Below are 123,512 nucleotides of genomic sequence, written 5' to 3'. Positions count from 1 at the left end.
AAAGAATCCAGTGAAGCATTTCCCAAACTCCAGAATTAGAGCATCCTCTAGTTTACTGTAAGAGCCAAAGTAAAACCATCATTTTGCATTAGTTTCTCTCAGTGTTTCTGTGTACATTTTGGTGGGTTGGGAATTAGAATTAGGAGAACGATGCTTCCAGAATAGTTGTACTGTATTGAAGTTTTCAAATCAAACTTTTCTACCAGAGATTATATGAACACATCCATGCCATTTTCTTGACAACAGTATGCAAGAGGTTTGCCATTGTCTACTGGGGTGTTTTTGATTTCTCACTCCTATAGCCCTGATATAGCAATAGCACTTAGACTTATATACCACTTTACAGTGCTTTATAGCACTCTCTAGCAGTTTACAGAGTCAGCATTTTGCCCCCAACTATCTGGGTCCTCATTTTATCGATCTAGGAAGGATGGAAGGCTGAGTCAATTTTGAGCCAGTGAGAATTGAACTGCTGAACTGCTGGCAATCAGCAGAAGTAGCCTGCATTACTGCATTCTAACCATACAACCACAGTGTTGTATGTTATGATTCTTGATGAATATATTTTATTTTTTCTTTATGTACACTGAGAGCATATGCACCAAAGACAAATTCCTTTCATTTACTTTTATTTTCTGTTCCTTAACAATTAACTATTCATAAGGTAAATTTTCCTCGTGCCCAGGGACTGTTCTGTTTGTTCAGGCATCTTTGAAGATGGACCTTATCAAAAAGTAAATAATCTCTTTTGGATTTCCCTGTAACTGTGTTACTAAGGTGTATGTGTTACTAATAGGTGTAACATGCTATTTTGGACACATTATGCAAAGCTCTCTGGAGAAGGCTCTAATGCTGGGAAATGTGGAAGGAAAGAGAAAAAGAGGTCAACTGGTAGCAAAGTGGATAGACTCAGTTACAGAAACAATTGGTACGGTTTAGGAAGAGCTGAAAGACCAAGTTAGGAACAGATTATTATGAATCTCTCTGGTTTCTAAGAGTCAGCAATGACTGGATGCACATAATTAGTTATAACATTTAAGGCATGGTTGTCCAAACTTCTGGCTTGCCTGGGTCACATGAATGAGAAGAATTACTTTGGGCCATATATAAAAACATAAAATAATTAATGTATATAACTCACAACTTTATTATTTATCTATTTATTATTTTGTGGGCCGCATTACTGTCTATTGAGGGCTGCCTGTAGGCCATGGGTCAGACACACCTGTTCTAAGCAAATATTTTCTACCCATATACTCTTAATACTGTTCTGGAATTGAACTTTGTTCCTTTTAAAAAATTGCCATCACACAATACATTGGTATAGTACAGAAGCTAATATTTAGATTATGCTATTTAGAAAAGTCTAGAAACCCTTGATGGACTTTTTTTTGCTGAAAATAGATAAAAATGAACTGATAATCTCTGGATTTACTGAGTAAAAATAATTTTAAATGGGGAGAAGGGAACTTACATTATGTAATTTTGAAGGTGGGAAATAGTATCAAGTATTTTTATAACTGCTGTAAACAAGAGCAGAAGTTCCTTCATTAAAGGTTTTTCCTTCATTGTTTTCAACTTTTTTCTTTATCTTTTTTTTTCTACTTCTATATTTTTCCATATTTATTTATCTTTTTAAAAAAAATAATCCTTAATAAATACAGATATAATTACCTAGTTCCAATTTTTGCTAAGCGGCACATTTCCATGTAAACGAACATTGGATTTGGGTTTAAAGAATCAATTTCCTTGAAAGCTGCAGTGTGTGTGCTTTTCTGCCTGTTCTCATAGCAGGAATCAGGATTAATTTATACTTATTTTTATTTTGTGGAGCTCCATGTCACAGACTTTCTGAATGTCATCTTTGAAGCTCTGACCGTCAGGGCTTCAAAGGTGATATTCATAATTTCTGTGACATGGAGCTCCACAAAATAAACAGTAAGAAAAACACAGCACAAAATATTTGATGTAAAAAAACATACTCTTGAAACACTTGTTAGTATCTGTGCTTTGTAAAATATTCCATGCTTTACAATTGTTCAGTGGCTGAAACATTCTTAACACAGAATATAGATTAACTGGTTTCTTACAGGACAGATGGATGATTTAGAAAACAAACCACTTTTAACTGCATTAGCCCTTTACATTAGCCCTTTCTAAAGGCTGCATTGTACTTCATTATCTGTCACATAAACCATGTTGGTAGGTTGTTGTTGTTTTTTTAATTTGTCTCACACATTTATTCTTGGCTAAAGTTGGAACACTGTTAAGTATATGCATCATAAGTGCTACAAATTCTCAATAGAATTAAAGCCCACTGATTTCATTGAAACCCTCTTGTAGATAAATGGCTACAGCAGTAGTCCATGAGTTATCGGTAGATCCTGCCTGCAGGTTGGATGTTATTATTGGGGAGAATTGAAACTCAAAACCTCATTGTTCCCTTGGATACAAGAAGGAAAGAAATCAAAGCATTTTGAATAGACTTGAAGACTATTCTATTCGTTCTCTCTATTGAACACTCTCAAGAAGGAAGTCTATTTGTGCCAGTATTTTGAACTGTTTGCTTGCAGAGCACTTTTGAAATTAGACCGAGGGTTGAATGAACTTCTTGGATGATGGATTTTCACCCCTAACTCTAATTATTCTGAATTTGTAGTGCCAAAGCTCTGGAAGACATATTTGCTTTTGTGCTATATTTCTTTCAACTTAATAACCATTGTGGAAACTACCTATTAGTTGGGAGAGAAAAGAGATACCAGTATTTTTCCCCCAATTGGGTACATTTTTAAACTGAAGAGGAATCATTATGGCATGTGAAATGTCAACAATAGAACTCCACTTAATATTTGGACTGTCACATTACAAATCAGGAAATCCTTTTACACAGCTTTTAGTATAAATCATTCGGCTTAGCATTAAAAGTATAGTCCCATCAGCTAGATCAATAGCAATAGCACTTAGACTTGTATACCGCTTCACAGTGCTTTACAGCCCTCTATAAGTGGTTTACAGAGTCACCCTGTTGCCCCCAACAATCTCGGTCCTCATTTTACCAACCTCGGAAGGATGGAAAGCTGAGCATAGTACATATACTGTATGAAAGACTCTGAAACTAGTTGAAATGCACATACATACAAATGCTAACATACATTTCCCATGTTTAAATGAGCAGCAGTAAAATTTGTGAATAAATATTATAGAGCAACCTTGTCCAGTCTGGTGACCTTAATACATGGGTACCTGAAAGGGATAGAAGGAAGGGAAAATGACGTGTACGATGACTATATCATGATGATACATAATCTGTGTCATTTGTACAATGCCATTGCATAATAATTTAGTATCATTGCAATTGTTCTTTCAAAGGTGACAAGAAGGTCTGAAACCACTAATTAATACACCCATATGCTGCAAGACCATGAGATGATATGACCTATATCAGAGGTGTCAAACTCAAGGCAGGTGCTTAGATCTGGCCTGCAGGGCCACCTTGGAAACAGCAAAAGACCGGCCCACAGTGCCTCTGCCAGCAAAAACGGAGCTGGCAGAGGGTTGCAGGAAGCTGTTGCAGCCGAAAACAAAGCTCCATTTCTGCTGGCAGAGGGTTGCAGGAGGCCATTGCAGCTGAAAATGGAGCTCGCGAGGACCACAGGCAGCACTCCTGAGCTCTGTTTTTGCTGGCAAAGTGGTCAGGCCACCACAGGCGCCCCCGACACGAGTGACATCGAGTTGGCCACGCTCCCCCTGCCCCAAGATCAAACACAACCCTGATGCGGCCCTCAATGAAATCGAGTTTGTTTTATCAAAATTATTTCATTTTCCCCCTTTTAATTGTTAGAATGACACTGCAAGTTGTGAGAGCTCTGACTTTATTTATAAAGATCAGGGTTCAGAGAAGAAAACTAGGTGAGATGCTCCATGGAAGATAAAGGGGAGACCACAACTTCAAAGCAGTTGTATAAGACAAGAGGTGTGAACAAGGCTTGTAGGTCTTGTGGATTTCCGGAGAAGAAAGTTTGAAACTCAAGCATTTCATTCTATGGGTTCTTATCACTTTGTAAGATTTCCTTCGAAGATATAAATTATTATTATGAGAAGATACATTGTGGTTCACCATTAGTCTCTACAATACAACCAGCATGTACTTAACAGTACTCACCAAATCTAATCTTCCTCATTGAAACTGATTGGAGTTACAGTAAATGCATGACTGCTCTCCTCTAAATCTTTCCACCAAATCATTATTTACTTGCTTAGGATTAGAGGAAAAATATTTATAAGATTTGACTGAGCACAGTGGTTGACCATCAACTGACTCTTGGATGCTTATAGAGGAACTATGGGGCAACCATGGTTGGTGAACACAAAAACCTTGGTCCACATGTTGCACAAAGCAATAGTTTTGTTTATAATTTGTGGATTATTCAGAAAACTGTGGTTGAGTTCACCAACTGCATAAACTCTGATATGCAAACCACAATGCCTAGGTTTGGGTAATATACTAAGTCAAAATAAAGTCAGCTACATTATGTTTGTTAGCACAACATAACAGTGGTTAATTAAACCATTATTTTCAACACCCTGTTTTCTCAGTTTCCCTGGCTATTGGTCATGCTGGTTGATGATAGTAGTATGCAACTCATCTGGAGGATATTAGTTTGTGGAAAACTATGAAAACAAGACACTTTCTTTTATTTCTACCTCTGCAGCATTATATTAGTTTTCCTTGAGCTGAGGAATTTGCAATTCCCAGTATTGCCAACCAGCACAGCCAAAGGCTATTCTGATGGAAAGCTATTACCCCAATATATCTGAAAGTGAAGCCACTGGGAAACATTGTACTATAGTAAATTATTTTATTCAATCTATAGTACCTTGGCTTTCTTTATTTTCGTTGCATTTTAGCAAATTGTCTACAGCTGCATTACAAACAAGGATTTTATCCCTTTGCAATTGCTGAAATAAAATTAAATAAATTTTTACACGATATTTTCCCTTAAATTGCCAATTTGCCTTTTGAATTTACTATGACTCATCTTTGATCTGAAGGTAAACTCCCTTATGGGCATCAGCTTGCCAGTTTGGTTTGTGATCTAGATTGGCCAATAGACCAATGAAACTGAGGGAGGAGTTGTGACATCAGGTATTTGATGGCCCATTGACTCAACAGTTACTGCACTTATCATTTTTCCAGTCACCAAAGCAATACTTAAGATCTGTAGGGGGCATTTCCACAAATGTTATTATTAGGAATAAGAACAGAAGAAAATAATCTGATTGGCAAAAGAGCTTCTCTGCGTTTCGTCTATCTCAGTAGCTGTGATGTCCAGAAGAAAGATTCACAAAGATGATCTACTTGACCAACCAGATGGAGTCTTCTTTAAAAGATCCTTGCAACTGTTTCAGCAATTGGTTGACAAAACAGTGGCTCGGAAAAGGGCGGAAAGATTAGGTCTGCTTGTAAAGGATTCTGGTAAGGAAGTACTTCATTTGATATACTGTTCTCTGATTTACGTATCTACTTTTTTATTAGCTCTTTTTTGGATGGCTGAAGAAGGCAAAATACAATTACAGACAGGTGGATGGTGGCAAATAAAATATAACTATGCAGCATTGTACTCAAGTTGTTAAGTCCAGAGCCCCATGAATAGAACATTAATAGGACAGCAGTATGACTAATAAAGTACTGTATAGTATGGCACTTGACATGGATATGTATGCAAACCCTTATAAAATAAGAGAATTGAACAGAGGGTCATAAATCCTTGGGAATAGGAAATTCCATCAGGATGGATTGCTACAGAATTACCTGAGGTTTAATGCTGATCTTAAAGCATAGCAAATTCATTGGGGGTGACAACAAAAACCTTTCAGCAGTGTTGAATGGAATTTTTACAATTTCCCTCTTTTTCTGTGACATATATGGGGACCCTAAACACTTCTTAAAGAGACTAGTATATAATTTTTAATTATACACTCCAAAGGCAAAGGTTTCTTACTATACATTTTCAGAATTTTCAAGATTTTTAATAGCAGCGTATGTTGATAAGATTTTGGGGTTAAAATGAAAATAAAAGATTAATAGTGGATTTCTACACAAGATAGGATAGGATAGGATAGGATAGGATAGGATAGGATAGAATAGAATAGAATAGAATAGAATAGAATAGAATAGAATAGAATAGAATAGAATAGAATAGAATTTTATTGGCCAAGTGTGATGGACACACAAGAAATTTGTCTTGGTGCATATGCTCTTAGTGTACATAAAAGAAAAGATACGTTCATCAAGAATCATAAGGTACAACACTTAACGATAGTCATAGGGTACAAATAAGCAATCAGGAAACAATATCAATATAAATCGTAAGAATACAAGCAACAAAGTTACAGTCATACAGTCATAAGTGGAAGGAGGTGGGAACGATGAAAAGATTAATAGTAGTGCAGACTTAGTAAATAGTTTGACTGTGTTGAGGGAATTATTTGTTTAGCAGAGTGATGGTGATGATAAAAGAAATTTTAAAAATGATATGCTAGCCTCTGTGGTTATATTCTGTAAGTGCCTTATTTTGTTTTCATTGCAGAAGAAATGGATTATGACAAATTCTTTGATGCAGTAAAGAGTCTTTTTGGCCCAGATGTGAAAGCCCAAGATGTTAAAACTTTCTATAGGAAGATTAGCAACAACCCAGATGGGCGGACAGAATGGTGTGAAGTAAGAGTTAATTTTCTTTTGATAAATCATCTTTTTCTGACAATCAATGTCATACCTGACCGATCAGCAAAAATATAGAAAGCCAGAAAGAACAGGGAACAAGGTAGAGAGAGGCATGGGTAGCATAGTAAAGGTTAGAAGTTTCACTTTAAAAAAGGAGAAGGTGGAAGGATAAAGCCACAATGGCCTGGAAAGGCTTTTCTAAGTGAGAGGAAAAGAAAGAAAGAGAAACTCAAACTGGAGGAGTCTGCCCTAGTAAAAGAAACAGGAAATGTTTATTCTAAATGTTTTGATTAGCGATATGCTAAAGTTTTGAATTCAGGCTCTCAAATTGGAAACATCCTGTTTCAAATGCAAAACAGCTTTTCACACCAAGACTGTCCTGTTTCATACTTTGAAATCTGAGTGATTTAGATTTGCTTCATTTTACAGTAAATGTGGAACAGCTTTTAGGCTGCTTCACATTAAAAAAAGAAAACCCTAATCCTCAATACTATAGTTTGATAGTCTGTCCATCTAGATTACCCTATAGCTAAAATTCACTGCTCCCAAGGTGAAAAATGATGCCTTTTGCAAATTTAATGTACATCTTCAGCAAAGAGATAGTCATTCCTTTGATCATTGCATGGAAATGAACTCCAAATTGTTCTAGTCAGCTTCTGCCAAGGAAACAAGCAAAACATCTGAAATCAATTATCAAGGGAGTTTTACTTTAAAGACTCCTAAATCAACTCATCTGGAACTAATCCTGTTTATATCCTCTTTTGCTTATTTTCCTTTTATTTCAGCAGCAAAACAAATACACAGAGACTCAGGCCACTTCCTATACTATCCAACAATGCTGAAGTCATCTAAATAATGTAATGATGTCAGAATAAGCCCAACTGCATTGCTTCAGTAGGATATGTACTGCATCTTATTCAATGAATCCATAGATCAGCAATATTTATACAGTACTATAAGAATCTTCTGCTAGTAAAAGTTTTCTTCTACTTTCTTATGGATTATGTTTTTTAGGCCCACATCTGTGGTACCCAACTAATGTTACTGTTACTGGTTTATCAAACCTGCAGATGTTGATCCCAATCAAATCTTGATTCATTGATAAAGCTTGTTCCATAGAATTATTATTTTTGGTTACACTGTCATCTTTTGAGAAGGTCTTATGCCTTCAACTGTCTGATGAGTGGACTATGATATGGTAGAGCAGGCAGTGATTTGAGCTGATAGCAGAAAATTGAAGCACTTACAGTTTTGCTAACAGTACAATTTAGGCCATTTCTTGCAGGGTGGTTGAAGTAACTGCTATTGAAACATCAGCTGAAAATATTTGCACTGGTGAGGCTATTCATTTTTAACTGTTGGTTTTAATAAATAAACAAAATGGATGTAGCTTTTTGATCAAGTATTTTTTCTCAAAGTAAATCTGAAGTGAATTTTACACAAAAATAGGCGGTACAATAAATACACTATAAAAAAAAGAGTTCAGCATAATTTAAAATAAGACCTAACACTTATGAAAAGAAATTTCACCCCAGACATAGTATAGGTAGTCCTCGAGTTAGAACAGTTCATTTAATGACCATTCAAAGTTACAATAGCATTGAAAAAAGTGACTTATGACCATTTTTCATAGTTACAACATTTGTAGCAGCCCGATGATCATGTGATCAAAATTCAGATGCTTGGCAACTGGTTCATATACTTATGACCTTTGCTGTGTCCCAAAGTCATGTGATCATCTTTGGCAACCTTTTGATAACCAAAGTCAATGGGGAAGCCAAATTTACTTAACAACCGGGTTACTAACATCAATTGCAGTGATTCACTTAACAACTGTGGCAAGAAAGATCGTAAAATGGGGCAAAACTCACTTAAAAAATGTTTCACTTAATAACAACATAAATTTTGGGCTCAATTGTGGTTGTAAGTCGAGGACTACCTGTATTCATGACATTCTGTAGTGTTCTTTTGAGGTTCTGTATTGGCCAGTTCACTTCTTTCAGTCAGTTCTCTTTACTCTTATAGTCTGAGATCTTCAAATATGGTTAGAGATTGAAGCTGCTATTTCTGGTTTAGAAAACCATTTAGACAATCATGGGTGTTCTCTACGACCAAGATTTGGAAAAAAAACTAAGTGTGCATTCCAGTGGTGGGTTTTAAACTTTTTTACTACCAGTTATGTGGGTGTGGCTTGGTGGGCGTGGCTTGGCTTGGTAGGCATGGCAGGGGAAAGATACTGCAAAATCCCCATTTCCTCCCAATCAGTTGGGACTTGGGAGGCAGAAAATAGATGGGGGCGGGGCCAGTCAGAATTTTTACTACCGGTACTCTGAACTACTCAAAATTTCTGCTCCCGGTTCTCCAGAACTGGTCAGAAGCTGCTGAAACCCACCACTGGTGCATTCTGACATCACAGCATTCCTCCAACCTTTCATATTTGCAATCCAAATTCAAGTCATGGAATTTGTATCGTGGCATTACAATATATTTTCCTCTACTGACATAAGGCTGCATAAGAATGAAAGTCATTTTGGATTGGTAGAATACAAATATTAAAGAAATGCTGTTGGCTTTTATATTTGGCTTTGATATAAGACATTGAAGCATTCTCAAATGCCTGGCAAAATTGCTGGATGGGGTTAAGAACATACTTTTTGTGATTATTTTGTTGCCATGGAAGTCAAGGGTACAAGAATAAGATGGTACTAAAAATAAAAACAGTCTGGCATTTCCACTGTTCTGTCTTGCATTAGTAACATTTATTAGTGCATTAATAATATTTAGATGTGATACGTATAAAATGTGTTATAATAGCTATTAAGTGAAAGCTCTGGTGTTTTTATTTTTCACTTTTCTATGTACTGCAGCATGTTGATATATTTATAATTGTTTATAAAACTGTACAATGAAAATATTTTACTTTTTAGAATGAATTGTGCTGTTAATAGAATTTTGGAATCTTTCTATGAATTTTGCCATTCCTTTAATATAAGAGCACAATTCTTCATATAATACCAGGATTAGCATAATTCTGGTCTGATTATCTATCTATCTATCTATCTATCTATCTATCTATCTATCTATCTATCATCTATCATCTATCTATCATCTTTAGGATTGTTAATGTATTGATTGAAAGCAATGAGACTGCATAATAGATTTGCTATTGAATGCTAATCTTCCACAAACATTAGCTTTCAAGCAAAATTGTTTCTTGGTTTAATTCAAATGTCATTTTAACCCATACATGGGAACAAGATGCATACTATAATAAAGATAAAGCACACAACACTTTGTACAAATGCGATGTGCTTTATTCATAAGTCAAGACAGTGTTTATGATTTTTCCCTTCCCAGGTTTTATTTAACACCAGATAACTTGTGAGCCACTGGGTTATTGTTTCAGAGATATATCCTTACCTAAACAGAGAAACAGAATGTCCACAGCCAGGCAAAAAATGCAGCTGGAGTGGGAGTGACTTCCGATTTCTTACCAGCTTCCCCGGTAGTAAAAATGCTTTAAAAAAAGTAAAAAAAAAAAGGCTCTGACAATCACAGCTGTGGTGCACGATCATCAGAGCCTTTTTTTTTTTTTACTTTTAAAAGCATTTTTTTTACAACCTGTTCGCTTTTAAAAGTAAAAAAAAGGCTCTGAAGATCATGCACCTCAGCTGATCTACTTACCCCATGCCAGTGGTGAATTGCTCCCGGTTCGCACCAGTTTGCAAGAACCGGTAGTAAAAATTTGTAGTCGTTCCGAGAACCGGTAATAACATTGGCTGGCCATGCCCCCAAACTGGTCCCGACCCAGTTGCCGCTCACTTACCCTGCCCACCTCATCAGAGGCTTTTTTTTTTTTTTACTTTTAAAAGCATTTTTTCTACAACCTCTTTGGCCGAAAAAATGCTTTTAAAGTAAAAAAAAAAAGCCTCTGATGATCCTGCAGCTCAGCCGGGAACGTCAGAGGCTTTTCAAAGCATTTTTTCTACAACCTCTTCAGCCGAAGAGGTGGTTAAAAAATGTTTTGAAAAGCCTCTGACGATCCCAGCTGAGTTGCCTGATCGTCAGAGGCTTTTCAAAGCATTGTTTTCTGCAACCTCTTAAGGTTGTAGAAAAAAATGCTTTTAAAAGATTAAAAAAAAAAGTTGGCCATGCCCACCCAGTCACATTACCCCCCACCAAGCCATGCCCACAAAATAAGCCACACCCACAGAACCGGTAGTAAAAAAATTTAGAACCCACCCCTGCCCCATGCCTCCTTTTGGCGTGCACTGCACACGCATGCACCTCGCATTTGGTGCGTGGTGGGTATTGTGCATGCGTGCGCACAGCGCTCATTTGACGCACAATGCACATGCGCAGCCAGGAACCGGTAATAAACCGGTTTAGATTTCACCATTGTATACAATTTATAATACCCACATGCAAATATTTATTTTTTCATGACTATTTAAATTTTCATATCATACATTTTTGGGTTTCATTTAGATCTTTGGATACTACATAGTGGAAGGTGATATTCTTGCTGCCCAGCTTGATGAAGAAAATATGGTTTTCCTGGTATCCAAAAAGCAACGGATTGCAAAAGCAGGTTTGGTTTTCAATGTTCCATCCCCAAATAAAAGTTCAGCCTCATTTATTAATATAAGCAAAACAATGTATGCATGGTTTAGTTACATTGGTTAAACATATTTTCCACATTATTATATGTTGTGTAATATATATTTTCTTTAATCACATTTTCTCATTGCTGTCTTATTTGTCATAGATACATGTGAACTGATTTATGCTTAACAGACATTTTTCTAAGAAGGTACCCACTAAGTAATCACAGTTCTTGTTCATTCTTGGTATCCCATATAGCTCAATCCAGTGGTGGGTTCTACTTACGTTTGCTACCGGTTCGCAACGGGATCGCGCGCGCTGGCTTCGCTCGCGCATGCGCCTTGCTTCTGCACATGTGCAGAAACTTCTCCGCATGCACAGATCACTGATGATGACATCCGTGGCGGTGGACGGGGCCTCCCGCCGGTTTTACTACCAGTTCTTGCAAACTGGTCCGAACCAGGGGCAACCCACCACCGGCTCAATCTCTTTTTCAGTCCATTCCCATCCATTCATGTCACCTAACAACATCACATTCATTCATGCTACGTCTTGCAGCAATCATCATCCTACGAATTTCTACTTTCTCTATGTTGTTGTTGTTCAGTCGCTGAGTCATATCTAACTATTTGTGATCCCATGGACCATAGCATGCCAAGCCCCCTGTCCTCCATTGTCTCCTGGAGTTTGCCCAAATTCATGTTCATTGTGTCAATGAACATCTCATCCTCTGCTGTCCCGTTCTTCTTTTGTCTTTCCCAACATAAAGGTCTTTTCCAGTGAATCCTGTCTTCTCATTAGGTGGCCAAAGTATTTGAGCTCCAGCTTCAGTATCTGTCTTTCCAAAGAGCAGTCAGGTTGATTTCCTTTAGGATTGATTTGATCTTGCAGTGTAAGAGGCTCTAAAGAGTCTTCTACTACAATTTGAAAATATCAGTTCTTCGGCGCTCAGCCTTCCTTATAGTCCAACTCTCGCAGTAATACATTACTACTGAGAAAACCATTGTTTTGACTATACAGACCTTTGTCAACAAACTGATGTCTCTGTGGGTTCTAGTCTAGGTTTACCATTGCTTTCCTCCCAAATAGCAAGCATCTTTTAATTTTATGGCTGCAATAACCATCTGCAGTTACCATGGATCCCAAAAAAAATAAAATCTGTCACTGCTTCCATTTCTTCCCCTTCTATTTACCAGGAAGTGATGGGACCAGATGCCAAGAACTTAATTTTTTTTTTAATGTTAAGTTTCAAGCCAATTTTTGCACTCTCCTCTTTAGTTCCTCTTCACTTTCTGCCATTAGGGTTGTATTGTCTGCATATCTGAGGTTGTTGATATTTCTCTTGTCAATTTTAATTCCAACTTCTGATTCATCCCGTCCAGCATTTTGCATCCTATATTCTGCATATAGGTTAAATAAACAGGGAAACAATATACAGCCTATTTTGAACCAGTCAGTTGTTCCATGTCCAGCAATGTTTCTTTGTTTCTTGACCCACATATAGGTTTCTTAAGAGACAGGTAAGGTGTTCCTGTACTCCCATCTCTTAAAGAACTTTCCAGTTTCTTGTGATCCATGCAATCAAGGAAAACCCTTGGTTCATATTTGCATCAGCGTAAATTAGGGATCAGCAAGCTCTTTCTGAAAAAAGCCAGTTTCTACCCCTCTTTTACCTGTACAGTGTGTCTGGCAAATCTGCAAGCCAAGGACCATGGCTATCATTGGATGGTGCCAGCAAGGAGGTTGATGATAGGCTGTGTCGCCCAGGGCGCCTCTTATTCAGGGAGTTTGGCAGAGGCATGGACCTGGTGAACTGTGGCTTGCCTGTTCGTTTTAGCTCACAGGCTATGTTTGACACCAGTTCATGCTTTCTCACATACAGTAGTTACAACTTTATTGATGCTTCTTACAATTGATTCCTCTCCTATTCCAAGTTTCAGTTTCTATATGACATGGTCAACACCTGATAGACCCACAGCCAGACATCATGGTTTAGGCAGTGAACTTTTTAATCTCATGCTTTTTAATAATATAAAATGTAGATTAGGTTGACTATGTAAACATGTCTGGATGGTGTGCAGCATCCTCTGTAATAGTAAGGGTGCCATATTGATAATTTTGGGAACATTTTTGGTAGTATGGCACATGTGCAACGAAGTCAGTTGTATCTCAAGCAGGATGATGTTATCCTATACATGTTAGGATCTCCTCTCTAGATATTACTTTTCTAAGGGAATATATTTTTACTATATTCATTAGCTAGGCAGCACATACAGATGCATGTTTCCTTCCTTCCTTCCTTCCTTCCTTCCTTCCTTCATTCATTCATTCATTCATTCATTCATATAGAGCTGCGGTGGTGCAGTGGTTAGAATGCAGTACTGCAGGCTACTTCTACTGACTGCCAGCTGACTGCAATTTGGCAGTTCGAATTTCACCAGGCTCAATATTGACTCAGCCTTCTATCCTTCCGAGGTCGGTAAAATGAGGACCCAGATTGTTGGGGGCAATATGCTGACTTTGTAAACCAATTAGAGAGGGCCGTAAAGCACTATGAAGAGGTATATAAGTCTAAGTGCTATTGCTATTGCTATGTACTGATATGTTTATGATACCAATAGTACAATATGATATGAATACATAGATTCCCAAGCAGTGATTTTCAAAACGTTTTGGCAACATTTTAGTATTTTTACCTGAATGTCATCAAAATATGTGTCATTGTTCCTAGATCAGTTAACTAAATAATTAATTAATTAACAGGTTAATTAACTCCCTGCCTTCATATGTATTGAGTAATTACTAGTTTAAATTATCTTTTGTTTATCTTTCTTGTAGGAGTCAAGAGAAGTGATGTAATTCGATGCATGGTAAAGATACCTCAACTTGATTTTTTGCTAACAGCATCTCAGAAAGGAATGTTGTCTATTTTTTCTGGCCAGGTGATTTTGAAATATTTATTTTCTTTATTGAATTAAAATCCTGTCTAATGTGGACAGACGCTTAAAGAATTGTGAAGGGCATTGTCCTGTCCTTATATTTGAATCAGATTGAACTTCATACGAAAGAAATGTCATTTCAAATTTTCAGAATCTGAAAATTATTTGCTTTGATATATTATTCTGGCACAAATTTATAGAAGCGATATTTATAAAAAATAAAAAACCAGGCATGAGTATAAACGTTTCACAATCATAGTACTAATAAAAGTTCTTAAACTTTGAAAATGTCAGCTACGCTAGAAATTAATAGTAAGTGTTCAAAACATTAGTAAAATTATAGAGTATGTCCCCCCAAAAAAACCCAAAACAAAACTTCAGTACTATCTGTAAAATTCCTCTGTGAAGACATTCTGAAACTGGGATTCCATTGCTAAAATGATCCTCTTCCTGAATATTGTTCATCTTTTGATGATATTTTGCAACAGAGAAAAGTTTGTTAATTCATTGTTACATACTCCTGTTTGCAACATGAAGGTTGGTGCCAACATGTTGGTAAGTTAAAAATATTCATTTGAATATATATTAATTAACACAGACAGACAAAAAACTAAGGGTTTGTCAATCACTTCTCCACTTTATGTCATCTGCTTTTTCCTCTTCCCCTTGCCAACCTAGCAGTTCGAAAGTATGTAAAAATGCAAGTAGAAAAATAGGGACCACCTTGGTGGGAAGGTAACAGCGCTCCGTGTGCCTTCAGCGTTTAATCATGTCGCCCACATGATCATGGAATTGTCATCAGACACCGCTGGCTCTTCGGCTTAGAAACAGAAATGAGCACTGCCCCCTAGAGTCGGGAACAACTAGCACATATGTGCGAGGGGAACCTTTTTTTTTACAGTTTCATTATCTCTTTGCCTCCTATACTTTAAATATGTGCATAGGGGTAAGTGAATACTATGCAATTTATGCATCCTTACAGCAAAACAGGTTGATTAAATACAAAAGGGATCAAGATTTCTACACATCAATATTTATGCAGAAGAAGGGATTTTTGGAAGCATCATTTACATGGAAGATCAGTAAAACCCCTTTCTAACACGAAGGGTACAGGACCTATAATCCTTCATTCTAGCCATATTATCGGAGAGTAAAATCCTTTGCATATTATTTTGTTGTAACTAGAGTTAGCTGAACAAACCATAATGGCCTGATTCCCCTATGTGTGGTATGAATCATGGTCAACAAATCCAAACAGGTAAATCCAATCATCTCCCTAAGCCAAAAAAAAGGGCACTGTTGCTTCATGTGAGAATTTTTTTAAAAAAATTTGATTTATATGCCACCCTTCTCCGAAGACTCAGAGCGGCTTACAATGCGTTAAGCAATAGCCTTCATACTTTTTGTATATTTATACAAAGTCAGCTTATTGCCCCCACAATCTGGGTCCTCATTTTACCTACCTCAGAAAGGATGGAAGGCTGAGTTAACCTTGAGCCTGGTGAGATTTGAACTTGCAATAATTGCAGGCAGCTGATGTTAATAACAGTGCTTTAGTCTGCTGCGCTACCAGAGCTCTTGTGAGAATTGTGAAAATGAATGAGAATTTCTGCCATATTTTACTTGAGTGGATACTGTTCCCTTTCTACTTTTTTCTGACTGTGTCTTATTCTTGGTTTTCCAGATGCGGATACTAGCAAGCACCAGCATCCCAGTAAGTTTGCATTTCTCTAACATTTGGTTCAGCTAATGAAGCCATTTAATTCATTAAAATGTATGAGGGTAATAATACTTTATTTCTCAGTTTCCTGTATAAATTTACATTTCCAGACAAATTATGTCCTTTTCATATAAGATACGGCATATAATATCTTTAAATTATTCATTCTAAAACCCAGTTAGCTTCCAGAAAAAATGATGGAAGTCATGCAAATCAAACTCAGAGAAGTTCCTGAACTTATCTCACTTTTCTGATCTGTGACTATTTGTGATAATTGATATCACTTCCAAACTTGTCCAATTTAGAATATGCCCAAAGACTTGATCCCAACCTCGCCCTCAAGGATAACAGCACCCTATCAATACATAATTTGGTGCCCACCAGATTGCCAGGTTGATCTTGTTTTATTACATTATTTTAACTTTCAAAAATATGGTGAGCAAGCATGTTCAAATCAAAGTTTTTATCTGAAACACAATAACTTAAGGTATACTGAGGAAAAACATACAACAAGTCCTTTGTTTGCCATTGAGTATAAGGCTATTTTGGGTAACACTTTTCTTGGCAGCCATTTTATGAGAGTTCCCATAACAAGTTCTAAAGATGCAAAGTGTATTCACTGATTTAAAAAGATTGGAGATGTATGGACAAAACAACTTACCTGATGAAAGCCGATTTAGAATTTTAACAAAATAAGATGGGGTTTGGAAACAAAATGGGATAACATGTTCCTACAATAGAAAGCTTTGGTTCACATCTGGTTCCCATATTCCTATCTTATATTGAAGTTTCCAAATAAACATTTTAAATGGTTCTATAAATAATATACAATAGTCAATAGGGGGTTATTTATTTATTTTACCACATTTCCAGGTCTGCTTGACATCAGAATGGACAATTTGCTGTAGGCAGTTCTTTCTTCTTATATATAAATTAATTTTATAATATTCTTTAGTTCTTTGAACATCAGTTATAATTAAGGCTGTTGCCTGGGAAGGTCAGTAATCGGAGAGGTTAATTTTGCCAATATTTCTTTTTCATCAGGACAGTTCCTGGATCACTGGATGTGACTACCTTGGTCAACTGAAACGTGCTGTTGGTGTGACAGAAAGAACTATCATCATATGGGATTATAAAACACAAGGGAGTGCCCTGGTATGACACTTAGGGATGGGTATGTAGCAGGGGTGAAATGCTACCAGTTTGGACCGGTTCGGGTGAACTGGTAGCAGATATTGGAGCTGGTTCACCGAACCGGTAGCAATCACTGGCTGGCCATACCCCTGAACTGGTCCGCAGCCCACAGCCTGCCATGCTTGCCTGCCTTCCACGTGGCCTTCCCAGCATTCCGGTGGCCCGCTTGTGAAGGCAGGCAAGTGGAAAGCTACGTGGAAGGCAGGCAGGCATGGCAGGGTTGCGAGGAAGGGAGTAGGCTGCTAGCTCCCTTCCCCGCAGCCCTGCCATGCTTGCCTGCCTTCCACACTGCCTTCCTGGCATCCTTGTGACCAGCTTGTGAAGGCAGGAAAGCGGAAGGCCATGTGGAAGGCAGGCAAGCATGGCAGGGCTGCGGGGAAGGGAGCTAGCAGCCTACTCACTTCCCCGCAGCCCTGCCATGCTTGCCTGCCTTCCATGCTGCCTTCCCGGCAGTCCCCCATGCCTGCTTGCCTTCTTGAGGTCGGCATCCAGCTTGACCCGGCCAGTGGGTTGGTGGGCGGACAGCAAGAACCGGTAGTAAAACTGGCAGAAGAATCCACCCACTGACCCAGACTGACCCAGACATCATCATAGGTGATCTGCGCATGCGCAGAAGAGCACGCGCGGGGGCACGATTCGAACTGGTAGTAAAGGTAAGTAGAACCCACCCCTGGATACAATATCTACTGCTCACCAAGTCCCGTTATTGATCTATAGAGTATATCAGAGTAGTCTTAATATACAGGGTACATTTTACTACTATGGATTTAAAATTATTTTATTAAAAAAATTACCTAGCAGCAGATTGGAGCATTCTATTTCCATTAGCAGCAAGACAAACATTACTATCACATACTGTAGCATTCACTAGTATTTATCTTTTCCTTATAAAAGTCTGCAAAAACAATTTCTAAAAAAAATAAACTACTGAAAGTTGCACACAAATAGCAGTAAAGTTATATAGTTTGAATAAAATATTTTTAAAGGCAAAAACGCAAATTGCTGTGTTTTTTTTAAAAAAAACAAAACCTCAATTTTTAATCCATAGGGGAAAAAGCCAGAAGAAGATATTGTCCAGCTATTACAGGCAGGATTTTTTTTTTATTTCTGTTAAATGTGTAGCTTTATTCCAAGTGTATTTTTAAAACTTATATCATTCTATATTAAGCATTCTTTCTCCCCGAAGTTGTACTTTATAAGAACTCCCTTTAGAGAATTACACAATGTTCACTGTTCACAGAAAAAATAATGAACATGGATGAAGATATCATTATGGAACAAAGTAAAATATAATTTAAGGATTGAAACTGAGTCAAACGAATTGTGTGAAATTTCTTCTAAAGAAATTTAAGAGCCGAGATGGCGCAGTGGTTAGAGTGCACTACTGCAGCTACTTCAGCTTATTTCAGCAGATCAGCGGATCAAATCTCACCAGCTCAAGGTTGACTCAGCCTTCCATCCTTCCAAGGTTGGTAAAATGAGGATCCAGGTTGTTAGGGGGCAATATGCTATTTAGTATACTGTCTTTGGTGTAAGCCGCCAGAGTCCTTGGAGAGTGGGGGGCATAGAAATATGAAAAATAAATAAATAAATAAATAAATAAATAAATAAATAAATAAATAAAGTCTTTAAGCAAAGTTCTGAAACCAATTACTGTTTCCAGTCAACTAATAAGATAAATGCTTAAGCATATAATGAACAATTGCTTGTTTTTGTAGGATAACTGCTGTATAATCAAACCCATGGAACATTGCCTCCTCTCTGTTTCTGCCATTCCTCGCCCATCAGAACTTCTAGTGAAGGATGACATCTTGCTGGGTGATGATGGTGGATTTGTCACTTTGTTTACACTTACCAGTGACGACTTTGGTCTAAAACAAACTAAATCTAAAAAGAAGCTGCACATGTTGATAGTAGATTCTAAGAAATTCAAAAGGTGAGTTCATAGCCTCTGAAAATTCTTATTTTTGAAATTTTTCATTTCAAAATTATAATTTTTAAAATGAGGTTGTGAAAGCCTAATGCATACTGCATAGAACAAATAAGTTGGAATTTTCAGGATAAATTTTCTACTTCAAATATTTAATTTTAAAGTGCTTATAGTGAGGGTTTCAACTAGTCAGCATTGCTATTTCTAAGAATATTCTATTCTTCTTCCTTGTGATTTTCAGTTTTCTTACTTTTTCTTGTAAGGATTCAATTCCATAACCTAAGTTCAATATTATTGTATATGACCTTCAGCCATCACAGCTAAGTATTCCAATTCTTGTAATCAATATGAGGATTTTTTCCCCCTGAAATAAATAAAATGTAGAATATAAGAGTCATTCTAGATCTGACTAAATGTTCAATACCTGGGAAGTTCCTGTCCTAATGTTTCTTCTATTTGTATCTATTTTATGTATCCAATCCATGCTTATACTTATTACCAAATATGTTCTTGACAAATAAATTAAAATTAAAATAAAAAAAAAAAGTTCAGAAGACAAACATGACTCTTTTTTATTATTTCTTTCAAGCAACTGGAAATTAAGGACGTTGCTTTTATGACATTGAGGCAATGTAAACCATCAGGATAGCCCTATTCCCCAAATATTTGCCCAGTTCCCATTTAAATTCCCTAAATTGACAGGGAATCTCAACTTCAGTGGCAATAAATTCCATAGTTTAAATCCTGCATTATTAGAAGAACAATTAAATAATACAAACTGCAGCTACAACAGACAAGCTTTTTCCATTTAAAAAGAGGGGAACAAGAAAACATATACTCATGAAGATGTTATAAAGAGTATCTAGCTAATACTGCCATCAGTGAGTTGTGGGAACACATCTATAAATATGGCATAGCACGTTTAATAGAAGTGTAATTTAAAATGGCCATTAAAGAAGAAAAATGATGCTATATACATAGCATCACCATTTCCATTGTCTAACATCTCAAATGCAATTTAAAAGAATAATAGGCTTCACTGAAATTTGGCGAGATGATACAATTAGCTCATAACTATAGAAGGAGAAAAGTTCATTCAAAAGAAACAGTTCCAAAGTAACTGTTGTAAAAAGGTTGGGGTGTTGCATGTAAAGAAAAAAAAAGATATACATGCAGAAAAATTTAGGAACTGAAACATAGAAATCTTGTGTTTGGGTATGAATAAAGGAGAGAAAGAATTTTGAGAGGAGAAGGAGGACCTGGGAACACCACCCTGTTTGCTTGATTTCTACAGTGGGTGAGGTCTTCTAAACAGATGATCAAGTAGCATGTTTTTGAGCATTTCCTAAAATTAACAGAAGCCAGCACAGGTTTGTTGCCAATCAATCATGTTAAACTAACTTTGTCTTCTTTTTTGGTAGAGTTACTAGCTTAATAAATCAGAGAATATGATTTAGATATGGTATTCTTAGATATGGTATTTTTGGATCTCAGCAGAGTCTTCAGTGGAACATGTTGATTCTTAATTGTCCTCTAGAGGAAGACCTTATACCCGTTTCTGAGTTCCATTGTACCTCCTGATACTCTTGCTGTTTGGATCAGAGTCTTCCATGTGTCTACCTTTGCTAAATGTTTTTTCCCCACTTCTCTATCCCTTCTGAATAATTTCAGGTGTCTTATCTAACAGCCTCTTCTCTTCTCTGAGAGTTCCTTTGCTTTCTCCTCCAAAAATAGAAATAAGTTTGCACTTTTAGCAAATGTACCTGGCTGGGTCCTCTTCAGGCAGGAAGACAATTTTGCTTCTCTTGCTGTCCATATTGCTTTCTTATTCATTTCCCCTAGAACACTTACACATAAATCCTCCCTACTTTCCTGTTAGGGTTCCGACGGATGCCCTAATTAAATCATGAGTCTCGAGCCAAGCTTCAAAAGAGATCCAGTTATTCATTAGGAACTTCATGTTGCCACGTTCCCAAGTGAAGCCAGCTCTGGCTCTACATAATTTACGCTTCAGTTATGACCCTGTTTTCCCCCTCCCCCCAGGGTGTGTCATCAATCACATTCACCAATGGAGAAATTTCATGGTTTGTAGAGGTCACTTCCCTCCGGCTGCTACAGGTAACCCTGGGATACAGTCTTGCGAGAGATAAGCGTGGAATGTGCATCTGTCTTTGGCTACTGTGCAGTTTCGCCGATTTCCCATCCCCACTGGCCTATGGCAACTCAAGAGCAGGCCAGGGATGCTTTGCGAGTTGACATTTGCACTTTTAGCAAATGTACCTGGCTGGGTCCTCTTCAGGCAGGAAGACAATTTTGCTTTTCTTGCTGTCCATATTTCTTTCTTATTCATTTCCCCTAGAACATTTACACATAAATCCTCCCTACTTTCCTGTTATAGACACAAGCTCCCAGAAGTTCTCTTTTCCCCCTGGGTTGAAGCTACCTGAACTGAAATAAGAAAAGAAAGAAAAGAAGACAGAGCAATATATCTATATATTGATATCAATATATATCTTTTTCCCTTGAGCTCTACTACCAAAGTCATGTTTTCTGTTTGTTCACACAGCAATAGATTCACAGTTGACTGATCTAAATAATGTTAATGGCTCCACTTTAGTTTGGACGGAAAAATGAATTTAGAATTCATTGAGAATTTTTTCTCAATGACTGGGATGAGAGAAGTTGAAGAGACATTCTAACGTTTGGCATAGTACATATAAAAAGATCTTGATGACTTTGTTGACCATCACAGCAGTGTGATGCAGTTGCAAAAAAGCAAATGCTAGGTCCAAGTCAAATACTGGGTCCAGTAAGTAAATGTTCCATTCTACTCTGCCCTGGTCAAACCACACTTGGAATATTGTGTCAGTCTTGGACATCACATTTCAAAAAGCACAATGACAAATTGGAGTTCAGAGGAGGATTACTAAGGTGGTTGAGTCTTAAAACTAAGCCCCTTGAGGACCAGTGCAGCAACATTAAAACTCATTTTCAGATATATATATAACCAGATGTGTCTTTTAAATTAATGTTTCATTTTATCACCTCTAGCATAAAACGTAAACTGCATGATGACTGGGTTATAAAAGTAAAATACATTCAAGCTTTGAATTGTTTTGGATCCTGTTCATTGGATAGCATTCATTCGTTGGTTTTGGATGACCTGAAAAGACTTGAAGACAATTTGTAAGTTTGTTTGTTTGTGTTTTTATAAGGCACCCAACTCAAACAGTGTGACTGCTGAAAATATGAATTTTTATTATCCAAAACCCAACAAAGAGATTGTTCATATAATAATCTCTTTACCAAGTAGTGTTTACAATTGGTTCTGATTTGATTTAAAAAATACAAACATCCATAGATTACTTCCTTTCTGCTCACTATAATTTTGCTTGTGTTGAAAACTGCTACCTTCAGTGACTTCTTGTTTGAAATATCATACAAGTGATGTTGTTGGTTGCATCTCTGATAGAAATTTGAGTCCTAGCATAAAGTCTTCTATAGACTTAGATTCTGAAATCAGCTTCCCAGGACTACAATCATATAACTATGGATTTGGCAAGAATCACTGATACTTAAGTGTTTGCATGATCAAATGTCTTGTTACAATTACAGACCTGTCAGGGAATTTTCAGTACCGAGGGGTGTTAACACTTTCACGTATTGTGTAAAAGCCAATATCGTTGTTACAGGAGGTAAGTAAACTGCATTCATCTCAAAGTCTTTGTAATTATCTTGAATGCATCTTGCTTCTGCAAAATATTCATTTAGTACAGGTAAGTCTTCCTATTTGTAAGAGAATCAAAATCAGTACAGGGCTCCAAAAGCACTCTGTCCTAAGACCTGGGAGAAGAGCTAAAGATTTAAAGATTTCTAGAACATCACCAAGGTGGGAGTTCCACAGATATCTGGGGCAGTATCAATCCAGCATTGTAATGCAGAACCAAACTAGGTATTAGGTAGGAACTCTAGAATCACTTTTTTCACTTAACAGATGTAACTCAACTTGAGGTTTTGACCAGTGGAGTAAATAACACTTCGGCTCCTGGGGAGGGGTTTTTTTTGAGACATTCTTAGAAACTCTGAAGAAAAGTAAGGTTAAGCTCAGACTTTAACAGAATAACAGAATTGGAAGGGACCTTGTAGGTCTGAATAAATGTGTGCTAGCCTCTTAGCCTTTTGATTACAATCAAGTATTGAATAAATATATTTATTGGGGCTAGGGGAAGAGAAAAAAGCCAGGAGGCAAGTGTGGTTCGATGTGAGCAATTACCACACCTTAGAAAGTCTCCAAGTCTCTGTATTTTAATTAAGCCATTAGTTTAATAGTTAACTGACACATTTAAAATACACAGTCACTCTTCCTTAGGGATATATATCTATTTGTTACAGATATATCACCCCATTCTACAGGCAGAAGATGTTCCCTCTTTGCGCTGTTGTGGCGCAGTGGTTAGAATATAGTATGGCAGCCTATTTCTGCTGACTGCCAGCTGCCAGCAGTTTGACAGTTCATGTCTTACCAGGTCGAAGTTGACTCAGCCTTCCATCCTTCCGAGATCAATAAAATGAGGACCCAGATTGTTGGGAAAAATATGCTGATTCTGTAAACTGTTTAGAGAAGGCTGTAAAGCACTGTGAAGTGGTATATAAGTCTAAGTGTTATTGCTATTACTTTGCAACAAGTCACTTTTCACATAACTACAATTTTTCTTAAAATCGTTAATTCTGTTCCCCCAACTTGGCCTCTGTCTTTGCAAGATATTAAAACAAGCAAAAATAGCTTCAAAGGATTACAAAATTAGTTCTGCATAGGACAATTGATGGCATATTAAATCATTGGAATGGATTTGGAGGAAAGGCGTGTCAGAAAAAATATTTTAAAGATTTTATGGGGATGATTGTACTAGTTCAAAGAGTAGAATTGAAAGAAATTCTGTAAATGTTAGCATCTGAAAAAAAGTAAGGAAAAAGGAGTTAATTCTGTCAAAATGTTGAAAAATGGTCAGGCTACAGGTAGAGATGGGGGAGAAATGTTAAAATTTGGGTTCGGTTTGTTATTATTAGTTATTGGTGACTGTCTATGTATATGTGCCTTTTGATTGGAAAAATGTTATTTTCCTATATAAAGGGAAAGATAGAAAGAGTGAATACAAAGAGTACAGGCAAATTAATTTCTTAACTGTACCAGGAATGAGTTTGGCTGAATTTTGACTGTAAGGGTGTAAGGAATGACAGTGAGCAGAATTTGTAAGTAAATTACAACTTTAGGCTGGGCTAGATTCCACAACCCCCAGGCCGCAGGCCACTATCAGGCCGTGGCCTGTTTGGAACTGGGCCATGCAAGCAGTAGGCGAGCACGCACATGCACACAGCTCCACTTACGCCAGCAGTGGGCATGCGTGCCTGCCGCGAGCACAGAACCATGCTTCCCCCTGCTGGTCTGTCAAGCCGGAAATGTTGGGGACTGCTGATATAAACCATATTTTTTGCCCTTCCGCAAGTCCCTGAGAAATGAATGGATGTGAGGAAAATGAGACATTTGTTGATTAATAGAAAATGCATGATAAAGTAAATAAATTTTAACTATGAAATAATTTGCATGAAGTTTGGTTTCGGAAAGCTATAAGAGACGTATATGATGCACAAAGCAAGTGAGATTTGCTGGAATGTTTAGTAAAAATTGTTCCAAAATGTATTCTGTGGCAGTTTTGCAGCTCTGAGAAATTGTTGTCCTATCCAAGGTTTTTTTTTTTGAAAACAACTTTCTAAAAATGAGTGCCTTTGTAACTTAATGGGTTTTTTTTCAGTTGAAAACTTGAAGTGTCTTCTAATCTAGTCATCATGCCCAGAAGAATTATGAGGTGTGGCAAGGGATAGACAAATAGTGCATTTGTTCTCGTTCATGTTAACAAATTCTTAAAGTGATTAATATAATTAATATTTAGGAAGTTTGATGGCCTTCAAAGCTATTATGTAGTCTTCTGTGTCACATCAAGCCCCCATTCAGAGTAACATTGATTTCTCTAAGACAATTCTATGAATTCTTGAAAAATGCAAGGGATTGTGCAGTTGCTTCTTATTTTTTTCCATATTAAAACTATGTCCCCAATCTAGATGCTCTCCAGAAATAATACAAAGATAATATGGCCAATGGATATGCTATTAGGGAAGAAGACAACATTAAACATATTAAACATTCCTTCCAACCAGTGGTGGGTTCCTCCCGGTTCGGCCCGGTTCAGCCAAACCGGTATCGGTGACGATATGATGTCACCGAACCGGTTCTCTTTGTTGGGGGGATGGGCCCTCCTACCCGCCCCCATGTTATTCTTACCTTTTATTTCTTCTTTTTTAGCCCAGCTGATAGGTGCGGCAGAGTGGATTGCCGCACCTCAGCTGGGCAGATTCCTAACGCACTTGCGCAGAGCGGCGATCGCGCACGAAGCAGTTGCACAAAGAGAACCGGTAGTAAAGCCGGTTGGAACCCACCACTGCTTCCAACTCTGTTATTCTCTTCTATTCTATATGCATTAAATGTATGAATCAGATGGGTATCCATTTAGTGACTGGGGCCATATTTAATATGTTTTGGGTCTTAGGGTATCAGTGGCTAGATAGTGATGCATGCCAGATGTTTATGCTTTCTCCCCTAGGTTTTGGAGAGGGATGGGAATCCCATTTTTTTTAAATGGAATTCAGTAATGAACTTCATACAGTCTTTCTATTGAAACTCAAGTAAACAATTCAAGTGCTTGGTTAGCCACTCTCCCTCCTTCCTAGGGAGGGACTGGGCCTATAATGAACAGTAGGATAATAAGTTCCTTTAAAGCAATACAAGGCTACTTCAGCCTTGCTGCCAAAGCTGCTAACTTAAATGGACCACAGCCAGCTAGTCCTAACAAATGAACTGGGTATGGGTATGGCAATCTTCCTGATCAATACACTGCATAACACATAGAACCTTATGAGATACTATGGTGGTTTCTGGTGACCTGATGAGCATCCCATTCTCCCGATGATCAAGCTTCTATTTGAAATTGGAGAGTAATAGACCAATGGTATCATCTGCCCTATGTAGGCTACTTTCTGCTGTGTAATGGGGCCGGGCTGTTAGGGAGCTGGGTATATTACTATTTGCAGCTACAATACAGCTATAATCCTGTGCCACTGTGTGTGGATTGTCAAAGAATATGATTGAAGGACTGATCCAATCAGTCCAGAAACTTTTTATTGTCTGGAGTGGAATAAGAAATGATGCCTCCTCTCTTCTTTCAGGAAAAGAAAGAATCTATGAAAAGAAAAACTCACCTCCAAAACCCCTTTAAAATATATTAAATTGTTTGGTGGACTGACAACAAGATTATGGTTGCTGACAGGAATTAGCACATTTCAAATGTTAATTGAACTAATCTTAATGATACTTTCATTTTCCCTCTGTTTTTAATTTTGTTGTTTTAAATTTTGTTTTTTATCATTTGTATTTTTGGTTGTTAGCCACCTTGACCAGACAAGATAAGAATATGGGCTTTAAATTACAAAATAAGAAAATAATGGTGATGCAGTAGTTAGAATGCAGTACTGTGGGCTACTCCTGTTGACTGCCAGCTGCCAGCAGTTCAGCAGTTCAAGTCTCACTGGCTCAATATTGACTCAGCCTTCCATCCTTTCGAAGTTGGTAAAATGAGGATCCAGATATGTAAACCGCTTAGAGAGGGCTGTAAAGCACTATGAAGCAGTATAAAAGTCTAAGTACTATTGCTATTTAGTCATAGTTTGCTTTTTCACCGAATGCTGAACAAGCCACATTACAAAAACCCTGAAATGATGGGTTGCAAACCACTATGATAGATTAAAAATATTGTTCTAGAGCTTGAGAGGCAAAACAAAAACAAAAATCCACCAACACCCAACATTTCACATTTGAGGAACAGAAAGGCAAAACAATTTATTTTTGCTAAAGTGTATAGGGTAAAACAACTCACCAGAGTGTCCTTATTTTTGAATGTTCTGCTATGGCAGTTGTATACTGCATATCACACACAGATGGGTAACTCAAACTGATCATAGCAAACCTTTTCTAATTTTCTAATTAGATCTGAAAATAGTTACATATTGTTCAATACAATATTTCATTGTTGGCTTCGTCAGTCTTATGAACCAGTCAATATATATATACTAGTCATGAATTACTAAAACATTGTATTTTCTTCCTGGCTGGTCTAGTTCTACTTCTAGGTCTTTCTGGCTGGTCTAGTCTGATGTTTTCCAGATTTATTGATCTTCAGACATGTTGACTGGGAACTTGGGAGTGAAGCCTTCCACATCTGGAGGACAGCAAGCTGGGAGATACTGCTTTCTATAAATAAAATAATAAAATAAATGATCCATTTAATTCCAGGAGAAGATAAAATTCTTCGTTTATGGCATCCAAACATCAACACCAAACCAGTGGGGAAATTGATGGGACATTTATTTAGTATCACAGAGATTGTCACCAATGAAAAGGACCAACACATTATCAGTCTTTCTACTGCAAAGGTATGGAATTACCTTTGACTTAGTGTAAACCATATGCTCTGTCAAAAGTGATCTTTTTAATATTATGAATTATAAAATACTCATTTTTCCTTACAGGCTCCAGATCTGAAATAGATGCAGTATAATTCCACTTTCCTCTTCTTTGAAGTACATATTATGCATTTGTTTGTACAGCATCATTTAATTCTATCGGTCATGATTTTAAACTAAAAGACAAGACAAGATGCTGACAATATTAAGAGGATGCTACAAATGTCTCATATCTAAGAAAATCTAAGAACAATTCCTCTTATCATTCATCAAAATGATTAACAAAGTTTTCTAAGATATCTGAAACATGGTTTTATATTTTTTTTAATCCAATCTTTATTATTTTTAGAAATAACTCAAGATCGTGAACAAATTTTATAATCCTTCCTCCAATAAAGGAGAATGTTTGTAGCTCAGGGTTAAAATGAGGAGTCCTTGCTTTTATTAACTGATTGCATTTGGCAAGGGGAAGTCCTGAATATTTGGTTACAAGGCTGAGCAAATATACAAACTATGAAAATTATTATTAAAATATGCATAAGGTTAAAGATTCTATTTCTATTTTAATTAAATAGTTGCTGTCCTAAGTTGTTTTCATTTCAGTGTTCTTTTGGGGGGAAAATACATTTGCTATACTTGTTTTACACTCCATATCCATGCTTATAAGATGTCAACGGTTGTCAATTTATGTATGTTTAGCTTCAACCTCTTCATTTTTACCACAGGCGTTCTACGTATTTTTGGGCAGCAATTCCCAGCATCAAGTCAGAATAACCAATTGTCAAGGCCGCTTGGAGTTGTAATTAAGCTATATCTGCAGGGTCCTACATTGCCTCTTCATGCTTTAGTGGCAATTTGGACTGTATTTTGTTGAGAACATTTGGTATAATGGTCTCAGAAATTATTGGAGCGAATAATGAAGGTTTTCTGCCCTTAGCAAAACTACATAGTTGTAGGATTTAAATAATAATGTGATTTTCTTTTCCCACATCTCACTGGTTCCCCTGAGCCAAGATCTCATGCTTTGTTCTGAATACCTACGCTGCCTAAGAAGAATCTTATAGACGTTGACACTTATGTCTAAGTTAGTATGCAAAGGAATTGCTATGTCAAAAGACTTAAAATGATTCAGCTACAAATCTAGATAATTTGAAAGAAATAAGCAGTACCTTTTCTTCCGTTCAATCATGCCCAATTCTCAAAGACTGCCTGGATAAGTCCCTGCTGTATTCTTGGCAAGGCTTTTTTCAGAAGTGGTTTACCATTGCCTGCTTCGTAGGGCTGAAAGGAAATGACTGGCCCAAGATCATCCAGCTGGCTTTGTATCTAAAGCAGGACTAGAATTTATGGTGTTCTGGTTTCTAGCCTGGTGCCTTAACCACTGCACCAAACTGGCTCTCACTCATTGTTTATAACCTCACATTAAAAATGATGATGACTTAGCTATATACTAATGTACTTTATCATACTTATTTGAGTGTGCCTTTTAAAACTAAAAAGCTCTTCCTTGCCTTATATCCCATGCACTCAGCTAGTATGTATAGTAGATTCTCTTTGCAGATTCTAGGAGGGCTCCGGGGCAAATTCTGCTTTTTTTTCCAGAACCGAAAGAGTGAGTACTGTTGCTGTGAATACTGCGGAAGTTCCCAAGGGCAGTTTATCATAGTCGCCTCCAAATGTTCCATTCAAATCTACTGGAACCTTCAACTATCCTTGTATCTGAATTCATGCAATCATACATAGCAGGGGTGGGTTCTACTTACCTTTACTACTGGTTCACAATGGGATTGTGTGCGCCTTGCTTCTGCACATGCACAGATCGCCAATGACGACATCCAGGGCGGTGGGTGGGGCCTCCTCCCCTGGTTTTACTACCGGTTCTTGTGAACCGGTCCGAACCGGGGGCAACCCACCATTGATGCATAGGTGCAATGAGATAGAGAGTCTGGCACTGAGCATCTGGCAATGTGCATTTCCCAGCAGTGCTCACAGCAACCTTGGTTAAAACTGTCCATATTTGAAAAAGTTGCTGGCAACCTATATCCCAAAGTGAGGACAGAAAGCCAAGTAGAAGGTAGGAAAAAATTGCCTTTGTGGAATGTTTTTCTAGGTAAATTTCCTGTAACATGCTGCAGAACAAAATGCTACTTTATGGAATAGCAAGGCCTTTGGAATTGGTCTGTGATTCAATAATAAAAAAATAAAGACAAAGTCTGTAAATCAGGCTATGCATAACTTTTCCAAGATAAACCAAGATTGGCTAGATGCTATTCCTGCTATTATAATAGTGTGCCAAATGCTGCCCCAAAGCTCCCTCTCCTTAATTTCAAAAGAACTGAGTCAACATTTTGACCTGATAATACTATGTTCAATATACTTCAGAGTGAATTTCACTGAAGGCTAATGTAGACCCTACTGTTCATTCACTAATCATAGTTTGTATTCTACAGGTGATGTTGAATGCTGGGCTTTCAGGTCTTAATGGTAGCTTTCCATTTAGAAAAAAGAAGAATATTATAATCTTGTTTTGTTTTGTTTCAATTTACAGAAATATAGCTAAAAGTGATTTTAAAAGCAATAAATTACTAACTTTGATTTAATATTGATTAAATTGATTTAAATTGCTTAATCTGTTTCATGCCAAATTACAGGAAATTCTCATTCTGGGTATAAAATGTAATGCATAAAAGAAAGTTTTAAGTCACGTGTACTGTAAAACAAGCTTCAAGTTGTTTTTTTCCAAATGTTCTATTGTGTTTTATTCCATGAGATAAAGTTAAATTACTGTATATTTCTATATACCAATAGGAAAACAGACATCTTTTTTCTTATCTTAACTGATAGGAAGTTATTGAGATGTTCAGAAAATAATTCATCTCCTAATTTATAGGCTGTTCAATCCCAGGAGGTTCTACCCTGCCTCCTTGTAATCCCACTGTCAGTTACAGCATCCTCTCCTCCTAAACCAGGTGGAATAAGTGGGTCAAAGGCTTTCCTAAAGCCCAAGAGCACATAATTAACTGAATCCTTGTGGAACGAGAGTGTGTTCAACTCCTTCCAAGGGCCTGTCAGATGGCAGACATGAAAGGACAGGACCTGGAAGGAGTTGACCTTGTTCAGACATGGTTTGATGTTCAGAATTCCCTCACAGCTTTGTAGGGCTTTAAAGATGACAATCAGGAAGGTGAATTGTATTTGGAAGGTGACTAGTCTAAAATTAACGGTATGCAAAATGTTTTCCATATTAGATTCTGATATGAATTTCATTATCTGCTTTCTGGATCTGGGAAAAAAGTGCCATAAACAGGTAGGTTGTGGCAGATGTGCTAATACTAAGCTACACCAGTAATAGGTAGCCATCTGGCTACCAGAATAAACTCAGCATCTACACAGATTAACTCTTTATCAAAGAGCCCCCAGAACATTAGCAATTTAATAAATTGCATATGATCTTCAGACAGCCTTTTCAAATAAAAGTGCTTTTAAGCCAGACATTTCACAAGGATATAAATATAGCATAGTTGTATTTATCATTAAATATTTTAAGAACTACAGTCCTATCAAAATATAATCACAGTTGCTCAGGGTACGGGAATGTATTTATGTCTTCTATTATCTATTAATTTGCTTCTGGCTTAAACAGTGCCCTATGAGAAGTGTTAATTATACCTCGTGAATACAGCAATCAGCATGGTTTTTACAACATGAAGACCATGTATGGCTATTTAGCAAGTTCATTAATGATACACTAACTTCTTACCACAATTAGTCAACATTATGAAACTTTGTTTTGTCTGCTGTACTGTCTTATTGTCAAATTGTGCCAAAATTCAAGTATAATGAGATATTAGACTTCTAAGGCAGTTATGGCTTCTGAATAAAAAGAATTCATATTCTTAAGAACCCAATCTGATTAAACCCAGGTAGTCTTTTTCTGATTTATATTTTCACATATACTGTATGGAAAAAAGGTGCAAAATAACAATGGTTTTTGTTCAGCCCAAGGTACCATTAAATCAGAAAGGCATTATTTATATCCTTAGGAAGCTTCAGCAATTGCAGCCCCATCTGGAAAAAGGAGAACTGCCTTTTGCTATATACAGGCTGGATACTTTCAGGCTGGAAAGTATGTCTTATTGTAATGTTATCTACCTGGGTGTGGATCACCACCTTTCTGCTATCAAAAGAAAACTAGCAATCTGAATTTTAGTTGTGCAAAAATAGTAATCTGCACTGGGTTGCTAGGAAGAAGGAGGAGGAAGTAAAACTTGTTGCTTTCACCTTTTTTTGAATATCCCTTCTCAATGTTATTGAGTTCACATAGCTGTTATCCAATAAGAAAATAAAAATGTTGAGCAGGATTCTTTCTCTCTCCCAGGGACTCAGTTTACGATGGTTGGAAGCAGGATTTTTCCATTCCTCTCAGTGACCTTGTTAATTAGTTGTTAATAATTAGCTTCTCACAACATTTTAATTCTCTATTTTTCCTGATGCACCACCTGAGATGGCTGACTCCTGCCTGATGAGGCTAGCTCTGGTCTCTTCCATAGAAGTGGAGAATGGTGATCCTGATCAGTCAGTCAATCTTTATTGTAGTCTCAGATCAGTAGGAAAAAAATCCTGGTCCATGTGTGTTGTCAAGTTGTGTCTGATGCTATTCTGTCTGCAGTGTGTTAATGGCAGGGGGCTTGGATTCTTCTCTAACACAAAAGAAATCAATGTACCTATGGTTAATGCTCATCTGACACTCTAGACATCTAGTTTGGGGATGATATTGATTGAATTTGGGCTATTCATTTTCACAGCATCGTGAGAATACAATAGGGTATGTTCTAATGTGTGTAACAGAATAGCAGAATACACTGTACATATAATAAATATGCTATGGTGGGACAAGCAAACAATAGGAAGAACACTAGTATGCATATCTCATTCTTTCATTTTGTTTTGTATATTGAATATTGAGGCATTATACAGGGAAGTACAAGGAACTACAACATATTTTGATCATTTTGTTATGGCAATTAATTACCACACATCTTATTTCTTATCATTTCTTCAGATTTTCAGAGTGTGGGATATCCAGACGCTTTCATTGATGCAAGTGTTCCATGACTCTCAAGGGGCACTCAGAGAGTCACAGATTTTTGCTATGGTATTTGATAATATTCATGGAACACTTATTGCAGGTGGGTATGAGAAAAATATATGGCTATTGATTATAAATAGGCATGCTTATATGCTAGATTAGAACCAACAGTATTTTTCTGATAATAGAAGATAATATTTTAACCTAATGATCAGTTTCTCTGACTGCTCTGAAGTATGGAGAACTTAACTTCTCCAAATATTCTTCAAAACATTTCTAAGCCCTTCAAAGCAGTTTGCAGGCATATGAACAATTGTTCAAGGAAATAATGGTAGAAAAACTAATTTGCATGATGGAAGTCTATTCATTTAACAGCGGATTTTGCCTAAAATTGTAGAAGATAACAAATATGTATGAAAAGTGATGCCCCCATAAATTTTTTATTTTAAATAGGAATATTTTATGATACAGGAAAATAATCCTTGAAATGAACTCTCTTGCTACCTGAATTTTCCACTTTATTTGCTACAGTTTTCTTCCAACAATGGACAAGTTTCTTAAAGCCATCACAAAACAATTGTATATCTTTTTCTTCAGTGAGATCCTGGCAGTGTTTTTCACCTCTTCACTTGAGTCAAACAGAGGCTCCACAAATGCATTGTTTCAATTTTGGAAAAAGGTGAACTTCATATGGTGCCAGATTTGGACTGTATGGTGAATAGAGTATAACAGAGAGAGTGGCTTGTGAGGTACGAGGCCTGGTGCTGTCATGTTGCAGCAAAAATGTCATTCGGCACTTTCAAACTTTTTATTATTGTTTCGAATTTTTGAGGTTTACAATGTACTGCTCTGAGTTGACAGTTGGGCTCAGGTGAAAGAAACCACTTGATAACATCTCAGTCTCAAAAAACTGCCATTTTCTTCCTCCTAATCCTCCTCCTCCTCCATGTGAAGCTTTGTGATTATATTTTATGAATTGACATTTCATTTCTGGGTCATAGGCTTCCATAGGAAGCCAAAAGTCCAGGCTCCCAGTTCATAAACAGTAGCAAAATAATCCATTCTTACAGCAAGACTCTGCTAACTGAAGTGAAGAACAGATGATAAATGATGCAGAGTTTAGAATGCCAGTGCTTGGATTTGTTGGTAACGTGTAACATTGAAGGCATTATTTTCATTCAATTGTTTTTGTGTCTGTCTGATCTTGCCAGTGCAGTTAATTGTTTAGACAGCGGATACTTGTGTAATGTTCAGAGAAATTGTCTGAAAGTATTAAAATAATACTTTTTAGAAATCTATTGTATAAATAAGGATGGGCTTTTGCACACAGTTTGAATCATCACGCTTCAATTGTATTATTGGACATGAGGCATCAAAGAGTTATCAAGGTATTTAATAGAAGCTTAGGTGACTTTGCTATGAAGAAAGCAACATATTAGAATTTGAAATTAGAAAAAGACATGTCAAGGGACATTGAATGTATAAATATACCTACACTGGCTAGAAAGACAAAAAATATATTTTAAAAGACGAATAAAACATTTAAAACAGATAAAAGATAATATTACCGAGGGTGTTGCTTTCATGCCACGGAATATAGCTGCAGATTCAGATGCTTACTACTAATGCATCTATGGCAGAGCAGGAAATTCATCAGAGGTATTTAGTCTGTCCCCAAAACATTGAAGTATACATGCTGTAGACCAGGGGTGTCAAACTCAAGGCCCGCGGGTCAGATCTGGCCTGCAGGGCCTCTCTGGAAATAGCAAAGGCCTGGCCCGCAGTGGCCTCTGCCAGTGAAAATGGAGCTCAGGAGGGCCACTGGCAGAGCGCTCAGGCCATCATAGGTGCCCCCGACACAAGTGAAGTCTAGCTGCCCATGCCCACCCAGCCCCTGAGGTCAAACACAACCCTGATGCAGCCCTCAATGAAATCAAGTTTGACACTCCTGCTGTAGACATTCCTGTGGACATCTAGTACATAAACAAGCAAGGCAACATGAAGATCATTCTGCTTTTACTTTGCAGATGTGATACTGGTATATCCTACATTCTCTCTTTATCTGGCAGTCCACATAACAGAAAAACATCATTTCCTGGATGACCAGCTCAGCTATATTTGGTCAATGATTCATGAATGTAGTCAACATAGCTTGCATCCCATTTTCTATGCCTAAACTTGCGTGCAGAGACAGAATTTCCACTTTTTGTATCCTGAAATATCTGCATGCAAGGCTGAACTCTGCAGAGATTTATTGCCCAATCTGGTGTGAAATCTGACAATGCCATCTTGTTCTCATAAAAAGATTTCTCCTACACTATTTTCCTTCCTGCTGATCTGAGACCTTTCAGAAATCCACTGGGATTCAGCTACGGTATCATTGTCACATTCTATTGCATTAGCCAAACATGAGATATTTCCCCTGCAGTTTGCATGCCACAAGTTTTCCCTTTTTAGCACTAAGGATGTTTGTATTATGATTTGTAAAATAGGAAAAAAAGGAAGTAGAACTGTGGCCTCCAGCCTGTCAAATATCCCGTCCTTGCTATAGACAAATAAAAAAAAAATCATCTCTAATTTTCTCTTGCATAAGTTTTAAGAGTTTTGATTTTTGAATATGTGCATGAAACAAGTTTTTGGAAGAGTAAATGCAACATTGTAGTGCCCAAAAGCCTAGTAATAATTTAATTTGATCGGACATATAATACCTTCAAGCTATATGCAGTAGCAAGAACATGCAATGTGCTTTTCCTTGAGGCCAGTCTGGCATCAAAAATTTGAAATGAAAACGTAAGTATTTTCTAGATTTCATGCAATTCTGTAATACCCAGGATCGGCAGTCATCGATATTTATCCTCTCACTCGGATGATACAAGACACTAAACAAGTCCCCCAGACCCATGAAAGGAGTATCAACGTGCTGGTTTACAATAAAGTTTTTCACCAAGTTCTAAGTATCTGTTCTGAGTCTATTGTAAAGGTGAGTATAAGCCTTATGAGCCTTACGGTCAGTGGTGGGATTCAAAAAATTTTACTACCAGTGATGATAGCAATGTGTTGTGCAGCCCTCAAACCCATCTCAGTTTTAAAACTATTAAAGTATTCTACATAAATGATGGGTGGGGGGATTCAAAATGTTCTACTACTGGTTCTGTGGGTGTGGCTTGGTGGGCGTGGCATGGCTTGGTGGGCGTGGCAGGGTAAGGATACTGCAAAGTCCCCATTTCCTCCCGATCAGCTGGGACTAGGGAGGCAGAGTATAGATGGGGGTGGGGTCAGTCAGAGGTAGTATTTTACTGGTTCTCCAAACTACTACTGCTACCGGTTCTTCAGAACTGGTCAGAACCTGCTGAAACCCACCTTTGCTTATGGTTATAAAACAAAAGAATTCCCCCCCCCAAGTTTGGACAAATACATTAACTAGGGTATTCTTATCACGCTTACATGCAATTTTAAAAGCTATTTTGGAACTTGTCTTTCCCAGAGATGGGTGAGGCGGGATGAATAAGTTATTTCATTTCTTTCATTTGGGGAAAACAGTTAACTGGAAGCCCAAAAGAATTACTGATTTTTTCTATTAAACCAAGGAGAAATTGAAATACTTATTTTCAGTATTCCTTTCTCAAACTCAATCAGTTCTTCTCATTCTTCTATTTTAAGACTTAATACATACTTTAAAAAAAAAGTAATACCTGTTTGGGTTATTTTTGGAATCCCTGGTAGTTAGTCTGCTGAATTGCGTACAATCTGTTTTAATTTTAGGTCTGGGAATTGGAAACAGGACAGCTAATATACCAGATTGAAGATGCTCATGGGCCAGGAGTTGAGTTGACATGTGCAGCAGTTGATAAAAATGGATTTCATCTTGCTACTGGAGCATGTGATGGTAATGAAATAATTAGTCCCTAAAATAACCCTTTTAAGATAATTTGCTGTATTTTTCAAGGAGCCATTAAGTTAGTTCAATAAATCATGCTTTCTGTGCTCCATAGTTTCATAATAAAGATCAGTTGAGAATTCTTTTGGTCTTATAACATTGTCTGTGCACCATGTACAGTAGTGGCAAATATCCCTTAGTAAAGCATTGGAGAATAGACTTTTCACACAATTGGTATTGTTCCACATGTATTTCATATAGGTAAGGGCAAACTTTGCAGTCAGTAGCACGCAGCTATTAGTTATTTCTATGAAGACTGATATTCCTTCTGTTTTATTACACATTTAGGGACTGTGAAACTATGGGATTTTGGAAGTGGGCAGATACTTAAAGTTTTGCCCTTAGGCAAGGAAATCACGGTCAATGAACATTGGCTGATGCAGATGGTCTACCTGAAAGCCAGTGAGAGTAAGCATGTGATCCTGGTCTTGGAGTACAGTGGGATGATCAAAATTGTTCAGGTTTGAGCTTTGATTGTTACATCTTCCATTTCATTTGCTTCATTTGTTCTCAATTTCAAAAGTCAAGGAACCCAGTCTCTCTTAACTATGGCTTTCCACATTTGTTAGGACTTCAACACCCTACAACCATGTTTGCTATTATGTTAGCTGTAATCCCAACATAGCAAGAAAGTCCCAAATTAGAGAATCGTTGTAGAGCTCAGTTATCAGCACTGTGAAATACTTCCTCTCAAGTATTTACATCCTGATATTCCAAATATATCTGTATAGAATTAGAGCTTTAATATATCAAAGATTAAGTCCCCTTTCAAGCAATTAGAGTATAATTAAATTTCCACAAATCTAAGTGGTTTACATATTTATTCTATTTATCTTTATTGATTATATCCTGTTTATGACTTCTGGTTCTAATCCTCTTAATCCCATCAAGACTTTTTTCATCTCTTTTACAGGTAGTCCTTGGTTAATGACCATTCATTCAGCGACTGGTAGCACTGAACAAGAAGTTAGACCCGCAGCAAAGGGTCTGCTGGCTGCCAGAAAAAGGAAAAAAAAAAGCCCAGAAACTAGTGAATTGTGATTTCACTGAACTAGGGCTGCATAATATCTTGGTTTACGTAGGTAGAACCTGGCTAAAGAGACATACATATACATATACATATACATATACATATACATATACATATACATATACATATACATATACATATACATATATATATATATATATATATATATATATATATATATATATATGACTTTGGTTATTCGGGTAACCAGCATGACCACGGACCAGAAGCCAGACCACAGCTGCATCATTAGCCACTTTAAACCCCTCCAATCCATACATGAAGCAGACTGACACCCACCATGAAGATGTGGCACGACCACGAATGCAAAGCCAAACAACAGCAATGCAGCTCACCAGCTCAAATCCCCCTACAACTCAGACTAACCCGAGCACAACCAAGCCCCCTCAAAAAAGAACACACCCCCATCCAATCAGAGCACAGCCAACCCCCCATCCAATCAGAGCACAGCCAAGCCCCCAACCAATCAGAACACACCTCCACCCAATCAGAACACAGCCAAGCTCCCACCCAATCAGTTCACACCCCCACTAGCAGTTAAAAGGAAGAAACAGCTGCGATCACACATTGCTCCTAGAAGCACGAAGCCGAAAACACCAGCCTGAAGATGACGAATGAGACTTCATCGAAACGTCACCAAGACACTTCCAATTTTATGTGGGAGAAAATCAAAGACCTATATACAAACACCCGCGAAAACCTCAGAAAACAAATACATACATACATACATACATACATACATACATACATACATACAAACATACATACATATGTAGGTCTTTGGTTATTCGGGTTTTCTCCCACGTAAAACTGGAAGTACCTTGGCAACGTTTTGACGAAGTCTCATTCGTCACCTTCAGGATGGTGTCTTCGGCCTTGTGCACCCTGCTGCTTAGTTTCCCAAGTCTGGCTGCCTGAAAAAAACCTAGAAACTAGTGGATTGCTAAAACATGGTTTCAAGGTCAAACATCAGAGAACAGAATACAGCAGCACATCAACTCACATTTGAAGCAACCCTTCTGAAAACATCTTTGAATTTGATTGGGCATTGGGGAGGTCAGCATGGGGAGGTACCTAAGGGAAGGGAAGTTAGACTCAAGGATTTTGGCATGTGAATTTCAGTTCTGGTTTTGCACTACTGTATTTCACTTGACCTCTAGGAAACTATACCTTTCTCAACAAATGGAATTAAGCATCATTCTTTCTTAGAGGTTCAAGCTGAGGCAGGTCTGACAGCTCTCTTTTAAACTAAAACAATTTGATCTTAACTTGCTGAAATCTCAGGAGAAGATGAACCTTATATGTTCTTAGTGCAGATATACACCATGTTGGAGCCTCTGAAATAATGTATCAAGAAGATGCACAACTATTTTCAGTCCCTAATCATTTATTTAATAAGGGCATGCTAAATGTATTTAATCCCCATGTGGCTACCTATTAAATGAGAACGCAAAATGTTTCCTAAATATTAGGACCGGTATTTTTATTGGGAATAATCTTTTTAATAATCTAATTTAGGCTTTTTAGAACAGACTCTAGAAACATGTTTTTCACCAGATGTTTACTTCAGTCATTTGTCCTGAAGACATTATGTTAGAGTTGATTTAATTAATTAAGCCTCAAAAGCTTGTTGAGCTCAGAACTGCCTCTTGGATTGCATCCCCTTACATTTCTAACCAATGCTGCATTCAGTTTCTGACATACTGCTGGTTGATCATGACTATTTGTGCTGATCAGAAACTTAAAGACTTTGATAATGATAGCAATGTGTTGTGCAGCCCTCAAACTCATCTCAGTTTTAAAACTATCAAAGTATTCTACATAAATGATTGATTTGAAGTGAGTCCATCTCCCCAACGGTAACTCTGCGTGAAATGTCCAGATGTATAACTGTTCATAGCATTTACTGCTAATCTTGGGACAAATGCTCTAACATAAATATGTATATAATATGCAAAGTAACTTACAAAGCTAGAAATTTTAACAGATTGATTGTCAATTAATCTTCAATTCCTTGTTCAACTAGGCTAATCAAGGTGAAGTTTACATGTCCATAACTTGGGAACTTCCTGAAGCTGTGTCATTTGCTTTACAAGGCTATCCACTCATCTCCCTAAAACTGTCTCCCAATGTCAAAAAAAATAATGGTTTTTTCCCAGATGTTCAACTACTGCTTGATACAGATCTCACAAACACAAATGCAGAGGTGAGGAACTATTGTATTTCTAGATATGTTCTACAAAACATGAAAAAAGAAAAAATAATTCTAAGAAAGTAATTTGTGTCTGAGGTCCACAGCAAAAGTAAACAGTAAAAAAACGAATTTTTGCTTTCTATAAGTTCATCTGGATATCAACAAAGATTGTTGGAAAGAATTGTGAAGCTCTTGGTTGCCTTTCTCTGTGTTGTTTGTCTTTGATTGTCCATCTGTTCTGGTCAGCTATTCTTTTCCAATCAATGTCCTTCAGATCCTTTGCTTTGTGTATTTTTCAGCTACCTCCTAGGATTGAAGTGAAGTGCTTTGATTTGTTAAAAGTAGAAGGTTACAGTTTGTTAGCTACTGCAAGTGCAAATGGTTCTATCATCATGTGGGATTTTGAAACTGCCACAGCCAGACACATGTAAGTAAAACACTTTATCATATAATAGATGTGGAGAGGCAGTGCTAATGTCCAGTCATCCAAGATAAATGCTGTTTTAGTGTTCAGTCTCAAAACAATTCCCAATGTGAGAAAAGGGGAAATAGAAGTATTAAACTAGGAATAAGCTACAGGAACACAGAGACAAACTTGTTGATTGATTATTGGTAAATCCCCCAAAATGCTGTTCATAATGATATGCTTACTTGAGTCATGGATGAAGCTATGGTATCATCTGGTCAATATAAACTAATCAATTTGGTCTTAGACAAAACGGCCCAAGGTTGACTTGGGTTAAGTTCTCTTTACCAAATCAACCATATTTTGAAAAGAGAAGAAGAAGATTTACAGATTTTTTTTTCATTCTACCTCTGGCTTGGAAACAAACTAGACAAAGGAGGACTGATCTAGGAACTCCCTCTCACTTATTAATGTACTTTTAATACTAGTCCCATATGAGCATATGGGGCGGGAGTGAAAAAGAAGCAGAAAAAGTATATATATATATATATATATATATATATATATATATATATATATATGTATGTATGTATGTATGTATGTATGTATGTATGTATGTATGTATATGTATATGTATATATATGTATATATATATATATATATATATGGATGTGTGTATATATATATATATTCTACAATCAAAAAGTGGCAGGAAGCTATAGCTTCCCAAAGGACTTTCAAACATGGCTTTTTTCTCTTTGACTGAGGCAACCCTGGAAGCATCCAGGGCTGAGTCATTTCCCTGAGATAATCGGCCATTTTGTGTCAACACAGCCTCACCATACATGACCTGTATTTCAAGACTAAAGCCAGGAGATGTTCTTCAGCTGTCTCTCCCCAGTGGGGAGAGTGGTAAAAAAATGCATTGTCAGAAGGAGGATCTCAATTATTGTCTCCTGTGCATAACCTGGGTCACAGACAAATGGCACTGAATGGGTGAGATGCATAGAGGAGGGAATTTTGACTCAGTAAAGGGCAGTGTGGTTCAGCAATGTATTTGCCTCCATTCAGGCTTAGTTCACTTGGGCAGAGCCACTATGCCAATTATCCTGTTCTTGCTTGTTCAGAAGGGTGAAAAAAATTCCAGGCTGTTGGTTAGTTTTGCTGCAGTATAACAAATAGCTGTGTTTTCCATCTCCAAGAGTTTCAGTGGAATTGTTCCCTTGAGCATATTTTAAAATTCTGCACTAAAGGCAGAAGAAATAACTTTGGCTTTCTGTACCCTATTTAGCTGAACTTCAAAACCATTTCTCCTGGAACTACGGTACCTGTATATAATTTATTTGCAGCTTCATTCTTCTCTGCTTCAAACAATATTTATACAAAGAATGGATTCCAGACAGTACCATGCCCTTATTTCTTCACCAGTTTTGCTTTTAATCTTCTTCATGTTGAAAGTCTCTTGGAAATGCTAATTGAGTTTGCTTCCCTCCTACTAAAGTGAATGAATAATTCTTATCCCCTGGCTAAGAAAGCAAAGCTTCGAAAGAGAGATAAATTGATAGCCCCCAAAGCAAATGTCTTCTTTTGAAAACCAGTCCCAAAACACAGTTGAGTGCGTGGGTGGGTGGGTGTTTTTAAGTCAGAAGAGCTCGTTCTTAGAATTATGGGATTTTAAGCAGCATAAAAATGTTATCCCAAGCACAAGCAAAATTTTTGCAGAAGTAGGTATTTGTAGTTTAGGCAGATTTTATTGAGTTCACTGAAGGTCTGTGTATTATTGAAATGCTAAATTTGGAGATTTAGTAGCATAAAGCATTAATTCACTTAGTTTTAATTGGAGATTTTCACTTTAGGGCAGTAATGGCTAACCTTTTTGCCATCGCGTGCCAGGAAGGGAGGCGGGAGGGTTGCACACGTGCGTGCCCACACCCATAATTCCATGCTGAACTCACATGGCCACTGATATGGCTACGCGTGCCACATGTGGCACACATGCCATAGGTTCGCCATCATGGCTCTAGGGGAATTCTACAATGGCAGTCTATGAATTTCTGAGATGAGACAATTATTTGCACTATCATTTTGAAACTGTAATTGCATGAATTTGAAAATATGAAACCAACTTACAAAGTCTTTAAAATGTATAATTATTCTGGCCATACTTTGAGGGAGGAAAGATAATACTATTTAACAATATATCAAATAAATGTGGTGTCAGGGTGTAAAGTATTAATAGCTGTAAGCTGATGGGAAGCTGTAAGCGGAGGCAGCCGGAAGCTGATGCAATGTAATGAGGCAGCAGAGTTACTGCCACTTTTAGAAGCTGGGTTAGAACCTGCCTATATAAGGGAAGGCATTAAAGGGTGTTTCTCCTCATGCATTATACTCATATTCTCTCGTCGTGTATCTCAATTGCTCTCCGTGTATCAGTAGCTGTATGATAAAGATATTTAACCACGTATAAGTCTGTAAATATTTAGCTGTAGATAAAACCACTGTTATTTATATAAAAGACTTTGCGTGCTGTGTGCTGTGTTTTGCTCCTGGGTTTATCTCATAATACTAGTTACGCTGCCTAAACTCTGACATGTGGAAAAAACTACAGGCAAAGTATCTTCATTTTCAGGTTCAAAGTTCGGCTCGCTATTCACTCAGGTAGATCTGAATTACTTAAAATCAATGGGTTACTATTCCTGTATCGAGGTATTATCTCTGAGAGGTAAGTCAGTTCTTTATGGAACATGTATACATTATGTTAGCTGGGCTAAGAAGCTGTACTACTTTTCCTTTCAATAAAGTGGGGAGGGGGGGAAACTATATTTGAATCATCAGATTCTGTTAAATTCCTAGTTATCTGAAGTTGTTTAGTAGTCCTAAGAGAGTGTAGACATCTCTACATTCCTTTGTTACTTGAGCATTGCTTCTTGTAGGCAGAATATGATATTGGATAGCCAAATTTGATCCCCATCAGTCAGTTCAGATTTTCACTATTAATGGCCACTGCTTGCTAAGGGAAAAAGTTACTCTGCATGTTCTTACATGGAATAGGACAACTTGCAACAGCCAACTCGATATGGGACAACTTGCCACAGAACAATTCAACAAATATAGAAGTTAAATTAATTTCAATGGAACTGTGGCCAATAATAATAAAAGAAAGAAAATCAATCCGGAAATACAAGTTACAAAAATTTCGATGAAAATATGGTCACCAATAATAAAAGTAACTAAATGAAATGATTAATAAAACATTTAGTTGCCCCATGGCAACTTGGCTATGGTGAGTTGTCCTAGACCCGTTCTTATATGCATACATATGGACCTCTCATACTATTTCTTAGTTAACAGTGTTAATTCAGAGTGCAAAAAAAGGATTAAAAACAGTACGCCAGAAAATTTAAAATTATTAGGTTAAAAAAAGACAAAACTAGCCCAAACCAGTTTCCATGGATACAAATCACTGAACTTCTCCATATTTTCTATCCTTGCAAACCATCCTTGGTTCCACCATGTCATACTTCCATTCATACATTGTCTTCTCATGGCTTTGTCTTTCAGAATCTCATGAACTTTATCCAGACAACTTTCACAGTCTCCCTCTTGATCAGTTAACTCATTCACTCTTCCTATCTAGATTTGTTTTTCAATTTAATTCTTAATTCTCACTACATGATCAAATCACTCCAACAAATTTCTTACATACTTGTCAGTTATTCTTGTGTTCCATTCAGATTCATTCAGCACCCATTCATTCTTACTTTATCAGCCACAATCTTTGACTGCATTTCAATTTAACTTTTGTTTCTTCTAACATACCAAATTTTCCATTCCATGTTACAAAGTGGCAGACGTATATTCTTATAAACAGCTATTTTTGCTTTTTTAAAGACATCCAGTTTGTTAAAAACAGACACATATTCCCTATTACTTTTCTACCAGCATTCCCATATCTTAGAATTCATCCATTTTCCTATTTTTAGGAAACACTATTAAGTTCACAAACTCATCTATTAACTCCATTTTTTCAGATTTATACTTTGCAAGTAACTCATTCCATTTTCTCCCTCAAACAAAAGTACCTTGGTCTTTGATTCATTAATTTTCAGATGTATGTCCCTTTGGTATCGTATAATCTGCCTAACATTCATTGCAAACAACATGATATCATATGTATATAAAAACAATGAGTGTTCTGAAGTGCAATAAGCATTCTTTATACAGCTATAAATCTCTTAAACAGTGAAAAGGACAACACATCTCTATCTTATTCCCCATTCAGTATTGAACCATTCTCTAAGTATACAGTAAATCGCAATATACAATCAATATCTTCACTCCTTCATCAATTATTAGCTAAAGAACTGCACATCATATGACAGACATGAACCTGCACCACAAATCTCAGTGTTTGTTCACTTTTTGCCTCATTTCTGTCTACCATCAAACTCCTTTGCTCTTTAATTTACAGCCCAGATATATGCATCTGAGGCTGTCACTGATATTACTCAAATTCTGAATGATTAAAATAGTGACTTCAATTCCTCTTTCACTCCAAATATTTGCTATTTATACTTATTTTTAAAAAAAAAAAACTTTTAGAAACCTATCATTCTGACTTTAGAACGAGCCTTTGTGGTAAGTTTACTGGGGGGAAAGCAAAAAACAAACAACCAAACCAAAGTAGGCTTTATTGTTGTTGTTAGTTGCAAAGTCGTGTCTGACCCATTGCAACCCCAAGGACAACTTTCCTCCAGGCCTTCCTGTCCTCTACCATCCCCGGAGACCATTTAAGCTCACGTCAACTGATTCAGTGACTCCATCCAGCCACCTCGTTCTCTGTCATCCCCTTCTTCTTTTGCCCTCAATTGTTCCCAGCGTTAGGCTCTTCTCCAGTGAGTCCTTCCTTCTCATTAGGTGGCCAAAGTATTTGAGTTTCATCTTCAGGACTGGCCTTTTAAAGAGCAGTCAGGGTTGATCTCCTCCAGGACTGACCGGTTTGATCGCCTTGCAGTCCAAGGGATTCACAGGAATCTACTCCAGCACCATAGTTCAAAGGCCTCAATTCTTTGGCACTCAGCCTTCCTTATGGTCCAACTTTCACAGTCATACATTTCAACTGGGAAAACCATAGCCTTGACTATACGCACTTTTGTTGGCAGGGTGATGTCTCTGCTTTTTAGTATGCTGTCTAACTTTGCCATAGCTTTCCTCCCCAGGAGCAAAAATATTCTCAGTATTTTCAGACACTGAGCCTTTTGGATTTTATTTTCCATGCAGGCAAATAAGTGAATGTTCCTCCTACTCAGAAGCACAGGGTGAGGATATTCCTACACAGGAAGCAGAAGAGAACGTTTCAATGTTAAAGCTGGTATGTTCCTTTTTGGAAGGGAGAATGGTAAAAAATAATTGTTGAAGATGTTATTTTTTTGGAAGGAGGGGCATAATTTGTTAAAAAAGCTGGTCCACAAGTAAAAACTATGGTCACAAATTCAAAAAGTGATTGCAAGCCATTCTTATAGCATAATTAGGTATTAAAGTAGCCAAATCATAATAAATTAGTATCCTTCATGAGCCATGATTCATGGTTTGTAAATCATACTTTAGAGTTATATATAATATAAGCTTTGTTTGTTTGTTCCACAAATCATGGTTAAAATAATCCATAGTTTAGTATATGTCCATGGTGGCAAACCTATGGCACATGTGCCACAGGTGGCATGCAGCTCCCTCTCTGTGGGCACGTGAACCATTGCCCCAGTTCGGCTCTGCTGTGCATGCGCGCCTCCTGCTGGCCAGCTGGTCGTCGGGTCTCTGCCGAGCATGTGCGGGGGATGGTGGGCATGCACAGGGACATGTGCACATTTGCGGGGGCAGGGCACATGTGGGGCGCACATGCATGCATGGGGAGTAGGGCATGTGCGGGGGCCCACGCATGCATATGGCAGCGGGGGGCATGCGGGGGGCACACGCACATGCATGGGAGGGCAGGGCACATGCAGGGGGTGCACACGCATGCACGGGGGTGAGGCATGTGCAGGGGACCACACATACATGTATGGGGTGGGGTGTGTATGGGGGGCGTGCGCCCATGCATGGGGGGCATGCGCGGGCCCATGCATGCATTGCATTTTGGGGGTTCAGGCACGCGCGCACACTTTGGGCACTCGGTCCTGAAAAGGTTAGCCATCACTGGAATATGTGATTTACCACAAATGACTAAATCCACACAAATGATGATTAATTTTAACCATGGTATAGAGAAGCAGTGTAATTTCAAGGCATGGTTTCTTTCCGTAAGAGTCTGAAGACTTGCACCAGGCTTGAAGACTCCATGGGGGAATACCAAACTGGAGGTGGCTATTAGACTAATAGCAGACCCCCATCTTCCCCCCTGGGCTTCCTACTCCTTTCCTGCCCATCTTTTAATTCATATTGCTGTACAGATATTCCTCAATTTATGATGACAATTGAGCCCAAAATTTATGTTGCTAAGTGAGAAATTTTGTAAGTGAGTTTTGCCCCGTTTTATGACTTTTCTTGCCACATCTGTTAAGTGAATCACCACAGTTATTTATTATTTATTTATTTTGTCGCATTTCTATGCCGCCCCACTCCCAAGGGACTCTGGGCGGCTTACAACAGAGAATAAAACAATGCAACAATATCCCATACAAAAGTTAAAAGAAGACATTAAAACATTAAAACATTAAAACGTTAAAACACATACACTCCAATTTGTGGCCGGGTCTCACAAGATCACTATAACGAGATCAACGGCCCCAGGCCTGCCGGATGAGCCAGGTCTTCACAGCTTTTCGGAAGGCCAATAGGGTGGAAGCAGTCCAGACTTCAGGAGGTAATTGGTTCCAGAGAGCTGGGGCAGCCACAGAGAAGACCCTCCCCCGTGGGCCCGCCAGCCGACATTGTTTAGCTGATGGGACCCGGAGGAGACCGACTCTGTGGGATCTTACCGGTCGCTGGGAGCTATGTGGTAGAAGGCAGTCTCGAACATAGCCTGGCCCTGAGCCATGCATGTAGGGCTTTAAAGGTAATAACCAACATCTTGAATTGCGCCCGGAGACTGATAGGGAGCCAGTGCAGCTCGTGGAGAATTGGTGTGATGTGGGTGTATCTAGGTGCACCCACTATAACTCGCGTGTGTTACTAATATAGTTCTTATATTAGTAACATGGTTATTGACTGAATCTGATTTCCCCATTAACTTCGCTTCTCAGAAGGTCGCAAAAGGGGATCATATGATCCTGGGTCACTGCAACACTCATAAATGTGAGTCAGTCGTCAAGCATCCAAATGTAAATCACGTGACTGTGGCAATGCTGTAATGGTCATAAGTGTGAAAAATGGTGATAAGTCACTTTATTCAGTGCCATTGTAACTTTAAATGATTACTAAGTCAACTGTTGTAAGTCAAGGACTCCCTGTATTTTCATTATTTTTTTAATTGTTTCATTGTTCCTATTCTTATTATTTTTACATTTGTTTATAATTTTACATTCTACTGTTGTAAGCTGCCCAGAATGCCCCCCCACAGCAAGATGGGCAGCAAATAAATTTAATAAATAAATATGAAAAGGAAGGAAGGAAGGAAGGAAGGAAGGAAGGAAGGAAGGAAGGAAGGAAGGAAGGAAGGAAGGAAGGAAGGAAAGAAAGAAAGAAAGAAAGAAAGAAAGAAAGAAAGAAAGAAAGAAAGAAAGAAAGAAAGAAAGAAAGAAAGAAAGAAAGAAAGAAAGAGTTTCTGATTCAGGTTTCCATCTGCCTGTGTCTCAAAATTTCAGCAAAACTGCAGACTATCAGCCACCTTAAACCACTATTCTGAGATTGCACTTAACAAGAAGTCACTGTTAGCTGAAAATAGAAGCAAAAGTATGCCAGAAGACAAGGAGAGTGCATGCTGTCCTCAGGCAGAGTGTGACTAAATATAGATTTTTATGGCTTTAAGATTGAGCCAGCTCTTTTGTCTTTATTTCATTTACTGTTAATCATGATGAAGGTTCAAAGCATACCAAAAATCTTCTGCACTTGTCTGTGATATTTGGATTGATCTTAATAAAATAATAAAGTAATAAATTATTGGTGATGCACATGGGCATACTGATCCATGCTGGATGTTTGAGAAAGTCAAATACCAAAAATAAATGACTACGTGCTTCATTGATTATACAAAGGCCTTCAATTGTAGCAACCATGTCAGGTTCTAGAATATACTTAGAACAAATGACAATTGCAGAACAGCTTATTATTCTCATAAGAAGCTTATATGCAGGTCAGGGAGCCAGTCTGGATAAAATATGGCTTCAGGTTGGCAAAAGACAGGGGTGAAATCCAGCAGGTTCTGACAGGTTCTGGAGAACTGGTAGCAGAAATTTTGAGCAGTTCGGAGAACCAGTAGCGGAAATTTTGAGTAGTTCAGAGAACCAGCAAATACCACCTCTGGCTGGCCCCAGAGTGGGGTGGGAATGAAGATTTTGCAATATCCTTCCCCTGCCACGCCCAAGCCATGTCCACCAAGCCACACCATGCCCGCCAAGCCACGCCCACAAACTGATAGTAAAAAATTTTGGATTTCACCACTGGCAAAAGAGTGCAACAAAGCTATATTTTCACCTTACTTACTCAACCTATATGATATATATATATATCAAAAGAAGCCGGATTGGAAAAAGATGAGCATGGTTTTAAAGCTGGAGGAAGAAATACCAATAGCCTAGCTGTTGATGACACTACCTAAAAGCTAAAAATGAAAAGAATCTGCAATATAAATCAAGGAGTACATGAAAAAAATGTGATTAAAATTAAATACAAAGGAGATTATTATTATTATTATTATCATCAAATTTATTTATTGCCCATCTCACTGCTCAAGGTGACTATGAGTAGCTAATGACAGCAGGTACAACCAGCCTTAAAATTGACAATGGAATTATTGATTAACCATGATAGTAAAGGAACAAGCAGTCTAGAAATGTTACACTCTGGGACCTGATAGAGCAGCCATGAAGGCCTTGGAAATCTTGTGATGTGTCTGTACTGATAAAGATCAATATAGTGCAAGACATGGTATTCTCTGTGACTCTATAGGAGCAAAGGTTGGATAGGGTAGGTAGAATATCAATGCATTTGATCTTTGGTATTGGAAAAGACTCGGAGACAGCCAAGAAAACAATGGATCGTTGAACAAATCAATCCAAATCTCTCACTCAAGTCACAAATGATCAAGCTAAAATTGTCCTACTGTAGACACATTATGCAAAAACTACGTTCTCTGTAGTATACTCTAATGTTGGAAAAGGTAGAAGGAAAAAGAAGAAAAGGTGAATGGATTTATTTACATCATTGGAAATGAATTGTTGGAAGGCCTAAATGATAGGTTATGGACAGATAGATAGACAAAATGTATGTGGTCATTTAAGAATCAATACTAACTTGACGGTTCATAATTTTAACAAAGCCTGCTGTGAATATGAAAGATTATGAAAGATTTGTTATTGCACTTTCTTATATTTTCTTGAGGTGATTTCATCCAAGCTTACATTTTCTGAGTATTCTAATCCAACCTCTATGGATTCTGTTCTGGCATCTGTGGACATATGCATAAGGGGGAAAAAACAATTAAAATTATCTGAAAATGGTAGCTGCAATAGCAACTGCATGCAAACTGAACGCTGAGCTTAAACTCGGGGAGAATTTTCTCATGGCAAATATATTCCTCAACTAAATCAGGGTATCTCTAATATGCCATAGTTTCCTTTTCATCACAACTGAATAACTGTTTATGAAATTTTGGAAATTAAAAATTTAAACTGTTAGACAAAATTGGACAAAGCCCCAAATGAAATAGCTCTAGAAAAATTTAAATAACAAATAAAAAAAACTTACATGCAATTTATCATGATGAAGCATACAGATAAAAATAAATATAGGGTTGGAATCAGAGGTGGGTTTCAGCAGGTTCTGACCAGTTCTGGAGAACCGGTAGTGGAAATTTTGAGTAGTTTAGAGACCTGGTAAATACCACCTCTGACTGGCCCCACCCTCATCTATTTTCTGCCTCCTGAGTCCCAGCTGATTGGGAGGAAATGGGGATTTTGCAGTAACCTTCCCCTGGAGTGGAGAGGGAATGGAGATTTTACAGTATTCTTCCCCTGCCACGCCCACCAAGCCATGCCATGCCCACCAAGCCACACCCACAGAACTGGTAGTAAAAAATTTGAAACCCACCACTGGTTGGAATAATTCTTAGAAGCAGCAGAAATAGAATATAAACTGAAACTTCCTAAGGACCTGTACTTTTCAAGCAACAACCAAGTACAGGAATAGATCTGCTGGAAACAGAAGTTCACGTTTCATACAAACCTTCCCATCCATTATGTAGAAGAAAGTAGGAAAGTGAAGCTTTATTTTATTTCGATAGAGTATAGGGTAAAATAATTTGTATTTAGCCTAAAGTTCAGCATTACTTCTGTATTATTTTCTCTGCTGGTAGCGTTATTACCTACTGTTCCCAAAAGTGAAATGAGATGACTGGTTGGTATAATTCTTTAAAGAAATGAGCAGCAGAAGGTGCATTGGACTGCTGTTTCATATTGAGAACTTTAATAAGCACATGGGATTTTGGATTTTGTCTGAATTTGGGGGTGTAATTATTTGGGGCATTTTAAATTCTCAAAGCCCTTTAATGCAGGCTAGAAGAGCATTCACCCCATCTTGTGCACATATTCTGAAAAATTCGTGTTTTATTTAATTATGAGAACATTTTTAAATAGATGGTGTTTTTTTTACTGAAAGTAATCAGCAGGATTAAATTAAATTTAAATTTGGTTGAAAAAAACCTACTTTCTAAATTTCTGTTGTTTGATTTCAGAATAGTGTTATAAGAGACTCTGCTGGTACAACTCTTTCAGGTATGAATCAGAATAATTTTAGTTCCTTTAGACAATAAGCTGCATTTTTGAGAGTATGTTTCAGAACCTCTTTTAAAAAACTGCAACAGCTAGTTTATTTGAGGTTACTTCAATGACAGACAAGGAAAATTGCAATTAATACGTCTGTATCAGAAGCACTGAAGTGCTTGAAAGGTGGACATAGATACATTAATAAATCAATGATATGACATGACAAATCATTCAAAGAAAGAAAAGCATGAATATTGTTTGTTGAATCATGTTCTGTTTCAGGAAAAAAAACAACCTCCACATTCTTCCCCTTCAGGAAGCAAAGGAATAATTTCCACAAGGTCTACATGAATTCCAAAGAAAAAAAATTGAAGAATTTATTTCATAACACACATCTTAACCTTGATCTTGAAAAGCTTCACAGAGTTGGAATTGATTAAATGGAAAATCACTATGAAATCCTAGAAAAATGAGAAGTTGAAAAAAAAATCTGGAAAGAAAGCAATGGCATGTTGTTTTCATGTTGTTGCCAACATGTTGTTGACTTCATGGGGTCAACAAGATTAAGTTTCAAGTCTTTCCATGAAGTCAACACGATTAAATTTGGCTTGATAGAGACTTGATTATTTATGTAATAACACTCTTGATGGATTTTATTTCAATAAAATTTAAGTGAATAGTGGAAATAGAGTATGCTAATACATGTCCTGATAGAACATGAGAAACAAGTTATGTTCAAGGAAAGAAAAATATGAATACTGTTTGGTTGATGAATTATCTTCTGCTTTAGAAACAAAGTTTCCAGATTCTTCCACAAGCAAAGGAGCAATACCCAATCTATTATCAGTTGAAAAACATGATTATCATTCTATACCCATACTAGCCTCAGCACATGAAGATGGCTACATTTATCTATGGAGCATTACGGTAAGTCCTTTTATGGAACTAGACTAAAGTAGTGAAGTAGCAAAGAAGAGTTTCAGTTACGTTTCCATCCAGTCAAAAGACGTTTCTACATCTTCCATATTTTCCTGTTTTTCTGTTGTCCCCCCAAACACATAAAATTATTCACTTCTTTCTATGCCACTGGTGGTTCATTTGGCTTTATCTTAAAGTGATGTAATGTTGCCCTGTCTCAGGCCACACACTTGCAAACACATAGGGAGGTGCTTCCAAACTTAACAGAGAAGTCTGTGAAACGAATGAACACGTAGCAAAGGAAATGTCAGTGCAAATACCCATGTACACACTAGAGAAATCAACTCCTCAAATATCTAGCAAGCTTGCCTTAAGAGAATTCCAAATCCAAAACAGCGGGCCCATGAGTGGTCAAGTGAAGTCAGGAGACAAGGCATACAAAGTCTGGGTAACCAGACAGGTGTTGCCAATAAGGAGGCTTCAGCTGGATGCTCTTCTTTCATTGAAGCAAGCTCAGCATTGCTCACTTGAAAGGGGTCCAGGTCAGTGGTGGGTTTCAAAATTTTTTACTACAGGTCCTGTGGATGTGGCTTGGTGGACGTGGCTTGGTGGGCATGGCAGGGGAAGGATACTGTAAAATCTCCATTCCCACCCCACCCCAGGGGAAGGTTACTGCAAAATCCCCATTTCCTCCCAATCAGCTGGGAATTGGGAGACAGAGAATAGATGGGGGTGGGGCCAGTAAGAATTTTTATTACTGGTTCTCCAAACTACTCAAAATTTCCGCTACCGGTTCTCCAGAACTGATCAGAACCTGCTGAAGCCCACCTCTGGTTCGGGTCCTTTCTTGTGAGGGTCCTTGCCAAGCACCTTTGCTCTCCTATTTGCATGGCGAACCCTTGCACTGGGAGCAAGTACCGATAGCAGCTCAGATTCCTTGTCTACAGAGATTGATGGCAGCTGCCTCCTGGTTATCTGACAGTGACACAGGAATCGGGTGCTCATTGTTGGCATCCTCACCAGAGTCTGAGCTGGCCATGACATACATGAACCCAGCATTTTTGTTAGTGAACAGTAGTTTATGTCTAATGTGCAAATCAGACCTTTCCACTCGAACAACAAATGTTTTAAAAAGCCTTAGCTTAGTGTGAGGCATGAACCCAGTGCAATACAATGAGTACAGTATAAGTTACTTAGAAAGAAGTAGGCATAAGGTTTTGCTGCAAGCCAATTTAACGGATAAAACAAAATATTTTTTTTGTTAGGTAGGTAAATGGGTATGACTCATGCAATCCTCAAGTCCTAACTGCAGAAAATTCTGATTTGTTAAAAGTGTGATTGTATTTCTCTTTGTAAAGGGAGATCTATTGAAAGAAATTCTGCCTTACACAAAACATCCTCCAATTCCTTTGACGGCACTTTGTGCTGATGGGGCTGCCAAAATGCTTTTTGCTGCTAATAAAGGTAAGCTTTATTGCTCAGTATGATTGTCATACAGTATAGATGGGGGGCTATATAAATTTGTTAAATAAATAAAATAAATAAGTACTTTTCCAGGCTTTTGAATGTTACTATTATATCAGTTATATCTTAATGTACAGTTGGATGTTTTTTTCTAAATGTGTCTGTAATCCACCCTGAATTGTTAAAACAGTAGGTATATAGACTTTCTAAATAAATAAATCATGTGTGTAAAAATATAATATACCTAACTGCAAGAAACTATATGCAAAAGATTAAGCTGATGAGGCAAAAATCAGGCCCTCTCAGACTAGACAGAACCTTTGTATAAACACCATGCCATTGTCTCCCAGTTTTAAGGGCTGAGAAGAGAAGAACCAAATTTCAATTTGACTCATAAAGACTGAAGGGAAAGGCCTGGAATTTAAACCCTGAAATAGACTTCTGCAGGAAGCAGACCAGAGGTGGTATTCAGCAGGTTCTGACCAGTTCTGGAGAACCAGTAGCGGAATTTTTGAGTAGTTCAGAGAACTGGTAAATACCACCTCTGACTGGCCCCGGCCCCATCTATTCCCTGCCACCCAAGTCACAGCTGATTGGGAGGAAATGGGAATTTTGCAGTAACCTTCCCCTAGAGTGGGGAGGGAATGGGGATTTTACAGTATCCTTCCCCTGCCACGCCCACCAAGCCATACCCACAGAACCGGTAGTAAAAAATTTTTGAATCCCACCACTGAAGCAGACCTTCTGCATCTATATGACTTATTTCTTATCTTCAGTAAAGCAACTTATCCAGATATATGGAGTCTAAGAACTTCTGATCTAAGCAAATTTCTCAAAGGAAAGTGGGGAAATGAGATGTATTGCCATGCCTGGCAAGACTGTGTAAGATGATACATACAGCATTACACTGTGTAAGATAATAACAAGATTCCAGGTTGATGGCAGTAGTTGCTGAATCTGTTTTTCATAATACTCTAAATAAGATTTTGGTAAAATGAAAATGTGTTTATAGCCTTAAACACTGTTTTAAATTAGAAAAATGGGTTTCTGTGATATAAAAATAATTTATATTAAGCTGTCTTCTTTAGTGAGAACAAAACAGCCATCAAGAGACCCTGTTTGAATCATAAAATATAATTGTTCACTTGATACCTATTCCACTGTTTCTTAATTTACAGGATTATTTTAGGGACAGCCCTTGGCCAATTCTGTATTATGAAAAAGTTCTAATTTTGTAATTGATGATTTGTCTTACAGAGGGAAATGTTATTCGATGGAATATTGGCTCATTCCTGGAAGATCAAAAAGAGCCAAACAGGGTGAGCAAAATGTAAAATAATGTCTCCCATCCTCCAGTTCATTTACATGGATTCACACATCATCCATGTTCTTTGCTTATATATGTTACATATAGATTTAATTTAAACACTGAAAATAAATGAAACATAAGAAAGTTAATGATTTGTTTAATTCAAGAAACATCTGTGGGAATGAGAATTATTTTCAATATGGCTTACATGCAGAATTTTTATTTCCCAAAGCTGCTAAATTCACATTTGAAGTTATTAAAATGTTTAAAAATCTGGTATTTATAAATTAAAATTGGATTATTAATTTGGATTAGTATACTAATAATCTAAGAATTATTAAAAATAATGCTATTAGATACTGGCATGAAACTATTAATTATGTGATTGTCACAAGATCATTCACAGGCTTTTACATATCAGCATTTTTAATGACAATGAAGAGATTAATGTTTATTAAATTTGCAAATAATTCAAAAGACTGCTAAGAAGAAGGCAGAAATAAAATGTAAAGAATGTTAATAAATGAAAGAAATAGATACAAAGCAACAAAGTTTAACAAAAGCAAATGCAAACAGGTAGTCCTTGCTTAAGAATGGCAATTGGGAAAGTTTGATGTCACATGCCTGCATCGCTTAGCCATGGTTATCTCAGTTTTCAGTTTCCATATCAAATTAACAATTTGAATGTGCTTAAGTTCTCATATAAAACCTAGGATTTGAGTCTTCATACCTTTTTTCGCAACCTGTTCTTTAAAATTCAACTGTGTAGACATTATAACTTCCAATTACCCATCAATAGTCCCCAGACTATCTGGAATTGTAGACTACCTCACACATTTTTCGGAGTATAAGACGCACCTTTTTCCCCCCTAAAAGAGGCTGAAAATTTGGGTGCGTCTTATACTCCAAATGTAGCTTTTTCGAAGCTTTTTTTCAGCCCTAAGGAGGCGCTAATGAGGCGCTAGTGAGTGAAGCCATCTTCCCAGCTTTGCCTGCTCCCTCGACTCTCCGCTGTGCTTTAACAAGGCACTAGTGAGTGAAGCGATCTCCATGCTTTGCTCCAACTCTCAGCTGTTCTTTAGAAGCTTTTTTTCAGCCCTAACTAGGTGCTAGCCGAGTGAAGCAATCTCCCCGTGCCTTGCCTTCTTTTCTCATTGCTGCTTCCTCTCAGCTGTGCCTTAGAAGCTGTTTTTTATCCCTACGCAGGGGATAAAAAACCAGCAAACTAATGTGCTGAAGCTGACCAGACTAAAGACACTAGCCAGATGAATACCTGGTAGGCAGATTCCACCCCCCCTATTTTCCTCCCCAAAAACTAAGCTGCGTCTTATACTCCGGTGCGTCTTATACTCCGAAAAATATGGTATATACAATTAAGACATAATGTATCTTGTCCACTTTTGGCTTGCCATGATGTGAGAATCACCTACTGAGACTTAGCTGTGTCTGAATCTGGCCACTGTGCCTTTTTAAAGTGTTAAGAATTCTGACTTAATTGTGCACATGAAGACAGCTCATGTTAACTTACATTTTTTGCAGCATGTAAAGCAACAAATTTGTTGGCGGGCTCATTCTGCTAAAATAGTCAGCCTGTTTTGTGATGATGAAAAATGCCTAGTGGTGACTGCATCCACGGATGGTTCTGTCAGGTTAGTTATATTTAGCTGTTGCCGCTGATTTGAACGTTTCATGTCTGAGGCTTTCAATCCCAGTATTAATCAGCCTAGATAGTTCTTTACTAAGTGCCTATCAGTTTTGGAGCTGACCATGCATCCTATTAATGGGGCTTGGGACTCTGAGAATTTGGCAATGCTGGCCTCTCCTGATGGCAAGTTAGCTACCACCATAAAAAGATGGCCACTAGTGAAAGATGGCTAAAATATATTTTTTTAAAAAAAGAACAAGAAGAAGACAAAGGGAAAATGTTTAGGTCAGGTCTTACTTAGAGTTGGTGTTCCAGGCAAGCATATCCCATAATCTTTTTCTCTGAGCCAATTGTTACCAAAGGGTAGCTGATGAAACATTACAGTTGCCATCTTGGCAATTACATATATTGACCTGAATTGTCAACTATTAATGTATTGCCTGAAAGGTACTCCGTTAAAAATTATTATAATGCCGACTGTACTTGATTAGTATTTTTCATAATATTATTTGAAGCCTCTCCATATCATTGCCGCCAATCTCTTTTTATACTGACAATATTTTAAAAAATATTTCTTGGTTGGATTTCTTTAATAGACTTTGGCATTCAATTCGTGGAGTCTACTTTGGCTATTTTGGACAGCGCAGAGTGTTTGAAATTACTGAATCTTCCGATATAATTTTGCCCTGTGATGTAAATGAAATTCCATTCACAATAAAAGAAGAATCCAAGTTTATGGATAAAAAGCAGAAGTTTGAATACCCTCTGTTTTTTGACAGGGAAAGGTGAGATTGCACATCTGCTTTGCTAAAAGTATTTAGCACACTTTCAAATCAGAAGTAATGGACATAAGAGGTTCATTTAGTATTATGATTAACTAGACAGCCCATGACCTGTTGAATCATCCTTTCCACATATAATAAGGCTGGCACCATTTCCTCCTCCCCTACTTTCTAACCTTTAGCATAGCCCTAGTGAACCTTCCTCTTCTTCCTCGGCTGACCCACAGAATTGCTTGCCCCTTTGTGGCAGAAGGGGAAACAAAGGAAACCATAGACCATGAAGAAGACTGCTACGCTGCTCTCCATTCTGGTATATTCCCAAGAACCATTAAGAACCATTCTTAATTGCCATTAAGAAATTTCAAATTTTGGATTCAGTTCCACATTGTCATTCATCCATTGTGCCATGACAATCATGTGACCAATGCTGACCACAGCAGCACAGAGGCAAAATTTGAATCCAACAGGAGTAAGAGGTGCTAGATTTAATTTAGTCCTATGGTGTACCATGATGTACCAACAGAAAATTATAAACAGGAGAAATTTAATAGTATATACCGTGTTTCCCCGAAAATAAGGCCCTGTCTTATATTTTTTGGAACCCCAAAATAAGCGCTTGGCCTTATTTTTGGGCAGGTCTTATTATTTTGGGGCGCATGGAGGAAACAATGGAAATGGTGGGGACCAGCTATGCATGCATTTAAATATTTTAGGGGAGGGATTAGTTTTGGGGCAGGGGCTTATTTTAGTGCATGTGCTCAAAAGCCCAATTGGGCTTATTATCAAGGGATGTCTTATTTTAGGGGAAACGGTAGATTCTGCACCAGTTGTACTGTATTTCACACAATCATATTTGTATAAGGAGTGGCACATAATGTCAGCTAATTGAGTTTCTGTTAAATTTTTGATGGTCCTTTTATATTAATGCTGTTAATAGGATCCTTAATTTTTCCCAGAAATGTCCTCATCATTGATCCATTCCTCTACAATAAATCAGGAATTGTTTTGTCTCAACTACCTGAATCTTTTATTTACATCTGTGGTAATCACTAATTGCCTCTCCTTTTTAGCTTGGTTTTTCTGTTTCATTGTTAGGAGCCACATAATGGGAAACATCATTTTTTTCTCACTGTGATGTCAGGCAGCAAATAGGATTTACAGTCTGGCAGCAATTAGCTAATGATGAAAATATTTATCTTCCATCAGTCTCTTCCTATTCTAATCTATTCATTTTTGAAGTATTGTTTGCCTGTCAATAAAATTATCTCCAATAGTTTCTGCCCACCCAGTACATTTCAGAACAGAGACTGTGCTTCAGGTCCATTAAACACTGTCACTTTGTGGGACCATGGAAACATGCCTTCTGTTGCTGCTCCCACCCTCTGGAACAGTATATCACACACACCCATATAAGGAAGAGACCCTCTCTCCTGGGGTTCCGGAAACCTTTGAAAACCTGGCCTGGATCCCAGGTCTGGGTTGGTGTTTCATGATTTCTGTAAGGCTCCTGCTTTGTTTTATTGGATCATTTTAGTCTACTAGTCTGTCTGTCCAATTTAATAGTTTTAAATATTTTTTTATAGTTTTGTGTGCCACCCAGAGTCCACTGGAGGTGGGCAATCAGTAAATAAATGTTATTTCTTAAAGAAGTGTACTCAATGCCAGAGTCTTGCCTGGGTTTATTTCTGATTTAAAGCAATCTCACAAATACATAATCAGAATAAATAGCCATTGTATTCAATGAATATTATTCTTCAATAATTGTATTCCAACGGGGCTTATGCCTAAGCAAATTGCAGCATTAAACTAGCAGAGTAACACTATTTTGTTTTCCTGGTGACCATATTAGAATTGAGATTAATGGTATTCATCACAGTCATAATTATGAAACTGAATGCTTCCTTTGTTTTGCAAGTAACATATTGCTTCTCAATTATACCTTTTTAATAGATGGAAGACTATGACCAAGTCATCTTTAACCTTGAAAAAGCCTAGCCGACATGAAGTTGATCTGGATTTTAAGTTTTTCAAGTCCCTGGCTTCTCCCAAGGTGCTAACTGTTGAAACTTTATTTTACCTTACTGCAGTGTTTCTCAATCTCAGCAGTTTTCAGATGTATAGAGTTCAACTCCTGGCTGAGAAATTCTTGGAGTTGAAGTCCACACATCTTAAAGGTGCTAAGGTTAAGAAGCAGTGTCTTATTGGAATGGTTACTGGATTTTATTGGATTTTGGATCATGCTAAGCAAGACAGTAAGAAAGACTTGGGTTTGGCTAGACAAGCTTTTGGGTTTTTCCAACTGTGTAATATGAAATTTGAGAACTATCATTCTGTCAGCTTATGACTCAAATTATAATAAGCAATGCTTAAACTTCATACTTTCGAACTATTTAAGAAAAATGTATGCCTTACATTGTATAAGTACTATACAATGTATAGTACTATACAATGAAAGTAGCACTAACATTCCTTTATTTGTTCAAACAAACCTATGTTGAAATAATGAAACAAAGAAGAATATTGCTGTTGTGAAATTCCTTGAATTGAACTCAACTTTTGATGACTTTATAGACACTAGAGAGTTTGTTTGTTTGTTTTTTGGTTTTTTTGGGGTTTTTTTTGTAACAGTAGAAATGGTATACCTTGCCATCTTCTGGAGATTCTTGTACTTCCCAGTCTAGTCTGCAAGTCAGAACTATATCTAGCCACTATTATTTTCACTAAAGAAGCTGTACTTCAATGAAACAGGAACTGAGTTCAACTTAAGGCAGAGTTTAGAAATAAAAATTAATATATTAAATACAATACAACTGAGAGACAAATATTTTTGGAACTCAAATTATATTATTTTAATATTACAGGTCAATAAAACCCCTTTGGAAAGTTTCAAATCAGTAAACAAAGAAGCTGGTATTGTATTTGGAGCTATACCAATCTATAGGGTGAGTTTAAAGTAAACTGCTTAAATGGAAGCTTCATAAAGACAAGAACATTAAAATTCAGCTATTCTGAAAGTTATTCTTTGTGAATTTGCCAGTATTTATTTATAAAATATTTGTAAAGTACTTGGTAACATTTTCTTGAACTATTAATAGTGTTGACCTATGATATTATATTTTTCCTTCCTAATATAGAATGAAAGGTTTTATCAGGTGGGGTTCAAATCACCCATCATCATTAATAAGATCTAACTTTGTATAAGACATTGCATATTTGGATGGACAATAAATATCTATACTGTATACTGTAACTGCCATAATGATTGTCTTTACCAAATCATCTGAATTAAATTTACAGAATAATCATGAATATTTTTTCTCAGAAGTAAGTTTCACTCAGAATATATACATATAACCAGAAGTTCCACTGAATTCTGAGGAGACTTGTGAAATACTATGATGTGAAAGGCAGATTTCTTTAAAATGAAATCAGTTTTACATCTTAGTTTAAGCCATGTCATCTTATTGCTTTCTATACTTCCTTCCCTTTTGGAGCGCTTTTTCAGGAGACTTGATTGTCCTATAATAACAAGCTGAATTTTTAGAAAAGAAAAACCATGATATTTGCTTTTAGGAGAAAGTCAGTAACTTCCCAGTTGAAAACTTCAATATGGATATTGGTTTGGGTCCAGAATAGCTCTTCCGCAATTCTGGAAAAGAAATCTCTTTCTCTGCTCCTATGTCCTGCAAAATTATAGAACTCCAGAACAAATTTTCAGAGAGTAGAGCATGGAAGTAGGTTGGAGACCATCAACTACATCCCATTCTAAAAATGGGAGCATTCCAGGAAGAAATGCTTACAGTATTGTTCACATCAAATGTATAAATGTAAATGCAACAATTACTGAAATATTATATGTGAAATATCTCCTTGTTTCTCACTAGAACTATCATTCACCACCATGGAGCAGTGGTGGAATTCAATTTTTTTTACTACCGTTTCTGTGGGCATGGCTTGGTGGGTGTGGTGTGGCTTGGTGGGCGTGGCAGGGGAAGGATGCTGCAAAATCTCCATTCCCACCCCACTCTGGGGACAGCCAGAGGTGGTATTTGCCGGCTCTCCAAACTACTCAAAATTTCCGCTATCGGTTTTCCAGAACCTGTCAGAGCCTGCTGAATGCTGATGCTTAGGTGCATTACAATTTCTTGACACCTTTTAAAGGAGCTTTGCAAACTCCATCAAAGGTTGTTAGAGCAATAGGTAGTGAACCTCTGGTGTGATTAATAGGTGAAAATGAATAATTAAGGGAGTATAGTAGCTTAAAATACAGATCAGAATAAAATTGCTTCCTTGCTCTTTAAAAGTAATAAATGCTGTTTTATTAAGCACAGAAAAAAATACCATATAAGCCATAGTGTTTTGCAGCAAAAGACAATTCTTTGTGTAACAGGCAAATATTGAATGGATATTTCAATAATGGATATTAGTCTGCAGCCTAAAAGTCTTCCTGCATGAATCCTGGCTTAGATATCTAACCTCAGTGCAATATAACCGCATAAAAGCATAGTTTCACTAGCAGAAAGCCATAAAAAAGCCAGTCAAGCTAAACTCCTGCAAGTACATGGATGAACGTTTCATGGCCGTAGTCGTTTTCTGACTTTCCAGTTTAGACTGCAGCCCTAGCACCTGAATCTCCTGGTAGTTAGTCACTGACAAAGTACAGAGTAGTTCTAACTCAGCATACCTTTGGAGGAATGAGACCAAGTCAGAGCTGGGTGATTTCAAATAGCATGAATTAAATTTGCTCCTGGAAAAAAAAAAAGAGCACAGGATTAAGTTACAAATATGGGTAATTGAAAAATGCTGTAAATAAACAACATCAAAACAGAATTACCAATTGTATATCCTTTCCACTAATGACAGTATAATTGATAGTTTTATAGAAAAGGAAGGCAAAAGAAAAACCCTACACTGTTTATAGCATCTTGAACACCCATGACATAAGAATACGGGAAATTAAACTTTACTGGATGATAGGCAAATGTACAATTAATCAAAAGATAAAGAAGCAACTCCAACATATCATTTTACATATAGTAACAGCAGCACAAATTGTTTATGCCCAATGTTGGAAACTTGAAAATATACCAGCCAACGAGAGGATTATTCATAAGATCTGAAGTTTCTAAGGAGTTGCATACCATCATCTGTCTTGAGTTTGCAAAAGATTCTCCGGGTTTTTCCCCCCCAAAAGATCCATGTTTATGACAGACACGTGGGCATTTTATATTTTTGAGCAGGGGAGGGGGAGAGAGTTGAGGTCCATTTAGAACTGATTTTTTTAAACTATATAAATGTGACAAACAGGTCATTCAAAAAGCAAAAAAGAAAACCGCATGGAAGATTTTTAAGTCAAAGTAAACAGTTTGCCTCTGGCTAAGGATAGTTGATAATGTGAATGTTTGGTTTATAAAAAAAAACAACATACTAATTGTGTATGTAAATTCTAAAACTAAGAACCTTTTCTGAAGATAACTTGGATGCCAATTCCAATATAAATCTTTCCCCAGTCATTTTTTTTTTAATTTGATTTATATGCCGCCCTTCTCCGGAGACTCAGGGCGGCTTACAATGCGTTAAGCAATAGCCTTCATACTTTTGTATATTTATACAAAGTCAGCTTATTGCCCCCACAAACTGGGTCCTCATTTCACCTACCTTAGAAAGGATGGAAGGCTGAGTCAACCTTGAGCCTTGGAGAGATTCGAACCAGCAGTAAATTGCAGGCAGCTGTGTTAATAACAGGGTGCGTAACCACTGTACTATCAAGGCTCAAGTCATATTCGAAACAGGCACACTACTGATGGTTGTAAGTGTGAATGTGGTAAACATTGAAAAGCCTCTTATAAAGATGATTTCAAGACCCCAGTTAATAGATTCTTTTTCCTTGTCCATGTTCCTTCATAAATTATTGCAGTTGTTCACATAATTCTTGATTTTTCTGAATTACTTGAAAAAGGTTGTAACACCTCCAAAGCTGAAAATAGCTTCTGCTGATCAAGATAGTTCTTTTGAAAATATGGCCAAGAGAAGTCGACTTATTCAAAATTCCGTGAGTTAACTATTTCTTCTTCTATACATGTTAAGTATATGAATGTGAGCTACTCAACTATGCTCAAAAAGCACCAAGGACTCCACAGTTCAACCCAACCTAAAAATATAATCTCATCTACTGGAAGTAGATAAACTGCTTGCAGATATGAAGGCTATTATTTTTCACTTGTTTTTTAATCTATTGGGTTTTTTTTTTAATTGCCAGATTTTGGTTGGAGACAACAAAAATTCAATTTAGGTTATATTTCTTTAAAATATGATACATCCGCATAGCAATCAATAAAGAAACCAAAAAGAACTCCACTATATGGGATATATCCACATAATACCAAAACCTTTCATTCTGGGACAAAATAAATGCAAGCAAATGGATTATAATAATTAAGTTTCAGAAACAGTTTTAGTAGTCTAAGTAGCTGCCCTACATTGGAAAATAGGGGAAATGCAAATCTGTTGATGCTCTTATCATTTTCAGGATTTTTCATTGTCATCAAACATGGGGTCAGGTTAGACATCAAAAACCTGATTCTGAGATTTTAATCTTACCAAATAATCAATTTCAAAAAATGGGGCTTGGTCATTATGGCTCTATCCTGCTGGCCTTTAAAATATGAAAAGGGTTGGTCTTATACACATATAAGACGTTGAGAAAAGATACACAGACCTAGCACTCAGTTGTATTCATTTCTGTCTAGATATGACACACAAAAACTATGAAATTCTTAAACTGAACTTTTGAATGTCATTTTCAAATGGATGTGTCCAATAATTCAAAAATTCAGAGAAGACTATAACTAGGGAAATTAATAATTGGGAATGGAGGCTTACAACAAATTCTAAACAATGTTGTGTTTCTTTTATTGGGTCAAACTAGACAGATTGAGAATAGTTTAATGAAAAGAAGGACTAGGGGTGACATGATAGCAGTGTTCCAATATCTAAGGTGCTGTCACAAAGAAGACAGCATCAACCTATTCTCCAAAGCACCTGAAGGCAGAACAAGAAGCAATGGATCGAAACTAATCAAGAGGAGAAGCAACCTAGAACTAAGGAGAAATTTCCTGACAGTTAGAACAATTAGTCAGTGGAATGATTTGCTTCTAGAAGTTGTGGGTGCTCCAGCATTGGAGGTTTTTAAGAAAAGATTGGACAACCATTTGTCTGAAATGGTATAGGGTTTCTAGCTTGAGCAGGGGGTTGGAATAGAAGACCTCCAAGATCCCTTCCAAGTCTATTATTCTGTTAATCCTGGGATCAACACATATTTGGGAAGCTGAAGTAGCAGCACTACTTTATATCAATTTAGATTAACAAACAGATTTCCTAGTTAAATAAAAGTTTGCATTTGCTGTCATTAACCTTGAAATTTAATAACTCATACAAAGAGAACAGTGTTGTATGTTTACCCTGAGCAACGAGTTAGCTGGCATTCAGTCTGATATAAACAACATTGCTTTTTTTTACAGACATCACATTTATCACACTCTCGAAAAGGTGTAAAACTCAGTGAGATGCCACTGATGTCCGATCATTCCTCCCCATTGCTCCCAGTACAACTCCGAAAATTGTGAAGCAGTAAGAAGTGTTGCAATGAACAAAGGTGAAAATAAAAAAGACTGGCAACCAAACATATACACATCAGTGGTGAAATGTAAAATTTGTTACTACTGGTTCTGTGGGTGTGGCTTGGTGGGGGGTGATGTGACTGGGTGGGCGTGGCCAACTTTTTTTTTTTACTTTTAAAAGCATTTTTTCTACAACCCCTTCGGCTGAAGAAGTTGTTAAAAAAATGCTTTTAAAAGCCTCTGACGATCCCTGCTGAGTTGCCTGATCATCAGAGGCTTTTTTTTCTTTTAAAAACATTTTTTTCTACAACCTCTTCGGCCGAAGAGGTTCTTTAAAAAAAATGCTTTTAAAAGCCTCTGATGATCAGGCAACTCAGCTGGGAACTTCAGAGGCTTTTAAAAGCATTTTTTCTGTAACCTCTTCGGCCGATCGCGCACAAAGCACGTGCGCGAAGAGAATCTGTGGTAACACCGGTTGGAACCCACTTCCTGCTTCTGACCATTTTTCACACTTTGACCATTGCAGCATCCCTATGGTCACATGATCAAAATTCAAATGCTTGGCAACTGACTCATATTTATCCTGGGGTCCTGGGGTCAAGTGATCCTCTTTTGTGACTTTCTGAGAAGCAAAGTCAATGGGGAAGCCAGATTCACTTTACAACCATGTTACTAATGTAACAATGGCAGTTATTCACTTAACAAATGTGGCAAGAAAGGTCATAAAATGGTGCAAAACTCACTTAACAAATGTCTCAGCAACAGAAGTTCTTAGCAACAGAAATTTGGGGCTCAATTGTGTTTGTAAGTTGAAGACTACCTGCATTTAGAAATGGTCTCAGATTGTTTTATGAGCTTTGTGGATTGTATCATTATCAGCTGATAAGCCTGTATGGAAGAATAATATTAAAACATTTGGCAATACTGCTATATTTTGTGAAAGACTAAAGTACAACAACTAACCCAGTTCAGCTGTATGGGATAGAACTGTTTTCAGATGCCTTCTTAGGAGATTCACAAACAGACTTGCAAGTTTCCTGAAAGCAGAAACACATTTTGTTTTAATCCAAGTATGGAATCAAGGATCCAGTGGCCAGAACCAAGCTGCAGAAATTCAGAGGGTCAAAATGACACTGCAGCAACACCTTGAGTGTTAACTTTGTAGGCAGCAATTTGACTAAAAATATGTAAATGATGCTCCTAATAGTACAGAAACAGCAGGTGATATATTAAAACTATTCTTTCTTTCTTTGAACTAACATGTTTGCCTACTTTCCAATTGCTGTTTGATTCATTGCTCTTTTTATCTCAGTGATAATGAAGAGATAACTGTGAATATATTTTTGTCCCTAGGATAGGTGTGCTACTGACACTTCCAAAAAAAAGAAATCATTTTGCAAGAAATGACAGTAACGTACAAATTGCTCACAGGCAAATAATAAGAAAAAAAATATTCCTCACAAGAACTGTGTGTTCAATAAAATATACTGTACAAAGCATTAAACTCTTTAAAAATTGTTCACCTTTAAGCCTAATTCATAGCTGCAAAGCTTATTGAGTAGACAGTAAATTTAAATTAACAGGCTGCACAATGTGTAATATTATTTTCGGAGTAAGATGGAAATTAGTTTCAGAATGACTGTATGACTCATTTGCAAGGAGAAAAATACTTAGGTTCAGAGTAAATGCATGCAAGCATTCTCTCTAGAACATATCAACCGTTTGATTTATTAATATGGTAACTGTTATGTTGCAGTACCTTAAATTTGGGGGAAAGTGTTTGGAAAGGCAGCAAAGCATTTTTTAAAGGATTTTTTTTTTCTTGTAACTGAAATAGCCCTACCATAAGGCAGAATTTAAACTTAATCACTAAATGAAAGACATTAATTGGGTCTGAGTTACAACTCTCTACTTTTTTTTCTGTGTGAATAACGCATCTTTCAGCTTCATTATATGACCCTAGATGACCTCATTATATGAAGAGGGAAAAATCCCTCTTTATTTTTATCACACCAGGAATAAGTAGTAGCATAGTGTCATCTTTTACTCATTTTGTTTTTTTCAAACCTAAGAAATCATTAAAACTTTTTTTGTATTGCATTCTTGCCCCCTAACTCTTTTATTTCTTCATCCTGCAGGTTTTTCCAGGTACAAAATCCTTTTGGAAATCCATGCAATTCATATTTAAAGTTGTGCACATATATAACCCAAGTTTAACCTTTTTAAAAAAACAGTCCTAGGCCTGGAAATCCTGTTAGTGCTAACCTAAAACCTCTTCATTCCAATCATAGTTATATGAATTCCTCATGTATATCAGTAAAAGATATTGGAAAAATGTGCAGAAAGATTAAGAATGAGAAAGTTTAAAAGAAAGATGAAAGGAATTTGGATATTGTTATAAAGAGTACCATAAACCACAAGAAAAATAAAACAATGTAAGTAGATCAGTGGTGGGTTGCTACCGCTAGCGGATCGGGCGATCCGCTAGCGGTTCGCCCGATCCGCTAGCGGTGGTAGCAGGAAGCTCCGCCCACTGCACAAGCGAAACGGTAGCAATGGGATTTGGAACCCGTCCCTGAAGATGATCCTGGACTAAGTAAAGACTTCCATTGAAGCGATAGTGTAAAGAAATTCACATTCTTTGGCATATGCTTCACTAGTTGCTGGATAAGAATGTTGGCAAGGTTGAGGAAGACAGAAGGGGTAGAGAAAAACTAAATTGGATGGGCAGAATTAAAGATATTATTGGGCTCTCCTTTAAAGAATTATTGGGTTGTTGCTACAAATACATTAGCATGACATCTGTGCATTTATTGGGAATCAATCGGGAGTCAATGGCCTTTATCCAATTAACCAATTTAGGCACCCAGATTTTCTGGATCCTGGAGCTTGCCAAGAGGTTTGTAGATTTAATAGGTAGAAGGGTGCTTATTTATAAGATTCATTCATCTATTGTACTGCCTCGATGAAAGTAGACTCTAGGTGGCACACTGATACTAAAGACTGAAAGCTCACAAAATGACAGTACTGATAAAATAACAATCAGGTTAATATATCCCTCCATCGTTCCACGACATCTTTTCCACAACTTGCTAAATGAATGTTTCTTTGCTGAATTAATCCAACTGCCAACATTCACCCATCATGACAAGCCATAAACTAAGCTAGGTTCCAGCCATACCGACCTATTAACGCGACAACTGCATTTAATTTATCGTTCTAACCGAACGCGTATATACCCCAACGGAAAACACAACTCCAGTAACAACAAACTTTTATTAACAAACGCGCCTTAACTTTAAAAGACAAAATCGCGCAAAGCGAAACGCGTGGACTACAACCCCCAAGATGCAGAGCGGTGAGCACCAAGGGAAGGCTCGGTGAAGAACTCCTTCGGCCGCGCGGCATGCTGGTCGTTGTAGTCTACACGGGTTCCTCGACTTTCCCTCGTTCTCGCGAGGAGGGCGGGGTCGAGGTGGGGCTTGGGAAGCGCGCGCGGGTTGAAAGCTTCGCGCGCTGGGTTGGTTTTGCCGAATGGGCAAAAGTGTCTGTCGCCGGGTGACGGTTCGGCACTGCCTCGATCCCAGCAGTTGCGCTCCTGCATCAGGTACTGGGGGAGGCGGGAGGGGCACCACATTTTTGGGTTTCCCAACTTCAGCAGCTGGACGAGATAGTGTCTTTACATTAAAAGGAAAGTGAGATCGTCTCCCGGGATATTTCCGACCCAAACGATTGTAGAGGTTATGCGTAGGGCACACTGCCTGTGTTTTAGTAAAACACACACACACACACACGTTGCGGCTTTGTCTCCTTCGCCAATTGAATGCAAAGTGATTAAGCGCGGGTTGTCCTTTAAATTCAATGGCGCGAGTAAGAATGTTGCTGGAGGGGAAAAAAAGAAAAGAAAACTTTGGAATCTTTTTATCTAGTGATCTAAGGTCTTTATTAAATTTTCCTCTTAGGTTTTCTTACTGCTTTTTTTTTTTTTGATTGTTTTAAATGTTTTAACCTGTAAAAATGAAGTGTTTTAATACTGTGTGTGACCAGCCATACGCTAAATAAATAAATAAATTTATTAAATCCATTGTTTTCAGTGCCACTTAGAGCGCTTGGCTTGCTGCTTCAGAATCGGCACTTCTGCTTAAAACTTGACCTGCAGAGGATATCCGCTTCAAAGGAAAGAATTTATCTACTTTAATACATTTTTCCTCCCCTTCGCCTTCCTATGAAAGGGTTGGTCATTTGTATTGTTTTAGAGATTTCGTTTAAGCTTGTTTAGGATTCTTCTAGGCCTAGGTGTTAGTGGGATAAGAATGGGAAGCAGGGAGAAGCAACAACTTGGACATGAGAAAGTAATTCAGCAGCTTTCCAATTAAAGTTAATATTTATTTATTTATTTATTTATTTATTTACACAAATTTATATGTCGCCCTTCTCCCTAAGGACTCAGGGCGGCGAACACAGGTTAAAAACATACAATAATAAAAGGAAACGTAATTAAAACCAATTTAAAACAGCGACAATAAAAAAATAAAACCCAGGAATCAGAATCAACCCATTTGTTGAAACAGCCAAGTCTTTAGGTCTCGACGAAAGGAGCTGTCACTTTCCTTAGATGTGTTACTGCTAATTTTTCCCCCCTATACTATGTTAGATCAAAGGATTTTATGGATTTTGGAGAACATGAAAAGAGAGAAAGGTATGAACTAGAGATGAGACTATGTCTTGCGCCTGTGGCAATCTATTCCTGAAAGTTGATTCTAATATCAGAAAATCCTCATGTATCAAAATCAATTCTCAGTACAAGTGAATGTGAATGCAAGTTCTGTTGGTGCATGCTACAGCAAACCAGTTACCAGTTACTAATATTTTATATATTATTTTATTGATAACAATTTCTCTGATTAATCAAATTAATACATCTTGGTGAGGGTGTAGTAGAGCCTCTTTTGCACTAGAGGTCTATGGAAATTTTAGCGATGTGGGTTGTAAAGTTTCCTGGCCCAGCTCAGGAGCAACTATGAATCTGTTGGCTTTGTGTTTCTTTACTTTGCTTGCAGAATTCAACTGATACGATACAATGGGAATCCAAGGGTTGCTCCAGTTTATCAAAGAGGCAGCTGAACCTACTCATGTGAAGAAGTACAAAGGACAAGTAGTTGCTGTAGACACTTATTGCTGGCTGCACAAAGGAGCCTATGCATGTGCAGACAAACTAGCAAAAGGAGAAGCCACCGACCAGTATGTGCAAAACTATTTGACTGATAGAGTGGGTAAAATAGTAACGGATGTGGTGGGGGTGCCTGTAACCCTTTTTAGCCTTCAGGCTTTAACAGGCTTCTAGGCCAACTGGAAGGCTGCAGAAGGGGTTTTTTTGTGACATCACAGGACCCATTTTCAAAGATTTGGAGGGATGTTTAAAGCTGGATATTTCTGCATTTTAGCATTTCACATGAAAATTCATGTTTCCAACCTTTGGTGATTTTGCTGCCAAATTTCAGTGATATGCTTTTTACTGTTCTTACCAGCTTTAAAGGGTAGAAATTAATCTTTTTTCTCACCCCTTTAAGTTTCCATGCTTATTTATGTGTTCTCATGCCAAAAATTGTGATAGCAAAAAGCCCCTTTCATTTTATCACCAAATTTTGGGCACAAATGTAGAGTGCTTGGATTGGAAATGACAGGTGCATATGGGTTGAAGGTGCACAGCCATATAATCCCTTTAAGCATTTCAGTGGATCTTCTGAGGCTGATAGGCTGTGAATTTTAATCCTAAATTTGAAATAGAGTTCACTGAACAGGAAGATAGTCTCATTCTGAAAGCTGCATAAATGCTGCCTACCATTGTATTCCATCAGTAAGAAAGATGGGAAAGTTGAGCATATTAAGTATGTTGTTAAATGCATGAACTCAGAAAAATAACAGAACTTAATTGGCTTTTTCATGTTAATTACTTGTGAGAATTTTAAACATGATTTCTTAAATTTAAAAATAGTAATAGTAAATAATTATGAATAGTCGGTGCATAGGATTACAGCCTAAATTAAAAAATATTTCAAAAAGAAGATAATCTTTTTAATCTATAGGCTTTTCTTAAATAATTTAATATACAAGATGAAATATTTTTCTCTTGTATGATGTGTTTACTACAGTTAATTAAGTCAGATGACATTCTTCATTTACTTCTGTAAGCTAAGTATTTGACTAGGCACAAAATATAGATTTAGCTACATTGATATAAACTGCAACCATGGCTGATCATGTTGCTACCCTAATCTAATGGCAATTTTGTTGTTGCAAGCGGAAGTTGGCTTTGTTATGCAAATCATATGTTATGTTTCAAGATGTCATGACAAATGTATGAGGCTGGTGTTTCTTTTCACAGATACGTAGTTTATTGCATGAAACTTGTTGATATGCTTTTATCATTTGGAGTTAAACCAATTCTGGTATTTGATGGATGCACTCTGCCTTCAAAAAAGGAAGTTGAAAAAACAAGAAGAGAGTAAGTTATGTTTGCGTATACTAAAAAGCTGGAAATATTCCTTTTTTTAATCTTTCCAACTCAACAGAATAGTGGAAAGAAATTGGGATTCTGTTTTCTAGCAGAATAATACCTCAAAAACAAAGTGGGACCAAATTCGGTAAGGGGCAAATCAGCAAAAGAAAGATTGAGATCAAAATGGACTGGATCTGACTGGGCATTACAGAGAGAAAAAAATCCCCAAGGTATTCTCTACGAGTTGGGAAACGTCCCTACTATTATTAAGTAATAGCAATGAACAAGAGCTGTGGGTGACTCAGTGGCTTAATGACACTAGAGATGGTCTCTGCTCCAACAGTTTAAATCTTAGCACTTCATGTCAGGGTGAGCTCCCATTACTCACCTCAGTTTCTGTTCACCTAACAGTTCGAAAGCTTCTATGTGAGTAGATAAATAGGTACCACATTGGTGGGAAGACAAGTTGGTGCTCCATTGATGCATTCAAATTCCTGCCCACTCTGAACCTTCCCAATTGTGGTGTTTATTTGCGAGGTGACTCCGGAAGGGGCTATTGATGATGCTGCAGGAAAAGCCATTCATCTTCCTTTCTGGTACAAAGCCCTTTTGTGGGGTACTTTGTCCTACAACAGAGCTAGTAAATTGGCAGACAAACTATTACTCTACTATTATGGTCTTCTGGGTAATATAACAATGCCATATGCTAATAATAATAGTAACGAACATTATTACTGGACTTTATATTATTGATTATTGTTGTCTTTTATATCTGATTCTTAAGCTTTTATATGGTAAATCTCAAAAATGTACAGATATTTTTGAGGAGAATAGCACAATATTCTACTGATTTGTTATGAATGTGAGACTCTTAGATAATGTACCGGTATTTGTTATTATTTTGAAGAAAACGACAAACAAATCTCCTAAAAGGGAAACAGCTGCTCCGTGAAGGGAAATTATCAGAAGCAAGAGAATGCTTTGCTCGCAGCATTAATGTTACACATGCAATGGCTTGTGAAGTGATTAAAGTAAGTGTTTATATTTGCTACTATGAATTTCACTTTCCATGTCTTGATTTTGACATTTGCCTTTGATATCAATCTTAAGTTTGCATAACTTAGTTTAGAACAAAACAATGAATTGTGCTTATTTTATTGTAACCTTTAGTGGCGTATTTATAATAAAAGATATAACTTGAGACAAAAGCATTTTTCCACAACCACTAAATTAAAACGTTTACTATCACAGCTGGGTGGAATCTCCAGCCCCCCTCCGCCCCATTTTTTTTCTGTCAGGGATACATATAAACCTAATACTGATCTGATGGCTGATCTATATAAAAATGATCTATATAAAAATTTATGGACCATTAGTAATCTAGTATGACTGGGTTCTTTTAGAATTGGAAGTGTATTTAGGTTTACAAGGATGGCAATTGATAACAGCCATTGTACAGTCTTTTCATTTCTCCTTTACTTCTGTTTCTCCCCTCCCCCCCATGTGGGTTAGACCGGCAAAATGTTCCCCAGCAAGGAAATGTGTGTCCCCTCCTCAAGTTTCTATGGGCCAAGTCTGTGGAAAGAAAATATTACTGTAACTAAATAGTAAAAGCTGGTACAAGAACTAGAAAAGTACAGGTAGTCCTCGACTTATAACAGTTCAAAGTTACAACGGCACTGAAAAAAGTGATTTATGACCATTTTTCACACTTACGACCAATGCAGCCTCCCCACAGTCACACGATCAAAATTCAGATGCTTGGCAACTAATATTTATGATGGTTGAAGTGTCCCAAGATCACATGATCCCCATTTGCAGCCTTCTGACAAGCAAAGTCAATGGGGAAGCCAGATTCCCTTAACAACTGTGTCACTAACTTAACAACTACAATGGTTTACTTAACAATTGTGGCAGAAAAGGTTATAAAATGGGGCAAAACTCACTTAACAAAAGTTTCACTTAGCAACAGAAATGTTGGGCTCAATTGTGGTTGTAAGTTGAGGACTACCTGTATAGAGAGTGTAATTCATGAATTCAAGAAAGTGGAGCGAAAGCAGCTGGATTTCATTAGATGATTAGATTAGATTAGATTAGATTAGATTAGATTAGATTAGATTAGATTAGATTAGATTAGATTAGATTAGATTAGATTACGCTTTCCACTTTCATCATGTTATTTATCCAAGGAGATACAACTTGAATATTGCCACTAGAGTCCTGGAGAGCTAGTATTCTTTGTCCTAAACTCAAATACTAGCTTTTTAGAATCCCAGTCACAATATTCAAGTTCTAGCTAGCAGGTGAACTGTTCATTTATTATAAAGTAGTTTTATATGTTAATGTATAGTATTATGTGAGCATTTTGAATGTTGCATTATTTTTGTTTGTTTATTTGCAGGCTGCCCGAGCCCAAGGAATAGATTGTCTTGTTGCACCTTATGAAGCTGATGCTCAGTTAGCTTATCTGAACAAAGCTGGCATGGTCCAAGCTATAATTACAGAGGATTCTGATCTCCTTGCTTTTGGATGCAGAAAGGTAGGAAGTCTACATGGAAAAATCATTCCCTGATCCTCTTTGGCCCAGTCTTTTGCATTCCCTTCCCTTGCCAGCGTTAAATATAGCAAAATGTTATATCTTCAATTAGTTAAGGCAGACTTGAACAACCAACCTAAAAAGAGCCAACAATATGGTTTAGAAATTGGCAGTGTGCAATTTATACAATAAATTTCTATTGAAAGGTCGGCAGTTCAGCGGTTCGAATCCCTAGTACTGTACAATGGGGTGAGCTCCAGTTACTTGTCCCATCTTCTGCCAACCTAGCAGTTCAAAAGCACGTAAAAAATGTGAGTAGAAAAATAGGGACCACCTTTGGTGGGAAGGTAACAGTGTTCTGTGCACTTTTGGCGTTTAGTCATGCCGGCCACATGACCACAGAGACATCTTTGGACAACACTGGCTCTTAGGCTTTGAAACGGAGATGAGCACCGCCCCCTAGAGTCAGAAACAACTAGCACATATGTGTGAGGGGAACCTTTACATTTACCTAATTTATACAAATGAGCATGGATGCTTAGATTTCACTTTTTTCCATATGAGGGAGAATTTGCTTTCATATGCTTAGATCCAAAACTTGATATTTCTAAAGAGAAATCAAAAATGTGTGTGTATGTGTGTGTCTGCATATGAACACATGTGCTTGTAAATATACATGTGTGTGCCCTTGAAATATTTAATTTTAATGTTATCCTTACAAGAAGAGCCAAGGTGGCGCAGTGGTTAGAGTGCTGTACTGCAGCTACTTCAGCTGACTGCTAGTTCAGCAGATCAGCAGAACAAATCTCACCGGCTCAAGGTTGACTCAGCCTTCCATCCTTCCAAGGTGGGTAAAATGAGGACCCAGATTGTTGGGGGCAATATGCTATTTAGTATACTGTCTTCGTTGTAAGCCGCTCAGAGTCCTCGGAGAGTGGGCAGCATAGAAATACGAATAATAAATAAATAAGAAGGTAGGTGACTATTATGTTGAAAAAGCGTAGTTTATTAAGAACATTTAGGGAGTTCATGAACAGAAGTAAGAATAAAACTGGGGACTTTTGATTTGTGATGAATCTCTTTGCCACTACTTTGTACATCATCTCTGCCCTGAACTTAGAAGTATTTGTGATAAGGGCATGTAAAATAGAATGTTCTGCTAATTGCTATGTAATTAATTTCTCGTTAGGCTTAAAATTAAAATAACATTGTACAATGGGACAATGTTATTGTCCCATTGTTATGGTCCCATTGTAAATGGGACAATTAAATTTTTTATTTAATCCAACTGTAAAATCCTCCAACGTCAATTCAATTAATGTTTCCTTACTTCAAAAATATGCCAATAGTGTTTCTAGTGTGCAGTGCCAACAGTACAAACTGTGACCCATCAAGTCACATGAAATGTGTATTTTTGTTCTTAGCCCTCCTTCTGCCATCTGCGGTATGAGGCACCCACAATATTGTATGCTATGTATAGTATATGCAAAATTTTCAAAATGCTACAAAAGTGTTGTATAAGCATGGTTGATATTTGTCGAAATCCCTTGGCAGGCATTTGACAAAATGGTTTTCAAGAAATATTTTTACTACATCTGAGGTGAGTGAGATTAGGTTTTCAGATGTAGCAAAAAGAGAAAGAAAAGTTTACTGTATGTGGCTTCACTCGTACCCTTAATTTAGATAAATGTTGAGTATATTGATACTAGATGAATACTAGATAAAATTAGTAATGTTCAATAATATCAAAATGGTGAGTGGGTTTTTAGGGCAATCAAAGCCCCTTCCCTTTTTGCATGCACATTGAAATGAGGCAGAAGTTTGAACACCTGATGCTATCTACCATTTTGATGTGGTTGATACATCTGGTGGATGTTCCTTGAATATACATATTCATTCATGATTTTGTTTGCATTTCAAGGTGTTTCTTAAAATCGACAAATTTGGAAATGGCTTAGAAATTGATCAAGCTCGCCTCGGAATGTGCAAACAGCTTGGGGATGTCTTTACAGAAGAGAAATTCCGCTACATGTGTATTCTTTCTGGTTGTGACTACCTTCCATCCATTCATGGTATTGGCTTAGGCAAGTCTTGCAAACTAATAAAGATAGCCAATAACCCCGATATTATAAAGGTAATGGGTTCTCTGCATCTTGATTTATCTTCTATTTTCAAAAATCTCTATGGATAATGAGGAAAATCTGCTCTAGAACTTCAAAATGGTCCTTTCTTCTAATGAGGTTTAAGGAAGAAACATCCCCTTGAAGCTGCTTTATGAAACAATATGGTTCCCTGGAATCATATGGTGAAGCTTCAACAGGAAAAGGGGATTCACCCGAGAAAAACTTTTGAGTTGGGTTTAATGTCATGAATTCTCCCTCTAGTAGCTCTTCCCGTTTCAGATGCTAACATTTTCAAAACCTGCCTTTCTCACTTGGCTCTTTGACGGTAAAAGTAACTACTGTTTTTGGTTCTGAGTAGATAAGGCATTAGCAGGGAAGCAATCAAGGTAAAAAGTGAAAGTGGTTAGAATGGGGGGGAGAGAGTTGGTAGCCCACTTAAAGTTCCACCAAATCTCTGCCCAAGAGCTTTCTACATATACTTTTAATTACTGCCACATCTGCTTTGTCTTCAGCAGACCATCCTTTATGTCTGCTAGCTGTTACCAACACCGAGTTATTCAGAAAGAGTGCATGCTGGTTAATTTGCCATCTTAATTTGCCATAGGTTCTCGGGCAGGAATGGGCAACCTGTGGCTCCTATTGAACTATAGCTGTATCCTGTATCTCTTATAATTAGCCGTGTAGCTGTGCCTGCTGGAAGCTGTAGTTCAGCATCATCTGCAATACAGCTGGTTGCCTACCAGCATTCTGTGACATAAAAGCATCTTAGATAACAGGTGTAGCTCTGCTGCCTTTTCAGAGTTCTTTTAGGCCAGTTGTCACTTAATAAACAAATAGATCAAATAAAAAAGGCCTAATTTTTTCCCTTTCTTATCAGGGTCCCTAAAATAGGAGGAGCAGCTCATTAAACTGCCCTTTCTCCATAACCCTGGATTCTAAGAGACAAGAGAATCTGTAGCTACAATTGATAAATATATTTGTCACAGGGTGGCAGCACTGGATACAAAAGGAAAAAGATGCTTGGATGATAAGCAGGTTGTATTTGTTGGTATTTCCTTAAGCAGCCGAGTCATTTCATAGTATCATCAGCCGTTTGCTGCAACACAATTCCAGGAAAAGATGTGGCAGATAGACGCTACATGCACATTCTCACAAGCTCTCAAGCACCTTTCCCCCCTACAACTCAGAAGTGTTGCACAATCAGCAGCTAAGAATTTTCCTCTGAGGAGTTCAAGGTCTCCCATGACGGATGTCCCTGTTGCTGTGCATGCAATCTAACTCTGTATAAGTCATTAAGTTGGGATGGGTGGATTTTACATTTATCGGGTATTCAGGCCATTGACTTAAAACATTTCAGAATTTGCCTCACAACAGTATGTGATGATCTGTAAGAAAGGCATATGGTTGTTTGTGTTGGATAATAATTAGTGAAGGTCTTTGGCTTTCACAGCAAATTTAAGACTAGTCAACACAGTGTCATCTACTTGTTTCTTGTCACAGGATAGTAGAAATTAAAATGATGACATGTGAAGTGTTTGGCTTGGATCTGGAACTCACTTTCCTTCTTCCCCACTACCCTCTGTTTTTCATCTCTTTTTCTCTTTTTTGTTTGATTTGAGCAGGGCAGCATAAATATATCTCTAAGGTTTTTTTAAAAAAGTATTATATAATTTGACAATGATAATGTATTTTGGGATAAGTTGCTATCACTGACAATCAGATCATTTCGTTATAGTCAAGGAAATGAATGTCAAATTTGCTACTGCTTGATACACACACATGCATATAGGCTACTGCCATCGTAAGCTTATAATTTCTTTCCCACAATTTGTCCCAATGTTCTAACTCAATATTGTAGCAGAAATTTCTGGCCCAGCTTATCATTGTCTCTTTTACTGTCTCTTCCTCCATTTTATATCTTAAAAGAAAGTTCTATATTTTAGTGATCATTTTTCCTCCCGTTCCTTGCAATATTTTGTCTAATTCCAATTGTTTCTCATATTAGTTAGTTAGTTTAGTTTACTTGATTTATATACCGCCCTACTCCCGAAGGACTCAGGGCGGTGAACAGCCAAACAATAAAATACATAAATACAAAAAATTTAAAAACCAGTTAAAATCAAATTAAATCATTTTGGCCCAGACAAATTAAAACACCCCAATAATTTAAAAACAGATTAAAATTTACATATTAAAAGAGGGAGGAGATTAGGCCAAGCCTGCTTGATGGAATAAAAAAGTCTTCACAGCGCGGCGGAAGGTACGCAGATCCGGGATCCTCCGTATCTCTGCGTATCTCATATATGCCATATTGGTCACCGTCTTTTTTGAATCTTGTTTTAATTTGTAAATAAGGCCACCATTCCATAGCAATTCCTTGTTTTTTCAAGTCCTAGGCCAATTTTAATTCTCCTTTGTTATCCAAGAGTTCTGCGTAGCTCACCATTTTATAAAGATCTGTAGTGTTTGGATAGATCATTGCCTCCATCATCGATAACCAAATTGGGATCTTCGTGTAGTGATTTTTTTTTATTTTTTCCCAGGTTGCTTGTAGTTTTCAAGGAGATTGTTATGACAAAAAGTGTTCTATTCTGTCCTTGCTATTCAGTTGATTCAGGGGAGCAGGTGGGATTCTCATGATAAATGTTCTTATTTAGGAATGCATCCAATTTATTTCCTCCAGCATTCAGGTAACTGAGCATGGCAGGTACCATTTTCTAGAGATGTGGTAAAGTTGGGTTTGTGCCCCAGCATCTCAATATAATCAAAATCTATCAGTTCAGTTTATGGGGATTGGAACTGGGTGGGTGGGCTTATCCAAGCAGCGTAACAACTCACAATAATATGCAAGTTATGCAAAATCAATCAGAATGCAATTCAGACAGACAATTTTAAAGAACCTTGACTCCCAGCTCAGTCTCTGTACTGGAAATTAGTTTTTATTTCTTCCTCTGTAACAACTCAATCTACATTATCCGGAGGTGATTTCTAGGGTATCCTCCCATTTAAAAAGAGCCCATCATGCTTTCAGAAGCTGATTTGGAATCATCTAATTTAGGTAACCCTTTCAAAAAACTTCCATACAAGAGAAGAAATGGATTGGATTTAAATTTGCCCAGTGGACTGTGGAAAAAGTTGTCTAATATTAAGGTTACACATCAGGATTCATTGAGAGACAAGTGATCCAAGCTTCTTAACTCTTATTCAGAAAGCATCTTCTTTCTTCTTTTGTTAATTCCCAATGATTTTAACAATGTTTCTCCTGGGGAACTGAGAGCAGAAATTTTCCTAATTTTCCTACTAACTATAACTTTATGTAGATGCTTGCTCCTGTATCATCTCCTCGCTGAGAGATCTGGACATTAGGATAGAGGATGGTTTTTTTTCCCCTGTGAATGTATTTCCTGTTTCAGAGGATGTACCACTTTTCACATAGCAAGTTTTCCAAGTTTTCATGCAGCTATGGTTTGATTTCCTTTTCATACTGGGTACCTTAAAAGCAGTGGTGCTGCTTTCCTAGGCTTGCTCTCTATTTTAATGAATAGCAGAAAGAAGCTGTGCTCACATGATATCAAAAGAACTTCTGAATTATCCTTGAAGGGAAGCCCTATTATTTTCTTATTATGTTTTTGATCTATGCATGTTTGTTTGAATTATATTTAGGCTTGTTATACTTTTATAGTTTTGTAATTGGAAGAGAAAAGTTCTCTTTCATCCTAGAGACAGTTGTGCATCTTTTAGTTGTCCCTATAGAAAAAAAAGAGGAACAGTTCTGTGTTTAGGATATTCTCTACTTTAGAAAATAACCTTTCACATAACTCAGATGTTCTAGATTTTTTTCATGCAAAGTCCAAAGCACTGATATGTAGATTCATAAAGGTATTGGCTTAGATATTGACTTTCTTTCTGAACAACTGTTTCTAAGATCATTAGGGAATGATACGATAGGAGGAGAGATAATTATGGAAATTGTCCCCTAATCTGACTAAAGAGATTATTTATAAACTAAATAAACTTGTGTTTGCTATTACCCATGAGCACTATTTGTTCATTTTCCTGACAGGTCATTGGAAAAATGGGTCAGTATTTAAAAATGAATATTTCGGTAACTGAAGAATACATACAAGGATTTATTCGTGCTAATAATACTTTCCTCTATCAGTTGGTTTTTGACCCAGTCAGAAGGAAACTTGTTCCACTGAATGCTTATGAAGATGATATTGATCCAGAAACTCTAGTTTATGCTGGAAAGTATCCTTTATCAAATAAAAATGTAATATACTTAGAGGGCATAAAAATGTCACCATTGTTTCTATGTCAGTTGGTAAAATCCTTAAGCACTGCTATTGCAAAAAAGGAATTGTTTCCAGATCAATTGCTATTTAGATTTGATTTGGCTTATGTTGATTCCCTTCAGAATAGTATTAATCTTGAATAAATAGTAATGTTTTTTCAAATAATATAAGCCATTGTAGGAGGCCTGCTATTTCATAATCTCATTGAAACCTCCCGGAAAATGAAGTTGGGATTAAGTTATATGCAGTCTTAATCCCTCAGATAGCTATTAAGTTATTTAAGTTTATATCTACTTAAAACAAAGGTTGAAGTTTGTTTTTCATACATTGTAAAACTGTATGAACATTTCTATGTGAACTGTGCAGAGTTATGAACTCCATAAAATTAAACTATATAAAAAAGAAAGTTCTAATTAAAAGTGGTGCTTTTTCTGAGATTGATTCATTTAGATACTTTGATGATAGGACTGCTTTTCAAATTGCACTTGGAAATAAAGATATTTTCACAATGGAGCAAATTGATGACTACGATCCTGATGTATCACGGGTAATATTTTGTATCTAAAAAAATATTTTAATGGTCTATCAAGAACAATTTTGTCCTTGTGTTTTTGCTTGACTTTGAACTTAGACTTAGATAAATCTGAAGTATATAGAGTTATACATTTTATGCCAGGATTTGATACATTATATAAAAATCCTGTATCAAAACTACAATTTTAGATCATGTATTAGTTAAGAACCACTTGGAGGCACTACAAAACTATTTTTGTCCTTGTTGAGTCTCTTCAGGCATAAGTATCCTCTGTGCTAAATATTCTGTATTCAACCCTTTTATGTGATTTGATTTGAATTGACAGGAGGACTTGCTTGTTAACTATACATTAGATTTGACTTTATACAGTAAGTATCTTGGGTTGGTTGTCAATAACTTTTAGAAAAGGAAGTTCCATAGATGCTATGCTGAAAAGCCTTTTTTAAAAAAATAGTCTCATTGGAGAATTTTCTGATTTGGGGCCTCATGTGATGCCTTTTTTGTGATTTTTCAGAAATCATGGAAAATTAGCATAATGTCAGAGAGAATTGGAGAAGGACAATTGTTCCTACTTTCAAAAATAGGAGAAAAGGACTCATAATTTCAGTCAATTCATATCGATACAAGCAAAACTCCAGAGACACTATTAAGCAGTCAGTTTAGAAAATTGTTTTGAAAAAAAAAGTGACATAAAAATTATTTCTTATTTCTCATGTTATAAAGCAATTAGCTACTGTGTTTCCCCGAAAATAAGACCCTGGCTTATATTTTTTTTGAACCCTGAAATAAGCACTTGGCCTTATTGCCATGCGCTCAAAAGCCCAATTTGGCTTATTAACAGGGGATGTCTTATTTGGGGGGAAACAGGGTATATATTCTTAATATTTAGTGTTACTATATGTTTTGTTGTTTAAATTCTAATATAAAATTTTGGTTAATGTTAGAAATAAATTTAAATACCAAGATTCAGGAGAATCTTGACAAGTTGGAGCAATGGACAGAAACACAGCAAGATAAATTTCACCGGGACAAATGCAAACTCCTAGGATCATATTTGGCAATAGTTCAGGCAGCACAAAAGAAAAAGATCTGATGACTTTGTAGAACATAATCTGGAGAAGCATTGACAGCTGCAGGACACAGAGCTATTTTCAAGTGTCTGAAAGGCTATTGTATAGAAGACAATACAGAATCGTTCAGAGTTAAACCAGTTTTGGGTAGTACATCATCCGGAAAAACCAAAGCCATTACATAACTAAAGTCATTATCACATAGGCAGCTGTAATTCAAGAGTTTCCCAATCAGAAAGGTATTAAGGCATATATGAGTTGAAAAGATTGCAACAGTCAATCTTTTCAGTAGTCTTGATCACTGTCCTACGTTCCCTTTGTTCAGTGTCCAGTGGCAAGGTACCAAAACATGATTGAGAAAACTCTAAACTAGTAATAAAATTATCTTCAGTGTAATTTAGAGAAACAGAGTAATATAACTTTATGTTTTTCTTTCTGTTCTTTTGGTATAGCCTGTATTACCAAGAAGCCGCAGCTGGGATGTGAGTTATACTCAGGAGAAGTCATCCTATTTAAAGAGTATTTGGAGCAGGGACTACAAACCCTGTTTTACTGCAAAAATTGTAACAAATTCAACACCTTTGCTAGAGAAATCCACTACCCGAGGAGTTGAGCAGCTAATTAACTTAAAAGGACTCAAACTTCCTAGCAAAATGCTAGTGGCAAAAAGACCAAGGCATGGTATGATTGCTACATTTTTAATCACACACACACACACACACACACACACTATATATATATTGCTCCTAGAAGCACGAAGCCGAAAACACCAGCCTGAAGATGACGAATGAGACTTCGTCGAAACGTCGCCAAGACACTTCCAATTTTACGCGGGAGAAGACCCGAATAACCAAAGACCTACATATATATATATATATATATGTATGTAGGTCTTTGGTTATTCGGGTCTTCTCCCGCGTAAAATTGGAAGTGTCTTGGCGACGTTTCGACGAAGTCTCATTCGTCATCTTCAGGCTGGTGTTCTCGGCTTCGTGCTTCCAGGAGCAATGTGAGATCGCAGCTGTCTCTTCCTTTTAACTGCTAGTGGGGGTGTGAGCTGATTGGGTGGGAGCTTGGCTGTGTTCTGATTGGGTGGAGGTGTGTTCTGATTGGTTAGGGCTTGGCTGTGCTCTGATTGGATGGGGGGTTGGTTGTGCTCTGATTGGATGGGGGTGTGTTCTGTTTGGGTGGGGGCTTGGTTGTGCTCAGCTTAGTCTGAGTTGCAGGGGGATTTGAGCTGGTGAGCTGCGTTGTTGTTGTTTGGCTTCGTGTTTGTGGCCGTGCGAGCTCTTCATGGTGGGTGTCAGTCTGCTTCATGTATGGATTGGAGGGGTTTAAAGTGGCTAATGATGCAGCTGCGGTCTGGCTTCTGGTCCTTGGTCATGGCTCATTATCAGTGTGGGTTTGAGTTTGCTTTCTGCGTGGATGTGTGCTGGTGACATCCTGTGTGGCTCTCATGAGTGTGGGTCTGGTGTCATTCGTCGTGTTAGGGACCCGCCTCCCAGCCATTTGGAAACCCGCCCTTATTGACAAACGAGTCCCTAACACGACGAATGACACCAGACCCATATATATATTATGAAACAAAGTCTTAAACTAATTTTATCTTTAGCATGTAAATCTTGAATGCTCAATACAATGGTTAGGGAAAAATAAGCATTTACCAATAGCATCTTTCTTAATTCCTTATATATATTTCTATACATCACCCAAAGGTATTATTAACAGAACACTTATGTTTAAAAAAAACATAATTTGTTTATTTCTTTTGACTCTTCAATTTTTCTTTTTCTCTTTTGGGGTAAACTAGTATACATCTATAGTATTTGTCTACTCTATTAATATCAATCTATTAAAAATGCTGATATAGATCTAGTTTCTAGTAGAATTGAACTTAATTCATCTTTTCTATATTTAGAAGAAGTATCAGAAGAAGAACTGTTAAGCCAGTATTTTTCGAACTCAAAAAAAAACAAAACAGAAAAATGTGATGAGAATGAGCAACGTTTTAGTGGAACATCTGCAGTCTGTGCTTCCCAGGACTCATGCAAAAATAAGGACAATTCTTGTGTTCAGCCCAGGCTTAGAAATAAATTTGCCACTATTTTTCAGAAGGAGAATGAAAACAATGGTGCAGTGGTTGTTCCAGGAACCAGAAGCAGGTATGTGTCTTTAAATTGCGTTCCCGCAATTTCAGTTATTTAAAAAAAAAAAATAATAATATTTTTTTAAAAAATCTTAAACACTATCAGTAGAATCAGATAGTCTAATCAGGATTACACAGTATATTATGAAATATAATTAATATCACAGCTACTTTATTCAATATGGAGCTCTCCATGTGAGACTGTGCTGGCTGAGAATTCTAGGAATTGCAGTGTCTACATCAGTATTTTTCTACCTTGGCAACTTTAAGGTGTGTGGATTTCAACTCCCAAAATTTTCTAGCCAGTAAGCTGGGGAATTCTGGGAATTGAAGTCTACAAACCTTAAAATTGCTAAACTTGAAAAACATTAGTCTACACAATTAGAGCCTTAGGAACACCTGATTGCTTGACATGTCAAAAAGTGACATGAGGGATCTATGTGATTAATGTCTTCAACCCTTATAAGAATCTATAGATATGCAGTCATTTTTATGGACTTAAATGTTAAAGCATTTAAATTACAAATTGCCAATGATAAGCTGATGAGGCAAAGGATGACATGAGGATGTGGCCATAAGCACCTCAGGAATATTTTTTTAAAAAACACTTTTAAAAAGTTAATTGCATAAATAAAGGTTGCCACTGTTTGATAGCAGTTCAATTACAATTCAACTTTATACAAGCAAGATTTTACTTTGATTTCTTCCGAGGCATCTCCCAAGTGAGACTATTCTAAATATTCTGTATTGGGTTATAATTAGTAAATACTTTGCAGACTATGTGAACAAGCTCCCATCACTCGATCCCTAGCCTCTGCCTACCCAACAGTTCGAAAGCATGCAATATACTGAGTAGATAAATGGGTACCACTTTGGTGAGACAAAAACTTAGCTGCGTTCATTTTGTGCTGAGAATGGAAGCCGGCACTGGACATGGCTGGAGGAGAGGAGAGGCATTGTGACATGAGACAAGGCGAGACTAGAGGAGAGCCTAGAAGAGCCAGCTACCTGAGCACCCCTCATTGTTTGGTGTAAAAGCAAGTTCGGCCCTACAGAGGAATTATTGAGTCTGTCATCTGCACCTCTATAACTGTCTGGTTTGGTTCTGCAACTCAACAAGATAGACACAGACTTCAGAGGATAATTAAAACTGCAGAAAAAACAATTGCTACCAACCTGCCTGCCATTGAAGCCCTGTATACTGCACGAGTCAAAAAGAGGGCTGTGAAAATATTACTGACCCCTCACATCCTGGACATAAACTGTTTCAACTCTTACCTCACTTAACTCAAAACGACGCTATAGACCACTGCACACCAGAACAACAAGAACAGTTTTTTCCCAAACACCATCACTCTGCTAAACAAATAATTCCCTCAACACTGTCAAACTATTTATTAAGTCTGATTACTATTAATCTTATCATTCCCATCACCCATCTCTTTCCACTTATGACTGTATGACTGTAACTTTGTTGCTTGTATCCTTATGATTTATATTCATATTGTTTCCTGATTGCTTATTTGTACCCTATGACTATCATTAAGTGTTGTACCTTATGATTCTTGATGAACCTATCTTTTCTTTTATGTACACTCAGAGCATATGCACCAAGACAAATTCCTTGTGTGTCCAGTCACACTTGGCCAATAAAAAATTCTATTCTATTCAGTGCAGCAAGAATAGATGTACAAGTGCCGAACAGAATGCATTAGCAGTCTAGCTTTCAGGACTGCATTGTGTCTAATGTGTAGATATCCCTGACACTGTATCCCATATGCAATCTCTCTCTCTCTCTCTCTCTCTCTCTCTCTCTCTCTCTCTCTCTCTCTCTCTCTCTCTCTCTCTCTCTCTCTCTCCCCCTCCCCCTCCCCCTCCCTCCCTTCATTAGTAGGGACTTCATTAGACAAGGGCAATACTTTCTTCTGTTTATTTCTGATCTTATATATTCTGTGTATGAAAAAAAAAACCAAAAAGGTTATTTACGTTGGCTTAGAATCACAAAATATTTTTTCTTAATTGTTAAATAAACAAAGGCTATGCCACCAAACCCTAATATGCATAGTATGTTCATGTAAAGCTATTTATTATTTCACTATAGAATATAATGAATTTAGAAAACATGATCCAGTGTTCTGAACCTCAAAGATTCTAGTTATAATGCAATTATGACAGATTTGCATTTATGTTGCAATGTGTTCAACATATTTATTTGATTCATCTCCTGGCTTTCTGGTTGAATGACATGACTTTCATGCGAACCTGTGTTATATATGCATCATCTGATTCACAGATTTTTTTAACATTAAAAATAAATATTAACTAGCGTGTTTTGACATATTACATAAGCACCGTAAAACTATTGAGAGTGGTAAGAAAGCATAGGTCTAGCATAGGTTGTTATAATTCACTAATTTCTAATTATTTCAGCATATGTCCATAATTTTAACTTATGTTCATAATTTCCTTTTTCAGTAAAACTGTAACATTTTAACATGATTAGATTAATGCACACAGTTTTTAATATCTCTCATTTCTTCTTATACTCGGTCAACGTATATTAGGTTTTTCTGCAACATTGGAGATCTGCCTGAGACTATATCAAAGAATAAAACTGACCAGCCTCTACAGGACAATGAGGCTGATAGTCCAACTAAGGAAATAAACAAATTAACAGAAGACCAGAGTCCCTGTTCATCGGAGACTGGAGAAATAGAAAGACTCTTCTCAACCACACCTGGGGTAGGACAGTCCAGCTGTTTCACTTGGTCTAGAAGCTTTGCAGAGAAATCTTCGACTCCTAGCCTATCACAAAGCATAGCACTGCTAAAGCAGTATCAAAGACCAAGTAAAGATACAAGTGAAGACTATAGTGTGACTGGCTCACAAATAACCTCACCAGCAAATAAAGAGTCTGATGAAGAGACATCACCTTTAAAAGAACTGCGGTGTAAATCAAAACAGAATCTTGACAAGCTGTTGCAAAGCAAGGTGGATACTTCAGAAAAGTCCCCAGTGACCAAGAAAAATGCTACACCTGCCAAAGTAAGATTATTCTATGTTTTAGTTAAGCAGTTTATTAAATTGTCATGGCACTCTCAAGGGATTGTCCAAATCTGTTCTTATTTGTTGCAATAGCTACACATCTGGCTTCCCTTTCATAAAATAACTTCTGTTTATGAAAACTCAAAGTCTGCCTGCCTGCCTGATAGTCTGTTTATTGCGGTAAACGAATACATTTTAATTTGATTAACTGCTAAGAGTGTCGGAATGTGTTAAGCAATGAGATGTTTTCATTTTCTAATAGACATTCTGATATATATCATCATTGGTTTTAATAGGGCTGACTTTCATGAAAGTTGGTACAGGATTATACCGTTTCCCTGAAAATAAGACATCCCCTGATAAGCCCGATTGGGCTTTTGAGCACATGCACTAAAATAACCCCCCCCCAAAAAAAAAGCCCTCCCCAAAATTATTTAAACACATGCATAGCCAATCCCCGCCATTTCCTCTGGTTAGGGTTAGGGAGACAGAGCTGGAAATCAGGTAAAACTGCAAGAGAAGCCCTGTCTTGCTCCATGTACCCCAAACTAATAAGACCTCCCCGAAAATAAGGCCAAGTGCTTATTTCGGGGTTCAAAAAAATATAAGACAGCATCTTATTTTCGGGGAAACACCGTAATTGTTGTGTCACTTTGCTAGTTATTGGAAATTAATTCTAATATCGCTTTTAAGAAGCATACAGTACTGGGTTGAAAAATCATAACTGTTTTGCTCTACTTCATTTAGGCATAGCTTCAGCCATTTTACTTTTAAAAATAACATGGAGTTCACATTTAAGGTAAAATAATGCCTGTCTTTTTTTTTAAATGGCAGGAATCTGACAGCAGTCCAGAACCAGATGATAATCTAAATTCTCAGATCCTTCCATTTTCAGAATGTAGAGATAATAAGAACACAGTTCCCAAAAATATGGTATATCTTTTTCCTCTTTTTCATTTATAATTCCTGCTTTCTATCTCAATACTAAAGTAGGACTTGCAGACAGGACCTGTTTTAACATGTATGGATTAATCATAACATATTCTAGATATTACTTATGATCACCATCATCCTGTGATATAACTAAAATATTACTCCTGTTCTCCCCTCTCTTACCTCAGAGCTATTCCTAGTACTTTGAAAGTACAGGTATTCCTTGTCTTACAGCAGTTCAATTAGTGACTGTTTAAAGTTACAACGGCACTGAAAAATGTGACTTACGACAACTTTTCACACTTACGTCCATTGCAGCATCCCCATGGTCACGTGATCAAAATTCAGATGCCAGATTGACTCTTAACAACCTTATTATAAACTTAACCACTTCAGTGATTCACTTAACAACTTGGCAGGAAAGATTGTAAAATGGGGCAAAACTCACTTAACAAATTTGTCACTTAGCAACTTATGTGGTCATAAATTGAGGACTCCCTGTATACATAGGGTTGTCATATTACTCATGTTAGGGCTGCAATAGCTTCTTGCAAGTGATGTAGGCCTCTTTTCAAATAGCTAAAACTGCAGCTGAGCTATTTGATATGAGATTCAGACTTTAGGCTCTATCTTCTTTCACCTTTATTTTAAATGGAAGTAGTTTGGCGTCATATGCAAATTCAGTGATCTTGTTTCAACCAAAGTAAGCTTTCAATGAAATCTGAAAATTTTTGATTTGACCCTGAGATCTATCATAAAATCATTAAATTGCCTAAGGCATCCCAGATCAGGCTGCCAATTGCAGTACAATTGAAAAGGATTATTTAATTAAGCATGTATGGAGTGCTTTAAATCATGCAAATCTTATTATTTCAGATCATGTTATTTTTTTCACCTTTTGCACAAACAGGAAAGAGAGAATAAGGAACGCTCTCTCCTTAAGTTCACTACAGAGATCTATATCATGGTTTCAGTCAAAGTTGTGCAGTATTTTTTAAACTGAGAAGTTACGTTATATGCTAGAACCATCAAACACTGTATTTGATTTCATTTTAAGATCACATTTAGTTAACAGAGTATAAGTTATATATATTTGTAATGTTCCACTCTGATGGTAAGATTTTGGATTAGGTTGAACACAGCTGGTTTCAATAGTTGATCAAACATGGTAACATTGGATTTTTTTTCCTCTGTTTCTTTAATTTAGTTTCCTTAGTGGGAAAATATTGTTAATTTTCCTTTTGGAAATAATATTAGTCATTTGATCCCTATTGAGTAAAAATTCCAATACTGTATTTATCAAGAGAGAATGAACACTGAGCAATGAAGCCTCATATATATATAGATACACTGAAAAGTTTGTAATGGCTGATTTATGTTATTTTAAGCTTTATTTTTGGTGATTTATTGTTGTTTTTTTAATTCTCTGCTGTAAGCCATTTTTAATAAACTTTGCCTACAGAATCCGTAAAATGTCATTAGTTGATTAAAATACTTCTTTATATTCTTCAGAATTATACTGACATCTTGTGGTTAGTTACTTCTTTTTCCTCATTCTTGAGGTATGTGTATAGTAACCATTGTTTGCATAATTGTATTTGTATTTTAATAACAACATGGTTTGGATTATTATATTGTTTTCAGTGTGTTTTAATACTGGTTAACGTTAAGATTTTAATACAAGTGAAACTTTCAGAAATATTTTGGGGTGAGTTTGCATAACAATTAGATTAAATGGAATTGTTTCTAGTTATTATATTGTAAGAAGCCCGACTATTTTTCTCAGCATGTTATATGAATCATGCTGTCCCACTAACCCAGTTTGTTTCGATGTAGCATCAAATGAAAATCCATTGTCTGTTGCTAATTTGGGTTTAGAGTTAAGTGTGCTATACAAATCCAGTCTTTAAGTGTTTGAAATGATATGCATGTTCAACTATAAAAATGCTTTTAGTAGCTGTCAAGTAGTGTCAAGTCCCTTGATGCTCTCTGAACTAGGCAGTTTCCTTGCAGTGGTTTCATTGCCAAACTAGGTAATGTGCCTGCACTGATGATGTTACCTAGTTCGGTAATAAAATGACTGCAAGGAAACCACCTAGCTCAGAGAGCACCAAGGATCCCACAGTTCATCCCTGAAGTTACAAATATTTTCGTCTATCAATGTCTACTCTTTACAGGGACAATTTATAAGACTTCACTGAAACAAAAGATTTTTTTACACACTCTCTCTCTCTCTTCAGATTCCTGCATTATGTAGAACCAATTCTCTAAAATCTCCTATGGTGACAAAATATAAATTACTGATGCCCGCCAAAGTTAGTGGCTTAAGCAAGAAAATAACAAGTATAAAGAAAAAAAACCACGATGCTGAAAACAAGTCAGGACTGCAGGTGAAAATTAATGATCTCTGGAAGAGCTTCCAGTTCAAAAGGTGAATCTCTTTTAATCTAACTGTTCAATTGTTTTATTTTAATGTTTTGTGGAGAAAGGGAAGTATTGATGAAACAATATATGGTCCTAAAACATGGCATTAGCTTATTACTTTTCAACAGAATAGTGCATTTATAGTCCTTAAAGTAACCATTTGAATCCCCAAAGAATTAAGTTTGTCTGCTGATGGAGGCGGCCAAGAGTGGAGATAAGGGAGGGGGGACATAAATATTTAAGAGAATTCATTTTGCCTCTAATTTTAGGAGTATTTGTTGAATTCCATCCTCTTTAAATGATTAGGAATAAAATATATACCAAAGAAACTTTTATCTCCTGTGGTTGTAGCTTTATTAACTGCAGAATTCTTCCATTTGCTTAATATTTGCATTTATCTACAGATAATGGATTTAACTGATTTATTTACATATTTCTTTACTCATAACAAAATATACATGTTCTGAGGGATTATTTTTAAGGTCAGAACAAAACCAAACTATCAGTTATCGTCTTACCGATTCCTCTTCTATGTCTGCTAAAGTATTAATTTTTATCTTCGAGGCAGTTTTCAGAAATAAGTTTTCATTCCTTCTAGCTTCACTATTTTTCCATAAAGCAGTTTCTCCTTGGCTTTGCTGGTACCTCCTGCTGCTGGGGAATAAAGAGCTTGCAACTTCTTGAGACAAAAGTAGTATCTTTTCTTCCATCTTGGGTAACTGACTTTGGCAGGACTTACTTTCCAAAAGTAGTGGGGAGGTAATGGAGAGAAAGAATAATCCAACCAGCCAGTTGTTTTTATTGGTATGCAGTAAAAATGTAGCTCTGACAATAAATCCAATTCACTTTAAACTTTGTTAATACTCCTCTATACCACTATTAACCATACATTTTTTTTTGCTTGTAGGGAATCAGAAATACTACCTTCCTGTAGAAAATCAAAACCATTGTCTCCAATTAAAGATAACAATAACCAACTCCCTCCAGACACATGTGATGAAACTTTTGATAACTGCAATGGAAAATATTTCAGTGAAGTGGTACTGCAGATCTGAGCAATTCTGTAATCCCTGTTCAATTTCTGCATGAATTTAGATTATTTCTGGACACAAAAAAAATCAAAGTAACACTTGTGTATATATATATATAGACTTCAGCTAACATTATCAACTTCTGTTTTGAAAGAAGCAAAATGAAACAATATTATGCTTTTTGATGCATTGAATAAAATCTTTTGATACAAATAGATTGCTTGACTATATCAGATGTATGAATACAAAAAAACGTTTTTGAAAAAGTCAGCAAACTGAACAATCTCTGCAACAAAGTGGGTCCAAATAATTCAATAAAGGAAGTAAAATCTAAAAAGTTAGGAAAACGGGTATTATATTTAAATATATAAATTATATTTTATAATTAAAAATTTCTTATGCTGAATTTCATACAACAATAATCAAGTGGGGATGATAGTGGATTACAAAGAAGTCCTTGAATTATGGCAGTTCTTTAAAATATTTAAAATATTCTAAAATTGAAGGAAGTGCTTCCCTCTTGTACCTCTACCGAAACACATTATTTTCCTAGCAGTACTCATCACCCAAATTTGCTATTAGGACAATGAATGTTTCACATAAAAGGTACTTAAAATGCTATTACAGTACGTATCCAAGTTGCAAGAGAGGGAATTGCTGGTCAAAATCAATTTGATTGTATTGGTTGGAGTGCACTGAGAGTTTAAAACACAGAATTTGGATTTAAGATAGTTTCACTTCTGGTCCAAACTACTTGGGCACTAGACAAACCCTGCAACAAAATACAACCCGTAGGCTGTGTGTGATCTGCCAAGCAGCCAACTGAAGTCTGCTGGTACATTTTGAAAAATAATCCACCAAATGCCATCATCAGGAAAGATTCATTGCCACCTGTGTTTTCCCAGTTACTTTCATCTTGAGAGACAAGCATCTCAACACCTCCAGGCTTCACAGATACTGCCAACTCCAGTATTGTCCTGCACCCCTAGCACCAAATAGCTGATTGGCATGCCAGGTATCTCATGTGGCCCACAATTTAATTTAATTTAATTAATTCAATTTATATGCCGCCCCTCTCCAAAGACTCAGGGCGGCTTTGAAATTCTATTTCCATTATCAATCTTGCCCTTATAATAAATAATATGCTGTAATGTAAGTAATATGTTGTGAAGTTTGTTGTTCATAAAATCACTTTAGTTTGTGGTGTCTGTCTGATTTAATGTTTAATGTTTTTGAAATGTGTAGGCCATTGGAGTTGGGTGGCCAATGCATTTAAATAAATAGAAATAATAGCTTCTCCATAAGTTGCACAGGCGAGTACTGGACTCTTGCTTTCATTCTCCCTATGTGAATAATAACCTAGTAAAGATGATAGCTAGAGTGTTGCATGTTTGTTGAGTGCAGTTTGGGATATTTTCAGACAGATTGGCTGGGGCTATTCTGCAGGGAAGGCAGCCTTCTCATGCCCTCTGGACTCCCTTTTGCTGGACAACAGATCTATTGAAGGCAGCCTGCCTCATCTGGATTTCCTAAGGGACTGTGCTGCTCTAGGTGCTATTGAGAGCACTTTTCTGATATTTGGATTGAAGTAAAATGCAAACATGAGTTTGGTAGCCTTTGTTTTTGGCTACCAAAAGTCTTGGCCTGGCTCTGCTCAGTTCCGTGCCAACTTATCCATGATGCTTACTGACAAAGCTGCCTTAGTTCAGAAAGCAGGTATGGATTGCAACCAGAGTAATGTTGGACTAGCTACTTTGGACTTGCATGTCATGTGGAGCTGTAATGTGGCATTGCTGCTTTTGTAGTTTGCCCAACCCTAGTTAAAACCATGGTTTCACAGGATGTGTGCATTCAATCTCACTTGTTTCCCAGGAAAGTCATTCAGGACAGAAGAGGCAAGTATCAGAAAATAAGCATAAAAATAATAATATTGGGAGGGGAGAGCTGTTGTATATAAAGTAATTATTTCTTTTTAGAAATATTTATATTTCTCATGGTTTGTTTAAGCTCATCTGTTTCCATCTCCAAGGTCTTTCAAACTGCCAATTGGTACTCAAGGCAAAAATGTGGGCCTGTTGTTTCTGGACAACCTCCCTATCATGGAGCATGGACTGAGGTAACCGCAACAAACCTGGCACATTTGAAGAGCAACTGCTTTCAAAGGATAGATGAGGTTGCTAAGCAACTGGCAGATTGGCTAATGGGTCTACAGCTTAATCACAGTTCAGCTGGAGTGTGAGATGTCTAATATGTCAGAGGCTCAAGGCTTCAAAATCTAAATTAATATTTGTGTTGGATTGAAAGGTTCACGGAGGTTAGCTGCGATGAACACATCCATCTTTTCAGAAAGCAATGCCTATGATATAATTTGAAGGAGTCCCATGGCTCAGTACTGAATTGCTTTTGGTTTCCTGTGTCTGACATATGGTTTACTGACACTATATTTCTTCCAGCAGAAGGATGAATGAGAAACACTTTACTGTACATAGAATGGATGATCTGACTCAAATAGTTGCCTTAGTTCAATACGAGATCAATATTATCTAATTAAGAATATTAAAGGAGTGGGTGGGAATTATTCTAGTCAGGGTTCCATTTTCATCATTCAGTGGCTACTGAGCATGCTCAGTCTTTATTTGTCTTTATGATTTTTATTTTTTAGTTAAATTCCTCTAAAAACTTGCACTTCTCTAAATGGATATCCTCATGCCAATGGATCAGTTGTTTGACTATATAAACTGTATTACTCATCGTCCTATCACTAGAAACTATTTCTAAATGGTTTTAGACATGTCAAGAACTGCCCAAATGCCATTTTAAAGAAATTACGTATAAGATGAGCCTACCCATAAAAATTAAGACTGTTACACTTGAAAAAGCTAGGTTGAGCAAAGCACTGCTTTTTGAAATGTTAAATGTGTCCTTTGGAGGGTTTCTTGGCTGGACAATCAACTGTCAGTTATCTGTCGTTTGACTAAAACTACACTGTTGATTGCTGTACTGGCTGCCTGCACATATGTGCACATGCAGAGATGCCTCATTTCTCTGGAAATCTCAATAGAAGTATTGGCTGTACATATGCATACTGTACACGCATATAGAATGAGGAATAGGCTTCAGAACAACTGCACAAGCTTTTCAAAGGACATGGTTGTGATTCACTCATGTTAATACATTTTGTACTGAATGCTTTGCATGTCTAATAAATGTATAGGTTCCTGCCTTTTATTTCACCCATTTAATAGTCAAGATAATATGATCTATGGTATTTTGCATAGTTTCTCTGACCTCTTTTAGAATGAGAGATATACTTTAAATTTGCAATATTCTGTCCAAGGATAAAACTAATATTAGAAAGTGTACCAAATTTAATTTGAAAATCCTTGACAACGATATTCCAAATATCTGTCTTTCCCAGCACTCTAAGATGATGACAGGATCTTTGGTGTATAATACAAATGCAATATAAGTATACTACTTTGGAGTAAACAGTTTTAAAATTACTGCTGTGCACTTAAATTCAACTGTGAATAGAATAGAATAGAATAGAATAGAATAGAATAGAATAGAATAGAATAGAATAGAATAGAATAGAATGCTTTATTGGCCAAGTGTGATTGTACACACAAGGAATTTGTCTTTGGTGGATATGCTCTCAGTATACATAAAAGAAAAAAAAAACATTAATCAAGAATCATAAGATATAACACTTAGTAATGACTTAACTAGGAAGAGAAGCAAGATGATGGTGTTAGTTCTTTGCTTGAGGACATTCCCTAGTCCCGTGAGGGCGAACCTATGGCACGCGTGCCACAGGTGGCATGCGGAGCCATATCTGAGGGCACACGAGCATTGCCCTAGCTCAGCTCCAGCACACATGTGCATGCCGGCCAGCTGATTTTCGGGCCTTCCGGGCCCACCAGAAGTCAGGAAATGGGCTGTTTCTGGCCTCCGGAGGGCCTCCAGGGGGGTGAGGAAGACTGTTTTTGCCCTCCCCAGGCTCCTAGAAAGCCTTTGGAGCCTGGGGAGAGTGAAAAATGGGCCAATCATGCCATCATGTGCCAAAAGCGGGGAGAGTGCAAGGAGAGCATGTGCACATGCGTGGGAGGGCAGGGTGCGGGGGGGGCATTGAATTATAGGTGTGGGCACGCACGCGCACAATCCCCCTGTGCTCTCCCCCCGCTTTTGGCACGCAACGTCAAAAAGGTTAGCCATCACTGCCCTAGTCAGTTAGTAGCGCTTCATTATAATACCCTTTTAAAATTCAATTTGTGGGGGCAATAAGCTGACTTTGTATAAAATATGCAAAAGAATGAAGGCTATTGCTTAACGCATTGTAAGCCGCCCTGAGTCTCCAGAGAAGGGCAGCATATAAATCAAATTTAAAAAAAAAAAAAAAAGAATTTACTGAAAAGGCTTCAAGAAAATTATCAGTGACAATGTTCAGAAAACTTTAAAAATAAATAGCATAGGAGTGTCAGTAGCCTTGCAGAACTGCTGAAAACACCTGGACTGTGCTATCAGCTTGCTCGGGGTATTGCAAATAAAAGACCTATCCACTGTAAACAGTGGAATAGTACTAGACAAGTATTTAAATAGTTAGCTGAAAAGAGATTAGATACCTTTTTGTGCTGCTCATAAACTTGTGGTATAAGCAGTTTGCATGGCAACTTGCTTGCTTCATATTCCTTTGGAAAAATTACCCAATCATTGCTTTGATTTTTTTAAAAAAGTTGCTAAAGTATTTTACGTAATGCATAAGTCTGATAAAAACATGTAAGATGTGGTGGTGGAGGTGTTTTCAGTCCTAAATAAGTTTCTCTTAGCATATAACTAATTTCAATCTGTTGATTGAAGTCCATTAAAGCTTATCCTATTCAACAAATGCTAGCTTTTAAATTACTACACGAGTTTTTAAAATTATTTTTAGCTTCTATAGACCAGGTCTTCAGTACTAGGTAACATAAATCTGATTTATATGTTTAGTTAAGTGTAATTTCTATTGAAATTTGTAAGAATGGTTGTTGATTGTCTGATTCAGTGTGGAATTGTTATTCCACTAGCAAAAGTATTCAGAAAATTCCTGTTTGCAGAAAGCATTTCTTATTCACTAAAGTTTTAATGGCATTGTTTCAGAAAAGCTCCCAACTCTACAGAGAAGATTTCTGAGTAACATAGGAAAGAAAATCAGCAACAATTATATCTTTTCCCAGAAAAAAGCTCTATGGATCATAAACTTCATCTTGGCAAAGATTGGCTCGCAGAATCCATGCCTTTGTCTTATGCTTTGAACCAAATGTTTAGATATCTTGGTCTTAGAATTAATTTTAAAAATACTAATAGGAATCACCATTCTGTTACTGTAACTCAAAGGAATGTCATCATCAGCCTATCACAACCCTGGTAGATACCACTTTTTCCTCCACATGTATGCATATATACAGTAGAGCTGTGCATACTGTAAAAATGATTCTAAAGAGGTGCTTTAAAATGTGAAGGACCACAACCGGGGTAGCATTTTAGGCCAGCCACATCTTTTTTCAGGCTCATGTAGACTCCTGAAAAAAGCCATAGCTACTTTAAAGATGCTGTACTCACACTTCTACACAGACCGAAACACTCTTCTAAATCATTTTTATTTTTATTCATTCACAGCATAAATATACTTTCATGAGACCAATTCCTATGACTATTCTATAATATTTTATGATGTTCCATTTTTAATTTCAAGGATATAGATGATATTTAACTGGGTGAGCAATAAATAAAAATAAACTCCTGTATTAAGACGACAGAGGCTTGAGGGAGATCTAACATTGTACCATTTATATATAAATCAAATTGCTCCCTAATAGAACTGTACCATTGGCAATTTGCCTACATGGGAAGTAGACAATTATAAACAAGATCTGCCATTTTCTAGTCCATTTCAAGACAGCCAAGGCATAGGGTGGCACTTCAAGTAACCTAATTAGTTCCAGATTCAGAAACAATCTAACACAGCATGTCATCTTAACATCTTAAGTTGTTAACTTGTTAAGTTTGTCTCTCTAAGTTTCTATCCCTACTATTTTTCCAGCTCAGTTATCCAAATAAGCATACCAAAAATAAGATAGCTTGGGTAACGCAGTGTCAATCAGAACTTTTAATCAGGTCTAGAATCCCTGCTTCACCATTAAAAAGTATTTTAATGAGATTTTGCTATGGCAGCAGTTTCTGTTGGAATACTTTGAAAGGTAGGATGCATTGGAGGAGAAACTATGCTGAATTCTTGAAAATCTAGAGGTCCAAATTCCATTCAATTTCTTTCTGAGAATGAGGACAACCTATGATAAATAAAGAAGTTGCTGGCATATAAAATATCTGCTCCTTGGACAACAGAAGCTATACTTTCAGCATTCCTTTTTAATGTACCGATATTTTGTTATTCTCTTGCTGTGCAAAGAGACCATTGAGAGAAGCCATCTTGGTGAGTCTGTTGCTTGTTTTTCCTTGAGCACAGTGTTTGCCGTTTCCAGGAATTTTGGCTCTCTGTTAGACTGTGCAGGAGGCTTGAAGGAATATGTATATAAATAGAAGTTTTGAAAAAACCTTGACAGTAAGATATTTCTTACTGTCAAATATAGCTTTCTGTCTAAAAAATATAGGCAAATATAGCTTTCTGTCTAAAAAAAAACTCCTCAGCAACTTTATGTGAAGAGAATTTTACTATCGCTCAGTATGAGTTAATAATTTATTTATTTATTTATTTATTAAATTTATATACCGCCCTATTCCTAAGGGACTCAGGGCGGTGAACAGCGAACGATAAAAATACATGTAATACAAACGTTAATAATAAAAAACCAATTAAAATATACTAAACATTCTGGTCCTAGATAATTCAAGACATCCCAGTTTAAAATAAAATCAAAAAGCAACATAAAGGGAAAGTTAGGCCAGGCCGGCCTGCTGAAACAGGAATGTTTTGAGGGCACGGCGGAAAGTGCGCAGATCCGGAATCTTCTGTATCTCTGGGGGGAGCTCGTTCCAGATGGTGGGTGCCCTCACAGAAAAGGCTCTCCCCCTGGGGGCCGCCAGTCGACATTGGCTGACGGCACCCTGAGAAGCCCCTCTCTATGGGAGCGTACTGGGCGGTGAGAGGCTATTGGTGGCAGAAGGCGGTCTCGTAAGTACCCCGGTCCTAAGCCATGGAGCGCTCTAAAGGTGGTAACTAAGACCTTGAAGCGTACCCGGAAGACCACAGGGAGCCAGTGCAGCTCGCGCAGGAGGGGAGCCACATGGGAGCGCCATGCTGCTCCCATAACTACCCGCGCGGCCGCATTCTGGACCAGCTGGAGCCTCCGGGTGCTCCTCAAGGGGAGCCCCATGTAGAGAGCATTACAGTAGTCCAGGCGTGAAGTGACGAGGGCATGAGTGACCATTTTTAATGAGTCCCGATCCAGAAAGGGACGCAACTGGCGAATCAGGCGAACCTGATAAAAAGACTTCCCGGCCACAGCCGTCAAGTGTTCTTCTAAAGACAGCCGTGAGTCCAAGAGGACGCCTAAGTTGCGAACCATCTCCGTGGGGGGCAATGACTCATCCCCAATAGTCAGTGATGGCACCAATTGACTATATCGGGACGTCGGAAACCACAGCCACTCGGTCTTGGATGGGTTGAGCCTGAGTCTGTTCCTCCCCATCCAGATCCGTACAGCCTCCAGGCACTGGGACATCACTTTAAGGGCATCATTGGGGTGGTCCGGGGTGGAGATGTATAGCTGAGTATCATCAGCATACTGATGATACTTCACCCCAAAACCACAGATGATCTCACCCAGCGGCTTCACATAAATGTTGAACAGAAGGGGTGAGAGAATCGACCCCTGTGGCACCCCACATACAAGGGGCCTCGGGGTCGACCTCTGCCCCCCTGTCAACACAGACTGCGACCGATCAGAGAGAAAGGAGGAGAACCACCGCAACACGGTGCCCCCCACCCCTAACTCTTCCAACCGATGCAGCATGATACCATGGTCGATGGTATCAAAAGCTGCTGAGAGGTCTAATAGGACCAGGATAGAGGAGCAACCCCTGTCCCGGGCCCTCCAGAGATCATCTACCAATGCGACCAATGCCGTTTCCGTGCTGTATCCAGGCCTGAAGCCCGACTGGAACGGATCTAGATAAGCCGATTCATCCAAGTACTGAGGAAGCTGTCGCGCTACCACACTCTCAACAACCTTCGCAACGAAGCGAAGGTTGGAGACTGGACAGTAATTAGCCAACACTGCTGGGTCCAGGGAAGGCTTCTTGAGGAGAGGCCTCACCACCGCCTCCTTCAAGGCGGCAGGGAAGACACCCTCTCTCAAGGAAGCATTTATAATCCCCTGGAGCCAACCTCGTGTAACCTCCCGAGAGGCCAGCACCAGCCAGGAGGGACACAGGTCCAATAAACATGTGGCCGCGCTTAGTCTGCCCAGTATCTTGTGCACGTTTTCCGGAGTCACAGAATCAAACACTTCCCAGGTAATATTCTCAAGACTTGCCTCCATCCTCCCTCCCGAATCTACCCAGTCAGAGTCCAAATTTTCCCGAATCTGAGCGATTTTGTCATACAGATATTGTACAAAGTCCTCGGCTCTACCCTCCAAGGGGTCCTCCCGCGCTTCCTGGTGGAGCAGGGAGCGGGTCACCCTAAACAGGGTGGCCGGGCAATTATCTGATGACGCAATAAGAGCGGAAAAATAGTTACACTTTGCCGCTTTTATTGCCACCAGGTAGGTCTTAATATGAGACCTTACCAGTGTTCGGTCAGATTCAGAACGGCTGGCCCTCCAACTGCTCTCCAGGCGTCTTTTCTGGCGTTTCATCTCCCTCAGCTCCTCGGTGAACCAGGGAGCCAGGTGAGATTGACGCCGGGTCAGAGGCCGCAAAGGCACGACCCAGTCCAAAGCTCCAGCGGCCGCCCTATCCCAGACAGCCACTAGGTCTTCAATCGAGCCGTGTGCCAGAGCCTCAGGAAATGGCCCAAGCTCCGTCTGGAACCTATCCGGGTCCATCAGGCGCCTGGGGCGGAACCACCTCATCGGTTCCGCCTCCCTGCAGCGGGGTGTGGCGGTTCGAAGGTCAAAGCGAAGGAGGGAGTGATCTGACCATGACAAGGGCTCGATCGCTATATCCCCTATCTCGAGACCACTCAGCCACTGACCAGAGACAAAAACCAGGTCCAGCGTGTTTCCCCCCGTGTGAGTAGGGCCATGAATTAATTGGGTCAGGTCCATGGCCGTCATTAGAGAGTAAATAATCAACCCTTGCAATGTCTTTAAATCAGATAGCCAATGAAGATAGGAAGTGAATGGAATGGGGAAAAATAATCTTTTGCATGAGATTATGATAGATATTGGCTTAAGAAAATTAAAGAACAGTAATTTAGTTTTAATAAGTTTCTGTGTGCCAAAAAAAGGGTTGTTAGTCTCTTTAGGCAAAATGTGCCATACTGTAACTACTGTAGTAAGAAATATATCAAAACATTGTGATGATTCTTGGATTTGATTCAGCTAGCATAGCAGAGATTTCAAATCATCACATCCTGAACCTGTCTCAGACTTCTTCTTGCCTGTCTTGTTCTCTAGACTTTTCTATTTTTTATTTTTTATTTTTTTATTTTTTTGTCCAGGATGTCTATCATTTTCATCAGCTTTATCTTTCCTTTGAAGTATTTGGAAGAATTTAATATTTTTATTCTTTTTGATATGATGTTTTGTTTTAATTCCTTTGTGGGTTTTCTTGCATTTAAAAAAAAAAAATTGCCTAGTCATCAACATCACTATTCAGATGCTCTTTAGTTAATACTGGAGTTATTGGAAAAGAACTATAAACTTCAGCTGTCCTTATTTCAGTTGTGCATCTTGAATATCATTATTTTTGACAAAGCATAGCTCTGCAATTCTGCCTGAAAATATTTTATCGATGAGATTTCTGGATCCCATCCTGTAACAAGTTTGTTGGTGCCCATCTGTTGTTTCCCCAATATATGAAAGCTGTGGTGGCGCAGTGGTTAGAATTAGTGGTTAGGCTACTTCTGCTGACTGCTAGCTGCCAGCAGTTTGGCAGTTTGAGTCTCACCGGCTCAAGGTTGATCAGCCTTCCATCCTTCCAAGGTGGGTAAAATGAGGACCCAAAATTGTTGGGGGCAATAGGCTGACTCTGTAAACCACTTAGGGAGGACTGTGAAGCACTGTGAAGTAGTATAGCAATAGCACTTAGACATATACCATTTCACAGTGCTTTTACAGCCCTCTCTAAGCGGTTTACAGAGTCAGCCTATTGCCCCCATCAGTCTGGGTCCTCATTTTACCCACCTCGGAAGGATGGAAGGCTGAGTCAATATAAGTCTAAATGCTATTGCTATTAGCAGTTGACAAGTTCTTTAGCGTAGAAAGGGCTTGTAACAGATTCTGGGGGCTTGTTTTTAGTTCATCTATGCTATTCTAGTAACTATTTTCTACTCCTTTTTGCACCTGACTAATTGCAAAAAATATTTGGCTAGCTACCAAGGTCATTGCCTTTCCAACTGAAGTAATCTCGGTAGCTAAATTGCTTGCTGTTTCATTCTGCACTAAGGTATATAAACAGCATAGCCCTATTGATCAATCAACTGGGGTCATCTCTAAGGCAATTTCTTCATCATAGCAAGTACTTGAAGAATACCATGAGGAGAAAATAGAACAGTAATCTTTTGCATGGAAGGACTATGAAAAGAAAATGAGAGAAGGGCCCTTGGTGCTCTCTGAGCTTGTTTGTTTTCTTACAGATGTTTCATTACCCAAACTAGGTAATATCATCAGTGATAGATTAGACCAGTGACTAGCACTGATGATGTTACCTAGTTTGGGTAATGAAACATCTGCAAGAAAACAAGCTAAGGGAGCACCAAGGACCCCCTCATGTCAGTCCTGAGCTATAAATGTTCTCCTTTATTAGAGAGAGAAAGAGAATATGGTTGAGGTAGTTTACTTTTGTGACATGGGCAGAATTAAATATATTATTGAGGGATATTATGATTTTATCATAAATATATCATAAATCATATTTCAAATCGAAATACATTCTAGTCTGCCAGTGTTTCAAAAACCAAGTAGGATCCAATTTGTGTGCTATCTGCATTTCCTCTGAAAAAAATGCACTGGTGTGCTCATTCGCTCCTTTGACCTTGTTGTAACTTTGGTCACTAAATGAAAGGTTGTAACTCAAGGAATTACCTGTATTCAGAAAACTCCTATAATAGTTCAATTTTTTTTAAAAAAAAAAAATAAGGGAATCAACCATTCTTTGTTTCTTCATTTAACAACTCTCTATGTACAGCCTAGTACAAACTGAAACTGGGTTTCTAAAAAATCTATTTTGAATATTTCCCTACAGATTCTATTTTAAAACAATGACTAAATGTACACATTTTGTCACTTTGGTCTCCTCCGCTCCTCCTCCAACACACTCTATACAGTTTAATTCTATTTTGCATATGACTTGAAGAATTCAGGATAATTTGAAAGTCTTTCATTTGGTCTTGTAATCTATAGTAGAATTGGAAGAGCTAGTTCCCATGCTGTTGCTTCACATATAGTAATATATTTCCCCTGATATTATTGGCTACTGATGGGTTGTGCTTGTACATAGAGTAAGTTATTGCCCATCCCTGAAAATATTTTATTTTCACTCATCTGTACCAATTCCCAGCAGTTTACAATGTAGTCATCAAATACATAATAGTAATTTATTATAGAATACTAGTAATAAAAATATAAATATATAAAAGTATTGAAATCAAAAGCAAATCAAAATAAACAAATAAACAAATTTATGGCAGCATTACATATTTCAAAGGCTCTCCTAAAGAATTCTGTGTTCAATGGTTTATGAGAAATTAGTTACGTGGAAGCTTACAGTGCTCTTCCAACTGCATATAATCCTACTTTCTTATAAGGATATATGTTATATAAAGATATATTGCTAATAGTATAGGGTTTTCTGTTTGAACAGGGGGTTGGATAGAAGACCTCTAAGATCCCTTCCAAGTCTGTTATTCTATTAAGAAGTCATTCATGCCTGCATGCAATCACGTTCTATTTGTATTGTCCAATTCCTTAATACCCCAGCTTTCAAACTAGCTTGACACATGTAATAAAAGCCAGTATTTACATACAATTTGCATAGAATGTCATTTCCTTTCAAGATTCATTCAGCCTCTTTTTTGTTGGGGGTTCAAAGGGCCCTGAAGACCTGGTTCACTGACCAGGCCTTTAGAAAGCATAATTGAAGAACCTTCTCCCCCACGTACAGTATACTTTTTCCCCATTGTTCCCATCTCACTTAGTTATTTCTGCCATCTTTATTTGGGGGGACGGGAGAGAGAATCCTTTTTTTAAATGTTAACTATTTGTAAACCATCCAAAGAAACTCAAATGGGGCAGCATATATACTGTATTTAACAAATTATTAAAGTATCATTAAAACCTATTAACTTGTAATACATTTAATACTGTACATGTCATTTTGGGGAATCTATAGAGTCTCAAGAAATTTCAGAGTAGAGTCATTTAGTTATATAATGTTTAATTTTTCTTCAGTTCATTCTTTTCATAATGAAACCACAATATTTCAGTCTTTTACTCTCAAGAAAAAATAGCAAATCATTCCAAAAATAGTACACTTAATAGCTTGAACCTACTATTTGACTCTCTTTGAGAAAAAGAAGAAAGAAAAACATACTGCAGACTCTTGCAAGTGAGAAATCCCTTCAGGGGCAATTATGTTTTAGCTACTCTGAGGCATATTTTACACACATTCTTGCAGCAATTCTAATGATATTAAATGTTGGTCTTGCCAAACAGATATTGTCTTAAATGCCATAACGGCTAAACGCTCTCTTAGTTGAACAAAAAGCAGTTTGCGTCACAAAGTAACAAAAAGGCATTTAACAAAATACACATAAAAATGTGCACCCCTCCTGCAGGCGCAGCCATAAATAGACTAGACAAAAACATTTACTTTAATGAAACTGTGTCATCTTGTTAAAGCAAAAATGCATGTCATTTTTAGAAATGCACAAGAAGTTGTTGGACTACTCATATATAAAGGATATTCAGAGAAACACAATTTTGAAGGACAGATAGTTTAAAATAACTGATGTGAGTTTTCATTTTTAATTTTTTTCAACAGATATAGATCCATTTCACTTCACAAAAAAGCATCAAGTATAACTGGATAAGATGTTCTTAAATTAAGTTAGAGCAGCGGTCCCCAATCTTTTGGGCACCATGGACCGGTTCTGTGGAGAAAAGTTCTTCCGTGGACTGGAGGGGGCGTGGTTTTGAGTGCTTCTGCATCCCACAGATGAGGCTTCGCTTGTTTGCACAGCCCAGTTGCTGGCATGCCATGGACTGGTGCTAGTCCAGGGACCGGGAGTTGGGGATCTCTGGGTTAAGGTCTTTGCATGTGAGCTGGAACTCGTCCATTAAACAAAGCTTTGTGTCTTACCAGAACAACATTTCTCTTTACATAACAACAAATGACTCCTCAAAATCACTATTTTGGACATGAAATATATCTCAGTCTTCCCGTCTATGTTAGAGGTAAAACTCACAGCATTCTCTGGTTTGAATACCAACAACTCTGCAGTCTGTTCTTTCCAAAACTCCAAGATTTCCAAGTCATTTGGACAGTGAGAGGCTACCAGCAGGATTTTAACTTGAGGGCAACCTTAAGTCAGTTCTACTGAGATAGAATTATCTTAAGTATGCCATTGATAGAAGAGTCTCAAAGACATGATTTTATTAGCTGGCTTTAGACTAAGTAGCTTGTAATCCTGGTACACTTTATGAAATACACATATGATTCTATAGCACACACATACATACACAATTACCCATCATATTCACCCACATAGCTCATCTTTATAATCTTATCTTCAATCAAAGTTAAAGCTCAGAGCAGAGTTCAAAAGGCAAGAACACAGCCTTGTGATAAGGCTACTGTTCTAGCTTCTGGAGTTGCTGCCTCAGCACCAACGCTGAGTTAGTCACATACAAGTTAAACAATTATGAGATGCCATATAGAAATTTGTGTTCCTACTTAAGCGGCTATGTTCTTGCATTACTTGACACAGTCATCACCATCCCCAACACAACTCACTTACTAATTTTTAGCAATTGATATCTGAGGAATGTGTGCGTGCAATAATGTTCTCTGAAGGACTGATGATTACATGTCATCAAGTTGTCAACTCTTGGTGACCATATGGATTTTCTTTATGATATTCTGTTTCTAACCTGGTCCCTCAGGAACTCCAATGGTACACTCATTGTTACGGTAACTTGAGTCTATCTACCTTGCTGCTGGTTGTCCTCTTTCCTTCCACCTTTCCCAGCATTAGAGTCCATTATATTCCACCCTATTAATCTCAATTCTACAAGCCGCTTCTGTCTAGTTGTCACTATTCAGTAAAGGGAGCGACTTCTAGTCTGTGGAAAGACATTGTCCTGTAAAATTTAAAGTGCCATGATACTCATCAGCAATATTCCTCTTGGAGGAAGAAAGCAAATGGCTTTGATAAAAGCAGACAATATAAAAGCCAGCGCTGGCTCAGCCTTGCAATGTTCAGCTAACTATGACAGCGTGCTACTCTCTAGTGCACATGTTATTCTCTGTTAAGCAGACAATTTGTGTCCAGGTCATTTAACTTGGTTATAAAATTTCATCATTTTCACTCATCTCCAATTACGGTAACAATTTTTTAAGCAGATACATGATTTTAAGGGTAACACTGAAGCATATCACTACTAACTTCTTTAGCTGGCAAGGAGCCAAATTATGAAACTGCGTGTCCATGTCATTTGTTTGGGATGATTTATCCCACTCCTCAGTTCTTTAGTTGGATCTTGCCAACTCCTGGGCCATTAATTTTGCAGAAAAGCCCACGTTAGACAGAGCACCTTTCATCTTCAAGTAATTTGAATGATGCACAGCTCACTGTTCAGCCACACTGTCACCAAGAGAAGACTTATCTTTTTAAGAGATATTCCTTACATTTTACTTTGGAAGTAGTTAGGAGACCTCCAAACATCTCCTGGGAAGCATATGTCATGTATACAAATCCATCTTCATCTTTGTAGTCTCGGTATACTTCAGACAAAGTTAAAGACATACTGGCTAAACTCTTGTTGTTTATCAGCAGGTAGAAAGCTTGGGTAGCACTCAATGCCATTCTGCTTCTGGATTAACAAAGAAAACAGACATTTTTCTAAAATATGCAAACTCCTTCATAGTAGATAGACAGTAGATTAGCTAGACACATGGTCAAGTGCAAAGTTGTCACCAGAAAACGTCATATTGTACTTTAAAAAAGGGATAAGAAAGAAGATGGATTTTTAAGTTGTCCCGACTATCCAAGAAGAGGTATGCATTCCATTTTTCTGGGATAAGCTTTAGTGCTTAGTGTAGCTTTTTTTTTACATTTATTATTAACATTAGTATTTGTTTATTTATTTTTGTGCCTTCAAGTTGGTTTTTGATGCCTTGTGACTGCTTGCAGTTTTTTGGCAAGGTTTTCCAAAAGTGGTATGCTTTTGCCTCCTTCCTAGACAGCAACTGGCACTAAAGTCACCCAGCTGGCTCTATGCCTAAAACAGAACTAGAACTCACAGGCTCCTGGTTTCTAGCCAGATGCCTTAACCACTGCATTAAATTGACTCTCAGATATTTATTTAGCTTTCTTGTCATTAAGGTATTTATTTAGGGGTTTAGATTTCATAGTGAGGATGGTAAGGAAGGTTACAAACAGCGAAGATAATTCAACTTGTTCCTAGAGTGCAGAGAGTAGGAGAGGTTGAGGGTGGAGTTCCTTGCCATTTTACACTACTTTTAGCTAATTTTATTTTGCTGCTTAAATGCACACTACTTTTTCGTGTAGCCACAAAGCAATAAGCATATTATTTTTTTAAAATGTAGCATACTTCTTAATCAAAACTTTTAAATATTTTTTATAATTCCAAGGATCATACTCTTGTAGGCAGAACTGGATGAGTGACGATTAAATATTCTGAGCACTATTTGTGAAATTCTATTGGGTAGCACATATTGGATAAGCCTATGACCTTGAAAATGGCAGTTAATAAACATTCCAAGTTTCTGTAATCTCACTTTGTACGTACTGCCTTATTTCATTTGGCTATAAGAGATTCTAATCAATTTTGAGATCAGCAATAGTCATAGGAGTTTAAAGAGTTCTTGAAGCAGTAGAACTGAGATAAAAATAAGGTTATGCAACTAATTCTGCAGACCTGAAGGCTTTTTGGATTTATACTTGTTAAGAGCCCTCGCTAGCTCATAGCAAGCAGTTTTAAAAATGAAGGAAAATTTAAAAGTAAATTACTAGATGGAATGAATAAAGAATCCATTTTTCCAAATCAAAAATTCATAGTTACATCCTGGATTCTGAAGAATAAAATGTCAATATTTATTTCAAGATATGCACATGCGTTTAGGATAGCTTTTCCTAAAGCAGTACTTTCTCTATACTTTGGGCTGATGTCAATATTGGAATTGAAAGCTGAACATGTCTGGATTGCATAGGACTGGGGGAAACTAGCTGAGAATAAAAATAGATAGAAATAAATTTAAAGCACAACTGCATAATTTTTTAAATTAAACCTTGGTCATTTGTTGTATCAAACTCTTCTTGGATGAATACATGGTTGAAACAGTCTAGGACCGTCTTTTTTAAAAAACAGAGGAAGGGAAAAAAGGTGAGACTGTATTAATCTAGCATAGTTTTCTCACCATACCTTTGTGCAAATAATGAGGAATACTTTGCAAGAGGGCTCAAAGGACTGAACCTCATCAAAGCAATGGGAGAAAAATCACAGAAAGGTGTTGGGTAACAGAAGCCATATTACTTGCCAAGTTCCCAAGTTTTTTTAGAAGCCCTGTTGCAAAAATAGATAGGCAAGGGGGTGTGCGCAGAGAAGCACTGACAGCCAACAAATAATAAATAGCCTATCTGTGGCTTGCTACATACCTAATGATGGTTATAAACTGTGTCATAGTTAACTCTTGTGGTACAAGAAACTTTGTTTTGTCCAACAGGGGGAGGTATTTTTCTTTCTGATATCTTTCAACAATTACCTGATTCAAAAAAAGAAGAAGAAAGCACAACATGTTTAAAAGCAATGTGACATGCTACCAGCGGAAGCATCTACTACTATCAGCAGGAGACAACCCTAAACAGATTTCTTGTTATCTACAGAACGTAATGAAGTCAGTGATACCACTGGCCAAAAAAACCTGCCGTGAGTCAGGTACACTTAAAAAAAAACACACACACCAGAAATTAGGCAAATGTTAGGGACATTTATTTTATTTATTTTATTTTATTTTTGAATTTGTATACCGCCCTTCTCCCTGAGGACTCAGGGCGGTGAACAGCCAAATAAAAACATCAAATACAAATATTAAAACACAGTTAAAAAATATATATAGATTTGGCCCCATTAATTAAAACGATAAACAATTTAGCAGAGAAGAGAACTGAATGAAGAGAGGCTTACTGGAACTTTTGTCGGGAACTTCCCACGAATGCCTGCTACTTCTTCCACTCGGGTAGCTGGGGGAAAAAAAGACAAGAAGAGCCATTAGTTTTCACCTAACGGGGGGCGTTGACGTGAAAAACCTCGAGTCCCCAGGATTTCAGACGGTCAGCCCTGCAAAGCCGAGCTGCCTCCACGGAGATCAGATCCCCGAGAGGTTTTCCTTTTCTCCCTTCCCAAAGAGCGGTGGAAAGGCTCCCCCGTTCCTGATCCCGGAGCAGTCGTTCGTCCCACGGAGATAAGCGTGGATTTCCTTCAGAATCCAAAGGGGGAAATAAACCGCCTGATTTCCCAAGCAATCGCGACGTACGTCGTAGGGTAAGCCCGCTTCCCGCCGCTTACCAAAACTTTTCCTCTGCTTAAACGGCCTGACGGGCTGGCAGTTATGCTGTAAAGGTTGCATTTTCCTCCCCGCTTTGCAAAGAGCCTGCTTAGAAAAAACAAAAACAAAAAACAGCTGCTTCGGGCCCCGCGACAGCTGCGCTCCGACTGTACAGCCGGAGCAGAAGGGAGCCCCCTTTTTAACTACCGGCTTGCGACACCCACGTCACTCTTTGCCCCGAGGCGTCGCACCCCCTCCCCTCCCCCTTTTCTCCCCGCGGGCGGTCGCGAACGGTCTGGCCGAGTCCCAAACGGGAAAAGTGGGTGTTGGAAATACATTTAAAAAAAAAAAGACGCTCGGGACACGTGGATCTGCTGGCTGGCAAGTCACATCCTTTCTCTGGTCCAGGGTAGCCCACGCGCAATCTTCATATCCCTGCAGAGCTTGGAAGAATTCTGTGGAAGAATTCGCTAATAAGAACAGTTTGCCGTTGTGATTTTTTTTTTTTTTTCTGGAGGATCTCTAGACTGTTTTTCCTTGCCGTGGGAACAGTTCCTGGCCACTCTGCTGCCGGGAAGTACTTTCTGGTGAGGTAAACATCAAGATGAGCGCCTGACCCCATTGAGATGGGTTGACCGTAAGCCGTATGACTTCCCTCTCTAGTTACAGTGGGATAAATCAGCTGTTGGGGGATTGATGGTGACTTTAGTCCAGGGGTCTCCAACCTTGGCAACTTTACGACTTGTGGACTTCAACTCCCAGAATTCCTCAGCCAACGCATGCTGGCTGAGGAATTCTGGGTGTTGAAGTCCACAAGTTTGTAAAGTTGCCAAGGTTGTAGACCCCTGCTTGAGTCAGTTCATCGAAGGGAATGCTAGGATGGCACCCAGAGTATCTGTCTGTTGCTGTTGACAGGCAAAACCATTTCCACCCATTTTCCAACTTAGGACAGACTAAGTGGACGGACTTACCTGTGTAATAGTTTGTCACACAGATACAGCTGGGTAACCTGGGGGTCATAAAAATAACATTTATTTTAAAGGAAATCGCTATTTATCTCTCAGGGTTCCTACCGGAGCTGTATTGTTTGGGGGGGGGCTGTAATTTCATCTGTTGTGGCTGCAGTCCTAGCAGCATTGCTAAAATTCGGGTTAATTATAGCCCTTGTTCTGCTCTGAGGAAAGCCTCCTTGAGTCCAGTGGCATAGCAGATAAATACAGGATTATTGCACCCTTAATCATGGAAAGTTGTTGATAAGCAGGTAATTGGCCCTTTCATTACTGGGTAAGTTTTGCCAGATGTTAGCCAATCTTCAATTTCACCTCCTTACAGTATGTTGTTAAAGTTCTTGGCAACGAATGGCTGTAGACTAGACCATGGGTCTGCAACCTTAAACACTCAAAGAGCCATTTGGACCCATTTCCCACAGAAAAGAAAACACCAGGAGCCACAAAACCCTTCCCGTGCCCGACTATTTCTTGAGCGGCCACAAAACTAGCATACTGCATGTAGTTGAATTAAACATTCTGTTTTCTACTGAAACTTTTCTTTTCATGGATTTATCCATGGTTGGCCTACTGGGCGTTGAAAAACTCAATAAATCACGTGCCAGCAGGTGTCACACATTGGCTGTTGGGATGCATATTTTGAGTGACGGAGCCGCAGCAGAGGGGTGAAAGAGCCACATGCGGCTCCAGAGCTGCAGGTTGCTGACCCCTGGACTAGACCGATGTTTCAACCAAAAATCATGAGATTCATCTTCACCTAGTGCTGACCAGTTCTTGATTTCCCTTGTCCCTTTCTCCACCATTTCTGCTGTGATTGCAAGTTCTCTCATTTCAACTTTTTTTAAAAAATTCTTACCCACTTCCTTTATCCAAACTTCTTGTTGTATTTCTTTGGGTTGTCCCACAGCTGTACCCAGAATGCACTTTTTTCCCCTCTCTGGCAGGTGTTGACCGGTTCAGTGCAGTATCTCCATTGATGGATTGATAGAAACGTTTCTGATTCAACTGAATTTGGAGATTCTGCCTGTAGTGTGCAATTCGAGGTTTGTAATTGCTGATCTTTTGGTTATAGTTGTTATTTCTTGTCTTATTATCTGGTCCCATCAGAAGCTCAAGAGAGAGTTGGCCTAATCTTATGAAAATGGAAAGGTGAAATAGGTGTAGGTGTAGACTGGGTGTATGTTTAAATATGGTATTCAGAGCCTGATAATTGGTCCATGGGCCATATCAGTTAACACAGAGACAGAGTAGAATATTGTAGCATCCCATAAGGTAAAAGCTGAAAAAAAAACAGTATTTTCCCAGTTTGCCTATCTGAAACCTACCCTAATGATAGGAATAGTACCACAAGAAAACCGTGTTCCCAACCATCAATTCTTGAAAGTGGTCCAGATGGCTTCAGAAGATGTTGAAATATATGCAAGCACAGCAGAGACAAATTACCGAATTGTACCCTCTACTAGACCATCCATCAAAGCAACTAAAACTGACCCTGAAACAGCTGTAGATCAAGTTCATCTAGAGATGCTTGGAGTTGTTCTATCAACAATTCTGTTGGCTGGAGCTTAGAACAGCAGATGGGTTTTATTTGGCTTTGGCAACACTATAGCAGAATTAAAGCATCTTGCTTCTTAAGGTTCATCATAGAGTTTCTTATTTTGAGAAATAATGCAGTTTGCTGTTTTGTCAGAAATGCATAACGATAACATATATCATATATGCATACATACCACACAAGGAATGGTAAATCTCATGGAAATCAATGAGTCAACCTGAATGCTTACTTTCAATTTTGGCATTCAAATTGCCAAAATTATTTATTTATTTCTGAAGAATATAACTAATTGTATGTTGCCTTTTGTGATCTTACAGATACACTGAACAACAACTCCCATTGCCTGAATTAGAATTGGAATTGTAGTATAGTTTCAAGAAGGCCATCTTTCTGTCTTGGGTTGATGTTCTTTTTCTTTTATTTATTCAAGTGTATGCCATGCTATATAACAGAGATGGCTAACCTTTTTGTCATCATGTGCCAGGAGGGAGGGGCGGGGGGGCGGGGCAGGAGGTTCGTGCGCATGTGTGCCCACACCCATAATTTTATGCGCCTCGCCCTGCGCATGCACACTCAACCCCCTCCCCACTCCTGGCCCGCGATGGCCCGGTAGGCCTGTTTTTCTTTCTCACCTGGTTCCAGATCCTCTCTGTGCATCTGGGGAAGGTGAAAACAGCCTTCCCCACTCCCTCGGAGGCCCTCCAAAGGCCTGAAATGGCCCATTTCCTAACTGTCAGCGAGACAGGAAGTGATGTTTTTTGCTGTCCCCAGCCTCCCCGGGCCCTCCGGAGGCAGGAAACAGCCTGTTTCCCTACTTCTGGTGGGCTCAGAAAGCCCAAAAATCAGCTGGCCGGTGCGTGCATGCGTGCCAGAGCTGAGCTGGCGTGCCCACTGATATGGCTACGCATGCCACCTGTGGCACGCATACCATAGGTTCGCCATCACTGCCATATAACTTCATGGCACTTTCCTGAGTTGAAAAATTCCATTCCTTATATTTCTTTCAGCCCCTTTTACTTTCTGTCTCTACATCTGTCTCACTGTTGCGTTAGTGTTTCCTGTTCAACTGATCTTACCATTTGAAACATCCTCTCTTTTGTGGTGCTTTCTTTCTTGGAACCTCTCTCAAACCATTTGTAGTCATAGAAGCAACCCAGGATTATTTTTCCACACAAAGAGTTTGATACTTTTTCAGGAATGGGCAGGTTATGCCATCACTCCACTTATCAGACTGGGTGTTGAATTACATGATGTAATTACTTAAAAATGTGTCTTGCACGCACACAGTACTGAACAAAATGTTCCACAGAGATTTTCTGGAAGGCATCATTTCTAGTCTAGCAATCTTTTCCAAACTTGTAATAGCAAAATAGGAAGTTTAACTGGCATTGGCTTGAAGAACTCAAGATTGTATGGATACGTTCTTCACCGGAAGACCCGGAGAGCTTCTCAGTCTTTGGAAGTGTTATGACAAATATTATGGGAAGCACTGAAGGTATGAAATAATGATGTATCTTCCTGGATGCAGCAGAATTTATTATAGGGGATTGAGGGTGATGAGAAATATATGAGACGAACTTTTTGATCTTCTTCAGAAACAAAACAATAATAAAGCCAGTCAGCTGGAGGGGATGTTCCTAATATACCATCATTCCATGGGTTTCATTTCCAAGTTTTCCCTGTCCTTCCCAAGATATAGGACTGAACACAAGAACAGTTCATTGTGATCAGGCCAATTCTTGTAACAATTCAATAACAATTCGAGAATAGTTATGAATTGAAGGCAGACCTATTGATCACTGAACTGAATCCACTTCCTCAATACCATTCCCAACCCCTTTTAAACTAGTTGCAGTCATCTCATCATTTGCCAGGCTAGAGAGCACTGCAACAGCAGAGCAAGATCATAACTCTGTTGAGGACTTTGAAAAGGATAGGTTGGATTGGAGCCTTTTGTTCTAATGTTGAGGTCATTTATTTTCCTAAATAGCCCAACTCTTCTCTGGAGTTTTGGTTTCATCCACACTGGAGGCACATCACTACTTTTCGAGGGGCAATGGACTACCTTTTTTTTCTTAGTTGTGTCCGTAGATACAAATGGTGGACCCTTTGCAATGACCTGCAAATCTTGTGAAATGTAATTAGGGCAATAGCAATAGCACTTAGACTTACATACCACTTCACAGTGCTTTACAGCCCTCTCTAAGCGGTTTACAGAGTCAGCCTATTGCCCGCAACAATCTGGGTCCTCATTTTACTGACCTCGGAAGGGTGGAAGGCTGAGTCAACCTAGAGCCTGGTGAGATTCGAACTGCCAAATTGCCGTCAGCCAGCAGTCAGCAGAAGTAGCCTGCAGTACTGCACCCCAACCACTGTGCCACCACAGCTCTTATAATAGGAGTATGTGTGATCAAAACAAGATGGTCATTCACTTTTTTTATAAATTTAAGTCTCTCACCTACAATTTGGCTAAGTTATCAAATCATACAACTGTTTGTTTGTTTGTTTGTTTGTTTGACCAGAAATTAGCAGCAGTTCAGAAATAGACTGAGAGCCACATAGAAACCTTTCATGATTCCCTGGCTCTAGGTTGTTCATCTGGATCTGTGGCAGGAACAGGCACCAGACTGGGACAGATGATCACAAGTGTCATCTGAACCATCTAGATATGAATTAGGGATTTTACAAAATAAAACAACAACAAGTATTTCTTTGAAATCAGCAAATTCACTTTCAGGAATAAAAATTCAGGTGCATACAGTATATGAGTATGACAAAGGGATTTTGTATGTAAAAGAAAAGAAAAAGAAGTTACCCAAACTGACAAATGTTGATCTGATAAAGGGAACAGTTATCTTCTGTAATTCTTGCATTCCGTTTTTTATGAGCTACATGTTTTCAACCTACAGAAAGCAAATATTGCAGACATCTCATATCTTCAACACAATCATATGATAATTATTGAACTTAATGTTTCTGCCCTTGGAAACAGAATTTGTTTGATGCTTGTATATGAGAGACCAGTCTTGCTGATGATAAGACATGTTTAGATCTTGTCAGAAAGCTTCATGTTTTTCTGTCTCTTTTTTTTTTCCTTTCAATAGCTCATAACAACAACTTTCACATTCTGCATAGTAGCCTTTTGAGCAAAAAGAAACAACTTTCTGAAAGAGTACTTATTTCACTCATTCGTATTTCACTCTATTCACTCTTGTGTTCCGATGATATTACTTTCTAAAACAATTTACAATTTCAATCCATTCAAAAAGGTTCTGGAAATAATGGAAAATAGAGGAGTTCTTGCTGTTGCTTCTGTTGCCTTGTGACAATGGTAATAGGAGTGGACTCCCTCTTCTCCAGGGGCACAGAATAGTAAGCATGCCAACACAAGAAACTGTCTGATGAACAGCTCCATAACTAAATGACAATGTAAGCCAGGACACTGGTTACCTCATCACATGGGGACTCCAATTAACTAGAATTAGTTTAATAATACAAAATTAGCAGAGAAGCAGTAGGAAAAATTAGCAGAGAAGCAGAAGGGCCTAACTGAACATTATGAATATCTGTGAAGCTCAGGTGCCACACTATCTCATGAGCTTCACAAGTATTCATAATGTTCAGTTAGGCCTTTCTGTCCACCCACAGTATGTGCCTTTTCCAAGGGGCCCATGTATTTCCTTCCAGAGACACCGTGACCTTAGAAAGCATGATAAATATGTTAGTATTTAATGCAAGATCTTTGTAAAGCTTTTAAAGGGAATAAGCTGGTGGATAAATACCTATTCCTAACTATCGAACTTGTAACTGTTTCCTTCACCTCTACCATAAAGAAATTAGTCAATATGACCTGCCCCTGACTTGTGTATCTGTGTGTCCAGTGCCTGAATTGTGTGTGAGGATAACCTTTCTCCTTCTTTTTTCTGCCTATAGATACAATAGCAAGGTCAGTTCAAGGATAGTTAAGTGAAAGAATTTTTTTTTTTGCAATATTTAAATGTTTCCCAGGTAAAATCAGTTATCTCCATGACACAGTTCTATTTCTATCATCTGTCTATAATCTATTATCTGTCTGTCTATCATCTATATCTATCTCAATCTAATCTAATCTAATCTAATCTAATCTAATCTATCATCTACTGTCTTTGCAATCATTTTACCAAAATGTGGAAACAGTTGAATAAGTTTTGAATAAGCACTTGTGTCATCTAAATGTTATCTAAAGCATTTAGCTATCAGGATCTGAGGATTTCCCAAGAGTTAAATTGAGTTGAGGCTTTGGTTTTTTCCTAAGTTTCCTAAGGTTTGGGTTGACTTTTTATACAGTCTTTAGTCCCTAAAGCTTATTTTACCTGCATTTGGGAAAGATCACAAAGTAGGAAAAACATGCCAGACATTATTTCTGGATTCTTTCCAACCAGTTAGTGTTTGTCTGAATGTGCCCATTGGGAAGTATAGGATGGCTGGGTACCCTCCCCTGTGGATCTGATTATGGAAAGAGGCAGAGGAGAGGAAAGAAGGAAGCTTAGAAAAGAACAGTTGCCACCGTAAGGATGAACAAGGAATATTTTTCTTGAAATGTTTTTCTTCCCAGCCTGATACAGCCCACTTTCAAATTCAATCTTCCTCCTTCCCTATCTGTATGATTTAAAGACATTTATTAGACTGACAGAAGCACAATACTATCAATATCATTTCTTTCCAACATCCCATTGGTTGGAAAGAGTAAAAAAAGGAGTTTATTGTATAAAAGGAAATATAGGGGAAATAAAGGAATGTTACTATGGAGAAATCTAGATAAAATGACACAACTTTCCGATAAAATCAATTCAGTCGGTCTCTATTAAGTTTTAGCACATGTTAATTGCAGAGAGGATTCTGGGAGAGCTATCATCTGGTTTTCCTACTTAGATATTCATAGTTAAACTTCATTTTCCTTCCTTTTTTAACTAACATTTTGTAATGTTTGGTTTTTCTAATAATTATGTAGTTACTCTGCCCCAAGACCATTCTAACTGTCCTCCTCTAGAACTGTTTCCAATTTTTTTTTTTTGCAAGATTGAAAGCAAAGCTGGATAAAGTATTCCAACTGCACAAAGAATGAGAACATCAACCATTTTTAGTCTCTTTCCTAATAATCCCTAACAGGAATTTTCCTTTTACATAATGTCTGTGTGCGGCATCTGTGGTTTCCTCAAGTAATCCTGTGCAGTCCCAAGGCTTCATTCCAGTTAGATGATGCCAGCTTATCAGCGAAGGAAAAAAGTCCCCCACCTTATTCATGTAATTATGTGATTCATCTATGAAACTCTTTTAGGAAAATAGTTTTGTCAGTTTTGATTGTTTCCCCTTTGATCCCTCCCCACACAAGTAATTTCATAAAACTGAAATTTTTATTATTATCATGAATGCTGTGTAATAAAGATCTGCTGTTGTGTCAAAAAGATATCTAGAGAACCCCAACGTGGACAAAGTCAACAATACATTTTAAAAAGTAGTTGACCATTACAACTATAGCAATGATAGCATGGAATTAATATCCAACTGAAAAGTAAACAAATATGCAGCCATTTTAACCTCTGTAAGAAAGTTCCATAGTTGGGATGTTACCCATTCTTCAAAAATTCCTTTGACATGTCTTATATTGCAATCATCATGTAACCTGTCTGAGATTCTGGGTTTGAGATACACAGTTTTGGAACTACCTTTTATTTTGTATGTTACGTGTTCTATCGTTAACACAGGAAGTGGATACATTTCTGTCATAGAATGGGAATGTGTTCTATTCTCAGAACAACATGGGCACAAAGGGAAGTGAGGCAGGAAACAGTTAACAGATCTTTATTAACTAACAAGGACAATCAACAACTGTCTCGCTCAAGTGCTAACTACGTGAGCACTCTTTTACTGTATATGGAGCTGTCAGCAGCTCAGCCAATCCATGAGTTCTGCTCTCCCGCCAGTTGCTTGCCGGCTGGGGGACCAATCAGCTGCGCCTCTTCGTCATGCGCATGACGGCAGGACATAACAGAATGCATATAATAAATACTTAACTTTTTTATTAGGTCCAAATAATGTTTCGAATTTCCAGTTCTTTTATAAGCTCAATATTGTGGGGTTTTCCCCTAAAATCGAATTTTGCTCTTCTGAAAGTGAACTCCAGTAACTTTGCTGAGTGTAGGTATGTTCCAATCCAAAGACTTTATGTGCACAATATTGTTAAGTTGTTAAATCTCTCCAGAACTTCTCATGTTGTGGTCTGAAAACAGTATTTTCTTGTCTGTTTCTACTCATACATGTGATTGTTTATTATCCCTATCATAATAGCTGAACAAAGGGGCTGGAAAAGCTGAACTTGTTGATAGCTGCTGTGATAGAACTAATATTTGGGCCCTTTTCAAGGTTTTATACATAAAACTATATCCCTTCTCATCCATGTAATTGGATGAGTATTACAAAAATACTCATCCAATTACAGAGATGAATGGATTGTAAAGTATTACAATCCATTCATCTCTGGATCCTACTGCAGTAACTCAGACTATTATGATTGTAAGATGCTAGTTCCTGTTTTCAGCGAAGCTTAAATGCAGCTCATATTTTTCTTGTCTTCTCCTCACTCAGCTGTTTTCCTTCTTGGAGAGAGATACTTTTAGCAGGAGAAAAATATTCAAAATATGCAATATATGCATATTCAAAATACAGTCCCTCTTTATCAGAAATGATCCATTGCACTAAGGATAATGGCGATATCTTTGCCCATTGTCTCTCATGTCTCTCTAACAGCATTGCCAGAGAATGTGAGTGTATGTGTTTATATGCCACATGCACACACATGCATATGTGCATGCATATGCATATGTATATGTATATTTTAGGTTTTTTGTTTTCAATCAAACCCAATTCCTGGAAGCTACCTGGACAAGTCTCTGCAGTGTTTTTGGCAAGGTTTTTCAGGAGTGGCTTGCCATTGCTGCTTTCCAGGACTGAGATAAAGTGACTGGCCTTGTGGCTTTGGGCCTAAGGAGGGCGTAGAACTCATGGTCTCCCAGTTTCTAGCCTGATAACTTTTAAACTTTTTTTTTAAAAAAATCTTCTATTGCTTTTTTAAAATAATGGCAAAAAATGGAGAGAAAAACAAAACACAAAGGTAAAAATATATACGTTCCAAACCTTAGACCATATTCCCATATGAAAGGATTCCCATATGAGGTATCAGAATATGGTTAGATCAATACCATAAAACAGTTTTACAGTCATAATTTGATTTTTTAATATTACGGTATCTCAGTAAAAAAAAAAAAAGCCTCTCATCAATCACAAGAGACTCTCCATTTTAAATATTTTTTTTTGTTTTGTTTAGGGTCTGCTGACAGTTGTTGTGCAGTTGGAAATCTAACAGGTGAACTATTTTCCTGAGTGGAAGGAGCTGGTTTATTGAAATGGCTGTCCTTGTTGTCCCAGTGAGCAATCAGGGAAGATGTGAAAATTCTTGTTGTCTGAATCTTCTTTCCAATGAAATTGGTGAGATACCAATACAGAAATATACTGCCAGATTGTATTACTTGTTGAAATGAACAATATAAATTCCTCACCATTTTTCAACACATAGCACTTGTCAGAATCAATAGAACAATTATTAGGCTCATTCCCATGTCAAGATGGCAGTTGTGATTGCATGATTGAAGTCTCACCTCTTTTAACATGCATCACATACTCAACCAATGTAAAAAAAAAAAAAAAGGAGCAAGGCTTTGATAGGTATAATCATCATCTTGACTTTTTTTTCTGACACCCTATGGACACCCATCTTCAAATCAGAACATAACTTCTAAACCTAAGAGCCATAAAAGTAGAATTCTATAGACAGGTTGATCTATATCCCTCTTATCTTCACTTTATTTTTCTTAAATAACATTGTTCCGAACAAATCAACATATACTACTTTTAAAGAGATCTTTTCCCCCCAATTTTTGCTTACTTCACTAAATGACTTTGAGAAATTTCACAACATATTGCCACATTGTATTTGTGTAAAAATAGGAGGGATCTGGCCATCACCATTGTTTCAGGTTAGTAGGACTTCTATAAAGTATAAAAGAACCAGATTAGAGCAGCTAAATATTTAACTAAGAGTTTACTTTCAGGTGGACGTCAGCAAAGACAAAATAACCATGACCGTACTCTTTTGCCTAAATAGAGTTGATTGCATTGTTTGGACATGTTAGACCATGCAGTTGTAAATACCAGAGTGGACAACTTGAAATTATTTGCTTTGGACATTTATGGATGAAAAACGTACATTTTCTGATCAATGATTAATTACCGTTAATTGGAAAGAATCATATAAAACTTTGTGCTATTAATTGCCCTATAATTAGAGTTGCTCCTGACTAAATTGTCCCTTTGATCCACCCTTATTAAATTTTGAGATTATTCTTCATGTAAATACTAGAGAACCTGACCATTCCAGAAAAATACTGCATATTAATCAGAGTTGGATCTGGTTAATATTTGGATGGAAGACCACCAGGAAGTACTATAATTGCAGGGTAGATTGAGAAGATTTTTTTTAAATCCTGAAGAAGGCCAAGGACATGCCATTTCCATATTGTTGTCAAGGAAACAATATGATGTCATAATGAAGTCACCAGAGATTAAGCTATCATAACAAGAACAAATAATTACCTTTGTCATGTGAAGAATCAAAAGGGGTTGATTCATACTGAATAGAATCAATTTGATGCTAGGCCTGTTGCTACATACCTTATATCTAGGTCATATTATCTGCAGCACCACACACTAGAGAACCCCATCTTGGAGAGGTTATTTTGGATTAGCAGTGGTGGAATTAGAACAATGTCTGTGGGGATTCTCATTCATTCAAGTCATGGTTGATCCAAAGGTGCTTTTTCAAGAGGCAATTGGACTTCCTTGTTTTTCTTTGAAGATATTTTGCTTCTCACCCAAGAAGCGTCTTCAGCTCTGACTGGATTCCATTCCCTTCCATCCAGTCAGAGCTGAAGAAGCTTCTTGGATGAGAAGCGAAACATCTTCAAAGAAAAATAAGAAAGTCCAGTTGTCTCTTGAAAAGGCACCTTTGGAGTCAAAATAATTGATTAAACCTAACATCCCCCATTTTGATTTAGTTTTATTGGATGCATGCAAAATCTCAGATCCTCAACTGTAGCACTGGACAGCAACAGGTTTAAGTGAACTTAATTGTATAGTTGCCATTTTCATCCAGGCCTTTAAAATAAAATGGCAGTAATGCTAAAACCTGTTTTCAAGTTCTATGTATTCTAGAGGCAAATGTGTTCAGTACTTGGATGCAGGGGTGGGTTCTAAATTTTTTTAGTACCGGTTCTATGGGCGTGGCTTATTTTGTGGGCATGGCTTGATGGTCATGTGACAATTATTTAGGATTTAGCAGAGGTACTGGTTTACCAGGCTTTTAACTGCTTGCAGAGCTGTACCGAACTACCCATTTATTTTTGCAGGCACTGATCTACTCATTTATTTTTGCAGGCACTGGTCTACCCATTCCTTTTTGCAGGCACCGGTCTACTCATTTGTTTTATTTTAACACTGATCAGCTGTAGGGCGGCCCTTTGAAGCCCTGCGGCAAGAATTTAAACAGTTTTTTTCCCTCTAACCATCAGCTGCGACTCAGGAGGCAGCAAGGAGGTAAGAATAATGCGGGGGGTGGGTGGGGGGACGGGGGGCAGAACCGGTTCGGTGATGTCATATTGTCACCGCTACCGGCTCGGCGGAACCGGGAGGAACCAGGAGGAACCCACCACTGCTTGGATGGGTACAAAACAGCTCTGTTTGCCTGCCATATTTAATCATGACATAGTTTTTCCTGATACATATCTCAGAAGGTTCTCAATTATTTATTTTCCCATAATATGCCCCTCAGGATTTTTGATTTGTTAGACCTTTGAAGTGGTCCCGACAGGAAGCATGACAATAAATATTAGCTCTATCTGAATGTCATTTTTTCCTATCCACAGTAAAATGATAGTGAGCTTTCTTCTTCCCTTGCTGCAGATATTTTGAACATTATTTTATTTCTAAGTTTGTGAAGATTCAAGAAGTGGTGGAATTATGTGGTCATGGTCCTTCTGTATCTCCTTTGGATTCATGTTCCCTTACTTTTTAAATTCCATATGGCTCTTAAGGAAATCATCCCTAAGACAATATTACCAGCCCTGATATTTTCTGTCCCCTTGATTCTTTTTCTTCTTTCATTTGCACATCAATTTTTGTCATAGTGTCAGTTCTGTATATCTGCCATTCTTCAGGGGAAGGGTTTTTTTTAATTAGTTCTTTACTTAGTACTTTCTTTCTTATATATCCTGTATTAGGAGTGAAATGCTCCCTGTTCGGACCAGATCACCCGATCCGGTAGCGATGGAGGCGGGTGGTTCGGAGAACCGGTAGGAAAAATCCCTGCCCCCCCCCCCCATGCCCAGCTGAGCCACACAATCATCAGAGGCTTTTTTTTACTTTTAAAAGCATTTTTTCTACAATCTCTTCGGCCAAAAAAATACTTTTAAAAGTTAAAAAAAAAACCTCTGATGATCGCGCGACTCGGCTGGGATTGTCAGAAGCATTTAAAAGAAAAAAAACCCTTTTTTTCTTTTAAATGCCTCTGACAATCCAAGCTGAGTTTTTTAAAAAGCCTCTGCCGATCAGGCAACTCAGCTTGGATCGTCAGAGGCATTTAAAAGAAAAAAACCCTATTTTTCTTTTAAATGCCTCTGACGATCCCAGCTGAGTTTTTAAAAAGCCTCTGCCAATCAGGCAACTCAGCTGGGATCACCGAAGAGGTTGTAGAAAAAATGATTTTAAAAGTAAAAAAAAAAATTGGCCACGCCCACCCAGTCGCATTACCCCCCCCACCAAGCTACGCCCACAGAACTGTAGTAACAAATTTTAGATTTCACCACTGTCCTGTATCCTGCAGTTTATTGATTTATAACTTCTAGCCTGGTGCCTAAGTGCCCTGGCATTTTCATACCTTTTGGGGAATGTAAGGGGAGGGAGGGCCATGTGGACTGCATCGCTCGAGAGCCAGCGGAGGATGACCCTGGGAAAGTTCCCTTATCACTTTTTCAGAACGGCCAGTACAATAACATCTTCGCACCTGTGGATTGGCTGAATCTATATTGGACTGTTGGGAGGGGTTTCTAATTCCTTTATTCTAACTGTATGGCCTGAGGGCCCTCAGAGCCTGCTTTCTTTTCACCCTGCTATCACCTCTATTCAATAAAAGGTTCTTTTTGAAATGCCAAGTTTCAAGAGTCTTTACTTTCTTGGATAAGGGGGAGAGGCCGGGACTTACA

At 37.7% G+C, this 123,512-nt stretch overlaps 3 protein-coding genes across 3 annotated transcripts; 2 read left to right on the top strand and 1 right to left on the bottom strand.

Moving 5' to 3' along the window:
- Positions 1–5,325: 5,325 nt before the first annotated feature.
- Positions 5,326–65,019, top strand: WDR64 (WD repeat domain 64). Its single transcript, XM_070950648.1, has 30 exons — positions 5,326–5,476; positions 6,591–6,721; positions 11,213–11,315; positions 14,168–14,271; positions 15,953–15,982; positions 17,033–17,143; positions 18,901–19,118; positions 22,164–22,298; positions 22,728–22,807; positions 27,514–27,653; positions 29,667–29,757; positions 30,932–30,990; positions 32,746–32,872; positions 35,604–35,752; positions 36,535–36,658; positions 36,998–37,170; positions 39,787–39,966; positions 40,254–40,381; positions 42,990–43,082; positions 45,641–45,731; positions 51,246–51,285; positions 52,067–52,203; positions 53,553–53,658; positions 54,916–54,977; positions 56,507–56,616; positions 57,209–57,397; positions 59,345–59,444; positions 60,256–60,336; positions 63,354–63,446; positions 64,915–65,019. Exons 1-30 carry the CDS (start codon positions 5,326–5,328, stop codon positions 65,017–65,019), a joined length of 3,441 nt encoding a protein of 1,146 aa, XP_070806749.1.
- A 5,074-nt stretch (positions 65,020–70,093) lies between these two features.
- On the top strand, positions 70,094–91,702 carry EXO1 (exonuclease 1). The gene is made up of 13 exons (XM_070950636.1): positions 70,094–70,254; positions 71,399–71,518; positions 72,420–72,543; positions 73,914–74,051; positions 75,970–76,182; positions 80,235–80,422; positions 80,917–81,013; positions 82,524–82,752; positions 83,990–84,233; positions 86,782–87,262; positions 88,097–88,195; positions 90,436–90,626; positions 91,527–91,702. The coding sequence occupies exons 1-13, from the start codon at positions 70,094–70,096 to the stop codon at positions 91,672–91,674; spliced, it is 2,433 nt and encodes an 810-aa protein (XP_070806737.1). The 3' UTR covers positions 91,675–91,702.
- A 12,608-nt stretch (positions 91,703–104,310) lies between these two features.
- On the bottom strand, positions 104,311–110,129 carry MAP1LC3C (microtubule associated protein 1 light chain 3 gamma). Its single transcript, XM_070950623.1, has 5 exons — positions 109,936–110,129; positions 109,620–109,704; positions 109,239–109,294; positions 108,710–108,816; positions 104,311–106,904 (listed from the first exon to the last, which is right to left on the bottom strand). Exons 2-5 carry the CDS (start codon positions 109,678–109,680, stop codon positions 106,694–106,696), a joined length of 435 nt encoding a protein of 144 aa, XP_070806724.1. The 5' UTR covers positions 109,681–109,704; positions 109,936–110,129; the 3' UTR covers positions 104,311–106,693.
- Between the last annotated feature and the right edge of the window lie 13,383 nt (positions 110,130–123,512).

Source organism: Pituophis catenifer, unplaced genomic scaffold (assembly GCF_029215685.1).
Source record: "Pituophis catenifer annectens isolate HBS135680 unplaced genomic scaffold, rPitCat1.0.hap2 SCAF_1, whole genome shotgun sequence".
Classification (NCBI taxonomy): domain Eukaryota; kingdom Metazoa; phylum Chordata; class Lepidosauria; order Squamata; family Colubridae; genus Pituophis; species Pituophis catenifer.
Note: the sequence above shows the minus strand (reverse complement) of the source record. Positions and strands in the feature narration are given on the sequence as shown.

Excerpts from the sequence above, each read along its gene's own strand:
- EXO1 (XM_070950636.1), top strand. The coding sequence starts at position 70,094 with ATGGGAATCCAAGGGTTGCTCCAGTTTATCAAAGAGGCAGCTGAACCT. Across the intron at positions 80,423-80,916 it reads ACTCTAGTTTATGCTGGAAA|ATACTTTGATGATAGGACTG; the intron begins GTATCCTTTATC and ends TGATTCATTTAG. Across the intron at positions 90,627-91,526 it reads AAGAGCTTCCAGTTCAAAAG|GGAATCAGAAATACTACCTT; the intron begins GTGAATCTCTTT and ends TTTTGCTTGTAG.
- WDR64 (XM_070950648.1), top strand. The coding sequence starts at position 5,326 with ATGTCCAGAAGAAAGATTCACAAAGATGATCTACTTGACCAACCAGAT. Across the intron at positions 6,722-11,212 it reads GGCGGACAGAATGGTGTGAA|ATCTTTGGATACTACATAGT; the intron begins GTAAGAGTTAAT and ends GGTTTCATTTAG. Across the intron at positions 40,382-42,989 it reads ACTGCCACAGCCAGACACAT|GTTCAAAGTTCGGCTCGCTA; the intron begins GTAAGTAAAACA and ends CTTCATTTTCAG.
- MAP1LC3C (XM_070950623.1), bottom strand. The coding sequence starts at position 109,680 with ATGCAACCTTTACAGCATAACTGCCAGCCCGTCAGGCCGTTTAAGCAG. Across the intron at positions 109,295-109,619 it reads TAAGCAGAGGAAAAGTTTTG|CTACCCGAGTGGAAGAAGTA; the intron begins GTAAGCGGCGGG and ends TTTTTCCCCCAG. Across the intron at positions 106,905-108,709 it reads CAGTTTATAACCATCATTAG|AAGCAGAATGGCATTGAGTG; the intron begins GTATGTAGCAAG and ends TTGTTAATCCAG.